At 48.1% G+C, this 143,783-nt stretch overlaps 3 protein-coding genes across 18 annotated transcripts in view; 2 read left to right on the forward strand and 1 right to left on the reverse strand.

The window, feature by feature from the left end:
• The first annotated feature begins 910 nt into the window (after positions 1-910).
• On the forward strand, positions 911-65,310 carry Asb18 (ankyrin repeat and SOCS box containing 18). Of its 2 annotated transcripts, XM_034521818.2 has the most exons (6): positions 911-1,150; positions 21,965-22,087; positions 25,224-25,491; positions 47,420-47,927; positions 62,207-62,320; positions 63,845-65,310. In XM_034521818.2, the coding sequence occupies exons 1-6, from the start codon at positions 946-948 to the stop codon at positions 64,028-64,030; spliced, it is 1,404 nt and encodes a 467-aa protein (XP_034377709.1). In that variant the 5' UTR covers positions 911-945; the 3' UTR covers positions 64,031-65,310. The 2 variants fall into 2 exon arrangements, with proteins under 2 accessions (XP_034377709.1, XP_034377710.1); XM_034521819.2 differs by lacking the exon at positions 21,965-22,087.
• A 16,496-nt stretch (positions 65,311-81,806) lies between these two features.
• On the forward strand, positions 81,807-86,108 carry Gbx2 (gastrulation brain homeobox 2). The gene is made up of 2 exons (XM_034521834.2): positions 81,807-83,948; positions 84,957-86,108. Exons 1-2 carry the CDS (start codon positions 83,426-83,428, stop codon positions 85,478-85,480), a joined length of 1,047 nt encoding a protein of 348 aa, XP_034377725.1. The 5' UTR covers positions 81,807-83,425; the 3' UTR covers positions 85,481-86,108.
• Positions 86,109-117,095: 30,987 nt separating this feature from the next.
• Positions 117,096-143,783, reverse strand: part of Agap1 (ArfGAP with GTPase domain, ankyrin repeat and PH domain 1) — a 435,962-nt gene continuing 409,274 nt past the window's right edge. For all 15 annotated transcript variants that reach the window (XM_034521738.2, XM_076914829.1, XM_034521740.2 and 12 more), the window contains 2 exons: positions 124,568-124,823; positions 117,096-123,630 (listed from right to left, as the gene is read on the reverse strand). In XM_034521738.2, the coding sequence (XP_034377629.1) occupies positions 123,427-123,630; positions 124,568-124,823 (460 nt within the window). In that variant the 3' untranslated portion in view covers positions 117,096-123,426. The remainder of the gene's footprint in view (positions 123,631-124,567; positions 124,824-143,783) is intronic.

Below are 143,783 nucleotides of genomic sequence, written 5' to 3' on the forward strand. Positions count from 1 at the left end.
GAACACTTGCCTAGCATGCGTTCGAGCCCCAGCCACACATAAATCTAGATATGGTGGCACGAGACTGTCATCCCAGCACTCAGGAGGAGAAGGCAGGAGGATCGGGTATTTGAGGCCATCCTGGACTACATGTCTGTAAATCAGCCAGTAAATATATAACATAAAATATCAGCATATGCCCCATCTCAATACAACAGAAGGCCCAAGACCAGGTCAGGTAGATTTCTGTAGCCTCGGCTTTGAGAAAGGAAACAATCAACAATACCTTTGAGCTGTACATAAGACACAGGACTGTCATCCCTGCAATCCAGAAACTGAGGCAGGAAGATGAGTTCAGCCCAAGATACCTAGTGGTGTGGTTTCAATGTAAAACGTGAAACCACAAAGGATCACGTGTTTGAATATTTGGTCCCTAGTTGGTAGTGTTGTTTTGGAAGATTGTGGAGATTCTTTGGCCAGCCTCATTCCATTTCCTGTCTGCTTGATGCTACATGACTGTGGAGGTGGTGTGACCAGCTGCCTCGTGCTCCTGTCATCATGGCTTCCCTGCTGTGATGGACTGTAGCCCCTCCAACTGTGAGCCAAAATCAGCCCTCCTTTAAGTTGCTTCCCGTGAGGTATTTGGTCACAGCAATGAGAAAGGTCACTGATCCAACCTTCTCAAACAAGCAAAGTCACCTCTAGCGTTTCCCTCTAAAGAGCTTTACTACTTCTCCAAACACACAGGACAGCCCAGTGCCCATCTCTCCAGCAGCCTGCACAGTGGCCCCTGGAAGAGGCCTCCTCAGCCCTGAAGGCATGGTGGAAGCAGCTTGGGCCCTCCCCACTGACAGTAACCCAGCCCTGATTCTATTTATAGCCATCCATTCTGCTTTGGGGACAGGGCTAACTTTGGACATGCATTGAGGAAGAGAAGGAGGCTGGCTCCTGCACAGGGACACCACAATGTCTAGCTGGGACTCGCCACCAGATTACCCCCTCAGCTCAGACCTAGTGAAGAGATTAAAGTCTGCTTTGGCCACTGGGGACAAGGACACTGTGCAGGAGCTGATCTGCACTGAGGTGGAGCCCGTGGACGCCGTGATAGAGCTTGCTAATGATGACTGGATGAAGGAGCCCTCAGCCAAGCTGCCCACCGGCGCACTGCTAGGTAACCACAGGGAGAACATGGGCCAATTACTAATGCATGCTGGGGTCTGTCCTGGAGACAGGGGCAAGGGTTCAAATGGGATGATGTATCCTTGATATCCATTTCTTAAATAGCTATGTGTTAAACTAAATAACTAATGGAGAGACTCTCCAAGACAGTAGCTGTGTTGGCAGGAAGACACTGTGATGGTCAGTACTGTGTGGGTGTGTTCAAGGGTGGGTGTCGAGGGGAAGCTGTAAAGATATGTCTTGGTTAGGGTTTCTATCGCTGTGAAGAGACACCACAACCATGGCAACTCTCGTTTGGTTGGTTGGTTTTTGGTTTTTCGAGACAGGGTTTCTCTGTGTAGCCTTGGCTGTCCTGGAACTCACTCTGTAGACCAGGCTGGCCTTGAACTCAGGCTTGGCCTGCCTCTGCCTCCCAAGTGCTGGGATTAAAGGTGTGTGCCACCACAGCCCAGCGTTGCTGGTTCGTTTGTTTGTTGCCGTGACAACACTTATAAAGACAAACATGTCATTGGAACTGGCTTGCAGCTCAGAGGTTTACTCCATCATTGTCAGGGTGAGAAGCATGGCAGCATGCAGGCAGACACGGTGCTGGAGAGGTAGCTGAGAGTTCTACATCTGGTTTGGCAGGCAGAAGAAAGAGAGAGAGAGGGAAATAGAGAGAGAGACAGAGAGACAGAGAGACAGAGAGAAAACACTGGGCCTGGCTTGAGCATCTGAAGCCTCAAAGCCCACCCCCTAGTGACACACTTCCTCCAACAAGTCACAGAAACTGCCAGAGCAAAAGCTACCAAGACCTGATACCAGAAAGTGTTTCTGTAGGGATGTCTGTCCAGTAGCTGCCTATCTAGTACAAACAGATGTGGCCCTGGTGACTTATTTATTATTTATTCTGCAGTTGTGGGAATGGAGCCCAGAGTCCTGGACATGCTAGGCAAGCTCTCTGTCACCCAGTGACAGCTGCACCCTCACCACAGTTCCTGATCTTTACAGCATTGTCTTAGGCAGGTCTTGGTTACTTGCGGTGGTTTGAATGAAAACAACCCCCATAGGCAGTGGCACTATTAGGAGGCGTGGCTGTGTTGGAGTAGGTGTGACTATGCATGTGCATGCAAAATTAAAAATAAAATAAATCTATCAGCTGCCTGGGTTTTCTAAATCCACATCATATATGGAGATCAACCACAAAACCCTTAAACCAAATGCCCAAGGAAGAATGTCTTCACGCTACTGTTCTGTTCTGTTCTGTTCTGTTCTGTTCTGTTCTGTTCTGTTCTGTTCTGTTCTGTTTTGTTTTTGTTTTTCGAGACAGGGTTTCTTGGCTGACCTGGAACTCACTCTGTAGACCAGGCTGGCCTTGAACTCAGAAATCCGCCTGCCTCTGCCTCCCAAGTGCTGAGATTAAAGGCGTGCGCCACCACCGCCCAGCGCTACTGTTCTTATAAACAGTGCCGTGAGCGAAGTTTTTGATACCATCTGTACAGCTTCATTCTTATACGGGCCTTACCTTCACATAAGTCCCTAGGAGCCATGTGACTGGTACATGAATAGGAAGTTTTCTTACAATGTATTTCCAAAAGGAAATAAGGAAACATGTTTTAACATAGCCCCCACCAGCACAAAAGTTGCCAGTTTGAGAATTCATAATTAAATTGCTAGTTTAATAAGGGTGAGAGAGAGAGAGAGACAGAGAGAGAGAGAGACAGAGACACAGAGAGAGAGAGAGAGAGAACACGTGAGGGTATGTTCGCATGGGTACACATGGGGACAAGAGGTTGTGAGGCATCTTAGTTAGGGTTTTACTTCTGTGAACAGACACCATGACCAAGGCAACTCTTATAAGAACAACATTTAATTGGGGCTGGCTTACAGGTTCAGAGGTTCAATCCATTATCATCAAGGAGGGAGTATGGCAGCGTCCAGGTAGGCATAGTGCAGGCAGAGCTGAGGGTTCTACATTTTCATTTGAAGGCTGTTAGCAGAATACTCACTTCCAGGCAGCTAGGATGAGGGTCTTATAGCCCTCACCCACAGTGCCACACCTACTCTAACAAGGCCACACCTACTCTAACAAGGCCACACCTACTCCAACAGGGTCACACCTTCTATTAGTGCCAATCCCTGGGCCAAGCATATACAAACCATTACAGGGGGTGACCATGCACATATATATAACTCCTGGGGAGTACAGATGTCAACCTCAAGTACTGTTTCTCAGGCTTCATCCTCCTCATTTTTTGGGAGACAGGTTTTCTCACTGGCCTGGAACTCACCATGTATCCTAGGCTGATGGTCCAGAGAGCCCAGAGATCCACCTATCTCAGCCAACCTAGCCGTGGGATTACAAACATACCCTGCCACACCCAGCATTTTGACATGGGTTCTGGGAACTGAACTTGGGACCTCACAGTTGCACTGTGAGCACTTTACCCACTGGGCCATCTCCCCAGCTCTTAACTGTCCTTTCTTTTCTCACCAGACAAAGGATTATGTTTTTCCTTGGAGCATTCTTCACTGTGTTACATGTCTGTGTGGATCCATGGTGATGTCTCCCATCTCCTTAAGTCCTTTTGATCACTGTCACATAACAGACACAGTCTCTTGGTCATCACATCTGCTGCAAGGTTACTCCTGGCCTGTGGTTGACCTCTGACTGTAGTCAGCTGTTTTCTAGCTGGTCAGATTTATCCTGAGCCCTGAGCTTTATCCTCTAGTCAGACCCCCTCCCATGTAGGTGTATCCATGTGCACACATGATATTACGCATTCATGCACACACCTGTACATGTATGGACCAGCATGAGGAGCATGCAGGGGGCATGGCTGCCAGGGAAGAACTCTGAATGCTTGATGGGGGAGAAGTCCAAGGTTGGAACCTCTAAAGGGATCTATCCCCATGCCTGAGACTGGAGCATCATTGCTAGACCAACATTCCCTGTGGTATTTAAGCTGCTTTCAGAGAGGTACTTCTTATTCCTCACATCTGGGCCCCACAGACCCACCTTTAGTCCATCTATCCAGGAGCCAGGTCGGAGAACGGAAAGGGGGCCCTGTTGTCATAGGTGGTGATGAGATCCGAAATAGTGTACTTGCCCTCCTGACCCACTCCACACCCTGCCCCGAGACCAGTCATCACGAACTGCCTCATCTCCTCCTATTCAGTCTGACTCCTTTTCAGCCCAGTGTTTAGAATGTGCTAGAAAGAGAAGAGCCGGGTCACTATTGCAGTCTCCAAAGGTCTCCCTGTGCATGCCCAGCTCCTGCCCATAGCTCCCACCTCCTCATGGGTTGCCCTTAACCTGATGCCTTCCTCACAGCATGCAGTCCTGCCACCAGTTGGGACCGGAAGTGGCCCTTCTGCACATCTCAATAGCACAACCCAAATGGTTAAGATTTGCATATTGAAATCTTCTTTAAAGCATCACTTCTCCCCCTAGTTGCTAACTATGCCGCCAAGTCTTTTCTGTCCAGTTACTCTGCACAGTTCTTGAAACTGAGAAAATATGTCAGAGAAGCTACAACCCTCCCACCATGAGTCCGTTGTTATAGAATTTTATACCCAGACTTCTCCTTGCTAGATATGTGTGACAGCATGAAGGGATGGTGAGACATCCAAAGTCCAGCCTGGCTCAACTGCCACCACACACTGTGTGTGTGTGACAAGAATGGTGCTTTGTCCATCTGTCCAGCATCTCTTAGTGTTTCATGGGGCATGAGAGCAGGCTTTCCTTAGGTAGATAGGTCCTGAGGCTTCCCAGAGGAGCTCCAGAGTGGGGCCAAACTTGGACTTGCTCACTGAACAGCTCTCAAAGACACTAGCATCCACAAGTCTCTTGGACGTATCAAGTTTAAGTTGGCATGCTTTTTTCTTATATGAACTTTGACCCCTGAAACTATTGACTTTTTAACCATCCCTTGGTGTCCTGTCCAGCAGGGCATCAAACAGGGGTCCAGGGAGGTCACCTGAAAGAGAGTGGAGGCGGGGGGGTAGGAGGGAAAGGCAAAGACTCAAAGAATGGTGATCTGTCTATAGTCTGATCAAATCACAATTTTTACTTTTTCACACAGGGGTTATATACACAAAAAGGCAGGATGTGGGGGAAGGGGATGACACAGGAATGTTAAGTGTTCAGTCATTTTTATGACTCTGCCTATGATTCACTTGTCCCTATCTAAGTTGGTACTATCCATCAAGGTTACTTATCTACAAGATCTATGACAACCCAGGCTGGCAAATTTCCACCAAAGCTGCTTGTTTACAATAGCTTATAGCTATCTGTTTCAGTGTTTTTCCACAGAGACCCGAGACTTTGTATTAGTGGGCTGACTTAGGCCTATGGCTGATTTTAGGCCTTCAGTGTATAAGCAAAGCTACCCCTGACACCTTGGGGCTCACTAATTTAGGTCATGGGTTGTGCCCGTCATTCTCCAGGCTACTCTGAAACCATCCTCCCAAAGGTTCCCTATAGTGGCCTGAAATGCTGTAGGCTCCCCTTCTTGGATGTGGAGACAAATGCTCAACTCCTGAACGTGAGGTTGGATTCTCCAGGAACATTCCAAGAGGAACCAGACTTGGTGGCACTAAAATGCATGTGTGGTCTTGGGGATTCCTGTGAAGTTGTTGCTATGGAATGTGTGACTGCAGACTGTACAGGTACAAGATCACATGGACACTGTACAGAATTCAGGACTGTGGAGGACTGGGAACACACAGGGGTGAGGCTAGGGGAGGGTTAGAGTTGGGAATGTCCACCACAGGAGGAAAGAGAGAGCCAAGTGTCATCGGGCAAAATCATTCTGAACAGAAGAGGTTTCCATCCCAAGGACAACCATAGCAGATGGAGCTCTGAGCATGGTTCAAAAGATGATGGATCAAAAGATGGAGAAAAAGCTAAAAAGGAACCTGGTCATCACATACTCATTGACCTGTGAGACTCATTCACCAGAGAGAAAAGGGCCAGGAGAGAGAGGGAGAGAGAGAGGAGAGAGAGAGAGAGAGAGAGAGAGAGAGAGAGAGAGAGAGAGAGAGAGAGAGAGACTCAGAGAGAGAGAGACTCAGAGAGAGAGAGACTCAGAGAGAGACAGAGAGAAAGACAGAGACAGAGAGACCAGCTGAGAATGTGATAGAACCAGCTTTTTCTGGAGAAGCCCATTGGGTGCTCATGTACCCCTTGATATGGATGGGAGTCATAGGAACTAGGAAACATGGCTGTGGTAAAAGACAGAGCCATCACATCCTGAGGTGGCATTTGGAAGGAAAACACTCATTATTCCAGATACCCTTAAGGAGGCGTCTTCCAAGGGAAGATACCTACTCTGCCACAAGAATGGACATGAAGTACCAAGCAAGGTGCTGGAAAGGACATAGAATCTTCTAGCTAACTCTCAGCTCTCCCAGCAGAAGCCACTGTGATTCCCAACCCAACCTAGGTCAGGACAATGCCCTCTCACTGAGGTATATGAGGTGTCCTGTGTTGCTGGATCTATGCTTACTCTAAGGGAATGTTCTTCGTGTGGCGCAGGGGTTGGAGTCCAGCATTGATACCCCTGCTTACCTTTGCCACCCCACTCAGACCCCACTCAGGGAAGTCACTCCTCTGAAAGGTCACATGGCCTCCCCACCTCCTCCTCCGCAAAAACACTCATCCTTCATCTCCATTTGTCACTGAAAAATATGGCTATCTTCATCTGTTCTCTGTTGTTGTAACAAAATATTTGGTGCTGGATAATTACAAAGAAAATAAGTATTTTAGCTTACAGTTTGAGAGCGTTACAGTTCAGTAGGACAGGACAACTTAGCTGTTCATCCCCTTGACTGGATTGTAACATGGCATGCAGTATCATGGTAGACCACAGGACAGAGAGATCTCAGGGTGAATCAGAAGCCAGAGACAGGATGAGGCCAGCCATGGTTTTTAGTAGGCTTTTGTTTGTCTTTAAATTATTTGTTTCTTTTCCTAAGATTTTTATGATTATATATTCATTATATATAATATTGGGTTTCATTATTACATTGTGTATATATATGTGTGATATATATATTACATATATATAATATATATATATAATGTGTTTGGGTCATATTCACACCTACTACCATCTCCTGACTGCCTCACACTCTTGCTAATCCCATTATTCTTCCCAATCAGGTTGTCTTTGGAGTATGGTGTGTTTATGTGTGTGTGTGTGTGTGTGTGTGTGTGTGTGCGCGCGCGCGCGCGCGCACGCGCCTGCATTTATGTGTGTGTATCTGTCTACTTTCTATCTGTCCTAATAGTTTAATTAGTATTGCTCACAGAAGCCTGGCCTTAAGATGCTGAGATTACAGGCATGTGCGACACACGGTGCCTGGCCTTTTACATGGATGTTCAGGATCTGAACTCAGATCCTCATGAGCGTACAGCAAGCACTCTATTCCCCAAACTGTCTCCCTGAGCTTTCCTCCCTGCCTCCATGATGTCACCAGATATTCTAAACTATGCCCCTCCCTGGCCTCACTCATATCCAGTGCCTTGCATTCCTTGAGGAAATGCTCAGATGTAGGGTACAGTGCTGGCTGGCATGGACAGATTGTAGGGTACAGTGCTGGCATGGACCAGCCAAGCTCCTCTGTTGACATTGCACTGGATCCTATTAACTGTGCTTCGCTACAGAGAAATGTTTTGTTCTGCTTCAAACCAAAGCCAACCTCCTACTATTGACTGTTCGTGACAATTGCATGATTTGTCCTGGCTTCTTTCCCACACTGAATGGAACACAGAGAGAGAGGAAAAGGGGTATCTGGGAGGAGGGTGTCGAGACCCATCTAACCCCTCAAATACATCAACCGTACAATTTAGTAACTGCCATAATCGCACTACTTAGGAAACAACTGATTACTAATTGCTATTATTAAGGGTATCAGCATTCTGTGATTCAGCTGAGGGCACATCATATACAAGTCAAGATGCCACTTGAATTCCTGATGGAAATAGAGGAACGGATGCATTGTGTTGTGCTTTAGGGCAATGGTATTTAAGTATCCAGGGGAACGATGAAGAAAGACTAATTGGGCTATTATTAAGAAATCTCCCCAGTAGCATCTATAGGTGGGAATGTGTGTACATAAACATGTAACAGACATGCATGTGCAGACATGTAAAAACGGGACCAATTGTGAATTGGACTCCTCACCCAAGGCAGGATAATGAAGGCACCATATCCAACATACTACCATGTCAGTCATACTTCCTTACATGTGGAGAGGGACACCACACAGGTCATTTAGGTTTAGAGAACACATGTGGCTCCTGCCACAAAAGAGACATGATGGTCAGGGTGAGAGAGAGGAGGATGGCATCTCAGACCAGTGGTATAGCGGGAAGGACAAAGGTCTAACAGTTATGTGACCAGGGCTCTCACTGTGACACTATCCATGGAACCTTGAACATGTCAGTTTATCTCTCTGAAGCTTAATCTCATCATTGAAAAAGTAGATTAGGCCAGTCTGTGTCAACCCTGAGGCTGTCGGCAGACTGGGATGACTAGGGTTCTGAGAGAGACCTGTGCCAATGGAGATTTACATCACTCCTTCCCAGTTAGCCTCTCTCACTGAGTAGTTCTCACAGGTCTGTGCAGACTATCCCCTGCCTTCAGCAGAAAGCTCCAATGACTGGTTTTCGGATCACTTGTCCGAATGGCTGGTGGGAAACAGGGTTACACATTTGTGTGCACAGAATGAGCCAAAGCTGGGCTAGGAAGCAAAGGAGAGGAAGTACCTCAGCAGAGTGTGCCAGACCTACAATCAGCCTCCAACGGAGGCAGCAAGGGAGGAAGCAGAGATGCCACACTGAGCCGCCAATCTCAACACACTCCCCAAGAGGTGTTATCTCCCACCCCAGGAAGAAAATGGCTCAGATGATGCTCGAAGGTGTTTGGCTATGCAACTGAGGTCTCCCAGCCTCTGTGTATCCAACATTCTCCTCAGTACCTCATGGTGCCTAGAGTTCGCCCTGGGGCTGCACTAGGCAGGACACAAACGCTCACTGTGTCCACTCACTAATCAGCAGCCAGGTAAGAGTAAAGCACGGGGCTGGAGAGTTGGCTCAGTGGTTAAGAGCACTTGGTGTTGTTGCGAAGCACCTGAGTCCGATTCCCGCACCCACGGGGATGCTCACCACATCCTCAAGCGGCAGTACTTGTGATGCACAGACACACGTGAGGGCAGAACACGCATACACATACGATAATTTAAAAAATATATTAAAATGAAAGAGTAGAGCATTGGACAAGAAGGTCCATGAAGGCACTTTCCCCTCTGATCCCCTCTGAGCCAGTACCTGAGGCATATATATTCTACCAGCACCCCTACGTGCATGTACATACATACATATCTACAATATTAATAGTTTAAAATCTCTACTTCTGAGCATTTCAGCAAAAGACTTCAGGAAGGAAGGACAAACAGATGGAAGGACAGACAAATGCACGAGAGACTCATTTAGAGAATAAGAACAGAAACTAGAAGCAGGGGGTGACCTGAAACAGGGAAGGGAAAAGGAGATGTTCCCCACCGACTCGGCTGCTCACCCGGCCAGAGACTGTGGGGGCTGGGAGACCCTGCTCGCAGCAAAATGAAATTAAACCTTTCTAAGTACTTATAAATCAGAACCTAATGACACTACCCCACCACCAGCCTGAGCATAGCTCTTATTACTTTGATTCACAAGCCAGGAAAAGATCCGGAATTATGCACAAATTATTGTCCCATCTTCTTAATTAACGCTGATTGCAAAATTCTTGCTAAAGTCCTTGCTAACAGACTCAATTATGTACCGCCTGAATTGATTCACCCAGATCAAGTGGAATTTATTAGAAATACACTTTCCTACAATAACATCAGATTATCTTTGAATATAGTTAAATTATTTAGGATAAGATGGCTGCAGCAGCAGCTCCCGCTTTAGATAACACAAAAATACCTAGAATTAGAATATCTCTTTGCTTTCTGCAAGACACACACCCTAGGTGCTTATTTGTCCCAGAAGCAGGTTGAGTCACACTGTGAAGAGATGAAATGCATGTTTTAGAGCTAATGGTCCAGCTTCAAAGACATATGGGCAGGAAGAAAAAAAAATCTTACCGGGTCACGTCTCCCTCCCCCCACCCCACCCCACCCCACCCCACCCCACCCCCAGGACAAACCGTCCCTGCCTGTGGAACACAGTGAAATTGCAATTAGACTAAATCAGGATATTTTCAGAATCAAAATGGAGAAACAGACTAATAAAACGGTAATGTATGCTGATGGCACCTCCCGTTAACATCACTGCCAAGCACTCCGGAGAGTTTCAGTTTGGGAAGAACAAAAGGAAAGGCGGAAAATAGGAGAGAGGTTTTCTGCCTTCCCACGATGACGATGACGCCTCCGGCTCCTGCAATGGCGCTCTGCCTCGGAAACATTGCAAAGGCAGACTGGTATGGCGGGCACACTCTCTGTAACCCAGCCCTACCTTCCCAGCCCCATTTGCCCATGCCAACATCAGGACCTGGATACTGAGGGGGACCAAAGTGGATTATGAACTATTCAGGTTGGCCTTGGATAAGTGAGCAACTGTCCAGAGGCTATGGTGATAAAGAAGGAACACGGTAATGGTGAGGGGCACACAGGGTATGAGATCCTGACCAGGACAGTGAGTGGGAAGCAAGGGAGTGAACATCAGAGGAGAGAGGAGAGTTGGAACTGTTGCGTAAAGACAGGAGTCCTAGGCTTGCTCCAGTGCTGACGTTTGTCTGAAAAGGTAGTGAGTGGCCATTAGGCAGAGGAATGGAAGCAAGCAATCTGGAGTGGGGAGGGGACAAATTGGAAAATTCTTTTCCATGCATAGGAAGGGTGAAAGTGGAGAGACTGGTGACAGGACTCACACTGGTTCTGCTTCCTCACCTCTCCATCCCTTACTGATTAAAACCATATGATGATACCACATGCCCACGCATGTCCCCCTTCCCTGAAGCTGAGCTGATCAGCAGATCAGGGTGGGGATGGGAGAGAATATATCAAACCTGAAAGCACACCGGCATAAGGTTCCCAGCCTGAAGGACAGAAAGGGAAATGAATGAAAGGAAAATGACCATGACCAGCACGTAGCATCAAAATCTGATTACGCAGCCCAGCACCAGACACAATGGAGCAGGGGTGGAGGGTGGAGGGGAAGAAATGATCAGAAGAATAACTATCTAACATTTTCCAGAGTGAGTGGTGAAAGATATGAATTTACAGATCCAAGGTCAGTACACCCAAGGCAGAGATGGGAAGGGAAAGTGTACCTGAGTGTGTGGGCACTCAGTTACCATGAGAGAGTCACATTTAGCTTATAATAAAGAGGAGATTCCATTGGCAAGAAAAAGTGGAAAGTGGACTTGGAGATGAGTTGTACAGTAGCACTCCTTCCCACAAACCAGCAAAGATCCCTCTGACAGCCGTTGTTCTTTGTCAACTTGACAGACTAGCATCACCTGGTTAGATGCACCTATGGGCATGCCCACTGTGGGCGGCACCATTCCCTGGCTGGGATCCTGGACTGTACAAGTGCAGAAAGGGAACTGAGCATAAGCATGCAGTTACCACTCTCGGCTTCTGACTGTGGATGTTTGACTTCCCTGCCATGATGAACTTTGTTTGCTCTTGGTCTGTGAACCGGAATAAGATCTTTCTTGAGTTGTTTTTTCTCAAGAGTATTTTAACAAAACAACCCGAAAAGAAGCTAAGACAGTTTCCCTACTACCAGCAGCAAAAGTTAGCCAACTCGTTTTATGAATAAAGTTTTATTGGCACACAGCCACCTCCTTCATTTACAAATAATCTCCAGCTGCTTTTATAACCCAAAGGCAGAGCTGAGTAGTTGCCATAGAGACCATGTGTGCCCATAAAACCCAAAACATTTACTGTCTGAGGTTCCACAGAGAAAGTTTGGCATCCTCTAAGCAAAAGCACATGGTTTAAGTTTCAGGGCAAACACTGGATGACCCGCCCACCCCATTCATTTCCCTTTACCTGTCCGGTATGACTCCAATGGCTGCTCTCACTTCAGTGCTACCCTGAGCTTGCTGGGAGGCAAGTGTCACTCAGGGGGTGTTTGACACTGTTGGCTGCTAGCCCTTAGAAACATTTGCAGCAATTTGATGCAATAGCACAATTTCACTGGTATGATTCATGGACTTCTATATCTATTGTCATTTTATTTTTTTCCTGGTAATTGTTTTTCAGTAGGTCTTGAAAAAGAATCAAGTCTCTAACAAATTGGGAACCCTCCCAAAAATGAGAAAGAAATCCCTGGCTCTTCACCTCCGGTGGTTGGGAAACTACACTACCCCTCAACAAGTGTATCAGTCCTGAAATCCACCCGTCCTCTGAGACCTTCGGGGTCTCGGGGTGCTTCCAGCATATCCATTCCTCCTTCCAAGAAGTCTTGAGGTGCACAGTCAGACACTGGGGAGAGCTGGCCTCATAGGACACTGGCTGGGATCAACACCTGGAAAGCATGCTTGGTGCTTTCAGTATACCCGTGTGAGGTGGCTGTCTACAGCTGAGTCAGATCCTGACTGCACTGACAGATGCAGTGTCAAGTCTTCCTTACAGGTGGGGCTTTGGGTTTATGATAACCTTCAGCTCCAAGCCCTAGGCCTTCTGCCAGGCTGGTTTGTCTTCCATCAGGACTCCAGAATGCCATCTTTTAAATGGCACCCTTGTTCCCAGGCATCATAGCACTGTGCATCCTTCTCAACCAAGAATAATGGGGTTTGCGCCCCGCAACAATCAGGGAGGAACCAGATACCCAAGAGAGAAGCGCACAATGTAACCACAGGCTTTTCCACCTACGCCTCAGTCCCCAAAAAATTACACATAAGCTTATTTATTTATGAATTAATGCCATAAGCTAGGCTTGTTCCCCAACTAGCTCATAACTCAATTAACCCATTTATGCTATTCTATGTCTGCCACATGGCTGGTTAATTCTTCTCAGTTTTATATGTCCAACTTCCTCTGAGTCTGGGTGGCGAATCTTCCTGTGCCTACAGTATTTCCCAGAGTCCCTTTCTCTCTGCTGGATGTCACACCTTCTAATCTTGCCTCAGTTTATTGACCATCAGACTTTTATTGACAGGAGATGCTTTTGTACAGCTCACAAGAGATTATCCCTACACACCATCTCCCTATGCTCTGTTGAGATGCCACCTATGGAAAGTGCCTGTTGTGGCCTCCAGTTACTCTGACACCTTACCTAGCCTGAGGCACCGGAAGCATGAATGCTTAGGCTTCTGACATGCAGTTCCAGTTGCTGCTAATGGCTGCTTTGTCTGGCTCCCTCTAAATGCACAATCCCTCAAGGCAGGGACTCCCACTATGTGTCCATATGCTTTTAGTAACTGTAGCATGCTTTGTACACATTAGCTCCATATGTGTGCTTTTCCAGTTCAGTAGAACCGAACCCTCCATCCTCATCAACATACTTCCAAAACCCAGTTCTCTAAGAAACTCTTTCGTGATTTAACAAGCAAGAAAACTTTTTTAGTTGACATTGTAGTTTCTGAGGTAGGGTTTCATTTAGCTCAGACTAACCTCCGCTCACTGTGTAGCTGAGGATGACCTTGAGCTATGCACTGGGAGACCTTGATCTGCCAGTACTCTTTCTTCTACCTCCTAAGTGCTGGGATTACAGGCATGCTCCATCATACCATTTTATGTGGTGCTGGGGCATGCTAACCAAACACTCTATCAGCTGGACTGCATCTCCAGCCCTAACTTACATCTTCCATGTGCATATAGGTGTCTGGCATGCATCTGTATGTTCACCTGAGTGTGGGAGCATGTCTATGTGCAGGTGTGAGTGCATGTGGAGGACAGAGGCTGATGACAGTTGTCTTTCTTGATTGCTTGCCATCTCATATTTTCAGGCAGACTCTCTTGATTAAACCCAGAGCTGGGTAATCCCCTCTCTCTGCATTGGGAGTCCAGGTGGTTGGCCACGCCCACCATGGAGGCAGTTATGTGGGAGCCAGGTCTCTGAACTCAGGTCCTCACCTGGCGGCACTTGACTGGCTGGACCATCTCTCCAGGCAAACAGCTCACACTTTAAGTCAGTAAATTTGGATACTATGTGTGTTTAATATTCATTTAGTTTATATAATTTTCCTGTTGGGGGTTCAATTTTTTTGCCAATAAGCCTAGGGCTGGCAACATGGCCCAAAGATAAAAGTGCTTATCTCTAGACCCAACAACCTGAGATCTATCTATCTTGATGGAAAAAGAGAATAATGTCTCAAATGTTTCCTCTGACCTCCGTGAATGACCCATAGTGCTTTGCTTGGGTACTCACTGGCACACGCACCCACAGGCAATCATACATGTGCATACACATGTATGTACACACCTTAAGTAAATAAATGTGACTACCAAAAAAAAAAAACCCTTTTAATAAAGTCCAGAGAATTTTCCACTTATCACAAAAAATTGGCTTTACTTCGCCCTTCATAAAAGACTGGGAAGGTACCCCAGGAACCTCTGGTTTCAAACAGGGCCCCAGAGCTCGATCAGCACAACAATCAGAACAAACCAACTTCAAGAGAGCGGCATCCTGCTCCCTGTGTGAGATTCATAGAAAACAATCAGGCAGAGCATGCAATTTGTCTCAAGAGGCAGAAGCTGCAATTTTACCGTGTCATTAAATCCCCAGGACAGTTACAAAGAAAACTTAGCCTCCCTGGCCGTGGAAGGCTCTGTGATAGGCTCTCCAGCACTGTCCCCATGGTCTATAAATGTCCTGCCAGAGTTGGTGCCGCATGGTCCTGCACGAAGAGCATTTGGTGTCTCCATCTTGTACTGAGCCACAGTGGCAACTCACATTCAAGGGCACCAAATGAACTGTCACCATGTGCTGTCAGTGTACATGATGCTTAACCTCTGGCTGTCCAGGACAGGGCCCTTTACATTGTCTGTGTTGGGCTGTGTGGCACGTAAGAAAAATAATCGGGACAATACGTTGCAAGGGTAGTCTGTTCCCTCCCCTCCCCACTGTATTGTGTTCCTCCACACAATGAAAATGAGATTTCTTAATAATGTGAAATTGGCACAGATAATTCAAGTCATTATTAATAGATACACTTGATCTGAGGAAGTAAATGTTTTAATGTTTTGTTAAATGAGGTGTGCCATGTTCACATTGTCATGCAGAGGAGAGGTTAAGGCACTTTGACACTCTTCATATTAATGTCTGTGTGACTAACTTGCCTAGATGTGTCCTGGAAGTCTAAAATGGAGCTTTCCATACCTGCCGGACTTCCTGTTTAAACCGATAATGATGGAAATAAAAGCAGAATGTGGGATGAAGACAGGTGGCCTTCAGAAACTGCCAGAGAGAATATGTCAGAAAAAGACAGTGAACGAAGCCCACCATCCGGCCTGCAGCTGTGGGGATTTTGGAAGAGACATCATCAGCCTAGGGTCCAGGGAAATCTAGAAGGTGTATTAGATACTTTTCTGTTGTTGTGATAAAATGTCATGACCCAAAGCACTTTATCTGGGCTTGTGCTCCAGGGGGGTTGCAGGCTGTGGATATCGTGGATATCGAGACAACCGGCAGCTGGAGCAGGAAGCTGAGAGAGCACACAGGATGCAGAGAGAGCAAACTTGAAGAGGGTCGAGGCTATACGCTCTCAAAACTCACTTCCAGTGACGGACTTTCCACCGTAGAACCTCCATGTCATGAAGGTTCCATAACCTCCCCAAAGGGCGCCACTGGAACTGGGGACCAACTGTTTAAATACCCGAGCCTATGGGAGACATTCTTCATTCAAACCATCACAATGGCCATTTATAAAAAGGGGCACAGACCGGACCAGCAATACAAATGAGCCTGTTTAAGAGAACATGCAAAGACTCTGATGTATCACAGACTGGCTTGTTGGCCCATCATCTTGTCACTTACTTGGACACTTGACCCCAGCAGGGAGCCAGGCACGTTCCAGTGGCCCAGGAAGGAAGTCAAGCCTTGCTTTTACTCTGAGAGCATGGGGAAATGACAGGGGTATCCTGCCACTCCAGAGGCTCTTCCTCTTTCCTGGGACACATAGAAGGTTGCTACTGAAGAGAAAGAGGCTGGACATCCATGTCATCAAGCTACCCAGCACTCAGCATTCAGACCTGGCTGGATTGTTCCACAAAGTCCCAAGAGCACAAATATCCACATGCTGTTTGGGAAGGGAATGCATGATCATGAGTCAGCTTGGATGCAGGAAATCAAGATCCTGTCACAACATGAAGATAGGAATCACCACCCAAACTCCATCATGTGTGCAACCTGTGACCATCTCAATGTGGACTTCACCTTCATCTCACTGGATCCAGAGGCAAAAAAAAAAAATCTCATTAGCTGTCTCTAGGACAAGACACAATTAGGAAAGACTAATTTTTATCCCTTCTGTGGACAAAGCATCTTACTTATTATTTAAATCTCAAATATCTCTACAATATGATATTCAGGTCCAGCTACCACCTGCCTCAAAGATGGAGAAATGGCTGCTCACTCTGTCATTCAGACAGAAGCTGGGCATCCCCTGCCTGCTTAGATTTTCCCTTCCTCCCTGTCCATTCATTCCACACTCGGCCTTTCCATGTGTACAGCACCCTGCCAAGGTTTACCATATAAACTAAGTAGTACCCTTTGCTGGTTCATCTGAAGAAATAAAATTATTAAATCTGCTGACTTGAGGCAAACAAAATTCATTAGCAATCCTCTCTCCAGGAGAGAACAGCATTCAGAAGCATTTCTAGGTAGGACCAACTCCCCGGCCACAGCACCCACGGAACCTCACTTGCAAGAAGAGGGAAGATTTCATGGTGACGCCAGAGACTCAGTCAGGAAGGGGAACTGAAGAGAACAGTCTCCTAAAGCTATGTGAGATGTGATGACCCCACTCCCATCCTCTGTGTAACTGCTAGTGCCAACCAGACCCACTGTGGGCCAGCGTAGAGGCAGAACCGGATGTACTCAACCTCATAACAGGGATCAAAGGGGACCATGGGCAGCAAAGCACAGGTGCTTAGGGACTCCAGGAAGGACTCGGGATTCTGGAAGCCAAAGTAAGTGAACTTGAACTGACCGTTGGCTAACACAAGTCGGCTCTCTACAGACATGCTTTGATGGTTTAAAATAACTCCAGATAGCTTGCTGCATCTGTGTCACCTAAATTTGGGTGCAAACATTAGTATGCCTTTGGCACCAATAAACTCCGAGCTGGCCAACAAGAAAGCAGAGCCTCTAGAGCCCTAAACAGGAGGACCCAGACGGTGAGCAGCAGCCAGAGACCCTTGAGTCACAAGAAGCAGGGTCCTACATGCCTGGATTTCCACCACCAGCTTGGATCACTGACTGAATCAGCCCACTGCTCTGGCTGGCTGAGAGGATTTGGAGCCTGATTGTAGCGTGTTCCCCATTTCCCTCTGTATATTCACACAGATCACCTGAAGGCCCCTAGCTGAGCATGCTCTCAACCTGGCTGCAAGTAGAAGCACTCAGACAATTCCTAGCGGTCCCGATGCTCGAGCTGCATGCAGCCCAGCACAATACAAGTCTTCAGGCTGGGGTCCTGCCATCCTGGCTTTTATCAATCATCAGGTGATTCTATTTTGCAACTATAGTATCAGGCACTGATCTGAGGCCTCCTGTGTTGCAGTTCTCCACCGTGAATCACTCAGAGTTGGTGGTTTTTTTTTTTTTTTTTTTTAGAACCATAGTTTGTCATCTTTTCTGAAGATTTCTGAATACCAGCCATCTCGGGTTGGAGTGCACACACCCTTTACCTCACACCACTGCACAGTAACAGTCACATCCCGAGCCACACCTGACCCCCAGATCTACAACTGACACCCCTGTTTTGAAACATCCCCAGACTGTCTTTTTTCCTAATCCAGTGGAGGCTTTTCCAGACCTGGCGTGACATCTACTAGCTTAAGGAATCTCAATTTCTTCTGTATTTGAACTGTAAAACCATGGTCCCTGGTCTGTCTGTTTTACTGTAGTCCCTCAAGTTCCAACCATATTTTCAGCAGCTTACACACAAATTTACATTTAAAAGAAGTTGGGTTTCTGTGCGGACCAGACTTGGCAAAGAAGGCAACGCCTGAGTGGAATCTTGGGGCTGCGCATTGATTTTGACTGAGTTGAAAGAATGAGGATGAGGAAAGGATGGCCTGGGCAGGTGTGCATAGGCAGGGTCATTTAGAGGTGGAGGTGGGTGAGGAGCCTAGCCCAGAGCAAGGGGTCAGAAAGGAATGTCACTCACACACCAGAGGGGCTTTGGGGGGGAAGATTAAGTGGCTCCTGTTGGAGTCTTCCAAACATGGATTTCTTGTAATGTGTGATCCCCACAGAAGGGATTTTCATCTCTAAATCCCCAAAACCTTGCAAGACACCCTAAATCATCAACATGTTCTGTTAACATCTAAAAGAAAGAATGGATTGCTTTCTAGGTTCGTCAGTTGGTTTATTTAATGTAATAATCAACAATACTTCTATTCTTGTTATAATTATTATTATTATTATTATTATTATTATTATTATTTTCATTATTATTCAGCTCTCTGCCATGTTTGTGAAGTCATCTTCATGTCCCACTTGCAAAGGTGCCACTCCTGTCTGCCAGGAGCTATTTTTAAAGCCCTACTCCCTAGCTACTGAATTCCAGCTCAGACACCGAGGGAACTGAAACACACAGGAAGCTAAATTTAGCCTAGAGAGCAGTTCATCTTATCCCGAGACTCACCTCTGACCCTCTTAAAAACATCCAGTGACAGATTACAACAGGTTGGAAAGTATCCTCCAATGTAAAGTGAGGGGCAAGTTCAAGTTGCCTCATCTTGCAGCTTCCCTGGAGCCTTGATTACAGTCCACTTGAGGAAAGTAAGATAGTGTGGTGCCTGAACTCAAAGAAAAGAAGACCCGGAAACACATGTGTAGCTGGACTGAAAGGGCATTAGGGGTGGGGCTCATGGCCAAGCCCCTTCTCCAGCCACTCTATCTCTCACCAGTGAGATCCTCTGCCTCTCTGCACAGCCAGCATCCCTTATCTACCTGTGTAAAGGCATCCCTGAAGGACAGACAGACAGTCATGCCCCTCTGCATCTAGCATATCCTGAGACTGTCCTCTGTGGAACAGCTGTGAGTCCCAGCATCACAGACAGGCTCCAGACCTTGAGTCAGTCTATGCATGCCCACCTGTGCCCAGAACTCAGGTCTGGCATAACAAGAGCAAAGGCAGGTAGTTATATTGTCTTTCTCATCAGGGTGACCAAGTATTCATGAAAAGCAACCTAGCAAAGGAAAGGTTTGTTTAGGCTCCAAGTTTGAAAGCACAGACTTCATATCAGGGAAGGTCTGTTGATGAAGGTGACCCAAGTATGGCTGCAGGAACATGGAGCTGTTGTGACCCGTACTCTTCCTCAACGCTTGGCCTCAACGCTTTTGGGCTAAGTGCCCTGGTCAAGAGAGAGAGTGGGGCTCTTGGGGCTGGTGGCTCGAAGAATGGAGACAAGACAGGGTGTGATCAAGTCTCAAGTCTCAAGTCTCAAGTCTCAAGTCTCTTCTTCAAGTCTCCTTTATTGAAGGGAATTCTGAGGTATTTATACGCTTTTGCCACGTGCCTTGCAGGTGTTGATATGACGTAAGCCTTACAGGCGTCTATAGCATGGATAGCACTGTGCACCTTGCAGGCTTGGATACCACGTGAGCCTTACAGGCATATATGGCCTGGATAGCACGTGGACAGCACATGAACTGCATACCTACCACGTGTGCCTTGCAGCTGAGGGCAGTAAACAGCAACACAAAATATGTGGGATATCAGAGTGTGCTTCAGCTGTTGTAGGCCATTGAAAACCAAATCTCTTATCAGGGTATATGGTTCTAGATGGCTGCAAAGATAATCTAGCCGCTTTCTGCTAAAGGTCGGCTCCCAACATGGGGCAGCTGCTCATATTTTTCCCCACAACCAGAAGACACAGAGAGATGAACACTGGTGCTCAGATCACTTTCTTCTTTTTACTCTTTCTGGGCTCTAGCCAGTGGGATGGTGCTGCCCACAGTCAGTTAAACTATTTACAAGTCAGACACACTTGTAAATACACCCAAAGGATTGTATCCGTGATAATTCTAAGTCTAGTCAAGTTAACAGTGAGTATTAACTATCACAGTTCTGCCCCTTGTCACCCAAGTGTGTCATTTCAAATCATCATATTCCACCTCTGAGCCTAAAGTTTCGTTTTCATCTCATGATGCAAAGTGCAATGAGTTCATTTCTGAAATTCTCCACCGTCTCTAATAGTCCCAATTCTGTTCGAAAGTCCAGGGCTGGGCAACTATCTCAGTGGATAAAACACTTGCCACACAAGTGAAAGATCTTGAGTTCAGATCCCCAGATGCCCACGGAAAAACCAGGCAGGCATGAGGACTGCATGTAATCTTGGTACTGAGAAAGCAGAGCTAGGGGGTGGTGGAGGACGGCCTGGGCAAACAGGTTACCTGCACTAGCTAGATTAGTGAGTTCTGAATTTAGTTGAGAAAGAAATAAAATGGAGAGTGATCATTAACATGTACATGCATGCACATACCGACATGCATGCATACACACCACAGAAGAGAGAGAGAGAGAGAGAGAGAGAGAGAGAGAGAGTAATCCAAAGTTTAAATTCTCATCTGAGACTCACACTGTGTGTCGGGGAGTATGTGTTTTGTGTGTGAGGAGGATCAGAGGACAACTTTGTGGAGCCGATTCTCTCCGTCTGCCTTCCCATAGATTTCAGGGATTGGGCTGGGCTGTCAGGCGTATCAAACCAGCATTTATCTGCTGGGCCAACTCATGTGCCCTCAAGACGAGCTCTTAACTATGAGCCCCTATAAAATATAAAAGCAAGTCTCATTCTCCCAATATCCAATGGCACAGAGTAAACATCCTCAGTCCAAAAGAGAGGGAGAGAGGAAGGAATGGAAGGAGGATGGGAGGCATACAATGAAGAACCAGGCCAAAGCAGGGTCAAACAGCCAGTCCTGCAACTCCATATCTGCTGTCTGAGCTGCAGTCCCACCCTCCAGCTCTGCTGCCTGCTGCACACATCGATTCTCCTGGACCAGCTCTACTATGTGCCTGAAATCCTCCTCGGTGGGCATCCAATGGCCCTGGCATCTCCAACATCCTGCAATTTAGGCTTCCCCGCCACAGTGCTGTAAACTGGCTTCTCATAACCTTCTTTCAGAGAATCTAACCCTGCCAAGTACTGCATGGTCTTGGCTGCTTTTTAGACCTTGGCACAAGTCTCAGTGTATGGCTGGGGTCACCTGATCAAACAGTAAATAAGAGAAATGCTTGGGTGGACTGCAAGTGGCCTTTGACTCTACCTGTGCAGAGCAGCTCGGAGACAGAAGCATTTATTTTCAGGGTTATCATTCATACAATCACACCAGTGAGAGAACACGGTGATATCTCGGTAGTCACATGACAATGGTCATATCAAGTAACCATTATCACATCAGAGCCCACAGGAGTTATAAATACACTGTCATGGGGCTCCAAGTGGAGGACAATGGAGTAATGACAATAGAAATAGCCCACTCTCTGTAAGGCCAGCTTCCCCTGGTCCCATTCGGAAATCAGTCACTCTGCCATGGAAAGACAGCCAGTGCCAGCTCGAAGAAAACTACAGATCTTCCAGAAGATGAGCAAAGAGTCTCAGAACAGAGCTGGGACTCCTGAGCTTGAATTCCACACTGCACTGGTGGCAGGAGACCTGGACCATATCCGATCCCTCATGGACCAGTGCTTCTGGGATGCCAACGTGGTGTTTGAGATCAGTAACGAAGAGATGGAATGGCAGGTGACATCCCTGGCCACCTTTGGGCTCTCAGGTACCCTGGTTCCTCTAAAGCTCTATTGTGTCACTTTAAGTTTCTACTAACCCACTGGAAATGTGTGCATCCTTCCTGAAGGGAGGGTACACAGACCCTGCCTTTGAGGAGTGTCTATAACCAAGGTCTGTAAACAAATTTGGTCTGGTGGGTGATGAGCTACCAAAGGGAAAATGATGGATGAGAAGCACCCAGCTGGTGGTGTTGGATACATCTTGTACCTTGAAAGCAAAGCCTTGGTTTAGCTGTTGATCTTGGCAGCTGGGGAGCTAGAGATTACATGGACCTGTGACACAAAGCTCTGTGTGAGGTCGTTCTATGAATTGCTGGACACCACAGTACTTTGGCAGTGGGTATGGCGTCCTACAGACCACACAGCATCAACAGAGAGAAGAACATGAGGCTTGCAGCAGACCCTCTTCTTGGAACCTAAAAAAGCCTGAAAACAAGAAAGGGGAGATAAATCCATAGATCCTTGTGTTGTGTGTGACAGGGCACGCTCCTGACACTCAGATGTGGCTGCTATGTGCTGAGCCATCCAGATGTACCCAGGCTTTAGGGCTGGAAGTCTGTGCTAGGCACCCACCGGCTGTGTGCTCCTCTGTTGAAATCTACCACAGCTCTGCCAGACCATAAGAAATTGGGGGTCTGTGGCCAGTGTCCCAAGTCCTAACCTGTGAGCTCTAGCAGGTTAGGAATGTGGAACGGTGGCTCTTTACCAACCCAAAGCACTGCCAAAGAGCTGTCCTGTTTGTAACAAGCATGAAGCCTGCTAGCTGTAAGGTGTCAGTCCTATGGGTCTGGCACCTCCTAGTGAAACATATCTGGGCATCCCTCCTTCACCTGTCCCAGATCAAGAATGTCAGCTGCTTGAATGCTAAGGCATATTTAGTTTTTAAATCACATGCTACCCAACCCGGGACTCACATGTGCTCAAATGGCAAACCCCAGGATGTTAGTATAACCCATCTTTTTTAATCTCGTCAAAATCTAGTCCCTAACCCCCCGCCCCATAGACTTTTGATCCTTATGCTCCACTGTCTTTCCAGAACACATCTGCAGGGCAGGACATTAGAATGTGCTGATAGCTGAGGATCAGGGAAATGGCAGTAATCCAGTTAGTACAGCCCAAGCTCAGTGAGGACCAGGGTGGCAGGGGCTCAGGGCTAGCTGGATACAGTGGTATTTTTTGCCCAGCCACCTGACTCCCCAGAGCAAAAACAGCCCCTAGGAACACTGACTCTTGAGACAGAATCTCTCAGGAGCCTGAGGCTTGTCAGCTAGGCTAGGCTGGCCAATCAGTGGGCCTCTTCCTGCCTGGGGATTGTAAGCATCTCCCCAGCATTGGGGATTGTAAGCATGGATCACCATACCTGGATTTTGTATGTGGACTCTGGAGATCAAACCCAAGTCCTTGTATTTTCATAGTGAATGCTTTGCCAACTGAGAGATCTCCCCAACCCAGAAGTTGTTTTCTTTCTTTCTTTCTTTCTTTCTTTCTTTCTTTCTTTCTTTCTTTCTTTCTTTCTTTTTTATTGGTTTTTTGTCGAGACAGGGTTTCTCCCTGGCTGTTCTGGAACTCACTCTGCAGAACAATAGACCAGGCTGGCCTCGAACTCAGAAATCCTCCTGCCTCTGCCTCCCAAGTGCTGGGATTACAGGCATGCGCCACCACTGCCCGGCCAAAGTTAAGTTTTCTTGCTGGCATGAAAGCCCCTGATTGGCCCAGGACCTAGGAAGTCTTGGCTCATCAGGGTGGGCATACAGAACTGGGGTTGGGAGGAGGCAGGAGAGTAGGCTGGGAACTTTGAAGACTCTGGACAAGTAAGCAGACTCTGTTATCTTGGGAAATGCACCAAAGTAGGGGTCCAGAATGGTCCCTGAGAAAGGCAGAGGGCCACTCTCCTCAGGAGGAAGAGAGCCACCCCATCCCTGTAATCAGACTGTCTCCCCTAGAAAAGAGAGTCCAAACCCAGGCTGACACACACACCTCCCACCCCACCCCCCACCCCCACCCCCCACCGTCGTCCCCAATCCCTGAGCCTCTGAGTACTGTCCCTTTAACCAGTGGTGACAATCACTCCCCTGACTTTGCCCACTGAGAAAACAACTAGCTCCAGGCAGAGCCTTTGGGACAAGCAGCAGGCTGGGATTCTCTGCCACACACAGGTAGGTAATTAATGAGTGTGGGCTTTCAAAACAGCCCAGCATGAGTCCCAAGAAGGAGGTTGGCCTCAAAAAAGGGTCTCCTGGGCAGCTCATTACAGCCACCTTATCGATCCTTCCATCATTACAGAAAGCCCTCTTGCCATGTGCTACCTGTCCCTTGATGGTATTCACGGGGACACCCTCCCCCCATACCGGTGCTCCTGACCACTAACAACCTAGCCCCTGCTTCATGAAAGCAGTGTTCAGAGAAGTCACACATAGCATCTGCTCATTCATGCATCAAGAAAGAGCAACACACACACATGCACGCACACACACACACACACACACACACATGCACACACGCGTGCACACACAGCAGAATTGTGTTGACCATGAAAGCCACCTTCTATAATAGTCACTTCCAAAAACACTCAACTTCTTCCCTGTCCTTTTCTCCTTAAGGGGGTTTGATGTGTCTGTTTGCTTTTTTTAAATGATGAAAAGGTAGGTGACAAAGGTCAGACCCTGGAAAATTCCACAGCCCACTCCTTTCAATCACCCCCAATCCAGAGCCTATAAGAGATCCCTTCTGCACTGGGATTCTATACATATATGCATACATGCATGCATGCATGCATACACACACACACCCTATCCTGTCCATTATTCCTCCTGGCCTTTAACTCTAATTTACAAGATTTTCAGTCCCGGGCAGTGGTGGCGCACACCTTTAATCCCAGCACTTGGGAAATGGGACCTATCGCCAGTGTAGCACTCTCAGCCTCTTCTTTCTCTTCTTTCTCTACGGAGCCTATCTTTTCCTCCGTGTCTTTCTGTTCTCTGTCTGGGTATTCATCTCTAACTAGACTTCCAAGTGACTCTTGCACACATGCTCCTGGTTCGTAGCTTTAAGATGTGGTTTCACCCTCCAGCCTCAGCAAACAGCTTGCCCCATTCACTTTATACCTGTCCCCTCCCCTCCCAGGCCTTTGGACCCTGGCGTACAAGCGGGAGCTCACTACCCCGTTGTGCATCGCTGCTGCCCACGGCCACGAGTCCTGCGTGAGACATCTGCTCAGTTGCAAAGCCGATCCCGATGCCAGCCCCGGAGGTCGTGGTGCCCTACACGAGGCCTGTCTCGGGAGCCATACCGCTTGCGCCCGCCTGCTACTGCAGCATGGAGCAGACCCAGATCTGCTCAACTCGGAGGGCCTGGCACCCCTGCACCTATGCCGCACACCCGCCTCGATTGGGTAAGACGCGCCCCCACATCGCGTACTGGTCCAGGGACCCAGATTGGGGGGGGGGGGGTCTCAGGCCTAGACTCAAGTCTGGCCTTTGGCCACGTGATTCCGGACCCGGGTCCATGGTTACTCCTTTCCCAGGCCACTGACTCATGTAGGAGCCCTGACCCCACTTCCCAGGCTGGGTACCTGTCTATCCCTAGCCCCCAAACGGAAGGTTTCCTGAATCTGGTCCCCAGGGCAGGATCTATGTGTTCTCATCCCCAAACCTGGAATTGTAACTTTAGTCCTCAAGCCAGACATTCATCTGTCCCTAGTCTCCAGTCCCAGGACTCTAAGTCTACTCCACACATAAAGAGACCCCGATCCTAGTCCCCAGGCTTGAGATTCTGACCCTAATTCCAGGTCAGTGATCCTGAGTCACAGGCCCAGGCTGGGATCTTTCAGTCTGAGGTCTGACCCTAGTCCCCAGACCGTCAACACTACCGGCCGCTGGACCCTCCCCGACCCCGCCCCGCCGGCGCGGCCCCGGGCGGGTTAATTAGCGCTTGATTGCGAGCGCGCGGGGCGCCACGCCGCGGTAATGAGCCTCTGATCACGGCCTGTAGACGAGGCGCTGAAGAATGCTAAAAGGCCACTGGCGGGGTTGGAGGCTGAAAAATTAGGGTTTTTAATGATAATTTTATGCAGAATAATTGTCACAGTGTGACATAAACGGTTAGCTTCTCGGGCGGGAGCTTCCGAGGCCTGCAAGGACTCCACCCGCCCGGGTCGCGCTGCCTGGGGTGGAGAGGATCAAAGGGGCCCCAGCGACCTTGGTGCTGCGGTTGGCGTTTTTTCTGCCAGAGTTGTATCATCTCAACATTTCGTTTCGAAGGTTCTAGCCCCTACTCCTGCTTTATAATTGTTTGACTGCGTTCTCTGTAGTAGCGATAACATAAAATCACCCTATCTCACACTTGGAGCTTACTGGGGTCCGCTGCTCCCCACCTGCCCAAAGTTACCAGGGTCTTCTGCCCCTTGGAAGCCTGAGCAGCAAGCAGGCAGGGATGCAGGCGCCAGGTCCGGAGTGGTGGTGGCTGAGAGGCCTCAGAAGCTCCAGCAGTATTTTCAAAGCAGAGGCCCCACCCTATGAGGGACATTAGTAAGTCGCACGTGTTTTAAAAGTCCAAAAGGTTCTAAAATCTCTTATTAAATAGAATGTACCATCCGCGGGCAGTGGTGGCTCACACCTTTAATCTCAGCACTCAGGAGACAGAGACAGGCAGAAGTCTTGACTTGGAGGCCATCCTGCTCTACAGAGTGAGTTCCAGGGCAGCCAGGGCTACACAAAAGAACCCTGTCTCAAACAAACAAATCAACGAACAAACAAAACGTTAACAACAAAAATATGCTTTCTACTTTCTTGTTCTCAACATAATTCTTCTGGGATACATCCACGTTGTCGTGGGTATCCCATAGTTCCTTCCCTTTTCGCGCTAAGTAGTATTCCATGGTGTGGGTACACGACAGTGTGTTTTATCCGTTCCTATCTGAAAGAAAGATATTTGAACATCTGAAGGGATGTAGCTCAGGGTAGGGCACTTCACTAGCATTTGTGAGTTCAATCCTAGTTACTGTGATCGATGGATAGACAGACAGACAGACAGACAGACAGACAGTGAAAGACATTTGGTTGTTTCCAGTTTGGGGTTGTTGCAAATCAAATACCCCTGAGCATTGTGCCCTTTTTATAAACCTTTATTACTTTTGGATAAACCTACAGCCACAATAACTAGCCAGTCTGATGAGATTCAGAAGGAAACTTCTAAATTACCACCACTCTGGTTTCCAAAGTTATACTACCATTTGCATTCCCTTTAGCCACATGGCATTTGAGTCGAGAACATGCAGACAGTCACAGGGAAGCAAAACAATGTAGCTTCAGCCTGCATGACCCGGACAATATTATTTCCCAATTATTCTGAACTTATTCACAGGTATTTAATCCATACTCATCTGCCATGGTGTATCTTCTCAGGTGAGCTATCTGTTCAGATCCTTTGCTCAGATGTTAAATTCAGTTGTTTTCATATTAAAACCTCAAGATTTCTTTATATATTGAAGCTACAAGGCCCTCATCATCTGTGACATTAACAACTACCATCTCCAAGGCTTCGTCTTCTGTTTTCTTCTCTTAACAGTATCTATGAGGAATAGAAGCTTTTCCTTTTGATACGGTTTAATTTGCCAAATCTACCCATTCGGGGTATGTGTTGGGCTGTTTCATCTAGAATTTCTTCACCTGACCCAAGTCTACAGAGGTTTTCTATGTTTCACCTACAGACTTAAATCTTACAATCCTACATTAAAACCTGTAGGGATTCATTTTGCCCAGATTGCAACCACCTTGAGTTGTAACTTTGCGACCAAGGCAACCTCAGACACTTACTTTGTCCGGCAGTTTCTCCAGAAACTGACTAGACAAAAGCCTGCTAATGGTGTGAGGTTCTGCACTCAGAGCCTGGCTGCAGGGGTGTACTGGCCCTTTGATATCAGCCTAAGGTAAGTTAGATCCATTTCTGCTGCAGTGAACTCACAATGGTCCTCTGTTTCTGATCTAAGTCCCAGGGAACCAAACTCTTTTGCTACCTCTAGGAATGGTACATACCTTTAATCCCAGCACTCAGGAGACAGAGGCAGGTAGATCTCTGTGAGCTCCAGGACAGCCAGTGCTACACAGAGAAACCCTGTCTGGAAAACAAACAAACAAACAAACAAACAAACAAATCACAGTTCAATTTGTAGATTCCCCCAGAAATTTGCACTATGTGAAGAGAGCTGCATCATGGCACTGTTAACTGCTGTCATAGCCAAGACTGAGCTGATGGAGAAGGAGGAGGAGGAGGAGGAGGAGGAGGAGGAGGAGGAGGAGGAGGAGGAGGAGAAGGAGAAGGAGAAGGAGAAGGAGAAGGAGAAGGAGAAGGAGAAGGAGAAGGAGGAGAAGAAGAAGAAGAAGAAGAAGAAGAAGAAGAAGAAGAAGAAGAAGAAGAAGAAGAAGAAGAAGAAGAAGAAGAAGAAGAAGAAAGAAGAAGAAACCTAACCCATCTTGAGTTCTTTTCTTAATAGGTTGTGAGGAGCAATCAAAGTCACTAGTTTGTTTTGTGACTTTGCTTTTCCAACTGGCTTCTTTTCCTCAACACATTTACTCTGAGGCACACCCATATTGCTGTGTACAGCCCATAGATCAGTCCTTTCTCATGCTGTGTGATATGCTGTGGTGTGAAATACTGCTTTAGGAGCGGATTAAACTTGCTGGTGTCAAAACCCCTTCCTTTACCCACTCCCTTGCCTTTGCAAATTGCTCAAAAATCAATTACTCAAGACTGAGTAGATGGTGCTGATCAACAGTGCTCATATTTAAAAGCCAAGCATCATGGCATGCACTTATTTTCCTTAATTATTTCTTTTATTTTTTTAATTAATATAATTATGTAATTTCTTTTCCTTTCTTTACTCCAAATGTTCCAACATGCACTTATAATCCTGGTACTGGGGAGGCAAAGGCATATGTATCCCTAGTGCTCGCTGGCCAACCAGCCTCACTTATTCAGTGGGCTCCTGGCACAATAAGAACCCCTGTTCAAAAAAGGAGGTGGGGAACCAGGCAACGGTGGCACACACCCTTAATCCCAGCACTCAGGAGGCAGAGGCAGGAGGAACTCTGAGTTCCAGCCAGTCTGTTTTGCAAAGTTCCAGAACAGACAGGGCTACACAGAGAAACTCTGTCTCAGATACAGAGAGAGAAAGAGAGAGAGAGAGAGAGAGAGAGAGAGAGAGAGAGAGAGAGAGAGAGAGACCTCTGGCCTCTAGAAAATCACACACACACATACAAATCAAGTGTTCGTTCCTATCTGGTATCATTTCTAGACTCTCTTGCCAAGTATACACAAGATAAGACACAGTCTTGCTGGTTTAACTGGTCACAACACAATGAGCCAATTTGTTACATAAACACTGAGAGGAAGAACTGCCATGGCAACTTCTCACAGTCTTCGTCTCATATCCCAGACCAAAGAGGTGGCTGACATCCATGTGAATGGAAGGATATCTCACTGCAAGCAACCACATCTAAGCTTCCCATCCCCTGAGCAGCTTCTGTCTATAGCGCTGATCTGAGGGAGTGAGGAAAGAAGCCTCCTCAGAACCGAGAAAAGGGATAGGAACCAGCCCCATGGCTGCCACCAGGGGGCAAGTGGCCTTGTGGTGACTCCTTCTAAGGATTCAAGAACACAGAAGGATGTTCTACTAGGACTCTGTCTCAGAGGTCAGTCAAACAGATAGTGTGGTTAACACAAGATGGCCAAAGTGGAAGAGCCAACCTTAAGGATCTAGTCATCTGTTTTCCCACCAATACAACATTGCCTTGACTGTTATAACTGTGTAGCAGAACTTAAGAGTAAGTTCTCAGGGGCCTGGAGAGATGGCTCAATGGTGAAGAGCCCTGGCTGCTCTTCCAAAAAAAGACAGGTCCAATTCCCAGCACTCATATGGCACCTCACAACTGTCTGTAATTCTAGTTCCAGGAGATCTGACACCCTCACACAGACAGACATGGAGGCAGAACACCAATGTGCATAAAATTTCAACTTAAAAAAAATAAAAAGACAAAGCCCTCAAACATTATTTTCAGAGTTGTTTTGGCCAGTGTAACTCATTTGCATGTCATTTGAATTTTTGGTTCAGTTGGTCAACTTCTACGCAATGTCTGCTGGGCTTTGACCAGAGCTGCTATGAACACACACATCAGTTTGGAGAAAGTAGACATCATAAAGAAATCTTTAGGTTTTGGTTTCCAATGTATGAATACAATTCACTCTTCTGTTTATTTAGATCCTCTCTTATTTCTCTCAACTGTGATTTGTAATTTTCTGTGCATGGGGTTTGCAAATATTGTATAAGATTTATTCCTGATTCATATGTACACACACACACACACACACACAGACACGTTTGTTGGTTGGCTTGAGAGCGTATTGCTGTATAGCTCAAGCTGACTTCAAATTCATGATCTTCCTGCCTCAGCTATTTGAGAGCTGATCACAAATGCCCCCCATGTCCACTGCCTTTTAACTGTCACCTTGACACAGCCTAGAGTCACCTGCGAAGGAACTCTCAATTGAGGGACTACACAAAGTCTCACAGGCATGTCTGTAGATGACTATCTTGACCATTAATTGATGCGGGGGGAGGGGGGTGGAGGGCAGTCTACTATGGGCGGCATCATTCCTAGGCAAGTGGTCCTGGTCCCCATGAGAAAGTCAGCCAAGCATGACCCTGAGTGAGGCAGCAAACAGCATCCCTTCACAGTTTCTGCTTCAAATTCTTTCTTGAAATCCTCCCCTGTCTTCCCTCCATGGAGGACTGTGACTGGAAATATAAGCCAAATTAACCCTTTCCTGACCTTCCTTGTTTTGGTTAGAGTGTTTTATCTCGGCAGTAGAAAGGAACCTAGAACACAACTATGGCCAGGTATTAACATTTTATAGTTTGGATGCCACTGTAGAAAGCATTTTCCAATTCCAATTCCAATTTCTGATTTTGTGTAGCTGCCACCTGAAATTTTTATTTTTTTTTATTTTATTATTTTATTCTCTGTACAGAGAGGGTGCAGCCTTCTGCCTCAATGGACTCACTGTTGTCTCTAAAGACTTTGTAAATTCCATAGGGTTCCTGTGCAGGCAATTAGCTACGTCATCTGCAAACAAACTCAGCTTTGCTTCCTTTGCAATCTGAATGCTCATGCTGATGCTCGTCTTCTTGATTGGACCCTCTGACATAATTCGGAAGAAAAGAGCTCAAGAGTCTATTTTCTTGTCCCTTGTCTTAAAGCACAGCATTCAGTGTCTTTCAGCATTAAGACGTTCTTGTAAGTCACCTTTTCCAAAGATGGAGCACTCTTAGGTCACTGAGAGTTTGTATTATATTATATATGGACATATACTGTATATGAACATTGAGTTTTATTTGAAAAAAAAATTGCTTTTTTTTTTTTTTTTTTTTTTTTTGAGACATGGTTTCTCTGCATAGCCTTGGCCATCCTGGAACTTGCTCTGTAGAGCAGACTTGTCTTGAACTCAGAGATCCACCTGCCTCTGCCTCCTGAGTGCTGGGATTAAAGATGTGTGCTATCAACACCTGACCATAGTTTTTATATGTGTGGAACTGATCATGTGACCCTTGCTTTGTCTCTTAACACTGAGAGACAGAATAACCAACCTTGCATTTCTGTGATTAACTTACTCATGGATTATTATATTCAAATAGACAGATGGATAGATGGATAGATGGATGAACAGATAGATGGGTGGATACTTGGTTTTCATTTGCTGTAATATTTTTAAATACCTACACTTTTTTATAAGAGATATCAGTTTATTAGTGTCTCACGCCATCTTTGTCCGATATGGACATTCAGTGCTATAATGTCAGTAATCATGTGAGAACCAATCACTCCTCGTTCTCCTTCTATTTTTAAGAAGATCTTAGATTGTGCCGAGTATTCGGCGCAGTTCGCCGCCAGAGCGATTTGGGTGTGGCTTTTTCTTGGTGAGAGGTTTCTAACAATAAACTCAAGTTGTTTCCTAAATGGAGATAGGTTATTTCTCTTTCTAAACAAGTTTTCATAGAGGTTTGTTTCTTTCAGCAAGTGGTCTACTGTGCTGCCATGAGGTTGACTCTTATTTTTATACTGGCTGTGAATTGTTGTATTACCTCTCTCATTCATGATGTTGGGGTGTGTCCCACCCCCATCAGTTTCCCTTCTGATCTCATTGACCCTCCCTCATTCATGAAAGAGGCAAAGATCCTCTTGCCTCTACCACCCAACTTAATCAAAGGGGTTTGGAAATTTTACTTTGCATGACTTATAAATTTGTTGAGACTCATTTTATAATCCAAAATATGTCTCTCTTGGTAAATGCCCTCATGTATTTTAATCTGTATTTGGCAGTTGTGTGAGTCAGTGTTCTAGGAAAGTCAACCACGTAAATTTCCCTAGGCCCACTGAAACTTCTGAGTACTTAGTTCACTTTCTTCACCCTAGTCGAGTCATTGAAGAGGGTGTTAAACTCTCTGTGTGTGGTTACTGTCTGCTTGGATATGTGCCTGTGTACTACGTGTATGCAATGCACATAGAGGCCAGAAAAGGGCATTGGGGATGTCCGAGGTCCTGAAGTCACAGATGGCTGTGAGCCACCATGTGGGTAGGGGGAACTTAACACAGGTCCCCTGAAAGAAGAACCAGGGCTCTTAACCAGAAAGCCATCTTTCCAGCCCCAGTGAAATGGTATTCTTAATCTTTAGTGATCATTTTGGGCTATAATATATGTTGTCTGATATTAGAATCGCTACTTTAGAAAGCTGAGAACAGAAAAAAAAAATCTTCCCTAAGGATGATCCTCCCAATTGATTATCCAATACCAAAGTGAGTAGGTTGTATTTATATATTTACTACTCTGTCTGTCTGTCTGTCTGTCTGTCTGTGTATAACAACAATTAAATAAAAAGAGAACATTGAATTTAAATTTGAGAGACTGCACAGAAGTGAGTACATGTGAGGGACTGGATGAAAGAAAGGAAAGGGGAATGGTATCATTACATTTGAATTAAATTAATTCTTAATTTTAATTAATAAAAATGTTACTATAAGAAAAATAATAATTTAAAATAGCTAGTCTGATAGCAATATGGCTGTCCTGGCTAGTATTAGCATTTCTGTCTCATCTGTTCTATTATTACTGTGTAACAAATTAGCACAGACTTAAAACAGCACATTTAAAGGCTGGAGAGATGGCTCAGCTGTTAAGAACACTGGCTGCTCCTCCAGAGACACATCATTCAGTTTACAGCACCCACATAGTGACTCATAACTATCTTTAATTTCAGTTCCAGAGGACCCAATTCCTCCTTCTCACCTCCATAGGCACCAGGATTAAATGTGCTACAAAGACATTCGTGCAGGTACTCACATGTACACAGAAAATTAAAACTGACTTTTTGAAACCCCATTTTATTATGCCACAACTTCTGTGAGTCAGGGGTTCAACCACAGCTCAGTTGGGTTTTCTGCTTTTAGGCTTCTCAAGAGACTACCTTGTAAGTGACACAAAAGCCCATGCAGTTACTGGCAGAATTCAATTCCTTAAGGACTGCGGAGTTGAAAGTCTCCATTCTTCATTGGCTGCGGATGAATTCAGTTCCTTATTGCCTAATCTATTCCTGCTGCTATGACAAAATGCCTTAGGTTGGGTAGTTTCCAAGTCACACAGTTTTTCCCCCATTTCGGAGGCTGGGAAGTCCAAGATGGAAGTACCAGCAGATGCAGATCTGGGGAGGGCTCTCTCTGCTTCCAGTATTGAACTTTATGGTTGCATATTTATGTGCATAAGAGGCAGAAGATACAGAAGCGATGAACTCACTTCCCACCAGGCCTTTTATAAGCACTACTTGCATCTGTGACCACGGAAAGCTTAAGACCTAATTACTTCCTAAATTCATCCATTTCCTCATCACACTTTTCCATTGAGGATTGAATTTAAGGTGAATCTTGGAGATACATACTCATTCAAACCATAACCTTTGATACACAGTTCTTTCTAGTATGGCAACTTTTATTTCAAAGTATACAGGCTGGAAGAACAACAAAGTCTGCTAGCAAGATAGAAGTAGCAATGTTCTTGACCTATGGGGGGGGGGGAGAAACGAAACAAAACAAAACAAAACAAGACAAAAAAACCTCCTGTAACTTGTTCCATAGAGTATTTGCTAGACACAAACCTAAGGTCTCATCCATGGTCAAGAGAGAGAATAAAGGAAATATTAAGATAGATGTTTGCTACGGGTTTGAACCAGCCTTCAATTTTAACTGTTTGTTTGTTCTCAGAGTCTCACATATCCTGGCTGGCCTCAGATTAATTATGTAGCTAAGCGTAAGCTTGAACTTCTGATTCTTTTGCTTCCATCTCCCAAGTGCTGAGATAATGTACATATGCAACCTGTGATACCCAGTTTATGAAGTTTTGTTTTTGTTTTGTTTTTGAGATAGGATCTCTCTCTATGTAGTCCTGGCTGTCCTGGAACCTTAATATGTAGACTAGGCTGGATTTAAACTCAGAGATCCACTTGCCTCTGTCACCTGAATACTCTGGGTTTTTTTTTTTTTTTTTTTGGTTTTTCGAGACAGGGTTTCTCTGTATAGCCTTGGCTGTCCTGGAACTCACTCGGTAGACCAGGCTGGCCTCGAACTCAGAAATCTACCTGCCTCTGCCTCCCAAGTGCTGGGACTAAAGGCGTGCGCCACCACCGCCCGGCGAATACTCTGTTTTAAGTGAGGGTTTTTGTTTGTTTGTTTGTTTGTTTGTTTGTTTGTTTGTTTTGGTCTTTGTTGTTGTTGTTGGTTGGTTGTTTTGTTTGTTTGGTTTGGTTTTTAGAGACAGGGTTTCTCTGTATAGCCCTGGCTGTCCTGGAACTCACTCTATAGACCAGGCTGGCCTCGAACTCAGAAATCTACCTGCCTCTGCCTCCCAAGTGCTGGGATTAAAGGCATGTACCACCATTGCCTGGCAGAGTTTCTTTTTTTTTTTTTTTTAAGATTTTTTTATTTTATATATGTGAGTACATTGTCACTGTCTTCAGACACACCAGAAGAGGGCTTCAGATCCCATTACAGATGGTTGTGAGCCACCATGTGGTTACTGGGAATTGAACTCTGGTCCACTGGAAGAGCAGTCAGAGCTCTTAACCTCTGAGCCTCTGAGCCATCTCTCCAGCCCTTAAGTGAGTTTCTTATAGGCAGATTATAAGTGGATCTTGTATTTTTTTTATAGTCCCCCAAACCTCTTCCTTTTAATTTGGCATTTGTATCATTTACATTTAATGTAATTTTTGTCTAGTTAAGCTCAAATTAAATTTTAAACTCATTCTTTCTTTATTCTCTGTATCTTCTTCTTCTGCCTTCTCTCCTAAGTATTCTTCATTTTATATTCATTTTGGCATACTATAATATATACAATTTTGGTTGTGTTATTGTAGTGATTCCTTTTGAGTTTTACCCTGTACATTGCCTTATTTCAGTTTGACCTCAATTAATGCATACTACAAAAATCATATGACAGTATATATCCATTTATCTCTTCTCATTCTCTGGCTATGGGTATTGTACACTTTACTTATACATTTAAATCCCATGATGCATTGCTATTATCATTTAGCAGTCAATTATCTGCTAAATATGTTGAAATAATACAAAAAAAAAGATTTCACTTCTGCTTATGGTAGCCTTTCTTTTCATTGTTCTGTGGGAATCCAGGATTTTTTCTGTTATTATTTTCCTTCTGCTTCAAAGACTTTCCTCAGTGGTTCTTCTGAGGAGAGTCTGCTGCTGGTGAGTGCTCTCATCATTTGCTGTTTGAAAAATAGTTATTTCTTTTGAGTGTTTGAAAGGCATCTTTGCTGGTAAGGAATTCTGAGCCAACGACTTTGTCTCTCTCCTTTCTCACTCCCTCACACTCTTCTCTCTTCTTCCCTCCCCTCCGCTCTGCTTCTCCTTCTTTTTTTACCTGCATATTAGACACAACATAAAACCACTGTCTTATAACCTGCATTTTCTCAACAAGAAAGCCAACACCCTCTTGTCCATAGTTAGGAGTTTCTGTCACTCGGTTTAAGCAATTGATAAGATGCACTTGACAAATTTAGAAATGTGTTGACAACTATGATTTCATAGACCTTCCATCACTGTGACGAACATCTGACATAAACAACTTAGGGCAGGAAGATTCATTTGGGCTGAGAGTGACAAAGGCTTTTGGTTCGCAGTCATTTGGGTCTGAGGTAAGGCAGAACCTCATGGCAGCAGGAGTGTGGTGGAAGGAGAACTACTCAACCCACTGGAGGCGGGATGGGTTGCTCTTTGTTCTTCTCTTGGTTCCACTCACACCCTCATTTTACATTCACATTTACTCGATGGTTCTACCTACATTCAGGTCTTCCCACCAGCTCAATAATTGCTAGAGTTATTTGTGGAGATTGAAACACTATTTCATTATTTCCATTTAATTGGGGGGGGGGGGCATGATCCTCCTTTACTCTATAAGTTTGTTGGCCATCTGCGACTTCTTGGTTGCCGGAATTTTTCTGTTTTTGTCAAGAACAAAATTTCCAAGTATAGCATGTTCTAGTGGAAACTCTAAGCTGTTCAATACTATTTAATGTGCATACCCCATACCTCCCCATATTATTTACTTGTGTCTTATTCAGAATTAAAGTTAGAGAATTCAAATGCAGCATGGTACCCTGGATTGGATCCTGGCACAGAACACAGATAAGAGGTGGAAGAGCCAAATTCAGTCATCACATGGGTATGATATGGGAGAGCCAAATTCAGTCATCTCTTTCATTACCGTTAGTCCATCAGAGTGTACCAATGTTAGTTTCCTAATGGTGACACATATTCCATAATAACACGAGACCTTAACTTGAGGAAGAGCTGGATAAAGAAATTCTGTGAGCTCTTGGCCCTGCCTCTACAACTCTCCTATGAATATGAAATAGTTGTTAAAAAGTTTCTTTTATGCTTCATTAATTATTGCCTTTTACTAAGAACTGAGAATGCAGGACCTACTCAGAACACAAACTACTGTGAGTCCTGACAGGGTCCCTTATGATAAGCCAACAGTTTGTATTTAGATCTTTGTTGTTATTGTTGTTGTTGTTGTTGTTGTTGTTGTTGTTGTTGTTGTTTTGGGGGTTTTTTGTTTTTGTTTTTGAGACAGGATTTCTCTGTGTAGCCCAGGCTGTCCTGGAACTCACTCTGTAGACCAGGCTGGCCTTGAACTCAGAAATCCACCTGTCTCTGCCTCCCAAGTGCTGGGATTAAAGGCGTGTGGCACCACTGCCCAGCATTGTATTTAGATCTTAAGATGTGGAGATCTGGTGCCAACCAGTAGCACTGCACAACTTATGCCCTAGACAGAAACTAGCTAGCTTCCTGGCTCTGGGTGGTTTTAAGCACCACGAAGGTGTATGGCATTGTTTTCTAAGAGCTCTGAACATGACCCAGGACTGGATGGTGTTAGTTAAGATCCCTTCCCCCACCCACACCCCCTCCACCTTCCTCTTGCTTCCTTCCCTTCATTTTCTCTTCCATTTCTCTCTGTGATCCTTTCCTTTTGGCCATTTAACCTCGGAGTTTGGTATCATTTAGACCCTTTCCAGGGGGCATGGGCAAGGTAGTTTAAGTTAAATAATCAATAAAGCAGAATTTCAGACAGGACTATGAAAACAGCTGACTTAGAACCCCTCCGATGTCATAATGATGAAGCTGAAAACGCTGGCGATTCCACTGAACACCTCTACAATAACATAGCCCACTATCTTAAAAGATAAAAAGTTAATAGATGTCAGAAGAGACTTGAGGGTGCAACCAGGCTTTTCTGCTCCAAAGAGTCCTTCTAAAGGCAGGACTCTGAGGAGGTCTGGCTTCAAGGAGTATAAACATTGTCACTTTGACAAGAAAGAGCTACTTTCTCTGGGATCTTTAATACATAGTCAATTTTAGGTCATCCTTAATGTTTTTTTTTTACCTCACAGGAGCGAGAAGGTCGATGACCCACATAGAGAGCCATGGTTTCCTCGGTCTTCTGACAATGGTCCTCATACCGAGGGACCTAGCTCTGCCTCATCCCCTGTCAGTCAGCAATTCTCCATGGGCACAGGACTTGAAAACCTTTGAGTCTCTGAGTTCTTGAGATTTAAAAAGAAAAAAATTATCTGGCTTCCTTCAGAGCAGCAAGCTTCAGAATTCGGGATTCAGCACACGAAAGGGGACATGAGACCTTTAATCTAGTGGCTGTTTGAAGAGACTTTTTTTTTTCCAAAAAAGAAAAGTTTCAGTAAAGTTCCTCTGTTTCCCACCTTGCAGGCTGCGTGCCAGCATTGTCCTGTTTGTTATTAGAGTTCCCCACACCCTGCCCCCGACCCTATCCACTTTTTTTTTTTTAACTCTCAGCGATTAAAACCATCAATGGTTTCTAGAGTGCCTGATTCTTGTCCTTGGCCCCACCTTGATTGAAGCAAAGTCAAGAGGACTTTCTTTCTCCGCGAAATATATTAATAAGAAGCACACTGGCTCACTTTTTTTGTTCCAGGTGTGCCAGTACTAAGTGGAAGATAATTCATACGTCAGAATTGGACCCATTGAAGGAAATCATGAGGCAATTCTGCTCCAAATTCTAGCCCGGCAGGTGAGACTATCTGAGCAGAGGGAAATGGCATGCAGGCATCCCTCGGTATCTATGCAGGGTTAGTGCCAGGATATCCATGGTACCCAGAATCCAAAGATGCTAAATAAAGTCTGATGTATGGAAAGGCCTCAACTTTTAATGGAAGCCACGTACATCTTCCAGGATATTGTAAATCACCTCCAGATTCTTAGAATGTCTAACGCAATGCAAGTGTTATGTAAACCATTAGTGTGGTGTATTGTTTAGAGACGATGGAGAGGGGGAAATCTGCACATGCACAGGACAGAGAAGATCTGCACATGCGCGGGACAGGTATAATTGTTATTCAAATATTTGCAATCCATAATTGCTTCAGTCTGTGGCTGTGGGACCTACACATATGGAGGAGCAGCTGCCCTGCTTTCTCTAAAGCTTAATAACAGGCAAGCAAAGCTGCTATGTGTAAGACTTCAGCAGGGACAATGGTTCAGGTTCAGACTCCTAACTCCAACACCAACAGCCTCCACCCAGCGGCAGAGGCCTCGCCCACAGTTTGTGGGCACCAGTACGGAATCCAGTAAGCAGCCCGCCTCTGTTCCCATCATGTAGACAGGAAGGAAGTCTCAGTCAACATAAATGTAAGACATCTTAGGAATATTCAAGAAAATAGGCTCAGGGTGCCCCACTTGGTGACTTGCTGTTTGGAGATCTCTGTCGTTCCTGTGTACTCACCCTTGTGGCCCTGAAAGACATGACCACCCCCAGTCTAAAGATTAGGAAACTGAAGCACAGAGGGAGCAATGCTGTGCCAGCATGGTGACACACAAGGACACTGGCAGAGCCAGGACCCAGAGGCAAACAAGCGGTGTGCAGGCAGTCCTGAAAGATCACCTCTCCAGATCCTGCCTGTGTCCCAAAGTAACCCACTCATCGCCAGCATCAGTATCCAATCCTGTTCCACCACAGGCTCAGCCTGAGCTGCTCCTCCTCAACAGGCAGAGGTCCTCAGTTTTCTGCTTCTCCCTGTATTTGTTTGTCTTGGGTTTTGTTTGTTTGTTTTGTTGTGTTGTGGGTTTTTTTTTTTTTGTAGTTGTTAGATTTTTGTTGGTGGTGGTTTTGGTTTTTGGTTTGGGTTTTGGGGGTTGGGTTTTTTGGTTTCTGTTTGGGGGGGTTGTTTTTGTTTATTTGGTTGGTTGGTTTGGGTTTGGTTTTTTGGTTTTGTTTGTTTGTTTTGGGTTTTGTTTTTGTTTATGAGGCAAGGGTTCTCCGTGTAACCCTGGTTGTTCTAGAACTTACTCTGTAGACCAGGCTGGCTCGAACTTAGAGAAGATCCACCTGCCTCTGTCTCACGAGTGCTGGGATTGAGGTGCGGGCCACCAATGCCCAGCTTGTTCGCTTTCTGTTGCTGCAATAAAATGCTGACCAAAAACAACCTGCGGAGAAATAGGTTTACTTAGCTTAAAGATCACAGTCCATCGCTGAAACAAGTCAAGGCAGGAATTCGAGACAGGAACTAAAGCAGAGGCCGAGGAGGAACACTGCTTATTGGCTTTCTCTCATAGTTTACTCTGCCTGCTTTCTGACACAAGCCGGGACTAACCCAGATTGGCCCCACCCACAGTGGGCTGGGCCCTCCCACGTCAATCACTGAACAAGAAAATGCCCGCATAGGCTTGCTTACAAGCCAATCTGATGGAGGGATTTTCTCAACTGCGGTTCTCCCTTCCCTGATTATTCTCTCTAGTTTGTGTCAAGTTGGCAAAACTAAGAAGCAAACTTCCCAGGTAGTGCCTTATTACCTAGAAACCAGGGCAAATCAAAGACATCCCTCTATGCCAAAGCCTTGGGGGACGCTTCATAAAGCATGCTGGTTGCCAAGGAAATGCAACTTAAAACCCGCAATGAAATAGTCTCCATTTCATGCTGATTATAATTCAAAACAAACAAAACCCTGGCTGTTGTGTGAGACGCTACAATTTCTTTGGGAAACAGCCATTTTCTTATAACATTAAATATGAAACCGCCCGTTACCCACTTCTAGGGCTCTAGCTAAGGAAAATGAGGACATATAACTGCAGGAATGATCACATAAATGATCACAGTCGTTCTCTTTAGAATAATCAGAAAGTCGAGACACCCAAGCACCTGTGAACACTAACAGAAGGCTGTATTTAAAATGTGGTCCCCTGTGCCTCTGATGATGACCGCATAAAAACAAGAGCCGTTTACTTTGTACACAAAGCAACGTGGGTGCAAGACAGGTGCAAAACTATGACAGATCCTCAGAAAGACAAAAGTAGACACCGTGAGAGAAATCAGACCAGCAGCCGCCTGGCCTGTGCAGGAATGGCTGAGTGGTCCTTGGGAGCTGGAGATAGTGTGTTTAGCATCAGGAACTGATTCTTCAAGTAGATTCTTTTCTCAAAGTCCACTCGGGTGCAGTCTTAGGACCTATGTGTTTCCCTGCATGACTTACTTCAAAAGTCTTTAATCTTGTTTCATTACCAGCTTCTCTCCACCCTGCCGACTTCCTCTCCTCTCACTCTGTTGCTTTTGGCTCTCCACTCCATCCAGAGTATTAGAATCAGGAGAGGAACGGGAGGGGGGGGAGAGGATTTTCACTCAATTATGTCTCCATTTGCCAAGGCACAGGGGCCCATGTGCAATCTAGGGTACAGTTGGCCCCCAAACCACCCACTGCAACCACCCAATACCAGAAAAAAAAACAACCAAAAAACATTAACGAAGCAGTAGCCATTGCTCCAAGACAGCCGATAATACTATAAAAGGCCAAGCAGGTTCTTGCTGCTCCCTCTGCCCTGACGGCTCCGTCCACTGACCTCAGCCTATTCTACTGTGAACCCCTGTGCATCTCCAGAGGAGACAGGAAAATGAACAGGGTGGAGTGGTAAGTTTCCAGAGACGATCCTGGGCAGAAGGTCCAGAGAAATAAGGTGAACCGGCTCTTCTATTGGTTCGGGGGCGTGGCTTCCTGTCCTTTAGGCCAAGCTGGCTCAGGAATCAGCCAGTGGGTGGGAACCTTTCTCTAACACAGGACTACATTTCCCTCTCCCGTCCTCTCCCCGAAGGCTGGTACACACACAGCTTCCAGGCAGTGCTTGAGTTTCTGCTACTCTTCCCCCAGGGCTCTGCCTGCAGCCCAGTTTTTACCGCGCGCGCGCGCGCGCGCGCGCACACACACACACACACACACACACACTTCAAGAAGGGGCAACAGCGATAACCATGATGCAATTTGACCAACTCCTAAGACCTACCACCCTCCTGGACATGGTACTTTTCGTGAAGCTCCTTCTGCATGTCCGGGGAGGCTCTGTGGCAACTGTGTGAAATGGTGGGATGCGAGTAACATCCAAAGACTCGGGCCTCCAGCAGGACTTGCCCATAAACAGTATTACTGACAAAGTACTCCAATGCAATGTCTGTCTGTCCTTATCTCCAGCAAAGGGTGATGTTTTGATCATGAATTTTGCCTTGGTAGCTCTTTTGTTGCTGCTATTGCTGTTGCTGTTGCTGTTGCTGTTGCTGTTGCTGTTGCTGTTGCTGTTGCTGTTGCTGTTGCTGTTGCTGCTGCTGCACCATTGTTTGCCAGGCATTGTGGAATCTCCGTATCTATGGTGACTGACTAACACTCAAGCATCCTACATTGAGCTGGAGCCACCGTCATGTCCTCCGTTCCTGTGCTTTAGACTACTGCTCACACCTAGAAGCTGACTGGGCACCACACCTCAGGGAGAGTGAGCCCACCTCAGAGGACAGATGAGGACTGAATGAGAATCAGGCTCTGGGCCTGTTCAACAGCCAGAGGCCACAGGGCAGGCCATCCTTCCCCGTGCCCAGCAAATCCTACAATGTCCTGTGCCAAGAAACACATTGCAGCATGTCTCAAAAGGACATAGCATGTGTATTTTAACGGATTAATGAATCAATTAATTTTCGTTGAAAATAAGGTTTTTAATCACACAGTATGTTCTGATCATGGTTTCCCCTTTCCCGTCTCCTCCCAGATCTTCTCCACACCGCCCAACCCATCCAAATCCCTGCCTTCTTTCTCTCTCTTTAGGCAAACAAACAAGAATAGAATAAAACAAACAGAAAAGAAAAAAAAAAGAAAGAAAATAAAAAGCACGAGAAACACGCACAGGCAGAGACACATGCCCACAGAGAAAACCCGTAAAACCACAAAATCAGAAACCATAACATAAGCAAAGAGCCAGTAAGGTGGAAAACGTCTCCCAAACACTGTTGAGTTCGAGTTGGCCACCTACTGCTGAACGTGGAGCCTGTCCTTGAGTGTAGCTTATATGCCCAGTAAGGCTCCGTTGTAGACAGCTAATGTTTCCTTTGCTAGCAGTTATCAGTGTGAGATAGCTCCTTGGCTAGGGATGGATGCTTATGTCCAGTTCTCAATGCTGAGACCCCATCTGGCTTGGACGTGTGCAGTCTCTGTGCACACTGCCACAGTCTAAGTTCACGGGTCGACAATACTGTTGTATCTGGAAGGCACCGTGGCCTTGGTGTCTTCTATCCCAACAATCGTTCTGCCTTCGCTTCAGAAAAGCTCTCTGAGCCTTGAGGAGAGAGGTTTGATAGAGACATCTTACTCAGGACTCTGTGTTCCAAGGTCTCTTGCTCTCCACACATTGTCCAGCTCTGGTCTCTGTATTTGTTCCCATTTGCTGCAGGAAGAAACTTCTCTGATGATGGCTGAGCAAGACACTGATCTATTTATAAGAGAATGCCATTAGGAGTCATTTGTTGCGATATTTCTTTAGTAGAACAATAATAGCATTTGGTTTTCCCCACAGCCTATCAAATCTCAGGTTCTTGGCCACCGGAGCAGTATCAGGCATGGGGTCCATCAATTAATTGTTTTTTAAATCTTAGTGTATGAGGGAGAGGCATCAGTGGGTGAAATGTTTCCCCCAGAAGCACCAGGACCTGAGTTAGGATCCCCATCACCCATATAAAAGTTGGATGTAGTGGCACATGCCTGTAACCTCAGTGTGAGGATCTACCTCAGAGAGGAGACGATCCCCACCGTTCACTGGCCAGCCAACCCAACCAACCCAGCCAACAGATGAGATCTCCCTTCAGCAAGACCCTGTCTCAAAATATAAGTGATAGAGGAAAAGTGGGGTGAATCTATGAACTCTTGGAGCCTACCTCCAGTGTCATTCTTCCTCCAACAAGGCTCCATCCACCTCCTAAAACTCCCACAATGTCCCCAAACAGCTGCACCAACCAGGGACCAATGCTCAAATACAGGAAGGAGCCTATGGGGGACATTTTTCCATTGTTTTTTTATTTTTTGCATGTGGGTGTTTTGTCTATGTATATGATGTTTCTGGTGCCTGAGGAGGACAGAAGGGAGCATCAGATTCCCCCGGAACTGGAATTACTGATGTTTTGAGCTGCCATGTGGGTGCAATCTTGACCACTGAGCCATCTCTCCAGCTGGATAGTTTCCAAGGAAAACACAGCCGAAGGTTAATGGTGTCAGCTGTTGTTCTTATACCAAGCTGTCTTAGAATTTTGAAAATATAAGTCAATGAGAAGAAATCAAAGCCCCTCGTGAGCACAGCACCCTACTGTGCTGGGTGTAACTTGGGTAACCCCACTTTACCCTATACAGTTCCATGCTCTCCTCAAACATATTCTTTCCTGGTGGCCTTTTAAGGCAGTACTGTCCATGTGTTTTGTAAACTGATGGTTCCATGCATCCAGGGGACAGATCTGTGTGTGTCATTACCTAGGCTACCACGCCTTCATTTTTAATGACCGCCTGACCTGGGCCGAGAGAGATGTGCTCCCATCAATTTGTCCTGTGGTTTTTCTCTCCAGCCTGTGATTCTGCACCTTCAGCCACTGCCCAGCATTAGAAAATACCAAGGGTTAGCCTATTAAAGCTCTTCATTAAAACAAAAAGGCTGGGCATTTGCAACCCTCCAGACTGAGGGCCAGTGTCCCCATCTTGTCCCTATACAGCAAACAGCAACCTGCCATTAGCCCATCAAGCCAAGGACTCTTCCAAGTAAACATTTTCCTTTGGAGGCTGTGCTGCTTTAAAAAAAAATAGAAAAAAATGTTTATAATGTTTGCGAGGCTCCGTGACAAAATGAGACAGAGCCCTTGATTTCTAACCTCCCACTGGACTGTTCAAAATTCCTTCTAGAGAGCCAGGCAGGAAACAAAGAGAATCGCTTGATTGTAAAATTTGTATCCTTTCTTGGCTGGGTACCTTCTTCCCAAAGGATGCTTCACATCACACTGTAGTTGTTTGTAAAGATCTTTCACCCAAGACAGACCACTTCTCATGATACTGCTGATGTGGAGGCAAGAGAAACACAAAGGGAGAATTAAAAATACCGAGAGTCCCTAGGAAGAAATAGAAATGCACTTCAGGGCAGCGGCTGTCAGTCCCCAAACCCTGGATGGATGAACTGGATCAGAGCCCCAGTTAAGTAAATAACAGGGGAGACAGCAGCAGTGCAGGAGAGAGCTGTTAGCGAGAGGCATGTGCTCAACAGGCTTTTAGGGAATACAGACAATGAGCTAGGCGCAGCACTGCGCCCGACAGTCAGACACACTCTACACACAAGGAACCAACAGTTTTAAGACAAGAGACAAAGGTGCCAGCATTCTTTGGAAATGCAGTGATACAGGTTTTGTGGTGAGTGTCCTGCTTGATTGTGTACTCACAAAGCAACAGACAATACAAAGATACAACCCTTCAGCCTGGTGTGAGGAAGGCTTCCCGGAGGAAAAGGAAAGGAGGTTGGTGGCCAAGCCAGTGAGTCCCTGGGGAAAGTGCACAGGCAGGCATGAGGGCAAGAAACTATGGGATGATCTGGGGTATATCCTTGGACATGGAGAACTGAAATGCAGCAGAAGGAGCCTTGGCAAGGAAAGCTGTTGAGACTCAGTGGAGCTGGACTAGGTGGCACTGGTGTCCCAGGGAAAAGGGTGGGGCCCTAACAGGCGTGGATCCACCAACTCGCCACACCACAGAGATTCTTTCTGGGTTACATGAAGCTTGGTAAGCTAACAAATTAGGAGACTCCTGAGCATTCTAGAAAAAAAGGAGGGTCTCACAAAACACAGTGACAGTGGGAATGATAAGAGGGTGCCCAAGTGACTGTCTCCGGCCAGGCTAGTCAGTCACAGCGAGGGAAGGAGGGAAGAGGATAGAGAAGAGGCAAAGAGCAAGTGAGGGGCAGCAATAGAGCTTCCCCTGAGGATGCTAAGATGACTGGAGGGGGCAGACATAGGGGAAAGAGGGGGAACAAATGCTCCTGCCCTGGCAGCTGTTGGAGACAGCAAGAAAAACACTCCCAGTGGATCTGGTGTAAACCCCCAAGTGGACAGAAAGGGATGGAGGCCAACAGATGCCCATGAGCTGTGATATTCAGTGTGCTGGAGTATCTAAAGAGGGTACAAGCCAGGTGCCTGGGTCTGGGTAATGATGTATCCATGAAGAAAAAAGGCCAAAAGGTTGGGAAGGCTGAAGGTGGGCATATGCAGAGCTGTGTGATGATCCAGGTGGGTTAGCTGAGAACACAGCCAGGCTCCCAGGAGGGTCCTGCCACCCGCAGCAGAGTTCAGAGCATGGTCAAGGAACCAAGTCCTCAGGGCTTACTGGGGAGAAGAATGCAGATGCGCTAAGCGGCGCTAGTCAGGCTGTGTGCTGAAGTGTATAAAGACGGTACTATCCAGAGAGAGGGCAGGGGTATGGATCAGGGCCCCAGGAGACAAGCTGGGAGCACTGAAAGGGGGGGTCTGTGGCTATTCCCCCCCCCTTGGGTCTGCAGTCTACGTTTCCTGCCAGGGCCTGGGCTGCCAGATCCAACATGGTCCAACAGTCACCAGCGAAAGGTGAAATGTCTGGAGTGCTCCCAGGGGAAAGGAGAGCGGCTAAGGAAGCTGCTCTCCTGTGAGAAGCTAGGTGTCAGGAGTTGAAGGCAATCTTGAATCCGGTTGGTGAGCCTACAGGCAGCAGACTATCCTCCGGGAAAAAGATGGGGGCGGGGCGGCCACGATCCCTTGTGAAACTCAGAAACCTTGGGAGATTGACTGGAAAGAGGCACAGCCAAAGCGTACAGTTTGTTCAAGGTGGAAGGGATCGGAACAAATATAGCCTCATATGTCAGCATGGGTGTGCTTCTGCCTGCCGCTTCTGATGAAAAAGAGTCAGTGTTCTTAAGGCAAGGATGAAGCCACACCCTCAGCCCCAAACTGGGGCAATATAAGGCTTGCTTTGTACCTTCCTTTTCAGCCCTTTCCAGGAAAGATGGGGTAGCCTGATCTAAGGGATTCTTTCTAGGCCTTAACCTCCAAATTTGACCAAGTCCACATAAAGTCCAAAAGACCAGTGAACCACTGAACACTGCCATGTGGACATTATTTTTCCAAATACCACCATGCAATTGCCATTCTCATCCTAAGTCTAAGTGCTTATGAAATGCTCCTATTCATTTGATGACAAGAAGATTGGGACCCTGGGTTTTGTCTCAGCTCTGTTCGCTCCACAGTGGGTAGCCTTGGCCCTGGAGCTCCAAGTTCTGTCTTTGGCTGGTGCTCACCCGCCGGTTGCACCGTGGGTGGCGGGTCGCCGCTGGTCCAGCACACTGGTGACCGATTTGGCCTCCCCACAGGTGCGCTCAGGTGCTGCTGGAGCACGGTGCGACAGTCCAGCTGGAGGGTGGCCCCGGCCGAGACACACCACTGCACGTGGCGGCCCAGCGCGGCCTGGATGAGCACGCGCAACTCTACCTGGGCCGCGGAGCACAAGTGGACGCGAGGAACGGCCGCGGCGAGACAGCCCTGAGCGCCGCGTGCGGAGCGGTGGCGCGGAGCCCTGACGAGCACGCGCGCTGCCTGCGCCTGTGCGCGCTCCTTCTGCGCGGCGGCGCGGCGGCAGATGCACGCGACGAGGACGAGCGCAGCCCGCTGCACAAGGCCTGCGGCCAAGCGCGCCCCAGCCTGTGCACGCTCCTGCTGCGGCACGGCGCCGACGCGGGCGCGCTCGACTACGGTGGAGCATCCCCGCTGGCGCGCGCGCTGCAGACGGCCACGTGCGCGCCCCCGACAGCGCCGCAGCGCACCGTCCAGGCGCTACTAAATCACGGATCCCGCTCAGTGTGGCCTGATGCCTTCCCCAAGGTAAGGAGACCCCCGTGTAGCTCGATCATACAGACACCGGACCTGCCAAGGCTGTGTCCAAAGTGGGATGACCCAGGCAGCCGTGGGAGGGTCTGCATTTCTCTCTAGCTCCCGGGGGAGGTGGAGGCTGCGGTCCTTGGGACTCCACTTTGAGTGAGGAGTGAGGACATAGAATTCTACTCGTGGTTAGCCCAAAGGAAAAAAAAAATGAAGAGGATGTACTGTTGATACATATTCCAGAGTGTCACCTTTCGAAGTAGTCTCCCGAGGAACTCTTGCTTCGGTGGTGCCATCACAGCGCCAGCTCGTCTTTTGGTGTAATTTTCAGAGAGATGAAAATGAATCTCTTGTCACAGTTGGCGTTTGATCTGCAGTGAAGTCACTCAACCTGCTCAGCGCCTTGTTAATGAGAGCACTCTACACCTTCGCAAACCCCTCACCCCTGCCGTGCAATTCACCCGAGGTGCCCTGTGCGGGTCAACCCAGGCTTGAGACCTCCACCCCTTGTTGTGCCTTTGCAAACTCTGCTGGGCTCACCTTGTCACTTTCTCCGTCGGTGAGGTCGTTATTCATATAAAAGGCTCATGAGAGAAAACGACAAACAATGCTACCACAATAAAATCGCTAGGCAGCCGCGGGCTAAGTACAATAATGTAGATGTACGAATATGCCATAATGAAGTCGTGAAAAAAAAGTTAAAAGGACGTCAAGGGGCTGAGGAGATGGCTCGGTCAGTGAAACGCTTGCAGCAAAGCACGAGAAACCAAGTTTGAATCCCTGGCACCCACGTAAACGCTCAGCTTTGGTGGCTCATGCCTTCAGTCCCAGCACTGAAGAGGCAGAGACAGGCCGACCAGACACCCTAGCCTAGTTCATCCAGACCCAATGTATTAGTCAGGATTCGCTAAAGCAGTGGTTCTCCACCTTCCTGACTCTACGACCCTTTAACACAGTTCCTCATGCTGTGGTGTCCCCAACCATAAAATTCTTTTTGTTGCCACCTCATAGTTGTAATTTTGCTGTTATGAATCATTATGTAAATATCTGATATGAAGGATGTCTGATTTGAGACCCTTGTGAAAAGGTTCTTGGGGTTGTGACTCACAGGTTGAGAACCACCACTCTAAAGTAATAGGACTGATAAAGGTACCATATATCCATATATACATATATATGTGTGTATATATACACATATATATATGTATATACATATATATACATACACACACATACATACATATATACTTATATATACCACATGTATGTATATATAAATGTATATACATATATGTGTATATATGTATGTATACAATATACTATATATACTAATATATATGCATATATAACATATATATATATATATATATATATATATATATATATATATATATATGGTTTATTAGATTGTTGAGAGGCTATGGTCCAACAATGGTTGGCTCCAGACAGAAAGACTGACACTCTAGTAGCTGTTCAGTCCTGGATGTCACAGCAGTTCCGACCTGGTGCCGGAGTCCTGGAAGATTCCTGAAGAGTTGCAAGTCTTCAGGTTGTCAGTTGGAATCCTGAAGAAGTTGGCTTTAATACCAGCCTCTGCAACAGGATAGATGAAGTTGCCAGTGGGAGTGAAGGCAAGCATACAGAAACCAAGAAGGGATTCTTCTGTGTCCTTTTATGTGGGTTGACACCAGAAGGTATGGACAAGATTTAGGGTGGATCTTCTTGCTTCACATAATCTGCTTAAGAAAACCTCTCACAGGTGCACCCAGAAGCTTGGGGTTTAGTTGATTCTTGGTGTGGTCACGCTGATGGTGAAAATTAGCTATCACCCCCATACCCAGGTTCTTGTAAAAGACCCTATCCCAAAAGTAAGGTGGACAGCTCCTGAGAAATGACACCCAAGGCTGAGTTCCAGCTTCCCCATGCACATGTGCACACACCGGGACCCATTCATATAAATAACTAATCTTGAGGACCAGCTAGCCTGGTGTATGCACCAAGGTGGCAAACAAAAGGGGCCTGCCTCAGACAAGGTGAAACGTGAAGCTAGTCACACTAATGTGCATGACTACACACACGTACACACATGCACATGTGCACACAAAGATACACAAATAGCATTCCCAAGTATTATCTAGGAGAGTTTGTCTTCCCCAAAAGACTTCATTGAAGGAAGTCAAATTGATCATAAAATTTTGGTTCACCTCATTTTAAAAATCTCCCCAAGATACTTCAATCACATACAATGTAATAAATATACACCTACACATACCTGTGAACATGCATGCGTGTCTGGTACATTTTGAACCAGCCTCTGGAAAGCCATTCCCCAAAGATGATCCAAAGGAACAGTTTTCAAAGCTCTGAGAGAGTGAGATTCATACGTTTCTCTCAAATGACTTTGTCTGTGGGCACCTTCAGAGAAAAGGATGCATCTGCATGGAGAAGGGTCAAAACTCAGTACTGAGTGCCTCTCCTAGTGTCTCCTCACCACACAAGCGCGCTGACTCTTTCTTGATATTGTCACTCAGGCCACTACCCTGTGGTGCTCTGCTAATACAGATTTCAATATGGCAGGCTCTCAAAAGGAAGTGCTGCCGTTCTTATATTCTGGGACACCTCCAGATTCATAGCTTACACCCTTACACTCCCCATTCCCAGCAGGATGTGTTCAGCTACCTGGAACGTGGACACTAGACTCATACTGATTGCCCTTCAAATCACATCCTGTCTTCATAAAGCCCAGACATGCAGGTAGTCATTAGCGCATGGAACCACACAAAGAATAAAGGACAGAGTTGATCTCACAAGAAGGGCTGGAAATAGGAAGTGACTGACAGTGGTTTCAAAGTGATGGTAGGATGGAGTGGTGGAGAATTCGGAGACCTGGGGAGTCACAATGTAAGAGAGAACTGACTCTTGCAAGTTGTCAACTGACCTCCACATACATGCTGTGACAAGTGCATATTCACGCACACACACACACACACAATGTACTGTACCTCAGTAGTGACTAAAAATAGTCCTTTGTTGACTTTGATGCCATTTCATTTTGAGGGACCCTCATTAAGGTGTTGGACTTTGAGTCACAGCCCCTCCCCCTGCCAGCCTGATCCCTGGGGATAGGGCTTCTAAGGGCAGCAGGCACCCTTGACCTACAGAGGCAGCATATGGCTCCCCTCCAGGTCTTCAGGGCCTCTGTTCTGAGACATGCCCAGATGCCATGCCAGCCACGTGGGGTGCATTTCATCCCGCCATACCTCAGGATGGGGGGCAGGGGGGAGGGGGGTTGGGCGTGGTCATGGGAAGCACTTGACTGCTGGTAGTTTCTTTTTATTTTATTTTATTTATTTATTTAATTTGGTTTTTCGAGACAGGGTTTCTCTGTGTAGCCCTGGCTGTCCTGGAACTCACTCTGTAGACCAGGCTGGCCTCGAACTCAGAAATCCGCCTGCCTCTGCCTCCCAAGTGCTGGGATTAAAGGCGTGCGCCACCACCGCCCGGCCGACTGCTGGTAATTTCAAGCTGAAGTTCTCTGGTCAGTTGCACACCAATGTGTAAGGAACTAAAGAGTTACTTAAGAAATCGTTATACTAAAAATAACTGCCTGCCCTGCATGGGCACAGCACAGATCTATGCAGGCTTTAGGTCAAAGACTGCCACACGAATGCAAGGGACTTCAGTGACTCCAGAGCACAAGTCTGATAGCCTCTGATCAGCCTCTGGTCATGATGAGGTCCTGACGCCTCTACACAGACACCCTTGAACATCTAAAGGTGACCCCATTTTCCTGAACAGCCTGCAGATGAGATGCATTCACCCACACTGAATCCAAGCTAGATGTGCCTCTGAAGGGCTAGCCTTACACTGGGATGAGCAGACAAAACCATGGAGATGGAGGGGCAGCATTCCCCACCAATGCTCCCTGTCAGTCTCACTTGAAAGAGTCTAATCACCTAACTGGGCGTCAGCAGACCCATGGAGGACACAGCAAGCACAGGAAGCAAAGCAGAGGCGAAGGTGCCCCACAGGCAAGACACAGGCACCATGGCAGGCAGACACCAAGCCACCTGGAGTGCCACAGAGCATGCAGCCCCCACGAGCAGCAGCCGCACTTTAAATAGATGTAAAGAGACACCCGTGGAGCGCAGAATTACTGAGGCAAAAGGTTTCACTGAGAGCGTGTGACATAAATCACAGTTCCCTGTGCCCAGACAAAGGCACCGTCGTGGCATCAGGCAGACTTGGAGCATCCTCTGCCCTGTGCTCACTGTGCTGATGTGACAACCAAGGAGTGGCAGGGCTTTGGAGCCACTGTGTCCCCAATGCCAGGCCCTTCTGCCCCGCTGATCCCTAGTTCACACCAGAGGTAGGGATGTAGACCCCAGCAGGTGCAGGTAGAGGTAACCAGGCTTCCAGCCTAGAAACTATAAAGATAAGTCTGGGCCAATGGACTCTCGGGACAGTGAGGTGACCCTAGAATTCAGGCCCAGCTGTGATTTGGCATTGAAGGCTTTACCAAATTACTCCACGAAATCATGACTCTGAAATGAAGCCCATTTTCCTTTGTCTGTCTCTTTCAAGAGCACATTTTGAGTTCACCCCAAAAGAGAATATTGGGCCCACGAAGAGGCTAGGAGGGCCTTTAAGCCCAGTCACCTCTAGGAGGAACATGACCTGCCCTTCCCACCCCACAGCCTTTGACTGAAGCCCTTTCCCTCCCTCCCTTCTTCTCTGTGTTAGGCTGAGAGCCACTTGAAATGACCCAGGATCAAGTGGTCAGCTGTATTTGTCCCCTGATGCCACCAACCCTCTCCAGAGCTCTTTGCATTTTACCTCTTCCTGTGTCATGCTTTTTCTCTGACACAGCCCTGTAATGATGAAGACAAAATGTGCTACCCCCCCCCCCCAGGGGACAGGAGGCAGCCACCCGTAAGGATCATGAGTAACTAAGCCTCGGACCCAGCAGTAGCATAAGGATTAGGCCAGCCATGAGTTTCCCTGACTGCTTCATGGACTGTGCAGTTTACACACAACAGCCCTCATGTGTTCACCCATGGATTCGTTTATCAACCTTGCTAAGGGGCTGAAGAGATGACTTGGAGGTTAAAAACACATACTGCTCTTGCAGAGGACCTTAGCTTAGTTCCCAGAACCCACAACAGACAGTTCACAACCTCTTGTGAACTCCAGGACTAGGGGGTATCCAACACCTCTATCCTCCTCAGATACCTGCATTCATTTGTGCACACATGCACACGCACACACATTCACATAATTAAGAATAATAAAAATAACCATGCTTAGGAGTCCTGCCTGAAGTTCCACTGGGGACAGGAGAACACAGACTTCCGCCCTCATGAGCAGCTTGACTTGGGGTTTAGACAATCATACACCCTGAATCATGTCACAGAAGCACTCGACTTTGCAAGTGTCAAGCTGCGTCTTGGCCTCGGTTGACTGTGTGTATTATTTATTTATTTTTTTAAAGAAAGAAGCTGACAGAAACAGCTTAAGAAAAAAAAGTTTGTTTCATCTCACAATTTGTGGGTCCGGAGTGTCATGGTGGGGGCTTCATAGCATTAGGAGTGTGGTGCAGCTGGTCACATTGCACCCACAGTCAGGAAGCAGAAGAGAGATGGTGCTTATAGCTCTCATCACAGTCAGCCCAGGTCCACAGGGGGAGCCACCCACGTTTAGGATGGGTCTTCCCATTTCATTTAACCAGATGTGGAAACGCCTTCACAGACCAGTCCTGAGGTTTGTGTCCTAGGTGATTCTAGATCCCATTGACAATCAAAATTAATCATCACACTGGGGTATCAGAGACCCCAAGCATGCAACGAGCAATTCCAGGTCTGAGGGCCAAAGCCTAGAGGAGAGAGTATTACGGACAACAAGCATAACACCAGCAGATGCTGTAGGACAGAGCAAGCATGGAATGTGTGCCTTCCAGGAAAATGACCAAAGGGCTGAAGAGGAAATAGAAACGCACACCCACACCCATTCTGCATCCCTAGCTCCATCCATGCTGAAACAGCTGAGCAGGCGCCTCAGCACCTCATGAAGGGCCTGGAGAGCCTTTGCCTAAGGACAAGAGAGATCCAGTTCACCGTTTTTTTTTTTTTTTTTTTTTTTTTAAAGTGAAAGAAGTAACTAAACCAAATCTATGCAAGAAATGAATCTGCCTAAGTGTGAGGAAGAAATTGGAGAAGAGAGCAGAGTGGACCCATCCGTCCGCTGTGAAAATTCAGACTGGGAAGAAGAAGACAGAGCTGGAAATGCAAAGTCCGGGGAATGGAAGATTCTGCAGATTCCAGGTCTTGGCTCACTCCTGGACACTGACACTGCTGGAACCAGAACCTCTGATTTCTTGTTTTGTATCTAATTGCAAAATTAAGTAAGATGACTTCAGCTGCTGACTAGTTTCACCAGATTTGGGCAGGAGATTGTAGAACTGTGGTCGAAACGCAGGCCCGGTTTCCCTGGCTGCCCGCTGCGCAACGTCTCCAGGGGAGGAGGGACGGGAGCCATCAGGAAGCTTGCCTCTGTTTTCCTACCCTTCCTTTATTTCTCCATCTACATATAAAGCAATGTGCCTGTGTGATTTTTCCCCTTAATTTTCTTTCTGCCGCCTCATTAGCTGAAGAGCGTGCGCTTGGACACTAATGACATCAACGTGTCAGAGTAATGTGGCAGCCGCCTCTCTGCAGACAGCAAGGAGGCAGCGGAGATTTTTAAACTGTGTTGGCGTAAAAATAATGAAGGCAGCCAGCTGCCTGGCAAACACGAGGGGCACGGTGCTGAGGGGCTGGGGAGGGGCGGGGAGCCCCAGAGAGGTGGAACAGAGGGAGAGACAGAAAATGAATTCCTGGAGACAGGCAATAAGACTTTGTCACAGTCTATGACCCCGCGTGGGGGAGGGGTTGGGAGAAGGGGTGGTGCTTCGCCCTAGGGGAGGGCAGCTCTTTTCCACCCTGGATGGGGGAGGTCTGTGTAGCATGCAGTTTCTGGGGGGCATTTAGTGATTTTTTTTTTTTTTTTTTTTTTTTTTTTTGCAGAGAAGGAACAAGTCTGGGCTTGGGGGAGGGGGATAGCATGGCCTCAGAAAACAGAAATTACCAGAGCCCACCTGAGAAGCAGGAGACTGGGGCTGGGGGCTGGCTTTCCCCAGCGGAAAGGAAAGAGACTGAAGTAGAGCTGATGGCCCAGGACTGGGACTGGGGACACCAGGAATATCAACAAGTAAAGAGTACCTGGCTAGAACAGGTCAGAAGGTGTTCCTGGGCCAAGAGCCCTTCAGATGCAGCTCAGTCCGCTCTGTCTCCTTTTCTGAAAATGGCTGAAGCTTGACTCGGTGATGGTGACAGACTGAAAGAAAAGAACCAGAAATTCTTACAGTGCAAAAAATGGACCAGAGATTCTTTCGGTGCAATGTAGGGCATAAGGGATGGCTCCGGGGGTAAAGGTGTTTGCCAACAACCCTGACAACCTGAGTTCAATCCCCAAGAACAAGGTGACAGCAAGAGAAAAAAAAAAAAAAAAAAAAAAAAACATCTCAGGTTGTCTGCAGACCTCCACACGCATGCCTGAAGATATGGCATACACAAAGTGAAAGGCATAGTTACAAGGTCAGTGAGATGACTGGTCTAGAAGTGGTGGCTCCTGTCTCCTAAAAGATGTCTTTGGAGATAGAAGCAAGAGAAGACAGGAAGAAAAAGAAAAGGGCAGCCTGGGGCAGGACTAAGATGGCAGCTTCTCACTGAGTGTCCCCCTGCGGTGGCACTGTATGTAGGCAGCCAGGCAGACCTTGCCGGGAACAGTGGGCAGGGAGCTGGGATGTAACTGGGATATGGAGCAAATTACATAGGTAGAAATGGGGAACTTAGGTACAGAGCAGCCTGGAGACTCTCCAAGAAAAGGGGGGACAGGAAGAGGTCTCAGCGGTTGGACATGTGTCCTATAAGCTACCCTCCCCTCTGATGACTAGACAGAGCAGGACCAAGGCTTCCCCAAGTGTTCACAGACTTATACCAGGTTCACCTTTATCAGAAAGAAAATAGAGGAGCCAGGGTGATGGCTCAGCACTAGGAACACTTGCTCTGCAGTCAAGAGGACCCTAAAACCTACATAAAAACACCCAGATAGGACTGCATGCATGTCTGTAATCCAGCACTTTCAGGCCAGGCATCAGGGAAGAGGCAGATCTCAAGACCACTCTGGCTAGCCAGCCCACACGGCAAGATTCCGGTTTAATACCATGTCTCAAAGCAGTAACTCAGAATTCAACAGAGGAAGACAGTGAAAGTGCTATGCTGGCTTCTTCATCCACGGGCACAGGCATGGGGCCTCGTGTACTCATGAGCATAAACTACACACCTAAGAATAAAAAGTTAGTGGATCTCCAGGGTCAGGGGACAGAAAAAGAAAAAAAAAAGAAAAAAAAAAAAAAGAAAAAGTACAGCATCTAAAGTGTAGAGAAGAAATGTGTCATCTCAGCAGATGATCTAGAAGAAAAGCCAAGAGCTGAGTGAAGATGGCTTCTATGATCTGTGAAGGCAGAACAAGCTAAGGGCAGTCAACAGAAGGATCTGACGAGAAACAGGCAGCAGGCGCAGACTAAAGTCCGGGTGCTGTTCATGTTTCCTGTGCCTCCTCAGGTCCCCTCCCTGATGCTCCCAGTTCAGGTCTTTATCCTGCATGAAGGATAAAGGGCCCCATAGCAGCTGGTCTCTGCCTGAGGGCTCTGCAGATAATTTAAGGGTGGAAGAAAAAAAAGGCATGCTTCCTCCCCTCTTGCTTAGCCAATCCACTCCACCTATGTCCTCTCCTGACTCAGCAACAGCTTTCCTGGTCCCAGACCACACCCAGCTCACAGTCTCTGCCAGGGAGACTCTGACTTGACTTGGCTCCTGGGGATAGTCATGGTCTCTAGACTTTAATAAGATCACCTTGATCAGTTCAGCCTCTGAGGTACAGAAAGTGGAAGGGGACCAAGAGAAAGTACCAGGCACAAAGGACAGACTATAGAGCCAGCCAATACATCAGCGCTTCTCAACCTTCCTTACGCTGAGACCCTTCAATAAGGTTCCTCATGTTGTCGCGACCTCCAACCAAAAAATTATTTTGTTGCTACAACATAGCTGTAATTTTGCTACTATTATGAATAATAATGTAAAGATCTAATATTCAACCTCCCAAGGGGTTGCCACCCACATATTGAGAACAGCTGCAGTAGATAGCGACATTATTCAAGATAAGCCTAGAATAAGAGAATCAGGAGCCATATTCCAGAGAAATGTAGAAGAAGAAATCTTGCTGCACTAGAAGTCTCAACTTTTAATTCAAGGTTAAATAAGTGTTCTTGACAAGAACAGAAAACATACCTAAGACATTCTAGCAGAAGTACATGGGGGGGGGGGGAATCTTGCTAGCTCTCCAATCAGAAAACAGATAACTTCTACAAGTATAAAAGCTAGGCTGGATTCAGATTTCTTGGCTACAATATCAGCAAAAGACAATGAAATAGCCTCTGTGTATATTTTTGAGACAAGGTCTCAAGTAGCCAAGCCTGGCCTCAAGTTTGCTACATAGTTAAAAAAGACCTCTGGTGCCGGGCGGTGGTGGTGCACGCCTTTAATCCCAGCACTTGGGAGGCAGAGGCAGGCTGATTTCTGAGTTTGAGGCCAGCCTGGTCTACCGAGTGAGTTCCAGGACAGCCAGGGCTACACAGAGAAACCCTGTCTCGAAAAACAAAAAAAAAAAAAAAAAAAGAAAAAGAAAGAAAAGAAAAAAAAGAAAGAAAAAGAAAAAGAAAGAAAGAAAGACCTCTGGTGCAGTAGCACACTTCTGAGGTAGAGGCAGCAATGTGGCACCATGCCAGAGTTTTATATGGCACCGTGAGTTGAAACTGGGGCCCCTTGGATGCTGGGCAAGCGCTCTTCCAACGTGAGCTACATCCTCAGACTTCATCAGCATATTTTCAATTGAAGGAAAACATTTATTGGGGGCGAAGGAACGTACACCTAACAGCCGACACAGAGAGAAAGAGACCCTCTGCTCATGAAGCTGAAAAGGCCCTCAACATATTTTAAAGGAAATGTTTGCACACTAAGACTAATTAGACCAAGACAAGGTAGCTTTCATTGGATACCAAAAGAAAAGTATTTTCAGATATGGACAGCTCAGAAAACATATCCTTTGATCCTTTTTTATTAAGAACAAAAAAAAAGTATTTCTATTCTATTATTTATTCAGCAGATACATATGAGCACCCGTCAGGTGCCAGTGAGATGCTAGGTACTTTGGATGAATGGGTAAGCAGATCAGAGAGCCCCATACTCCCTCCCTCAGGGATCCTGCTGTTGAACAGGGAAGAAAGACATTGTTAGCCATGAGTGTAATAAGGCCGAGGAGATGCTAACCTGCACAACAACCACAGAGAGTGTCTCCTCAGATAGTGTTGTATCTCAGGAGAACACTTAGGACCACAGAAGGAGCACACACACACACACACACACACACACACACACACACACACAGAGAGAGTGAACTACGAGTGAATGCAAAGCAGGTGAAGTAAAGAAGGATTTCAAAAGGCAAAGATAAAGTGAGGCACAGGGGTCCATGCCTGTAATCCTACATTTGGGAAACTGAGGCACGGGATTGCAAGTTGGATATCAGCCGAGAGTGGCCAGCAAAACATCTCAAAACAAGAGGCGGGAATCAGGAAAATTGCACGGGCCAGCAAGAGGTCTCAGCAAGGCTCTTGCCAACAAGCCTGGTGCTCCAAGTTCAAACCCTGAGACACATAAATTAGAAGGAGAAAACTATCTTCAGGCCAGATGTCTTCCGACCTCCACCCACATCACTGGCACACATACATGTGCATACGTACACAAGAAATGAATGCAGATATCTTTAATTAAGAGAATCCTATGTGATCTTTTTAAATGATACTTCTTGGCCTCAGAGTTAGTAACATAGACAGTGTCAGCTGAAGCTGGACAAACAGGTACTGGGAAATGTCCCTGTATCAGTGTCTTCTGTATGAGACTGTGCCCACTAATCTTGGGCCAGCATGTAGCCCTACAACCCCTTCCCTCAGAACTTCCAGCTTTATTCTTTTTGTTATTAGGATCAACACAATGCTTTGTTTATATCCTGACAGTTCTTATGGAGGAAAGAAGGGATTAGGCTGTATCAGTTAGTTCAGAGTAGGCAGGAGTTAAGGTTGGTGGCCTTTGAACCCAAACTTGAAGGCAATGAGGACGTAACCTGCACAGAAGTCTGGGGGCAGGCAATCCTAACGAGCAGTCAGTCTGTGACCTGAGACTGGGGCAGCCTGAGCTCCATGTAGAGTAACAGGGGACCAAGGAGGATGAAGGTGGTCGGGATGATGAGGGCGGGAGACTGGCAGGGCTCTGAGGGACACCATCGTGACTTTGGCCATTGCTGATGTCTGCAGAGCAATGGCACCACTGACTGTTTCATAAGATCCACCCCCCACTGCCATGATGAAGAGATAAGGAGGACAAGTTGGAATGCTGACATGAGTGACCCACAAGAGGAATGCCCAGGGGCTAAGGAAGCGCTCTGATTCAGAGTGGACCTTGAAGGCAGAACTGTGAGGGCTTCTCCGTACTGAATATAGAGAATGAGAGACATGGAAGTCAAAGGCAGCCCCAAGACTTCCAGCCTGAGAGTTAGAAAGATGGGTGTGCCATCAGCTAAGAGGGACAAGACCAGGGCCAGGACGGCAGGTAGCAGTGTGTGCATCAGGGAGCTGAGCTCAATGCACCCAGGCTAGAAGGAAGCCATTGGATAGATATCCAAGCCCAGAGTCTAAGAGAGTGAGATTCTACTAGCCTGGAGAGCAGAGGCGTGGGGATGGTATGGGAAGCCAGAGAATTGGGTGAGAGACAACAGAGAAGAGATTGAGACAGGAATGAACAGAGAAACACCCGTCTCTGAAAGAAAGAAAAAAACATGGAGATGAGAAAAGAGCCCAGGAGAGAGGAGAAAAGGGAAGCACAAGAGGATGAGAAAACATGCAGAAGACAACATTTTCTTCCCCACCCCCACCCCCACCCCCATCGCCACCTCTGACTGCCATTCTGAGTGTGGAGTACTAACAGCTACCTTTCCCCAGAGTCATGGAAAAATGGTCTCTCTGCCTTCTAAGCTGCCCTCAACACTCACCTCTAAATAGAATCAATCTTGCTGCTCCTCCACCCAGACACCTGGAACAGGCCTGTGCCTGAGGTACAGGGCGGGGCTTCTCATGGTGCGCGGTGGTGCTCCTCATAGTCTTCCCCTACCCGTGGCCTTTCACGTCTCTTCGCTAAATTTCTCTAAAATGGAGATGATACACCAAGAAAATACAGGTGATTTTCATCCCAGAGAAGTTAAAGTAAAATGTGCTAACAACCATAGCAGAAATTGAAAACATGATATTATTATTACCTTAGATGAAGTACCAGGCTTTAACAATGTCAAAGGCATGTGCTGGCACCTGCTGCTGGCACTGTAGTCAGAAGCAAGGCCTTTCCCTGGTGTTAGGTCTGGATTTGAATCCTAAGGAAACACTTTAAAAAATTATTCTGTCTTCTTAATTCCAAAGATTGTCTACTTTTGAAATTCTTCCCAATAACCAAGAGGATTGAGATTTTATGATCTGGGGACTGGAAAGATAGATGTCTTAGGGGCTAAGAGCACTGGCTGTTCTTCCAGAGGTCCTAGGTTCAACTCCCAGCTACATGATGGCTCACAGTTGTCTATAACTCCAGTCCCAGGGGATCTGACAGTCTCACATGACATGCATGCAAGAAAAGACCAATGTACATGAAATAAATAAATAATAAAGAAAGAAAGGAAGGAAGGAAGGAAGAAAGAAAGAAATGGGGAACTGGAGAGATGGCTCAGTGGTTAAGAGCTCTGACTGCTCTTCCAGAGGTCCTGAGTTCAATTCCCAGCAACCACATGGTGGCTCACAACCATCTGTAATGGGATCCAATGCACTCTTCTGGTGTGTCTGAAGACAGCTACAGTGTACTTGTATACATAAAATAAATAAATAAATCTTTTGAAGAAGAAGAAAAGGAAGAGGGAGAAGAAGAGGAGGAAGAGGAAGAAGAGGAGGTGGTGGTGGCACATAATGAGAAGCTAAGTTTAAAATCAAATATAACAGATTAGGAATAAGATGATTAGGCCAATATTAGTTGTTGACAGAAAACATAAGATGATAGCCAATGTAATAAGATTTTTTAAAGTAAGTTAGAATATTAATATCAAAGATGAAAAAACATTGGCTGCAAAAATGCTTATCTGCCCAGAAAATAATGCTTACTATTCTTCAACCCATGTTCGGCTCCCAGCACCCACATGAGGCTCCTCACAGTCCCTTGTAACTCCTGCTCCAGGTGATCAGAGCTCTCTTCTGGCTTCCTCAAGCCATGTGGAGCACAGAACCTCATGCAAGCGCACACACATATACCTAGGTAAAAAATAATATATCTCTCTCTCTCTCTCTCTCTCTCTCTCTCTCTCTCTCTCTCTCTCTCTCTCTCTCTCTCTCTCTCTCTCTCTCTCTCTAAGACAGGGTCTCACCATGTAGCTCTGGCTGTCCAGGCACTCACTACCTCACTATGTAGACCAGGCTGACAGACCTCAGAGAGAGACTCTGCCTCCCAAGTACTGGGATTAGAGGCATGCACCACCACAAACCACCACACCAGGCTGAAATACGCACATACTCCAGACACACAGATACACAGGCACACCGTAAAAATAAAATTAGATCTTTAATAAATCAATATCAGTAAATAAAGAGTCCTATGGAGATTGCGAAGTCAAGTGTAAGGATTATGAAGTGAGAAGTCAACAACAGAAGTCAACCCTTGCCACTCTTTCTTTCCTGACACTAAAGAAATTGAGGTGGGAAATTTGGACCACACCCCTCAGGCCACACTGAGGTCTGTTGACTGTCAGCATCCCCCAGCCCAACCCAGACTCTAAACCTGACTGTTAAGCCCGAGCCCTGAGTGCACAGGTAGCCATCCAGAGGATGTGGGTTCCTGGAAGAGCCACTGGCTCCTGGACCTGGCGGGTCAGCTCACTGATAACACCTGGAGCTGTCACTCTGGTGGTGTGACTTGGGCCTTTGAGGTCACGGGGCCAGGGAGTAGCAGACATGAAAAGCAAGAATCATGCCAGCATTGTGAGCCTTTCTCCCGTTGGACCCCAAACCCCTCACCCTGCTTCTTGCCTCCCACTTTCCCCAGGTGCTGAGGACATGTGCACAGGTGCCTGCTGTCATTGAAGTGCTGTTTAACTCCTACACTCAGCTCCGAGTGTCTGAGTCCTGGCGGGAGGCCATCCCTGAAGAAGTATACCAGGTGAGACGTTGCCTCCCTCCTTCTCTGATGCTACAAAGAGAGAAGTCCTTTCTCACTTTTCTGTCTGGAGTTTGGCACTCAAACCCAGTGTCTGTTGCTATGACAAAACACCATGACCACAAAGCAAGCGGTGGAGGAACGGGTTTATTCAGCTTACACTTCCACATGGCTGTTCATCACTAAAGGAAGTCAGGACTGGAACTCACACAGGGCAGAAACCTGGAGGCAGGAGCTGATGAGAAGCCATGGAGGGGTGCTGCTTACTAGCTTGCTCATCATGGGCTTGCTCTGCCTGCTTTCTTAAAGAACCCAGGACACCAGCCCAGGGATGGCACTGCCCACAATGGGCTGGGCCCTACCCCTGTTGATCACTAATTGAGAAAATGCCTTACAGCTGGATCTCATGGAGGCATTTCCTCAACTGAGAGCCCTTCCTCTCTGATGAGTCTAACTTGTGTCAAGTTGATATAAAACCAGCCGGTACACTCAGGAAGTAAGGCATCTGAAGAAGGAAGACAGGGAAGTTGAAGGGAACAGTTGGTGGTCTGTGGGCACTGCCCCTTCGGAGTTAACCAACCATAGGTCAAAATATGAGAAGTAAACTGGATCGCCCCCCAAAATATGCAGTCCTTCCTCATTTATTATTGTCTATTGTCTAAACATCACAGCATACAACAAGCCTACATAGCATTTACATTGTTGTAGGCATTATGGGTAATCTAGAAGGATCAAGAGTAAACAGGATTGCATATGTTTCACATAAATACGAGGCTGCACTGCGTAATAGACCCATCTCTGAGTTTGGGTATCTTGGGGTTGTGGAACCTCTGTTGACACCAAGAAACCATGGTGACATGCTATTGAACTTGAAGATCTAACAGTCACCCCCTGACCACTTGAAGAATACTGGGGCTCAGGGGGCCAGCACACAAGAAAGGAGGCATCGAAGCTGCAGATTCTGGCTCCTTTCCAAGGCATGCCCCCTGGCCCTGCGTGGAAACTGCAGATTATGACATGTGACCTGCAGTACTGTGAGCATTACATCCATACATGACAGAGTCCAGAGGTGGCTCCAGGAGGGGAGGGAGAAAACAACTCCCTTACAGAAGCTCCCAGAGAACATCCCCTGGGGTCTTGCTGCCCTTGTTAGTGAATGCCTTACAAAGCCTCTAGCTGATGGGCTCAGGCAGGGTTCCTGAGCCCACTGCTGTGCAGAGACAACATACATGGCCTGCTTCAGATTGATGGGTTACCTCCAGAGCTGCAGGGATGCTGTGCCAGGGGCAGGGCAGAAAGGGGTTGGAAGAAATCATCCCCAAACCGTGTCTTTCTGATACAATGCCAGCTTTACTTTGGAAAAGCATGTCACTCCTCTGAGTGGAGGCCAGGTCTCAGGTGACAGCTTTTTCCCTCTGCTGTGTCTCTCTCTGGCACCCGTGAGCCACAGATGGCATGAACAGTGGTCCTGCCAGGAAGAATGTTAATTCCAGACACCCCCTCAGTCTCTCTCACCTTTCTTTCTAGATGCACAAGACTTTCTACAGGTCTCTCTTTGCCTTGGCACACACCCCGCGCTGTCTGCAGCACCTATGCCGCTGTACTATCCGAAAACTCTTCGGCAAGGAATGCATTCACCTTGTGCCGCAGCTACCATTACCTGAGACCCTGCAAAATTACCTGCTTTTGGAGCCAGAGGGTGTTTTGCATTGAAACCACAGCCTTGAGACCCAGGTTCTTCTCGGCATCTTCGCCTTTCTGCAGAGGCTCTATGTGAGAGACAGCACCCTGGTATGGGGGTTCATATCCACCCCTTCCATCTCCCAAATAACCAGGAAAGGCACAGACACACAAGCCTCAAGTACACCTTGATGTGGAATTGGTAACTGTCACTGTAGCTGGCGAGCTCTTGCAGAGGACCTGGGTTCGAATCCCAGCATTTACCTGGTTGTGCACAATCATCCATAACTCCAGTTCCAGGGGTTCCAGGAACCTCTATGGGCACTGCATGTCCATATATGCATGCAGCAAAACATCTATGAAATGAGGTAAATAAATGTTTTGGGTTGCTTTTTTTTTAAATATAAAATCCTCTGTCTTTTGGGTTTTTTGGTGAGGAACACATAATGGCACAGAGGCTGCTGTGAAAAAGTACCCTAAACCAAAATCAGACTAAGAGATAATGAGTGGTTTCCAAGGTCCAGCCCCCATGGGTCAGCAGCATGGGGACTTCCTCCCTGGGCTATAGACTCTTGGACTTGTAGGAGAGGCACCCATCTCTCTGGAGCCAAGCCACTAGAGCATAGCAGACCCCCTGCCAGGAGGACACCCACTCCAGGGCCAGTTATACCTTCAAGGGGCCCATTGTGCTTACAAACACAGGAGAGTCTAGCACTCTCAGGACACCGGACGATGGTAAGCCAGACCTTGGTCACTTAGGTGTCTTCTGCCTAAAACCATCTTTCAACCCTTGCTGGTCTCACTCTGGTGAATGTTGGCAGAAGCCAAGTACCAGGAAAAGCACATGAGCTGCGAGGTGCCCGAGCTCAGACTGAGCGCCACACAGCAAGGGATGTCAGAACACCAAGGCCTGCCCTCCCTTAATCCTTACATCCTGTGTTCTGATGCTTCAACATAGGGAGCCTTGCTGACCCCAAGGGACTGCCCCACCTGTGGCTAGCCAGTCCCTAGAGAAAGAAAGTAACTCTGCTGACCATGCTTGCCCTGTGCAAACTAGTTACCCCAGGGCCCACACATGGTCACCTCCTTGGTTAGACTCTCACTTAGGACATCTGCTCTGCCTAGACTTCTCCAGACACCTAGAACAAAATGTTCTACCCAGGCGGCAGAGGCAACTATGGCAAGTAATAAACCCAAGACCTGTTTGTCCTTCCTTGTCCACCCCTCCTCCCCACATCCCACCTCCTGATCAAGCCTAATGCCTGCTGGGTGGCCCTGTGGCAGGATGAGCACCTTCTTGTAATGGTCAAGACTACACTGTTCAGTGACAGTGGTGTCCTTACCTTGCTCTTTTGGGTTTTTTTTTTTTGGGGGGGGGGCTGTTTTATTCTTTTTTTTTTTTTTCCATGCCGGAGATGGAGCCCAGGGCCTCTCATACCTTTGGCAAGGGCTCTACCACAGAGCCATACTGTAGTCCCTCATTTGAAAGCAAGAGCTTTTTATGATCACCTTCTAGAGATAAGCAGAGTGGCCCCTTTTCTTTCTAATTACAGCTAGGATAAGATGCTCTGAGGGGAACCTCGGACCTCGGAGTGGATGAACACACACTCCTGTTGCTCCAATGTGTGAAGGGAGTTCAGACCCCCGCAAACACCTGCAATAAGGGATGTCTCAGTAAAGCCCACGGTGAAAATAAGAACAGGGACCAAGTAGAATCTACCAGTTGAGGACAGAGATCACAAAGGAGATAGGCTGAATGCGCCTTCTCGTGGGCTGTCGCATGTCGTCCTAGCCCTCCTTGGGGATGACGTCATCAAACTCCTTTGGATAATCTGACCTCATCCTGCCCTTTGTTATCTGTCCAACCAAAGAGTAAATAAACACTGTTTCAAGATTGCATCCAGATGACCCTCCCCACCCCTGCCCATCCTACTGGACTTCTAGAAATTTCCATGCAAAAAGGAAATCTTGAACAAAGACAAGAGTGCAGGAAAGTGGCGGGCACAAAGGAGGGAGAGTGACTCACCTTCTTCAAGGGATAGGTCTCATACACTGGCAGCTGGAAATAAGTAGTTCTGGAGAGAGTTAGGAACAGACCAGGAGACCCTTGGTCTGTGCCTCCAAGAAATCAGTACTCCATTGAACAGATATGAGTAGCCAGAAAGCAGGTGAGGAATTGCAGTCTTGGGGGGTGGGGTGGGGGGAGAAACTGGGGAGGCTGTTTTGTCCTGGGATGGAATACAGTCCACTGAACAGTGATGAGCAGCTTACAGTGAAAGCCAAAGTGACAGGTGGATTCAGAGCCAGGCACCCTCACGAAGCAACAAGAACAGTTATTTTGAAGAAGCCAACTGCAATTTGCTCATGTGCACCCCTCTTTCTAAGTTAGGGGTGACGAGATGCTGGGTAGAAGGCAGATCTCCAGCAGTCTTAGAATCCGGCAGTCGGGAGCGTTCTGAGCACTTTGATTTCTCCACTGATACATTACATGTCTCTGCTGGTCCTAAGTCTCACTGCGACCCAGAAGCCAGCCCAGATAAACAACTCAACAGATACTTCCTTCTATTCCTACAAACAATATTAGGAAGCAGGGAGAGAGGCTCAACCCTGGCAGTGACTCAGAAGCCCAGACCTCATAAAATTCTGACAACCAGAGCAAGGGCTTGTCCTCGCTGTGGCCATACCCTCAGCCACCCTCTCCATCCCACACCACCTTAGAAAGTGCTCAGGTGTAGCTCTAAACGATCATGACACCCACCTGTAGTCAGGTGTAGTAAGGGTTTCATTGCAGTGAAGGGACACCATTACCAAGGCAACTCATAAAAGAAAATATTGGGGCTGGGTTACAGTTTCAGAGGCTCAGTCCCTTATTGTCATAGTGGGAAGCATGGTGGTGTCCAGCCAGGCCTGGTGCTAGAGAAGGAGCTGAGAGTTCTACATCTTGATCTGAAGGCAACAGAAGGGGACCCTCTTCTATAGGCAGCCAGAAGGAGGCTATCTTCCATAGTGGGTGTAGCCTGAGTTTTATGAGACCTCAAAGCCCATCCCCCACAGTGATACATTTCCTCCAACAAGGCCACACCTGTGGAGAGCTTTTGGGGCCAACTCTAGAAATTTGGCAAGAATTTGACTTTGGGCTAGAACAAAGAAGTAGGCTCAGTCAGGAATTTGACTGGGACAAGGAAGTAGACTAGATCGTGTTCATCTTGATAAGTCCCTGAATGCCACAGGACTTTGTTTATTGCCTTGTCTACTCCTTGACTACTTATTGCCTTCTTTGTTCCTTGACCTAGAACTGACCATATTCTCTATATGTACCTAGAATGATATAAAAGCAGACTGGAAAAAAAAATAAACCGGATTCAGCCTCAGCACTGGCTGGAGTCATGTTACAATGTTGTGTAATTGTCTTTTTCTTTTCACTTTTCCTCACTTCCTCCCTTGAGACCCTGTTGACTGAGCTGGCTTGGTCACACTCCCTATGGGACAAGCATTCAAACACATAAATCTAGGCGGGGGAGGGGGCATACCTACTTAAACCACCACACCATCACCCTCCCCCCCACAGAAAAAAAATTCTTGTTGCTTTGATCAAATACCTGTCAATGTGTGATTTAAGGAAGAAAATGTTCATTTGATTTACAATTAGAGTGGATTCATTCCATCATGATGGGGCGGTGGCATTCACATCCCATCCATACTTGGGAAGCAGAGAGATGAATACTGCCCAACTCTTATTCTCCTTTTCATCCAAGCCAGGACCCCATGCTGAGGGAGGGGGCCACTCACATCCAGCCTGAGGCTCCTCACAGGCACGCCTGCAAGTTTGTCTCCTAGGTGATGCTAGATCCTGTCAACCTGACATCTGGCAGTGGGACCGCTGGGTCAGACAGTGGCTCTGGCTTCAGGTTTTGTTTTCCGAGCTAAGGCGTCATTCCTCATTCCCACCAATGCAGGAGGCCACCTGCTGTCCTGTGCTCGCACAAACATTTGCTAGTTTCCGTTTGGTGTGGGCTTGGAAATGCTTCATTTCCTTCTGACAATTATTCACCTGTTGCACTAGGTTCTTGAAAGTCTGCTAGAGGCTGAGCTGGGGCTCAGATGCACCCTTGGCCAGGAAGATGTGGTGTTTGCCGGCTTCCCGTGGCCCTCGTAGCCAAATAAAGCTGGACAACTTGTCCTGCTTCGGCAGGTCTCAACCTTTGGATCACAATCCATTTGGTGGTAGAACGACTCTTTCTCCTGGGTCACCTAAGACCATCAGAAAACACAGATACAACTCATAACAGTAGCAAAATTACAGTAATGAAGTATCAATGAAAACAATTTTTTAGTGGGAGGTCAGGACAACCTGAGGAACTGTATTAAAGGGCCACAACATTAGAAAGGTTGAGAACCACCATCCAAGATTTTTCTAGAGCCATTTGGGCAGGGCAAGGGGATCTTGGAGAGAAAGGGCTCTATGGTGCCCTACTCCCTCCAGCTACCTCCCTGTCTTTCTCTCTGTTGAATATGGAGGGGTAACACATTCTGATGTGAAGTGACTTCACTGCGTCTATGACCTACAGCCAAACCATCTCAGCTGGCATAGACCCATGCATAGTAATGACATCGATAAACTGACCCTCCAGACAACAGGGAGTTTCCCATTCTTCCACCTGACTGTTGAATAGCATGATGTCACAGCTGCAAGATGATGGTCAGAGGATATTTGCCAGGACACACAAATAATATTCTGAGTAAATACTGTGCCTGCACGTACAAATGAGTCCATAACAACTACCATGGCTGTTTGGCACAAACTCAATCACCACCCACATTAAATGGAATTCACTCATTGGTCTCCCAGAGTTGAATGATTGCTAGAAATTTGCTTTGTTTCAGCAAAATAAAACTGACATGAATTTTGTTATGGCTATTACAAGAAAGGAAAGAGGGCCAAGAGGAAGAAGAGGAGGAAGAGGAGACAGAGGCTAAAACCGAAAACAAGAAGAACAGGGAGACAAGGAAGGGAGACTACCATTCACTTGAGATAAACTTCCAAAACCAAGCTCCTGTGAGGTGAGGCTAGTCCAGCTTGCTTCTCCTCCAGCAAACCATGCACGCCTTGGTTTATCATTATTATTACTATTATTACTGTAGTTATTGTTATTATTAGTATCGTGTACCCTTTATTACAGCTCATATTCGACACAATTTTTCTAGAGTACAGAACATAATGTCAATTCTATACGCTTAACATTTGTTTTTTATCCTATTTTATTTCAAATGACTTATTTCGTTTTTCAATCATATGCACGTGTGTGCTGGTGCCAGTGTCCCTGGAAGCCAGAGGTCTCACATCATCTGAAGCTGGAGGTACAGGTGTGAGCTTCCTGATGTGGAGACTGGAAATTAAGCTTGGATTGTATGCAAGAACCCTACATGCTCTTAACCATGAATCTCTCTCTCTCTCTCTCTCTCTCTCTCTCTCTCTCTCTCTCTCTCTCTCTCTCTCCAGCCCTTTAACACTGAGTTTTCAATGGCATATTTATTTGGTTTCAAATTTATACGGAAGAGATCCTTTTATTTGATACTTGTATAAAAAAGAGAAAAAAGGCTTATCGTCTCTGGCTCTCATCAACTACGTCTGGTTACTGCTTGTTATTTGACCACGCTGAATTCAGAAACATACAAGGCGAGGCCCTCTTCTGCTGTCAGCCCTGAGGAGGTGGGCCTCTGCAGGTGTACCATCCCCTGGATGGAGGGAAATGGTCACAGCTGGACCTCGACACAGTCCAGAGCCCAGGGACAATTAGCACACAGGCACAGGCACTATAAGATATGCTCACTTGAAATTCTGGGTGCAGCATTAGGCATCTTCATAGAGCGTAAGTGTCAGTTTAATTTAAAGACAGGTAATAATCATGGATTCCACACGAACTGCAGAGAAATGAAAAGCATAGGCTCTGTAGATCTAAGAGGCTCTGCTAATCTTAGCAACTGTGTATAATCAAATTCCCAGCCTCTGAGTTAACCCTCGGGCACATGCTGGGGGAGGAGGGTGTGCAGGATGTTGAACTTGTGCAGAGAACACCTACCCACTACAGGAATTATTATTCCTGAAATATGAGCTTGGAAAACCATCCAGTTGGCTCCAACCACCCAGCCCTCCCGATCCACTAAGGGGCACCTAACAAGCTGTTCAGTCCCTAGAACCTGGGATGCTGAGTTCTTTGGCTACTAAAATCTGCCCCATGACCACATGATAAGCTAGGAATATTGGTTCTTTTATCCCGTTGTTTCAAAGATAAATTAGAAGGCAGAGAGGTGACTCAGTGGTTAAGCACAGGGTGGTCTTGCACAGGACCTAAGTTCAGTCATCATATCAGCATCCGTATCTGGTGGTTCACAGCTGTCTATAACTCCAAGGGGTCCCAGGCTCTCTTCTGGCCATCTAGGGGCATCTGCACTCATGACACCACACTCACACATGATTAAAAATAAAAATAAATCTTTTTTAAAGGTAAATTATTTCTTTAGGAAACTCTTCCAGGTGTAGCTGCCAAGTCCGCGCATTTCCGTTCTAGTCAACACGCCATCTTATGGCCAGGACTTAAGGATCATCTTCAAGCATGAAACTATTCTGAAAAATCTAGGATTTGTCTCGAATGTTCCGGTCTTTCAAAGATGACATAAACATTCAATCGATTAAGTTAAATTTCTACACTGAAATAAGCCCAGAGTCCTGTGAAGGATTACGGAGATGGGCAACGTCCTTCTCGTCGAGTCCTGCAGGTGGCGCCATTACCAAACTCTCTCACCCAGGCTGTCCGGCCTGCTCCGCCCACAGTGGAGACAGGAAGAAAACACCAAGCGTTTTAGCCTACCTGCTGAAGAGAAGAGAACCCGGGGAAAAAAAACGATAGACCCATAAAGTACCCTATAGAATCGCGGGGTGCAACATAAAATATCAGTAATTAATATATTGATTATGGAATTACTTGATTCCTTTGTACGTTGTACGTTCCTTTGCACGTTGTATAGGCGAGGTGTTTATAAATAAATATGATTTTTCAGTTGACTTTTTTATGGTGCCATAATGACGGCCCGATCCTCATTTGTGTGTTAAACGTGTGCTTTAACAAAATTATACATTCCCCATTGTAATGTAAGTGGCTGGGCTTGCAGCTCCCATCTAATCTCCCAGAATCGTGTTTCTGCAGTCCTAAGACTCTTTGCTTAATCACTCCAATAAAAAGAGTAGATTCTTTTGTAATGCAATTTGTAAGCAGTAAACAGAATTGAGAGCGCAGTATTGCTGTTGAGCGCATTTAATGCCTGGTTTTAATTTGGTGTGTAATTATTCGTTTGGTAGGCGCTTCCTACCCCCCCCCCCCTTCAGATTTCCTTTCCCCTGCTCTGAAGAAAGTTGGTGAGTCTGAAAAACAGGGTTTTCGTGTATCTGATGTAAGCCGGAGTTTGATGCAGTTGTTATGAAGAGAACATTTGTTTTAATCTGCTAAAGACAGGAGGTCACATTAACGAGTAATACAGACACATAAAAATGTGATTACGGCTTCTAAACAGAACGCAGTAGGCTCCTAGTTAACACAATGAGATTTCTAGGAAGTGATGCATAAGTTCCTCAAAAATGACACATTTCTCACGTTCTATTCCAATTAAATTACTCAGGCAGCTAACAGCGATGAGCGCAAAACACGGGGATAAAATGAGGGTTTTCTTCTTGTAACTGTATCTCTGTGAAAGTATATTTTTATGAGAAGCCGTTAATATTAAGCTATTATTTTTCAACTGCGCTGGAAGGGATGTCTTGAGCCTTTCTTGTCGCTAAAGAGCCTCCCCCTTTGTCTCCCGGGTTTGCTAATAGGAACAGAGAACCGCTCGGCTGGGTACCGCCTTCACCGGAGTCCTTGGGAAAAAAAAAAAAAAACAGGCTGGGGGAGGGGGTCTGTGTGTCCCTAGTGTCAGTGGGGCTGTCCAGAGGCCTGCATCTGTAGGGCTCCGGGCCTGGGAGATGCATCTGCTCCCCGCGGCGCGGGCTGAAGCTGGGGAAGCGGAGCTTGCAGGCACTCGCGCTTCGCGAACACGCGGGGAGCGCTCTGATCGCGCATCCCAGGCGTTGCGCTCCTGCCTCAGGCCGCGGGGGCGGGGGAGGGGGCTTCACTGCGCAACACCGGCATGAGGGTGGCGGAGGGGTCTCCCAACGCCTGCAGAGCCCCTGCTGGACGGTCTGTGGTTCAAGGGTCCAGCCCACCCTCCCGTGGTCCGGATCTGCGAGGTGGGATGTCCCAGCTGCGCTCAGGCCTCGGGAGCAGAGTGTCAGAAAGACAAAAGGAAGCGACGCTCGCTCCTGCAGAGGATGACAGCGAGCTTCGCGCTGGGGTTGGGGGAAGAGCTCGAGCACAGCGGCAGAGCCACCCTAAACCGAAATGCGATTTGAAGTCCTAATGAACTTGATTGCGTGAACATTTATAATCCCCCATGGCCCTAAATGAAATCAGATATAATCAGAAGATACGGGGAAGGGAGTGTTTACAGCCGACGCCGGGCGGCCGCGGGACGGGGAGATGCGGCCCCGGTATTGATGTCGAAAATGATGGATAACGCGGGAATGGCAAATATACTATTTGTCTAATGGCTCGGCAATTAAATTCCCCTGTAAATGACCCATGCCTCATTTCATCCTAATCTATGGAATTTTGATTGAATTCGTCAGCTCTAATTGAAAAATACTGCACTTTAATGCCTGCATTGCAGTTTCGGGACGAGAGTGGTTTTAATGAGACTGTGCCCCTCTGACCCGGGAATATTCCAGACTTTTATTCGGAATTTAAAGCCAGAAGATTGCTCAACTGAGCCCTGTGATTTCCTCTCTGCTATCCACGTCCATCCATCTCCAGATGCGATTTAATAAACGCACTTGAGGATAAATGTGTCCCCGACCCTCACTTGCCTGGTGGCACCCAGTGGGGGAGGCGCCCTCTCCTCGGGACCTGCTGGCCAGGGCCTGAGGCCTCACTGGAAGAAGAAGGGAAGAGAGCTGCCCTTCCCCCAGGCACCCCAGCCAGGAACAGCGCCTTCTTGAGACCAAACCCAGGTGCCCTACCTGGAGGAGGAGGGCCTACCGCTAGCGACCTCCTCCTTTCTCAGGGGCAGAGTAGGCCCCAAAGCGCTTTATATGCAAATGGCGAGGCAAAGCCATCCTTGAAAAATTAGCTACTTGCTGAAGCATATTTACTAGATTGAAATGAGCTAAAGAGAAACATTTTACGTCGTGTAAATGAGCTATTTGAGCCGCATTAAAACTGGGATGTTTGCTCCTTTCCAAAAAAAGAGAGAGAGAGAGAGAGAGAGAGAGAGAGAGAGAGAGAGAGAGAGAGAGAGAGAGAGAGAGAGAAAGAAAGAGAAAGAAAGAAAGGAAGGAAGAAAGAGAGAGAAAAAAGAGGAAAAGCCGAAAAGGAAAACAGTGGTAAATAAATATTCCGGTGGAAATGAAGTGTATGCTGTTCAGTGACCCAAGTACCCAGCGCTGGGGGCCTCGCCGGGCCTTGGCTGGAGCCCTCCTCTCCTGGACTCCCTGAGGTTTAGATTCCCACCGCGGCGGGCAGGGGGCGCAGGGGAGTCAGGGTCACGTGACCAAGGCGCTCCCGAAGCAGGGAAGTGGGCTGGGTCAACTGGGGTCCTTCCAAGGTCCTCATGGCCCGCCCCTCGCTTCACTCACCCCGCCTCCCCTCCTCCACCGACTTTCGAAACAGGGTAGCACCGAGGTGGTGGCGCTGGGGAGACGAAGTATGGAGCTCAGCAGGAGTCCAAAGTGCGCGGGGTGTCCGTCCCCTGCCCCGAGGACGGATGTGTTGAGGTTTAGCACCCTAAGAGTTTGCAGATCTGTTATTTTAAGCAAATGAGACAGGACACAGGAGCCACCTCCCCTGGAAAGGCAGTGAATTGTGCTCAGACGAGGTAAACTTAATGACAAGAGCGGACAGCAGGGGCCGCTCCCGGGGCTGCAAAGACCTCTGCGCCTGGGTCTCCACCCCCAGGATGCGCCTGCCCGGGGCGGAGCTTCGGGGCTTCCACCCACCCACCCATGCCTGCCCTGGAGACGTCTTGGGTGGTTAAATACAATGCTGTATCCGGGACCATTTGGTGGCCTGTGAGATGTTTTTTAAGGCCTTGCCCTCGCACTGACTAGAAGCGCACCCAGCACTCTGTAAAACCCGGCCTGGCATGGGACTCCACATTAACTATGCTCACCAGCAGCCACTGTGGGCAGACGCCTCGCCAACGCGCAGGACAGACGCAGTACAGTGCACACGACAAACTATGACCCAACAACTGTACTCATTATCCCCGTTTAGTGACATTGTCAGGCCACTGGTGAGAGAACAAGCTGGAATGCTGGCCCATTACGCAGCTGGAACCGCAGAGGCTGGGTGAGGTCTCGTCTAGGATGCACAGGCCCAAACGGCAGACCTTTCATAACAAGCTGCTTCCAGGACCTGCTCAGGAGAACCTTCCACGGAATTTACAGGAAGTCAGAGTGATTTCTAACAGCACATCCGAAATCTGGCCTTTCTTAGGTCATGTGCAAGCACGGAGGTTTGTGATACAGATTTCTCTTGTGGCCTAGTCGTTTTAAATAAAAAGAAATTGAGACTATTTTTTTCTTATCCAACTGTAGACTTAAATAAAACCGACGCCTCTGCCTTTGCGGTCCTAGGAGGAGTTTCCCTGGTCCTTCTGCTTCCTTGAATCACAAAACCCCAACAGCTCTAGAGCAGATGCCATTGCTTAGGAGGTCCATAGGGGGCGCTCTGCACGCCCAGGTGATTCGCCATCAAATGTTTAGACCTTGTGGAACGTTAAATAAAACTGCTTGCTGGGCCTGCAAGGTGGCTCTGCCAGTAAGGTGCTTGCAGTCAAGATATGTGACCTGACTTCAATTCCCAGGACCAATAGGAAGAGGACCTATCACCAAGGTGTCATTTAACCTCTATACTCAAAACAAACAAACAAATGTAAAAGTAGCTGCTCACTAATTCACCAAAATCTACAATACACATTGGTATCCTGTTTGCAGACATGAAATACCTCAAGATGATTAAAACTAAAATATCTAATGTGGGGCAAGAGAGATAGCGCACTGGTTGAGATCACTGGCCATCTTCCAGAAGGCCCAAGTTCAATTCCCAGCACCCACATGGTGGCTTATTCCGGTTCCATGTGATACGACACCCTCTTCTGGACTCTGAGGATACCAGGCACTCTCTAGGGGGACAGATATCCTTGCAGGCAAAACAGCCATACACATAAAATAAAATATAAATAAATAAGATACAGATGAGAAAATAGGCTTATACAATAAATTGTTTAGCTTGCTCTCTATAAAAATAATATCCGAAGAGTTTTACAATATATTGAATTAAGTCTGTTTGGTGCTTGCTTTGTGTATGTGTGTGTGTGTGAAGTCTCTCTCACCTTAAGATTTCTGATTATTCCTTGATATGCAGTTAGTGGCCTAAGGGGTTCTACAAGAAACTGGGGGGTGGGCAGTTACTATAGTCAAGATACCATAGAAACTAATTCTAAAACACTCAGATTCTATAAATAAATAAATAAATAAATAAATAAATAAATAGTTTACAAAGAGAAAGTGAGATGCCTCTGAGGTCCAGGAACATCAAATCTGGTCACATAGTAGCCAGTCACCTTTGTTTTTGAGCACTGGGGCCAGTGTCCCCTCCTTCATATTCACTGACTCAGACTCCAGACACAGAAGGTTTGTGCAGACAGGGACAAACCCTCAGACTGGTTTGCTTCTGGCTCTGATTCGTTTCCCAGACAAGACTAGTTTTGTCCCCTTTGCTGAGAAGAAGGAGAGCTCCAAGCTGGAGAGCAGCAGGAGCTCCAAGAGACCCCGTGAGGCCCTTCATCCCTGCTAGTCTGTGGATCTGCATCGCTAGCCAAAGCCTTTAACACCATCGCAGACCCCAGACGGAGCGACGTGCTGCATTGAGCAGTTGCCTGAGTGTGGCCTGGGCATCCGGGTGTAGGTTGTAAAGGGGCCATGAGGAGAAATGACCAGCCACATAAATAACATCCACAACCTCATCTGTCTGTCTCTCTCTGTCTCTCTCACATACGGGGGGGGGGGGGGGGGGGGGGGGGGGGTGTCCGGGAGGACTCAGGATGCTAATCCCACAAGTGTTCCTGGGAAGGAATGTGTGAGGGAACCAGTTCTGAAGTTGTCCACCTTCTTCTGGCTCTGACTATAGAAACTGTCCCCTTGTCCCCTCCCCTTCTTATTTGCTCTGCTCCCCTCTAGCAAGTTGGTCCCCAGGTGAACAATCTCTGGGGTGGTAGGATCTGAACTCTGGTCTCCTTTTGGCTTTTCTATCCCTGAAATCTGGGAAATGAAGACCACACCCTCTAGGGCCATGGGATTGCCTGCAGTGGCATGGGGGTGGGGGAAGAAGGGAGCATCAGCATGGGGTGGAACCCTCAGCATGAGGTGGGACCCTCATTATAGGGGAACCCTCAGCATGAGGGGGAGCCCTCAGCACGGGCAGGGTGGAGCCCTCAGCATTTGTTCACCAGAGAAAAACTCAAAGCTTCTATGTTTTGAAACCAAGCCGGATAATTTCTGCCCTCCATTGCCAGCAAAGAGGAAACATGTACTGGAGCAATTTCAGATCTCGGAACAGGGAGTTGACCTTCCTGCGCTCTGACCTCCATCTCCTGGGGCTACTGACCGCTTTGACCGGTCTCAGCCCTCCATTGCTGAGGCCTTCTGAGGGCTGAGGCCTTTTTCAGTAAAGGGTATGGCTTGATCCCTTGAGAAACCATGGCCTTCGCCTGCCTTCTGAAGCTAGACCACATGAGGGGTCCAAGAATCTAAAGGAAATGGCAGCCAACTTGAGCTAACCACCCTCATTGTTTCTGGTACCCGTCTGGGTAGCATTAGAGGCGCCTGCAACAGTAAAGATCTACCCTGGATGCTTCCAACCTTGACCCCGCCCCCAGGGTCTCAGAATGAGCATGACTGTCATCCTTATCCCCTGGTTCTTCAGAGTGGGTGCTCTGCTTTAAGCCTACCACTCCTCTAAAGCAGGTTGATACTTGTCTCCCTTTCCCGTTTCTGATTAATATATGGCCACCCCTTCTTGCTCTCACCTAAGACGACAGGTTCTCTGGGAAACTTCGTTAGTCTTTCCTTGTTTGGTTTTGAAATTTTCTGCAATTCTCCTCCTGCCTCAGAGTCCTGAGTGTTGGGATTTCAGGTCTGGCTTCTCTGAGGAGTGTGTGGAAGCTGTCTTTTGGGACTTCGGTAGAATGAAGTCACTGGGTTTGCTTGGATCAATGTCAGACCTGACAGACCTGGAATTTTCTGGTTCGGAGAAACAGGCCATTCATTCCATCTTTCCCTTCTGCTTTGTCGATCTGTATCCATACACAGACATCATGTCTCTTTCTCTGATGACATTCCTTCTGGGTCACAGTTTCTTATCCAAAGACACTAACCAGGGAGGATGTTGCCTTTGCTTTGCAGTATTTCTCAGAAATACAGAGTTCCTGGTGACAGCAATAGCTGTTGCTTATTGCCACTGCAGAAGTTCAAGTGCAGGTGCCCCTGATGTGGGCAACTGCAAATCTAGTGCCCTCTTGCCAGAGGTTTCCAAATGATACTCTCGGGGGGCAAGGCAGGTTGGCCAGGGGAATTGGGACAGGCTGGGAGGGTGTCCTGGAGACCTCTGGTTTGTGGTGAAGGGGACCCTCAGGATTTAGGCTCTGGAAAAGATGTACCATGGCTCTTGACTGGCCCTTGGCCCCAGAGGTCCTTTCCTAGGTCTCACAGGGCCCATAGCAGATTTCTAGCCCAATCTTGCTAACAGAGCAGCTCTTCCTAGAGCCTACCTTGTAAACCAGTTACGGCCATCTCAAGTCCATCATTATGCCCTCCCCATTTCCCTACTAGAGCTGACCCCAGCTCCACAGGAGAGCTGCCAGGATGCTGATAGCCCAGGCTAAGCACCCTCTCACCCCTCGGTGCCCTCTGCACTTCCAGGCTGCCCTTCAGTAGGCCCCCCGGATTAACATCTCTGTGAAGTCCTGCAAACAATGCCTGCTGTGCAAGAGATGAAAGCCGGGCTCCCGGTGGCTTGGGGGTGGGGGTACGTTTGAAGTTCCGATAGGTGGGGCTCAGGGAGCAGATGGGAGATAAAGCCAGGTGAGAAGAGCCCCCCTGCTGGCCAGTGCCTTTCTCCCAAGCATCCTCTGCTCTTCGCGGGCTCCCTGGAAGGCCTACACCCACTTAACCTCCCGCCCCTGGGCAAAAGTCCACTGCCAGTCCTTTGCTTCTCGCAGCCTCTTTCCTGGCTGTCCGGGGGAACAATCGAACATTTGCCTCCCTTTGCGAGCTGAGCGCTTCCTGGGAGATGCGCTTTGAGCAAGGACTTCTGGACTCTGGGACAAATGCTGTGAGCTACTGTTCCCTGGGGGTCACAGTCCAAGCTGTTAGAAACAAAGGGGGTTAAAAACTGGAACCCCACTTTAAGTCCTTGAACTCCGGGGTCTCCACCAAGGAAATTCAGCTTCAGTGAAGAGCGGGTAAGCTATGGATTCAAAGCGCGCCATGTAGCCGGAATACATCGTCCAGCCCTCACGCCCGCAACCGGGTGATTCCAAAAGCAACCAAGTTAGCCATGGTCAGCAGATCCCACGAGGGCAAGCCTCGCGCACCACGCCTGTATGGCTCGATCGGCCTGTCCCTCTGAGGTCGGTAGAGCAGCACAGGTGTGAAGGTCACAATTCTCAGCCTTAGAGACCACACTTTTTTTTTTTTTTTTACAGCTCCCAGAATAAAAATAAATAAATAAATAATTTTAAAAATCGGAGGAAAATAAAAGCCCCACCCCTCCACATTTCTGGATAGCTGTGATTTTGTTTCAGCTACTTTGAGGATGGGGACAAAAAACAAAGTTTTCTACATAAGAATGTCGCGGCACACACTGTCCCGGGAAGTGTTTCTTCTTCGGGGCACTTCAGAAAACCCCCTGTCCTGCTTTCTGCATGGTCAAGGAGCAGAATAAAGAAAGCAAAGACTTTTATTTTATACACCACTTGATCTTTGCTTGGGAAACTCTATTAATTGAATGGGCTTGCCTTTTTTGCCAGGTCCCCTTTATCATTATTTATGGGCTTTAAATTGTTTAAAGTTCCCTTGACGTTCAATTTACAAGTTTGGGGACTTTTTTTGTTCTGCCTTTTGTCCTGGAGAAAGACATCGTGTTGGAAGCTCTTTGAAAAGCCAAACATGAGAGGCTGGCGGTGAAAGGGAAGCGGGCAAGAGCCCTTTTAATTCCGTCCTGTTGCTGAATGGCTCTTTTACATAATTGCAGGAGCTATTTCAAAGCCAGCCAAGGGCTGACTTCACTTAGAACCACATGGAGTCTATTTTGGGCTTTCAGATTTAAAAAAAAAAAAAAAAGCTGAATAAAATAGTTTAAAAAGATGAGGCTTCAATGCTTTCTGCTACTTGCAAATTGGTGTGTCTGATGGGGAATTTTACACAAGTACCCCTTTGTAAGTATGTCTTGGGCTGGGGAAGCTCGACGCTAGGTTAGCTGGGTGTGAATCCCAATTGTCCCTCCATAAATAAAACGCATCCCAAGTTATTTCTCAACTATGGCCAGGAGCAAGAACTGTGTCAATGACGGAAGCATCAGACCACTCAAAATCCCTCTAAAGAAAAAATAACGCGGTTACCAGAGAACCCCGCCTGACGCTTCAGTCTGAGCTGCTGGCGGGGTCGCGCCCCTCCCTTGCGAGGCCCGCAGGTTTCTCCACCCTTCATCCACAGAGGCTGGAGGGCCCTCGCTGCCCGCTCGAAGCCGCACGACGCTTCCACCTCCAGGTAATTATTCATTTACTTGTGCGGTTCGTATTTTGTGCTTAGCTTTCACATACCTGTGTGCGAAGGCTGAATCGGACAGCCCACAAGCATGGAGCAACTTAATTACCATCACTTTTATTGAACGTCTAAGCCACTTTGTAAGTGGCTTAATACGATACTGACACTCTGTTGGCAGCAGTAAAATACCTCCGGGGCTGGGCTATCTTCATCAGTGAGGGATGCTTCCAGAGAAAAAAGTTCGCAGAAGTTAACTGGAGTTGGGGAACCCAGCTCTCCCTTCCCGCGCGCTCAACCTTTTTCCTAATTGGAGGGGGCGGGGCTCTGCGAGCCTAGTTACTAAGATCTGAGCCCGGTGGTTTTCCCGCGCAGCTGGGCCGAGTCCAGTCTAGAAGGACTCGGCGGTCGAAGCAGTTCTGAGCTAGGCAGGTAGGAATTCGAAGGACGGATATGCGTACCTGTCATTCCTAGTGCATAAATCTCTTCAACGCAGTCGGGACCCCGAAAGCTTTTGTTATCCGCAGCCCCCAGGCTCGCAGCGCTTTTTGCTGGAAGTGTTCCCCGGAATGGATCTTGTTAATCACGTCAAAACACAAGGATCCTTTTACGATGCAAACAGTCATTTTCTAAGCAGTTAATAAGCATTGGGTGAAAAAAATATTGCTGCAAGCGTTCGAAAAAAGCACACTAGTAAATAAAATCCGTATTGATGAAAAATTATCCGAACTCACTAATAAAAGATTGGCAGTATAACTCCTGCAGTCAATACTTTTCGTGGCAATTTATGGACACAAATAATATGCCATCAAATTACTTCAAGTGTGTCTATAATTCAGGAGACCTCAATGTTGTTGCTAAACTTTAAGTGTGGAATTGCCAAAATAGTCAAAGAGGTCCCTGTCTCTCCTTGTCTCTGGGTGTAATCAAGCGACAGAAGTCTTTACAACAATATCTTTTTTTTTACAGTGAAAGACCAAAATGGAAGGCAGAGGAGCCAGGTGAATAAGTAACTGCTCACACAATCCTCTCAGAGGCAAGCGCGTGCGAAGGTCCCTGGCTGTAGCTACGTAAATCAAGGAAGCGGTTATTCTGGAAGTTGGGGGGAGGGGGGGGATTAACAACGAGGTAACGGCGTCGGAGACTGTCACTGTAAGTATCTCATAATAAGAGACAGTATTTATTATGCTCATGAAGAAATCAGCCTTTCGCCTTGGGCTTCGATTATCTTCCTTTGTGGGCAAACAGGGGCTAGAACTTGGGGAGCCCACCGACACCTCCTTCCCGTGTATCCCAAAGGGAATTAATTTCCCTTCACACTGCCTAAGCCATCTCGAGGTCTGGGCGTGAAGTGAAGGGACGCAATACAGGCAGCGCCCTAATGAATTCCTTTCAAACCGCCTGCTGCCTAAAACCATCTATTACTGCGGCCCAGAGTGGGGAAAGGCGTTTGAGATGTCTTTGTCCGGGTGATGGAGGGGAGGGGAGGGGACACTGGTGGGGGAGGAGGACGGCTGGCAGCCGGGCCAGCGAGTTCTCTCCTGCCCAAGAGATGCGAAGGACTCACCCTCCCCTCTTACCTCTCTGGGTGGGCAGTTGCTCTCTGGCAAGACTCTTGGCCCAAGAAGATGCTCTAGGATTGAGACGTCCCCGGGGGACCTTAGGGTTAGAGCGGGAGAAAGAGGAAGAGCGAGAAAGAAGAGCTTCAAAGAATAGGGTCGATAAATTCATAAAGATCGATTTATCTTTATCTCCCAATTAAATGTGCTTGTGATACATAACACACGTCCAACATGGGCCAACTCCCTAACCAGAGCTCCTCCGGGTGAACTGATTTTTAATGGCCTATGTAACAATGCCCTCCTTTGCTCCTTGGCCTGGTGCTGTCAGCAGTTCCGGAAGGACGTCTAGACCCTGGAATTTGAAGATCAGGCAGGGGGACCCGAGGAAGCCCCGCGCGCTTGGCAGGGTCTGCCTTCGCCGCGAAACGATCCCATTTTAAAAGGAACACAAGATTTGAAAGTTTGCTTCATCGTAAGAAAAGATGACCAGAAATGCCTACTTTCCTTTCGCTGCAATCCCTCCAATCTCCTAACTCCCAGATTCCGGGCTGTTTACCATTGTCGAGAACAGGGGAAATATCTTGAGGGACTCAGCTCCATCCAGCAGTCCGCAAAGAGGAAGCGCGTGCCCAGGAGTCCTCGCGCTGCGCAGAGCCAGGGTGAGAGCTCCCTCCGTTGCCAATGTGCTTAATTAGTGCCTATTTACAAAACGCAGCTTTTATTTGAGCAAACATCATAAAGCTTTCATCAGGATAATCTCACGTTATACAATCCAGAGGCATCGCAAACTCCCCCCCCCCATTCCTCCCTGAAGATGGAGCAGATAAAAGACTCGCTTTATTATCATAATTATCGTGGCTGTTATTTTGGTGCACGCTGGCAAAGTGGGTAAATAGGTGCGATGATTAAGAATGTCATGAAAAATGAGCAGGGATCGCTCACGGAGGGCCCAGCCAGGAATGGGGAGACCACCAGCCTGCCCGCCCCGCCACCAGCGGGCCGAGAGCAACCGTGCAGCTTCCGTGTAGTGTGAGCAAGGGCTGACAGGCCCAGGCGCGCCTCTGGGAGCAATCCTGCAGAGGCAAGACCCTAAACGCAACCCGGAGACCTTGCCCGGACCCTTGGCACAACCAGAGCACCCCAGGTTAAGGTGAGCATCACACAGGGTTCTGCTGTAGCCACCAAAAGGAAGTAAAATACTCCTGGCCCATCGGTAGCGGGTGCCAGCTCCAAGCCGCCTCTCAGGAGGCCTCCACAGGGATGTCAGGAACTCTAGGGTCTGAGTCTGGTAGGTAGCAAGGGTCCCTTTTAAGTTTGCTCCGCGCAGTGCATAGGCTCCAGCTCCCAGGCCAGCACGCTCCAACGGTGGCGCCCGCAGCCCGCTTGCGGCCGGCCTGGGGGAAGGGGGCGGAGCCCTAATTTCACCCCGCCTTCCCCGGAATAGCAAATAGGAGTTGGCGCTGGGCCCCACGTGACACGAGCACGGCTAGGCAGCTGGCAAAATGTGAATGAGAAAGAGGAGCGCGATTTAAAGGTGCTGGCGGCGCCCGCCAGAGACAAGTGCGCCGGCTTCGCGCGCTCCCCAGCCGCCCGTGGGAGACGACGGACTGCGGGACGGACGGACGGACGCATGCACCGCTGGTAGCTGGGCCGAGAGCTGCAGACGCTACGTGCTCGCGTTCCGACGGGCTAGCAGCGGGGAGCGGCTCCGGCGAACGCGAGGTCCCCGGCGCCCTCTCCATCCCGGGCGCACGGCCTCACCGCGCTTGGCGGCTGCACCCGCGCAAGCCCGGTATGCTGCGGGTCCCGCACTGAGGGGCGGCGGCGTCAGCGCTCTGGGTACCGCTCGGCCCCTGCCCGGAGTTCCCGGTGGTACTCCCAGCGTCCGGAGGGCTTCCAGGCGGCGGCGGGGCGCGGGGACTTTTCGTCTCTCCCTGGCTTCTCCCGAACGCGTCTATGAGCGCAGCGTTCCCGCCGTCGCTGATGATGATGCAGCGCCCGCTGGGGAGTAGTACCGCCTTCAGCATAGACTCGCTGATCGGCAGCCCGCCGCAGCCCAGTCCCGGCCATTTCGTCTACACCGGCTACCCCATGTTCATGCCCTACAGGCCGGTGGTGCTGCCGCCACCGCCGCCGCCGCCTCCCGCGCTGCCCCAGGCTGCGCTGCAGCCCGCTCTGCCGCCCGCGCACCCTCACCACCAGATCCCCAGCCTGCCCACCGGCTTCTGCTCCAGCCTGGCGCAGGGCATGGCGCTCACCTCCACGCTCATGGCCACGCTGCCCGGCGGCTTCTCTGCGTCGCCCCAGCACCAAGAGGCGGCAGCCGCCCGCAAGTTCGCTCCGCAGCCGCTGCCTGGAGGCGGCAACTTCGACAAAGCCGAGGCGCTCCAAGCGGACGCGGAGGAGGGCAAAGCCTTCTTGGCCAAGGAGGGCTCGCTGCTCGCCTTCTCTGCGGCCGAAGCGGTGCAGGCGTCGCTCGGTAAGTCGGCGGCGCGCGCAGCCGGAACGCGGGGACGCGAGGGAGTGGGGGCGGGCCAGCTCCGGGTTCCCGCCGAGACCGGGGGGATGAGGCCGCGCCCCCGCCCGACCTCCGCGGGAATAGCTGGAGGAGTTGCGGTGGTGCCCACCGGAGCTTCCCAATGGGGCATTTAAACGCCAAGCAACAAGCAGGATCATGGGGAAAGGAGGCGTTTAGCTCTCTCCTGCTAGCTGTTCCAGGCCACACATCGGGTGGCACGTTTGGTACACACACACACACACACACACACACACACACACTGTGATGGCTGAGGGTCCTTGGTGTGTTGCAGCCTTAAAGAGAGGCCTATTGGGATGTGTTTTTCAGTTACGCATGTACCCAAGAGAGTCCAGACCCAAATATCTTCACTGGGTTCTCTTCTCGTCCAAGAGAACCAGTTACCTGCGAGACTACGTGTGTGTGTGTGTGTGTGTGTGTGTGTGTACACACACGTGCTAGGGACTATAGGGTGAGGAACTTCTAAGGTGACACAAACGATCTGTCTCAAGAAAACTGCGGTCTGGCATCTGCACTACTCCACTATCTCAATCCTGTGAAATTGAGGCTCGCTTAATTTTAGTGTTCAGATGGTGGTGGGGAGGATCATGAACTCTCCCTTGGTCTTCCATCAGCCCTGGACCCCGGGGAAACAAAGGGAGCGTTCTCTTGGGCCTCAGGTCCAAGCAGCATCCTGCTACTCAAGTTGTTAGAGGCTGGGAGGGTGCGCAGGAGACATGGCAGCCCCTTGAGTGATGGTTCTGGGCAAAAGGCCGTTGCCTCTGCTGTCTCCTCCTCTCTTTGAGCTTTTTCTCACGCTCCCCCCACTCCTCAAAGGCCAGGAAATCGCAATGTGTTAATGTGGTAGAAAGACAATCTGCTGGGGGGATAGGGGTGAGGTGCCCAAGTGGGAAGGAGTTAAGGAAGGCAGTGTTCAAAATGTAATAAAATGCCGTTTGGTTTTGCTTTCAGTCGGGGCTGTCCGAGGGCAAGGGAAAGACGAGTCAAAGGTGGAAGATGACCCGAAGGGCAAGGAGGAGAGCTTCTCTCTGGAGAGCGATGTGGATTACAGCTCAGATGACAATTTGCCTGGCCAGACTACTCATAAGGAAGAAGACCCCGGCCATGCACTGGAGGAGGCCCCGCAGAGCGGCGGTGCGGCAGGCAGCACCACGTCCACGGGCAAGAACCGGCGGCGGCGGACTGCCTTCACCAGCGAACAGCTGCTGGAGCTGGAGAAGGAATTTCACTGCAAAAAGTACCTCTCCCTGACCGAGCGCTCACAGATCGCCCACGCCCTCAAACTCAGCGAGGTGCAAGTAAAAATCTGGTTCCAGAACCGCCGGGCCAAGTGGAAACGCGTCAAGGCAGGCAACGCCAATTCCAAGACGGGGGAGCCCTCTCGGAACCCCAAGATAGTCGTCCCCATCCCTGTCCACGTCAGCAGGTTCGCTATTCGAAGTCAACACCAGCAGCTGGAGCAGGCCCGACCCTGAGTGCCCAGCTAGGGTGGACACCACCGTGGAGAGGCCCTAACACCTGAGGGGACCCCGTGTCAGACTCCACTGTTTAAAGAACTCAGAAGCACCTCCCAGATGTGGACGTTCCAAGAAAATTGAGAATATATTCATTAGACAGGCTTAAAGGGGGCTACAGCCACACCAGAAGATACACTAAATATTTATTATATGACCCTACTTTGTATATAGACATCTATATAGACTGGATCTCAGCTGCAGTGTTTTGTGATCAAACCTCTCCACTGACACTTTCCAGATGAAACAAAACCATCACTGTACTCTGTCGCCTTCAGCGACCACCTTCCCATACTTTCCCAAAGGTAAACGGGAGACACAGAACAAACACTGCGGTTTAACAATTATTTTTATTTTGTTTGTTTCTATTCTGGCTTTTGAGTTGAGTGCAGAGCAGTCGTTTTTTATTTTGTTTTGTTTTTGTTTTTGTTTTTTGAAGCAGTCTAGAAATCTGTTCTGCTCATTTGCCTTTGCCTGGCTTTCTTTCCTGGGCTTGCATATCCTATCTGAGCCATGTCGGAAGCACGTCTCCGTTGTGTCTAATTTATTTCAATGTAGCTTATTTTCATATAAGTTATGACATTTAAACAATCTCAGTCTTGTGAATAATAAAAAAAAAACAAGGAAAAACTATAAGCTCAATCCTTGGGGCCTCGTAAGAGTGCCCACCACCTGGGCATTTCGAGGGCACAGCCAGTGTGTGGTCAGCTAAGTGGCTTTCGACCAGGACGGAAGCTGACTGGCTATAAGCCAAGTAGCACCTGAACAGGCTTTGAATTGGAGAGTAAAGCTGTGAGTTTTAAGGAAGCCTAGTTTTCATTTTAGGAATCTGGCATGTCCCCTTTTTGCATGGCCTTATCTATAATAGCCTGGGGACTGGCAAACTTTGGCCAGAAGAGGAGGGGAAGCAAGCTCGGGTTTGTACAGACTCAGGGGCTCCAAATCCGATGCAGCCAGGGAAGAAACGCGTTTCCTTACAAGAAACTCCGACCCTAAAAGCAGCGGTCTTCGCTGGCTCTCAGGGCCTCGGATCCATAAATCAGGCTACAGGCGTTATCTTCCGACAGGAGCCGGAACCCAGCAAGCCCTGCCCGGCTTCCCGGCAGCTCTCGGCTTGGAGGAGGGCTGTGAACTCCACCGCCCCACACCTCCCCCTACGGGCGGGGTCAGAAGGGGCGTGCCCTGACCACTGCCCCACCCCAAGGGCGCTGGGCCCTGCCGCCCCTCAAAGGGAGAAGGGGGAAGGGACCCTAGTGAGTTGGTGGTGGGTTGGTGCACAGAAACCTAAGATTAGGGCATCTTTCTGCCTTGGAGGGGCGACCGGTAAAGGGCGAGAGGGGCGTGACCTGCTCCACTCCTCCCCCTCTAACGGCGACCGAAGCTGGAAGTGGAGTCCACACTCGAAGGGTTCAGAGAGATGCCAGGGCCTGGCGATCCTAAGACTGCATATTCCCGAAGTGTGGGGCAGGCCAGTGACGGCGATCATGGTGCCCAAGTCCGTCTGACCATTAAATCTGCAGCCCAAAGAGAAACTAGTGGCCCCACTACATCAACTTTTCAAATAAAAGGATGAGGGAACCCCCAGCAACGCAGCTGTGTGTTACATGCTGTGGTCCCAGTCCAAGAAGGGGAGTCGCAGCGCCTTGGGTTAATACTGACTTAATTTATTTCACTTTGCACTGGTCACCTCTCAGCGGCACAGGGGTCGGGACATAGAGGCCTTTGCCCAAATTTCAGGCCTTCAGGCACAGGGTGGAGGGCTGGAGTCACCGAGTACTGGTTTCCTTCAGAATGTTTCCAGTATTGGGAAATTCATCGGCCTTGGGTTTTTAAGACAAGGTAATGCAGAGGCCTTTACCCCTAAGGTTAGAGCAGGCTCCAGAAAGCTCTGGAGTTCCTTGCTGTTCTCCACGCCAGGAGGGGCCCCAGGAAAGGGGATGGAGGGGATTGTTGCATCCTGCACAGACACACCAAGCCTGTTTTGTCCAGGGGCTTCCCAGATCCTCCTCGCAGGTGTGCCCAGAGCCCTGGTCATCGGTGGGCACTAGCTGCTTCAGCCAGGTTCTCACTGGCGGGTGTCAGCGCGGGTGCCGAAAATTCTAGGTCCTAAGGGACGCCGAGCCCTCTTTTCTACGTACACAACAGCCTGGACTAGTCCTTCGATGGAATGCATGGGTGCCCGTGGAGGGGCTGAGGCTGTGAAAAGGGTCCAGCCCAGCACTGGGCGAGATGTGCGGTGAGACTCGGCCTCCCGCTCCAGTGGAACTGCAGAATTCAACGCTATCCCGGATCCCAGGGTGCCCCTCACATACCTGTCCACCACACTAGATGTAAATAACTCCTACCAGCTCTCTCCCAAAGCTTTTGTCACCGGTGGGCCGCACAGAGGGTGGAAACCTTGACCCACATAAACCCCTTGAGAAAGCAAAAAGTCCCCTAAATAAGCATCCGCTTTTGGAGATTCCCCACTGTGAGACCCAAGCTGCCTGGCACTGTCTCACCATTTAAAAGCCCAGGGAGGGTCCTGAGATACTGCCTGCCCTCTCGCCCTCACGGGGAGCTGTTCCTTTCCTTCCTAAGCCCTCAGGGCCCTGGAACCCCAGATCCCAGATCCCGAGGCCCTGGAGACAGGCCGAGGGCAGGAAGATAAACAGGCAGCCCTTGATGGCCGCTGTCATCATGGCTTTCATTTGGCTGCCTAATGAGTCACATCACAGGCAGAGAGAAAAATTGTCAATCGCCTGGGCCCTAATGAATTTTTTTGCAAATTGTAATCAAGCCAGGCCGTCTCAGCTGGCTGATTAATGAGACCCACGAGGCTCGGCCAGCACCTCAGCTTTTTATTCCATCCCGTCCTCCCTGCACTAAATTAACAGCAACTTGTCTGAGCTTCAAATTAACTCCCAATGATTAATTCTGATGGGGGGGCCTGAAGAATAGCTTGTTCTAATAGGCTCTGGCCTGAGATGCTGTTCGAAATTAATACACTTCCCCTTTGGCTGCCGGCTTTAATCCAAGGTTGGGTTTTGACATCACTATATTTGTTGTTACAATAAATTCCACTTACATCTGCAGATCAAATAATTACTATCAGGAGCGCACAGGCCGGGGCCCCCAGCTGCTGGTGCAGTGGGACACCTGGGGACTGACCTCAGATCCACATTCATGGGGTGGGGGGTGCATTATCCTGGGAACCGCCACCTGACCCTGTGACCCTTGTTCTCATTTCCCAGAATCCTTCCCTACCAGGGAGCTCAGTACTCCCAACCCCGTGGAAAACAGAGGTGGCTTTGAAAACCTACACCCAGATCTTCATCCAACCAGCCTGCTCCAATTCCCCTCAAAGGCTAGACGTTCTTTTCAAGCAAAGTAGCCTAGCCCCCACCCCCCACCCCCCAATAAGGCTTTCTCCAGCCTTAACCTGCACTGGAATTTTCAAGACTTAGTACAAGCTTGCCACTCAGACAGCTGGTCCTTGCCCCCTGGGATGGTTCCTTCTGGGTGCCTTTTCAGCTAAATGGACGGAGTGCAAGGCCTTTGGGCCATCTCCAGCTGGGACTGGCCACTCTTGACCAGTATGGCTATGGTTGGTTGCATGTCCTGCCTTCCAAGATGCCCTTTCTCTGGCGGTAGGCACTTGCTTCCTCTCCTTTCCTTTGGTGAACCTAATTGGCTTAATCAATTCAGCTGTGCCTGGTGAGCCTAAGCCTAGCCCAGGACTTCCAAGGCTGCTCTCTCTTTAGCTCTAGGCCTGATCAGGGCAAGCACAGGGTGCGTTGGAGGTTGGGAGGGACATCTGGCTCACTGTCTAGTTCTCCTTTAGGATCCTTGAAGCTCCTCAAAGCTGCCTTGGGGGACTGTAGCTGTCTCTAGCAGCCCTGCCAGCCAACTTGGCTTCTGTACCTTCTCCCTCAGGACACTCACTAGCTATGACATATCATAGCCAAGTGACCTGCTGGATCCAGCTGTGTGGCCCTTGGGAAAAAGTTCCTGTGCATAGGCACCTCTGTCCTCTGCCCAGGTGTGCACAGCTGGGGCTGGTGGGCTCCTCTCCCCCTAGGATCTTATCTGACATCGCCTTCCCTCCAACTCAACTGGGTCTAGCTTTGCCAACTTTGGGGATCTAGGAGGGAGCTATAGCCCAGGTCGACAGTGATGGCCTGGACAGAGAGAGGTGGCATTAATCTTCATTTGGAGCCCTTATGGTATGTAAACAGGAGAAATATGATCTTGCTAACTGAACATGAATGCAAATCACACCGTCAGAGTAATAAAGCACCTGAAACCAAGACACACAAAAGCAACACCATATGTATGAAGACAACCTGCATAAATTATAAATTACATCATAAAAATTGATTGCCTATTTGAACAGTTTAGAAGTGGGAGCCCTAAGCTGACTTCTGCCCTCTGTGGCTTTGGGGAAAGGTCATGCTGTGCCTTTTCCTTCTGCAGGTCCCCAACTCGAGGACCTGAATTCAGGTTGTGGCAGGTAGCGTGTAAGACAGCAGATATGAGGTGTTGGAAGACCTGCATCTACTGGGTTGTGGTGTCAAGGGTATGGGGGCTGTGGGCCATCACTGTTCCACCAGGTCTTCGGCACTTCTGGCCAACACACAGTGCTGCGGCCCTGGAAGATGCTGGGATTGTCTAGGCAGATTGTCCAGATGGGATCGGTCCCCTGTGAGCAGGCATGTGAGAGCTGGAGTTTGGGAGTGTGCGCGGGAGTAAATGATAGCGGTAGTATGTGTGTGATGTGTGTTCCCCTTCCCGCTCTTCAGCTTGCCCCACATTCCCAAGTCTACAGACGACTACAGACAAAAGTTGGACGAAGAACACTATTGTACTCCAGGAGCTTCTCGGGACCCCACCCTGCCGTATCTCTCTTCCTAGTAGGAAGCCCGCCTCTAAACTCTCCCAGAATCTCTTCCCAGAGACCCAGGCCTGCTACCCCTGCTCCTCTTGGCCTGAGCTCTCTCCTACAGCGCGATCTTCACAGCATGGAGCTCCTCCCTGGCCCCTGGAGAACTCCCGGAACCGCCTCGTTCACCCTCTCCAGTCCGGCCTCTGGCTTGCTACCCTGGGCTACAGGCACATCCGAGAGCCCCTGTTTCCTGGAACACCAGGTTATGGCTCTCCCCCAGTCCTCTGTGTTCTCTCTGTCTCCAACCCGTCACCCACCGGGGTGGCTGCCCGGGAGCTGCACCCAGGCTGACCTCGCAATATGGAGATCCGAGCTGCACAAGGCCACCCGACCCCACGGAGCTGGTTCCTGCTCAGCCGTCGAGGCTCCCCTCCCCCGAGGAGCATCTAGGGAGAGACTAGAGAGATGCGCCCAGAGATTGAAGGATGTCTCCGTGGGCCTGACCCCGAAGTTAAAGACCCATGTGGCCAAAGATCAGGCAAAGGCCTGGGCAGGCAGGGCTTCGGAGGTTCATCCCCCGCGGACCCCCCCCCAACACCCCCCCTCCCCCCGCCTCAAGCCTTCATCTCTTCATTTCCCGCCACTAGATCCCTTGTGGCCTTTGTCACGCCAGAGCGTCTCTAGTGGCCGCGCGTCGCCTTAAAGGGCCCGACCCCCCACCTCGGGCTCCCGGCAGTTCGAATGACAATGGCTGAAATGCGATTACACTGATCTGATCCTATTAAATCCGCCCCGGCCCCTGCGGCCCTGCCCAGCCAACTCCGATCCCTCCCACCTCCTCTTCATTGCCCCTCTGACTACCCCGACCCAGCTTCCGGGGGCGCACCTGGTTGCACCAGGACCCAGCGGAGTTCTGAACGCCATGGGGGTTTGGAAGTGGCCGCTTGACCCCGGGAAAGGAACTGGGAGGTGGGGGCTCTGAATAACAAAAGCCAAGCAGGGGGCCAGGCCCCAAAAGGAGAAAGGAAGGGACAGCCCCCAGCCAGGCCTACACCGGCCCTGACCGGCTTGCAGGCTTGCACAAGGGGGTGCTATGCAGGCTGCCTGGTTCTGCTAAGCTATCTCTATGGCAGGCACCTCTTCAGGGCTCCAGGCAGTCAATGGGGGTCTAAGGTGCAAGGAAAAACCTTGTGTTCAGCACCTCAACTGTCCGCTCGTGTCTCTTGCAACCCCAAAGGCAAAACTAGGCTTCCTGTTCGCAGATACTGAAGGGGGCTGGTTGGCAGAAATTGGTCAGCTCTGCTTCCTCAAGCTTTGAGCACTGAATCCAAGGCTCCAGTCGGAGCACTGGCCTGTGGAGAGAAGGGGCAGGGGATGAAGGCCAGAGACAGAACCAGAATTCACATAATGGACTTTTGGTGGGAAGGGGTGGCCAGATGTGCAACAGCTGTTACAAGTTCATCTTCTCTTCTTAGCACATCATCCTTGCTTAACACCTAGTAGATTTTGCTGGGAGAGTAGCACAGTATGAACTGGTATGAAGCAATCTGGAGAAGGACCATCCTTGCAGAGGCCAGCCTTCACCAAACCACTCATGAGCCTGCCTTCCTTCACCTCACTGTTGCTCACGCTGGCCCAACCTTCAGAAGTCTCACCTTCCTGGAGAGTTAATGATGATGTGCAAGAGAAGTGTGACCAACACAACCGAGCCACCTGGCAGCCTGCTTAGAACCCAAGCGCTGCTCGGAGCGCTTGCTGAGTCCCCTTCCTTGGGCAGTTAATTCTTTTAGCCACGTGGTTTCCAGTCAGCACCTGCAGGGGCTGATGCAAACAGAAGTGACTCGGTGCCAGCATACAGTGAGCTATCTTCACAAAGGCTGGCTCTGCTGTCCAAGACAGCAGAAACCAGAAGTTGGTGGGCATGGTTCTCCTTGGCATCCCCTGTCACCCCAATTCTGTCCCTTGTGGAGATGAAATGGCTGGTTCTCTTCACTCCCTTGGAAAACAGAATTCAGGTCCTGTTCCTGATATTTTCATACCTGAGGTATGTGTGGGTGGGAGACTGCTGGTGCTGGGGACTACAGTGCCAAGGGACACCTCAGTGGAATGGTGGCTTAACTCTTTCAGCCCATAAAATCACCTCAGCTCAGGCTTTCCTTGCAAAACTGGCTCATTTTCCTACACACTCTGTCTCATCCAACCCGTAAAGAGAGTCTGGACTCATTAAGGGGTCCCTAGAGCTGGCATGGTTTGGGAATGGGATTGTGATCTGTCGGCAGCTCTCAGTGAATGTGCAACTTGAGTGCGGGAGAGACCTCATCCCAGAAAAGCCTCATCACATCTAATGTTTGCACAGTTCCAGACTCTCCCGTCTCCTTGCAGAGCTGTCTGGTGTGGGTTATTGAGAGAGCTGGCAGGAACCCAGGCATGGCGAAATGAAGATAGGAATTTAAACACTGCGCTGTCACCATCTTTAGTCACAGTCTCTCCAAACCAGGCAAGATCTAGGCAGACATATCATTCGGTTTTCCTGCACCACAAGGACACTGTGCTACAGACGCACGCACAGGATTATTACTTTTACACTTTGGGTGGTGGTTGGTTCATTTTAAATGTTTATAGTGGTGCGTTCAAATAGATTTCCATTTTTCATGACTATGGCTAGAATTTCCTCTGAAATAATTTTCACATTTCATAATGTTGAAGGCTATTAATTGAGAGAGAGAGAGAGAGAGAGAGAGAGAGAGAGAATCTCCTATCTTTAAATGAGAAGTTGTTAATTTGGGATTTACAAAGCACTTCTCTTAATGAATAATAGTGAGGTAGTGATGGGGAGTTTGTCTTCCTGCCTCTTTCTGTAAAGTCACATTTGTATAGTCAGGAGAGTTCTACAAGGGATAGAAGCAGAGGCTATCCCAGACCAGGATATCTGTTCTAATTACTTCAGTGCCAACAATATGCAGACCTTTCCTACCAGAGTTAATGAACGTGGAGACAGAACAGATCTTAATGGTATGGAAAAGTCCATCCATGCCAGAAATATACCCTAGTCATGTGATAGACCAGTGAGTCCCAAGCTGGGTAAATATTCACCCACTGGCAAGGGAAACCCACAGATATCTGAAGAAAATTAGTGATTTCCAGCCTTTGAGGACTAATGTGGCCTACGGCCTGTGGGAAGAACCCCCATGTCCCCAGCCAGCAAGGGTAAGCAGCAAACATCACAGGTCTACTCTGGATAAGGCCAAGGATGCACAGGCATTAACTCCATCAAACACGAACTGTCAGCATTTATGGAAGACTCTTGTCTAAGCATCTTCACATTTCTGTGGCTTTGGGTCTGCATCCAGACTCCACTTAGTGGGATTGGTCACCTAGGGCCCAAGCCTCTGACCACTGACCTCTTGCCCTCAGAGGTCACAGCTTCCTCTACACACTGCTCCCTGGTAAGCCTCACCCTGTCCTGTTAGCTATGAGGACAATCTTATTAGACCATAGCAATCACAGCCCACTAGAGAGATGCCCTGGAGCAGGGGGCAGACCTGGGAGTGCTTGGGCTTCCAAGCTGATCTTGGACATGGGTCAGTTCCTTGGGGCCAGGTCTGCCCAGTTTCATTTCAGGGGCACCCCTTCTTTTCCCAAGGCACCTCCCTCTGCAAAGGGTGGCAATTTAATAAGTGGTTCAAGGTCTCACCCCCAGGGGTACATGGACCTCTGACATTCCTAAGAGCAGGGCGCTTGTCTGTCTCTTAAAGGGCCTAAGCTTTCCATCTGTCCACTTAGACTTTAGGAAGAGCTTTTCAAAAGGAATGAATGAGCGCCAGGGAAAGATTATTCAAAAACACACACTCAAACAAACACACACACACACACACACACACACAGTCACACACATTCCCAGACCCTATCTAGTCACCAGGCAAGTGCAGGGAGGGGTCTTCTAGTTCAGCTTGGAGATCTGTGGTGTCCAGGTAATTGGGTACATTGAGCCCTGAGGTGGCCAGCGCCCTCTTGACTTCGCTCTGTCAGCTGCAGGAAGTCAGCGGGGGGTTTCTGGATATTTCCTCCCAGGGTTGACTTCTGCTTGCAGGGCTGATTTAGAAGGAGAAGCCCCTTGGCCCTGGGTCCCACCCTCAAGGCACAAGATGGGATTTGTTCTTCCTCTTCTTTCCCTCTCACAAGCTACTTACCCTGGCTGAGCTGAGCCTGAGGAGGAGGCTTCGGGTACAGGGAGCTCAAGTGTGCTCTGCTGGGGACCTCAGAAACCTAGTGGACCTCTGAGACTTGACCAGACAGATCAAAAGGACACCTGGAAGAATAAACAGAGACCGGAGTGGGGGGAGTTTTTGAAAGAAGAGGGCGCTTGCTTTCACAGAGCCAATGCTGAATTGAGGGTGACAGCCACTCTCCTGAACACTGGGCACTTATCTAATTAATAGAATCCTAACAAAACCTTGAGAGGGGATTGTTTTAGGAGTTTCTATTGCAATGCAGAGACATCATGACCATGGCAATTCTTATGAAGGAAAACATTTAATTAGGGCTGGCTGATAGTTCAGAGGTTCAGTCTATTATCGTCATGGCAGGAAACATGGCAGCAGGCAGGGACACCTGCATGGTGCTGGAGAAGGAGCCCAGAGTTCTACATCTGGATCCACACTGAGCATGGCTTGAGCATCTGAGACCTCAATGCCTGCCCACAGTGATGCCTTTCCTATAGGTCTATGGGAGCCATGTTTATTTAAATCATCACAGGGATATTACATTTTATCACCACAATGTAATGTTGTTGATGATTTGGGGCCCTACAATATTACAGCAAGTAAAGGTGCTTGCTGCCAAGCCTGAAGACCTGAGTTCAATTCCCACACAGTCCATGTGGCAGAATGAGAGAACCGACTCCCATAACTCGTCCTCTGACCTTCACACACATGTGCTGTGACAGAGGCACACCCCTCCATACACATACACACAGAATGAATGAATGAATGAATGAATGAATGAATGAATACATGTAGTAAAAAATGAAATAGCATTTGCACATGTTATCAGGCTGGCCACTGGTAGATCTGATTTAAGTCTAGTCAGGTTAAGGGCTCGGCAAAAGGACTTCCAGCTTTACTCCTGGTCCTCAGGAGGCAGAGGCAGGCAGCTCCTGGTTAGTCTGAGGCTATCCTTGTCCTCATATCGAAGTTCATGCCCACCAGAGATCCATAGTGAGACAAGTCTCAATTGATCAATCAATTACTCAATCCGGTTAAGTTGAACACTGTGGAGCTTGTGCCTTTGAGACCCCAGCACATAACTGACCCCTTATAGTCCTCAGAAGTAGCCTTCAGCCCAGAGGTTCTCAACCTGTGGGTTCGAATCCCTTGTGGATGCCTTGACCCTTTCTCAGGAGCTGCATATCAGAAATCCTGCGTATCAGATACTTAAATAACAATTTATAACGGTAGCAAAATTATAGTTAAGAACTAGCAAGGAAATTAATTTTATGGTTTGGGGGGGTCACCACAACACAAGGAACTGTATTCAGCAGCATTAGAAAGGCCGAGAGCCACCGTTCTAGCTTATATGGTGGTTCATAGAGAAAGAAGAAATCTGTGATGTGGAGAACCGCTTAATTGGGAGGACAGGAGAGATCACTCTCCTTAATTACAGGTGGATTAGAGTTCAGGGGATAAAGGAGCTGCTCCAAAACCCGTGCCCAGGATTACCTGAGTCATTATCGGAGGGGGGACACGGGGACACTAGAGGGGAGGGAGTGGGGGTAAAGGGGTGGGGGATGGTGGCACGGGCTGCACCTGAAAAGACAATGAGAAGCCATCTGGGAACTGAAGTCTGTTCATTAAAGATTCATAACCCGGTGAAAGCATCAGAAGAACTGGAGAGACACTTGCTGGGAGCTTAAGCAGATGCACCAGCATGCGTTCATGGAGAGACAAGGGCTGGAGAGATGACTCAGAGGTTAAGAGCACTGGCTGCTCTTCCAGAGGACCCAGGTTCAATTCCCAGCACCCACGTGTCAGCTCACACTGTCTATAACTCCAGTTCCAGGAGATCTGACACCCTTACACAGACATACATGCAAGCAAAACACTAATGCATATGGTGGTGCAGGCTTTTAATCCCAGCACTTGAGAGGCAGAAGTGGGCAGATCTCTGAGTTCAAGGCCAGCCTGGTCTACAGAGAGAGATTCACAACAGCCAAGGCTATAGAAGAGAAACCCTGTCTTCAGTGAAGCCATGTATGTCGTGAGAATGACATAAATGGAAAAGCAAATGGCATGTGTCATTAAGACTTGAGTGACAGTGAGGCAGAGGAAGGAGGGGGTGAGAGGCATGGCAGTCTCTTGGAGGAGGAGGAGGAGGAGGAGGAGGAGGAAGAGGAGGAGGAGGAGGAGGAGGAGGGGGTTATAAGACATTCACAGATCTGAGGGAAGAACTTTCCATCCAGAAGGACAGGCTTGAAGAGGAGGGTGGGACCGTGGGTTCATGGAGGCAGCCAGGCACTCAACCTAGAGGTTGACTGAGGACCAGTGAGTAAATTTTTATTTACCAATAAATAAATAAATAAATAAATAAACTGTTCAGACTGCATTAAAATGAAGTAAATTTGTAGCACCACACAGACTCTAATGAGGTATAGTTAGGTGGACACCCAACATAGCTGGTGAGTTTACTCAGTGAAGATCCATGAGGCAGCAAGCATTCTCCAGACAATCTTTGAGATACAAGAGGCCGAAGAGAGGGAAGGAGAGACACACGAGTCAGAGAAGTAGGGCAAAGATTCATTTCTCAGCCTGTCATATATTTGTTAATCAAGAACTGTAAGTTGTACAGCCAGAAATAAGAATAGGAAAAACAACTTACTTCTGTAACTAGAGATCCTTGCCACAGCGATAAGACAGGAAAAGTACGTAAGAGGCATCATGATGGACCACTTGTTTATGAAAGATGCATTTATCCAATACCAAACTGTCAGCCCCCAAAGCACACATATAAACAACATGATACTGACTGATCAGGTTGTATTTAGGTGTGTGTGTCTGTGTGTGTGTAAGCGCATGCATGTAACAACAGTTAATGGGAAAAGAAGCCGTGAGCAAGTAATATATGAGAGCATTTAAAGGGGAGAGAGGGAAGGGGAAGTCATGCAATTATAATATAATTTTAAAATAAATGTATTTTAGAAAAAAGCAAGATGCCTTTAAAAACAAAGACGTGTGGCTAGAGGAGTGGCTCAGAGGTTAAGAGCGCCTGTTGCTCTGCATAGGACCCAGCTGCTGCAGTTCCAGGGCATCCATGCCTTCTGGCCTCTGCATGCACCGGGATGCACATGATACACAGGCACACACGGTGCAGGCAAAACACTCATACACAGAAAATTAATCCAAAAGAAAAAAATTTGCAAATATATTTGATATGATTCTAACTAATACACCATTGTGATATTTGAGTAACTGGGGTTAAAACTGTCGTTGACATATGACAAAAGGAAGTTAGGAGGAGGGATCTCCATGTACCGCCGATCAACCTCCTCGTAAGTTCGAAGCTGAAGGCAGCCACAGTGAACAATGAAAGAAAAGGGGAACTGGGGACAATACCTGGAGTATAAATATAGATACTTGCTTTGGGATGGAAACTTCGATTCTCTCTCCAGAGAAAAGGAAGAAGAAACAGAGATCACCTCCATACACGAGACAGACAAATGTCAAATAAATTACAAATCTTAATATAAATACTTGGAAAGATTTTTGGAAGAAGGCTGTAGATGAGTGTATATATTGCCTTTTTTGGTACAGGGTCTCTCTATTATGTAGCCCTGGCTATCCTGGCACTCTTTATATGTAGACCAGGCTGGTCTTGAACTTACAGAGATCCAGTCACCTTGGCTTCCTAAATGCTGGAATTAAAGGTGTATGTCACCATGCCTGGCTCAGGACAAAGGATTCTTTTTAATTTACTTATTTATTTTATGTATATAAGTACACAGCAGCTGTCTTCAGACACACCAGAAGAGGGCATCGGATCCCATTACAGATGGTTGTGAGCCACCATGTGGTTGCTAGGAATTGAACTCAGGACCTCTGGAAGAGCAGTCAGTGCCCTTAACCGCTGAGCCATCTCTCCAGCCCGCAAAGGATTTTTAAACAACCTGTGTGAAGGAGCTCTCTTTCAGGAAGGGCTGGCCTCCATTTTCTATGTAGCATAGGTTGGTCTTGAAGATGCCGTAGTAATTCTGTGTCAACCTTGGAGGAATGTTGGGATTACAGATGCAAGTCATCAATCCTGGCCTCTGAGAACATTATTAAAAAAAAAAAAAAAAAAAAAAAAAAAAAAAAAAAAAAAAGCCTGGCAGTGGTGGCTCATGCCTTTAATCCCAGCTCTTGGGAGGCAGAGGCAGGCAGATTTCTGAGTTCGAGGCCAGCCTGGTCTACAGAGTGAGTTCCGGGACAGCCAGGGCTACACAGAGAAACCCTGTCTTCAAAAACCAAAAACAACAACAAAAAAAACCAACCCCTTTAAACTATAAGAAAATGTTGTTAGAAATTGGTTTGTTTGTTTTTTGAGACAGGGTTTCTTTCTCTGTGTAGCCCTGGCTGTCCCAGAACTCACTCTGTAGACCAGGTTGGCCTCGAACTCAGAAATCTGCCTGCCTCTGCCTCTAAGTGCTGGGATAAAGGCATGTGCCACCACTGCCCGGTGAAATTGGTATTTTTTAAGAATAATATAAACCAGGTGGTGGTGGAACATGTTTTTAATCCCAGTGTAGGACCCGGAAGGGCTGTTATGCCCTGGCTGAGACTTTCCCTGTGCTGCTGTCTACTAAGTAACATTCTGCGATGGTTTTTCTAAGATCAAAACATCCTGATGTAGGCATGGTGCCCCAGGCAGGGTATTTACACTTGACATCCCATTGCCCCCCAGTTGAGTTCCTGTTTTTCCTTGAGTTTATGTTTTTCCTTCCCTAGCTTGGTGTATATATTGAACCTGCTCAGTAAAAGCTTTGGCATTCTCTCATAACGAGTGACCGAGTCTGTGTCTTCCTTTAATCCCCAAGACCTACGCCCGAGCTCGGACCTGTGGCAGCACTGGAGCTGTCACCCAGCACTCAGGAGGTAGAGGCAGGCAGATCTCTTGAGTCCAGGGCAGCCTGGTCTACCGAGTGAGCTCCAAGATAGCAAGGGCTACAAGAAAAACAAACAAACAAACAAACAAAAATACAACCAACAAAAAAGCCCCCCCCCCCCAATATATTTTACAGAGAAGAAAACATGGCTGGTGAGTATATTCATTCGTGTATTACTTTATGTCCTTCGTAATCAGAGAAATCTAAGAAAAGGCTACAATTTGGTATTTTACACTTTTCAGACTAGCAAGGGTTTAGAAACCTGGCAATACAGACACCATAAACTTTCTTTCATACACAGTTAGGGGAGTGTGTGTGCAGGTTTGCACAATTTCATGCGACAATTATTGGTTTTTTTGTTTTTTGTTTTTTGTTTTTTTCCATCTTGTGTTCCTTGCTTGCTGCTGGGAGGTCCTAATCATTTTCTGGTTTCAGTGGGGTTCTTGTTGTTTGCCTACTTTTTGAGAGAGTGTCTCATGGATCCCCAGGTTGGCCTTGAACACAGCTGAGCCTCTGACTCCACCTCCCAAGTGTTGGGATTACAGTAGTCATACCACACCGTGCCTGCCTGGATATTTAGATAAAATGTGGGAAGAAATGAATGAAGCAGCAGCTTCAAGGCGGGAGACGGATTGCTGTAAGACATCAAGGGTGTGAAGTTCTGCTGGTGACGCTAAGATGTTCCCAACTGCCAGTGGGAACATCTTAAAGGGAAAGACTCATCTTTACTCAGGGGTTCAGAGCTTATGTCCGTGCACTGCTTGCTAGGTTGTCACTTTGGTGAGCCAGTAGAGCAGAGGCACTTACCTGGTGGCCAGGAAGTGGGGGGGGGGGAGGGGCAGGGATGTAAGTGTAATCCCAAATGGACACATGTTATATGACAGACTTTCTACTCATTTCAGGTAGGAAGCACACAACAGAGAGAGCCGAAGTCCAGCTCGATAAGCTAATGACTTTTATTGGGGTTACCTACAGAAATATGAGGGAGGGGTCAAGACAGCTTCGTCACCAAAGCCCACCCCAGCATGGGTAACAGCTCACAGACCTGGGGCCCTGCGCAGCCTGCAGGCAACTTTAAAGGTTGGAGAGTGCCCTTTCCAAGTGACTCAGTTGGTCTAAACCAGTGGTTCTCAACCTTCTAATGCTGTGACCCTTTAATACAGTTCCTCAGGTTGTGGTGACCCCAAATCATAAAATTATTTCCTTGCTACTTCACAACTGTAATTTTGCTATGTCATGAATCATAATGTAAATATCTGATATGCACCCCCTTTGGGACTTCTAAAGGCATGGAGACCACTGGACTCTCAACCTCCTCCAGGCAGCTTGGTTAGTTGTGCTTCTCCCAGGCAGCTGGTCTGGTCTCAGAGTCTTCTTTGCAGTGTGGCTTGTCCGAGAGCGACTCCCAGCAGTCTTTACTGTGAATAAAGTCTTGTAGGGAGGGACCTAGAGAGTCTGGATGGTTCCAGGGACTCTCTGAAGCTGTTTCGAGTTGTAACCAAGGCATCCAGAACATCAGAAAATTGTACCTCCTCAGACTGCTCAGACTGGGGTTCTGTTCCAAGCACCCACAACAGGCTGCTCATAACTGTCCAGAAATCTAGGTCCATGGGACCCAATGCACTCTTCTGATCTCTGTAGGTACCTGCCCCTGCCCCCACTAAATCTTTAAAATCTTTGAAGAGCACCTTTAGCTGGGGCTGTCCTTTAATGCTTGAGTCTGTGGAGACCTTTCATATTCAAACCCTCAGAGGTTTTGCGCTTCACTGGACAGTTTTTAGAACATTACAGCTTGAAGAGCCATAAGATCTAACTGTGCAAAGGAAGAAGCAAACATGTATGCATGGGACTGGGTGTGGTGTTGTGGTGGTGCATCCCTGTAATTCCAGCTGCTGCCTAGCGAGTTAGAGGCAGGAGGATCAGGAGTTTAAGGCCAGCTTCAGCTACATAGTAAGTTCAAAGCCAAAATGGCCTATAATGAGATCTTATCTCATAAACCATACATATACATACACACACACACATATACATACATATACAATATAATTGTATATATTATTTGTATATAATTTATATAGGGGGTTCTGGGAATATAACTTAGTAGTAAAACACTTATGTAACATGTTCAGGACCCTGGATTCAATCCCCAGACTGTTGATTCATATGTATATGTACGTTTACGTGTACATGTGCATGTACATGTATGTGTGTATGTGCATATGTATGCATGTATATACACACATACATGTATGTACATATGTGTGTATATACACATATGTATGTACATATACACATACATATATGTATGCATATACACATACATATACACATATATATGTGTGTGTGAGAGATGCACATACATGTATATATAAAGACATATTTATTAGTTATTAACCATTAGATTCAATTATGCTTTACATATTTGGCAAAATTGCCTGCTTTATATTCCTTATAAATGGGAAGGCACTCATGGGAAATGGTAACACAAAATCTCAAAAAGCAACCTAAAAGGTATAATTGTTTATTTTCCAGTGTTCATATTTACAGTGTGTCAAAATCACATCTTTTCTAATTATTAAACTTACAAGTTAAAATATTCAACTTTTTTTTACATTTAATTGTTTAATTAATGGGTGTTTATTACATGCATGAGCACACGATGGCGTGTAGGTTGAGGTCAGTGGACAGCTGTGGGAGCTGGTTCTCGCCTTCCACACGTGGCTTCCAGGGCCCGACTCTGGTTGTCAGCTCGGCAGCAAACACCTGATGTATCTTCTAATAAGCAGAGACTTCAGCTTTTTTAAAAAAATATTATTTATTTAATGTATATGAGTACACTGTAGCTGTCTTCAGACACACCAGAAAAGGGCATTGGATGCCATTACAGATGGCTGTGAGCCACCATGTGGTTGCTGGGAATTGAACTCAGGACCTCTGAAAGAGCAGTCAGTACTCTTGACTGCTGAGCCATCTCTCCACGCCGACTTCAGCTTTAAAATATAGAAGAAGATCCGTGGTGTTCTCCCCATTCTCCTAGGGAACACAGATGGGAAGGTAGGAGGCACAAGCCTGGGAGAGCATCTGCACACTGCCAAACCAGGTGAAAAGTTAAATGGCAGCTCAGTGATACAAAAACTGTCAAAGTAGTGTGTAGCTGAGGATGACCTGGAGCTTCTGCTCCTGATTTCCTGAGATTACAACTGTATCACCAAGCCCTGTTCATATGCTTCAAGGGATTGAACCCAGGGCTTTATGTATGTTCAGCTACATCCCCAGCCTTTAACTACCTTTTTTTTTTTTTTTTTTTTTTCAGCAAGGAAACAATTGTTACCACATTGAATGCAACAGTTACCCTTCAGGGTAACAATCACTCTGGCATGTTGGTGGTTTCTGGCTCAGAAGTGGGCGGGCTGGTAGGCTAGTTCACGGGTCATTGCCACAGCCTATGTAAGTATATGTTATAATGCTTCATGCCTGATCCAAACATAGTCCAGTTTGTCACTTAGAAATGTTTCAAGGTCCTAGAAAAGCTAAAACGACAGCAAACAAACATTGTGTGCTGCACCTACAGTCCTCAGCTATAAGCACCTACTCTCCTTATTTGTCGTCTGTCTGTCTGTCTGTGTATATCCTATTTATTATTTGCATATGTGCACATGTGGGTGGTGCCATCACACACATGTGGAGGTCAGAGGATGACTCTATGGAGCAGTTGTCTCCATCTTTATGTGGGGATCACTCAAGTCCCCAGGCTTGAGCAGCAAGTGTCTTTACCCATTAAACCATCTAGCAGGCCCATGTGTCTGTATTGTGAGAATAAAGCCAGTCCACTCTATTATTCTGCAACTGCCTCTACCTAAGAAAATAAACAGTAATTCTAAAACAGATTTAATATTCAGGCTCCATTCTAGAATTTCCACACTTATCTCAAATTCTTATAGCAAAAAAAAAAAAAAAGCCCAGCATTCAATCAAGGTTCATGAATTATCTCTTGATCATTATGAATTTCAGTCTTATTCTAGAATAATGCTCCTTTTGTGACATTGACTTTCTGAAGGCTGTGCATGAGTGTTTATATACTTGTTTTTGTGAAGCTGAGGGTGGAGCTCTGAGCCTTGTGCATTCTACCACAGAGCCAAGAGCCAGCCCCATTTCTGTGTTCTCGTAAATGCTCTCTGGACCACACAGCACAGCTTCTCGGTGTTTCAGCCTTCACAGGTCCCTCTGGTGATGCTAGGCTTGATCTCTTGATTAAAGTGCTGAGGGGGAAACAGCCTGGAGGAGAAGATAAGCGATGCATTTTATTGTATAATTTTTATGGAGTCGAATCTGTCCATTTTTCTAAGCTTTTGATTTTTATGTCTTGATGAGGCAAGCCTTTTTCTGTCCATTAATATAAAAAATATTCCTCATTTCCTAATACCTTCCTAATTTTTTTTTGTTTTACATTGTATTTTAATTGAATTGGGGTTTATTTTAACCTAAACAAGTTGTTCTAGTTTCTTCTCTGTTGCTGTGGGGAAAAAAAACAACTTAAAAAAAAAAAAAAAGCAATTTAGGTGAGGAAAGCAGGCCTATGCTTAGCTAGCTTTCTCACACAACCCATAACTACTTGCTTAGGAATGGTACCGCCCACAGTGGGCTGGGCCCTCCTACAATTATCAAGACAATATCCACAGACATGCCAGGAGGCCAATCTGACCTGGGCAGTCCCTCTATCAAGACTGTTTTCTCTAGGCCACTTCAACTTAACAGTTAAAACTAGCTGGGACAGAAGTGAGAGTAAACACGTCCCCAAATGTTTACTCTCATTGGCCAAATGTCTCTCTACCACTCATTGAATATTCATTAACTATTCATTGCCGGAACAGCTTTTACTGTATACCAGGAAGGAATGAAGCTGTGGGTTACTGGTCTTATAGCTTTAGTTTCTACAGTCTGTGCATCAGATGGTATGTTAAGTTCTTTCTCATTAGTTTTAATTCTCAGTTTTTCTTAGAAATATATTTCTTTTATTTTCTTTTCCAAAGATATTTTGAGACAACCTCTGATGGGGTTTTTTTTTTTTCTTATTTTCTTGATTTTTCTCTGATTGTTATTTTCAAAACCCATTTGGACTCTGGCTACCTTGAACATAAAAGCTACAGGGGAGAGTTATCATTGCTACACACTGAATTTTGTCAGGATCATAATCCACCTCTCCTGTCCTCCAGGACTTTGCTATGCTTCTTTTAACATTTAAAATAGGGGTGGGGTGGGGGATGAGAGATGGCTAAGAGGTTAAGAGCACTTACTGTTTTTGCAGAGGACCTGAGTCAGTTCCTAGCACCACTATTGAATGGCTCACAACTGCTTGTGACTCTAACTCATGGGAACCAGCGCCCTCTTCTGGCCTTCATGGGCACTTGCATGCATGGGTACACACACACACACACACACACACACACACACACACACACACACTTTAGAATTTGGGGAGATGGCTCATTCAATAAAGTACCTGCAAGGTAGACTCAAGTTTGGCTTCTCAGCACCCATGTAAAAGGCCAGGCCTGGAACATAGATGTGCCACACTATTTCTGGCTGTAGTGAGGTCTGGAGATGGATGCCTAGAGCTTACAGCCAGACAGATTAGTCAACTTTTGAGCTCCAGTGAAAAACTTTGTCTCAACAAATAAGGTGGAGAGAGACCGAAGAAGACACCAGATATCAACATCTGGCCTTTACATGCACATGCACAATGGTGGAGGGTGGTTTAGCAGACAAGATTAAGAAGCTCCCTGTTGAGGCTTCACTTATTCCTTCCTGAGTTAAGCTCCAGGTTTTTAAGGTGCAGGGTTGGAGAGACAGTTCAGCAGCTGCTCTTGCAGAGGACCTGGGTTTGAGTTCCAGCACCCACATGGTGGCTCACAACCATGTGTAACTGCATTCCCAGGGGGATCAGATATCATCTTCTGGCTTCTTCTGGCATTGCATACATGTGGCACACAGACATAAATGCAGTCAAAATACCTATATATATACAATAAAAATGAAAAAGAATGTAAAAAAGAGAGACATCAGTAGTTATTATACATGAGGATTTTGAGCTATATCTATTTCTGATTGCTTAACTATGCATGATGATAAAGCAGCGGCAGTTACATTGCATCGGAACCTCTTGTTCCAATGTGCCTGCTTTGTGATGGCTTGAGGAGACCAGCCCCACAGGCTCACATAAGAATACTGGCTCTCCAGTTGCTGCAACTGTTTGGGAAGGATTAGGAGGTGTGGCCTTGATGGAGAAGATAAGTCACACCATCCCCAGTCTCTTAGGGTTTTACTACTGTGAACAGACACCATAACCAAGGCAATTCTTATAAGGACAACATTTAATTGGGGTTGGCTTACACGTTCAGAGGTTCAGTCCATGATCATCAAGGTGGGAGCATGGCGGCATCCAGGCAGGAATGGTGCAAGAGGAGCTGAGAGTTCTACATCTTCATCTGAAGGCCACTAGGAAAAGACTGGCTTTCAGGCAGCTAGGATGAGGGCCTTAAGCCCACACCCACTGTGTCACACCTACTCCAACATGGCCACACCTTCTAATAGTGCCACTCCCTGGGCCAAGCATATACAAACACTCACACCCAGTTAACTCCCTCTGCCTCACACTTGCATAGCAGAAAGTAAGCTCTCAGCTACTATTCTCCCACCATGCCACGCTCCCTGCCGTGATGGTCATGGACTCTACCCCTCTGAAACTGTGAGCCCAATAAACATTTTGTTCTGTAAGTTGCCTTGGTCATGCTTTGTTATGGCAATAGAAACCCTAAGTCCTGTATCTTTTTATGGATGTAGCAGTGATACTGTGGGTCTTTGAATGTTCCTGGCTTGGATGATGCTTTCTGGGATGGAAGTCCCAGAAGATCCAGGTGTTTGAGGCTTGGGCACCTTGTACTATTGAGAGGTGGAGCTTTTAAGAGGCACAGCCACACGGGAGTGCTCTAATACACAGAAGGGACTCACTCATGGGATTATGGCTATTTCCTCTTTTTCTTCTGCTTCCTGGCCATGAGGTGAGTGGTTCTGTTCTGCCACATGTTCCTGTCATGATGTGTTGCCTCACCAGAAACCCAAGGCAATAGGGACACTTCATCACAACTGAAGCCTTTAAAACAGCAATTCAAAATAAACTCTTTCTCTTTATCAGTTAACCGCCTTAGGCATTACCTTATAATGAATGGAAAACAGAGGAGAGAGTTCTTTTGGTTTTTAAATTTATAGTCACCAGAGATTTAGGTCGACAATTGTATACACAGACATGCCCCCAAGCCAAGGCTTGATGCTCTCCTAGGGACAACTAATAATATCCCAAGTTATGTTCAGATTTGAACTTGCCTTTATGAAGTTGTCTAGCCTCAGGCAGCTTCCTGACCTCTGAAGGGCTCAGCTAGCTCTTCTGTGGAAGACAAGGGTGTGAGTCTCTCCTTGAGGATGGGTCTAGAGCCCGCAGACAGTCTGTGTTGTGCCAGCAGCTTTCATTTTTATGGGCCACGTGCTGAACCTGCGATCACTGCCATCCCCACAGACCGTGGGAAGGGAGACAGGCTCACTATAGTTATATCCACTGCAATCATAACATGTCTGCTCTCTGGACTTCACTCTTGATTCTCGTGATGGTGAAAACCCTCTCGCTCCTGAGACACAGTGTCCTGGACAAACCCGCTGGCTACCCAATCAGTTACAGTGCATACTTGAAGTGGGACTTCATACATCATTGAGATGACTCATTCAGGAGGCTTCTGATACATATGTGACCACAAAGCCCTTTGGAATGAAGACTTCACAGAGCAGATGTGTTGCTAAGATATGTTAGAAGTAGAAAAGTGCTGATTTGTGGTGTGCAACAATTTATTTCTTCCTGCCTTTCTTTTTCAGCAGTCTTGAGTCCCAGGCTAACCTCAGACTTGGTATATAACTGAGACTGACCTTGAACTTGACCATCCTGATCGAGTTGAGATGACCTTCATCTTCTTGAGTCTACCTCCCAGGCGCTGGGATTACAGGCGCACGTCACCACGCACGCTGTGTTTACCAGCTTCCATGGGGTACTGGCTGGTTTTGTGTGTCAACTTGACACAAGCTGTTTTCACAGAGAAAGGAGCCCCCCTTGAGGAAATGCCTCCATGAGATCCAGCTGTAAGGCATTTTCTCAATTAGTGATTAAGTAGGGGGGTGGGTGAAGAGGGCCCAGCCCATCATGAGTGGTGCCATCCCTGGACTGGTAGTCCTGGGTTCTATAAGAAGGCAGGCTGAGCAAGCCAGGGGAAGCAATCCAGTAAGCAGCATCCCTCCATGGCCTCTGCATCAGCTCCTGCCTCCTGACTTCCTTTGGTGATGAACAGCCATGTGGAAGTGTAAGCTGAATAAACCCTTTCCTCCCCAACTTGCTTCTTGGTTATGGTGTTTTGTGCAGGAATAGAAACCCTGACTAAGACACATGGTATAAATATCATACCTGTGGCTAACTTCAGGCTACTCAAGTGATGTCAGTTGACCCAGAATCAGGAAGACTTTCAGGATCCTGTTTGTCCCCAGCTCATGACAGCTCAAGTACCTGAAGCTTTACAGTACGTCTGCTCCCCAAGGGGCCACAGTGATGTCATACCCTGTGCACAGTGCTGGCCACAGGATTGTTTCCTTGCGTCTGTTGGTATGTATAATGGAGTATGTGACATGTTAGCCACAAGCTGTGTTTTACCCTAGCAAATTGCATCAAGTCCACCACGACTTTGTGTAGTTAATATCTCCTGGTCATCTCTCCCTTCATCAGATCCTGTGGAAAGCCGTGAGTTCTGTAGACGCATTGTCTGCCTGGCTCAGATGCTTTTTAACCAGTTCCCTGATGTTGTATGTTGCAGTGATTTCCAGTCCGGTCTGGGCTAGCCAGGGCTGTGGGAAATAACTTTGCTCTCCCCAGATTCCTCTTGAGGACCCATTCGAGGCCGTTGGCTCCTCCTGCTTGCTCTTTTACCACGGGCATCTGCAGAGTGGCTGTGAAGGACCTTTCTCTCTGTTAATGCCTAATAATGAGCTACAAGGTGCCCTTTGCTAAGCTCTTGGCACTGCCACCATTCCCTTGCACACACTTTCTGTGGAGCCCATGTGCTCTCAAGATGCCACCCACAGCCCCATCCTAGGGACCAACTGTAGGGGCCTCCCCAAACAGCCCATGCGTGGTGGAAGGAGGGGATGATGGTCAGAGTGAGGACTGGAGCCCTTTACAAAGCTGTGATACAGAGCAGGCTGTCCATGAGCACCCTTGACAGTCACATGAGAGGTAGATGAGGGGTGTACAGGATAGGTGAGGGACACAGCAGGTGTAAGGACAGGACCAGCTAGCCCTTGTCTTCTTGGTCTGTTGAATGAACACATGGTGGGCAGCTAGCCAATGTTGCCAAGTGGATGTGGGCAGAGCGATGTGGAAAGGGGTGTGGTGGCAGAGACCACCACGGTACCCAGGATCTCCCCTTCCATGATTAAATTGCTTTGCTAAGAGAAAAGTAGCGGGCTGGAGAGATGGCTCAGTGGTCAAGAGCACTGGCTGCTCTTCCAGAGGTCCTGAGTTCAATTCCCAGTGACCACATGGTGGCTCACAAGCATCTGTAATGGGATCCGATGCCCTCTTCTGGTGTGTCTGAAGATAGCTACAATATACTCATATCAGAGAGGAGAGAGAGAGAGAGAGAGAGAGAGAGAGAGAGAGAGAGAGAGAGAGAGAGAGAGAGAGAGAGAGTTGGAGTACAGCCACATAACCTGCCTCCTTGAGGTCACTGGTATGTCTCACAGTCTGGGGACCCTGCAGATTTTTGTCTCTTCTTCTCTTCCTCAGACTGCTGTGCCTTAGTTGCCAAGAATAAGGGTCACGTCCTAGTCCTGGGAAAAGCAGGGTCTGGAGGTACTTGCAGCCTGAGGCTGGCCCTGTATGTGTAACAAAAGTGGCAACTGAATTCCAGTTGGGTGGTCGTCTTCTTTCCCATTTCTGCATCCTACCTGAAACTTACTTTATGAGGGAGCCCATGAGGAGTCCTGTGCTCCCCCGCCCCCATCCCTAGCTGCACATAGAGAAGCATGAGAGTTACCAAGGACCCTCTCAAAACCACAAGGTAGGAATATTCTGAGTGGGACTCACACTGCCTTCTTCAGAAGGCTCCCCTGTGACTGCATGGGGGAAGCTGCAGTTGGGATGATAGTGGGCCACACAGGGAGAGATCATGGGTCTCTGCGTGGGGAAGTTACCCTTGAGATGACTTAGCCATCAGTGCTTGGTGTCTTGGACATCCCAACACTTTTCTCAGCCTCCTTTTTCTTTTGTACCCACAGCATCAGCATGGAGGCTTCGAGAGATAGAGGCTCACTCTTACAGACTCTCTTGCAGGTAAATGTGCCCACACGGCCAAATCTGGTTCAGGAGTAAGTCACAAGGTTAAAATGTGCTTGAGAGTGGTAGAAAAGCGATTAAAAACATATTTATTAGTCCACGTGCATATTATAATGATATTAAAATGCACACATGCAGGTACATGACTATAGTGGTGTATGCGCTAGCACACACACACACACACACACACACACACACACACACACCACACTGTATGTGGAGGTGAGAGGACTCTTGGGAATTGGTTCTCTCACTGTGTGGGCTCTGGAGACTCAAGAGGGCTCAGGGCTTCAGGCTTGGTAGCAGGTAACTTGTTGGCCCTGTCTTGACCACTCCCATAGAAGAATGACTTGGCCAATGCCAGGCTATTATCCCATGATTTATGTCTAGGATAGGAATTCTGTGTCTCAAGGTGAGACCATGACTCTGGGGTGACAAAACTCTGTTAATAGTGAAGCAATACGAAGTCCCTTTTAAACCTCAGCATTAGAATCAGTGACCAGCTCTGGGCCGCCTGCTCTTAAATACTTTAGTTATGTGATATAACTAAGCCTTTAAAGACAGATGCCGTTGCTTACAGCTTAAAGCATTCCCAAGTACACAGCAACACCTACTTCTCGGGGACGTGAGACTGTAGCACACAGCAGAGGCCCGAGGCAAGAAGCATACATTAGGAAGCCGGAAGCAAATGCTGAAATCCTTGGACTACCCACCCAGTCCTGTGCAGAGACAGGTAGTAGAGGACTGAGTCCTTGGGCCCAAAATAGGATGGGTGTTGCAAGTCAAAAGAGAAAGAGTGGGAAAAGATGCAGAGAAGGAGAGCAGAATGTGCTGTGTGGGGACATGGGTTGTGTGAGCATGGAACCTGTGTTGTGGGATCCTGGGCTGTATGTACAGGCTTCTCTGAGACTTGAATATTCTATTTAACAGTGGACGGTGGACATCTTCCTGTGGCAGCACATATGACAGATCACACGATCTTTCTTAGTGAAAAAAATATTAGTCTGCTGGATGGGACAGTATGTAATTTATGTGTTACACATTGAAACCTGGTTCTGGGGCAACTATGGTGGGAAATGTCTTTAATCCCAGCACTGGGGAGGCTGATGCTGGCTGATGCTGGCTGATGCTTGCTCTCCTCAGACACACCAGAAGAAGGTGTCAGATCCACCATGTGAGTGCTGGGATTTGAACTCAGGACCTCTCGAAGAACAGTCAGTGCTGTTAACCACTGAGCCATCTCTCCAGCACCTGATGCCCTCTTCTGGCCTCTGTGGGCATCAGACACACATGTGGTATGCAGACATACATACACACAGTCACAAATAAATAAACTTTAAAAAGAAATTAAAAGATGCTTCCTATATGTAACGGCCTGAAAGAGAATGCCCACCATAGGCTCATATGTTTGAATACCTGGTGCCCAGTTGATCAAACCGTTTGGAAAGGATTAGGAGGTGTGGCCTTGTTAGAGGAGGTGTGGCTTCACTGAGGTGTGGCCTTGTTAGAGGAGGTGTGGCCTCACTGGAGGTGTGGCATTGTTAGAGGAGGAGTGGTCTGGCTGGAGGAGGTGTGGCCTTGTGAGGGGAGGTGTGGCCTTGTTGGAGTAGGTGTGGCGCTGTGGGCGGAATTTGAGGTTTCAAAGACTCCTGCCATTCCCAGTCAGTGTATCTTTGCCCTGTAGTTGCTGTCTCAAGATGGAAGCTCTCAGCTAACTGCCCCAGTGCTTGCCTGCCTGCCTTCCGGGAACACTCTGCAGACGGGAAGGGCTTGTCGAGGCCAGGGTGCTGTACACTCCAAGCACACCACACACGGGCTGCCACCTGGGCTCTTCTGTCTTCTCAGCTACTTCTGCAGCCTTTAAACAGACTGGCCATCCCTCATGGCTGTGCAGTCACGTGGCTGAAAGGCAACGCTATCAGAGGGCCCTGCTCAAAATCAGTCCCTGGCTTCCCTTGGCATTCCCACTGTGCCTGCTAGTGTGTGTGTGTGTGTGTGTGTGTGTGTGTGTGTGTGTGTGTGTGACATCAGTTCTATGTTGGTGCAGTGAGCGAGATTTTTTTTTCTCCTCCAGTGTCTAAAATAAACAGATCTTGCAAGCTAGTTGCCAAGATCGGTCAATACCATATGCAAATAAATAAGTGCTAATTGCCTGCAGTGTCTTTGGGTGTCAGGTGCAGTTACTGGACCACATTTATGGGCCAATTAGGCGTCTTACCGGACTTTAGTGGTGATAAATTGTGGCTTAGCGGCTGCTTGGAACGTGCTGGAGACAGCGGGCTGAGTGTAACTCTTTCCACCCTTGTTGGTTGGGATTGTGGAGGCTTTGTGTAGGGCAGCAGTGGTTCTCAACCTGTGTGTCATGACCCCTTAGGGGTGAGGGACAAATGACCCTTTTCACGTGGGTCACCTAAGACCATCTACATATTGGATATTTATAGTGTGATTATAATGGTAGCAAGGTTACAGTTGTGAAGTAGTCATAAAAGTAATTTTTATGGTTGGGGGGGGGTCACCACAACATGACGACCTGTATTCAAGGGTCACAACATCAGTAAGGTTGAGAATCACCAACTGTGCAGTGATCTGTGATGCCACAGGGCATGTTAGGCAGGGCAGGCTGGGGCAGCAGTGGGACTCTGTGGGGGCCAGACACCATGTGGACAGGTAGATGAGACCTGAGAGTCGTGTGCGGCGGTGTCTTGGTGCTGGGGAGTTGGTTCAATTGAGGCTGAAATGCTGAGGGTCACTGAGGGGGTAAGCATGGCGGCAGGAATGTCTGGAAGGCCAGAAGGCTCTTGTCTTCATCTTGAAGAGTTGCCTCCAGACCAGCTTTCTCCTCAGCCCTGCCCAGTCACTCTCAGGCTCGGCTTCCTGAAGCGACCTCCACAATAGTGTTTCCACTTGGGTGTTCACCGTAACCTTGCCACGGAGGAGGCTCTGCTTTCTACTCCCAGTTACTTGGAAACATAGGGTGACCCTGACAGACTGGCTTCCTGGAGCTGGCAGGAGGTGCTGCAAGAGGACTTGAGACCCTGCGAGGGCCTGCAGTGGCAGCTCCAGAGAGCTTCATGAAGGTCAGGTCACCAAGTGTGACCTTTGAGGGAGGGTCATCTTATCTGAGATCCCAGAAAAGGGAGGAAATGGCCACCAGCAGTGGGGCCTTCCAGGGTAGGGAAAATGGTGGGCAAGGAGCTCTGAGCTGCAGAGCCAGTGGATGGAGGGCGGGGCTGTGGCAGGGGCCGTGGCAGGGGCCGTGGCAGGGGCCGTGGCAGGGGCAGGGGCAGAGGCAGGGGCAGGGGCAGGGGCAGGGGCAGGGGCAGGGGCAGGGGCAGGAAAAGACGGTGAGTAAGAGGTAGAGCTAGCTCCCATGGGAGCCAGTTGGAGATTTAGACAGAACCCTCAGAGGGAACCGCGATGGAGTTTCAAATAAGGAGAAACCAAACTAGATGCTGAGGGCAAGAGCTAAGGAGAGGAGGCTGTGGGGGACAAGGATGGGCCAGGGGACCAGCAGGAGAGGAGGAGCTGAGAGTAGGGACACATACTTGGATCCAGGCCCAGGTATTAGTAAAGTCCTCAGGAGGCCCGCGGGGCCTGGATGGTTCCAGCCACACTCGAGGCGGAGGGAGCCTTGGCTCTTGGGTCTCTCTCTATGTTAAGCTTTGTTCTTTACCCTAATGCTTCCTAATTCCTAATCAATGTGTTTCAGTAACAAAGGAGTTTATTAATCAATTAACCAATTGGTTCACTGACCTCAGCATGAGTGAACAATATGTTAATAAACGGCTCAACTGTTTTCCTCATTGCCAAGGGGAGAGCAAGGGCTTTGGCCTAGACTGCCATGCAACTCTCTAAATGTCTTGAGAGAGAAGAAAGGAAACCACTGAACCCTCCCCCACCCCCACCCCCACCCCCGTTGGCATTTTAAATCTCCCAATATATTAAAAGATTATTTACAGCCCCCCCCCCCTCTCTGGGTTTCTCTGTGTAGCCCTGGCTATTCTGGAACTAGCTCTGTAGACCAGGCTGTCCTGGAGCTCAGAGGTCCACCTGCCTCTGCCTCCTGAGTGGGCCACTCCCACCGACTGGCACTGAGATCAGTCTTAACATACCTTGCACTCTCATTTTTCTTTGTAGTATTTCCTTGAGTGACAATACATTCTGAGTCAGGCTCTTACATAGCTCAGGTTGGCGTCGAGACTGTTACATGGTTTACAATGACCTTGATCTTCATATCTTTTACACCCATCTCTGGAATGTTGGCATTACTGGAATTTGACCCGTCTACCTGTGGTTCAAGTCCTGGACCTCATACTTGCTATGCAAGGATGCTGCCAACTGAGCTACCTTCCGCCCCAAGCTAATTATTTCTCTGTCTGTCTCTGTCTCTGTTTTATTGGCATGTGTGTGGAACTGGGCTTGAATCCAGGCTCTGATTCACACCAGGGTCTACATTAGTACACCACATCTAAGCTCTATCCCCTGGCTCCCAGCCTCCAGCAAACAGTGTGACCATTCCTCCCTTTACAGGCTGGCCCGAGTTTCCTTTCTAGTTTTGTTGCAAATGGCACAGTGATGGGCATCTCACATGCACATGTCGAAGGTTATTCTCTTCAAGATTTCCAAGTGGTAGATTCTCTCAGGTGATCTGTATGGTCTTTCTGGATCCATAGTGCCACTGTGTGGCACCTGGCTCTGTGGTGGAGAGAAGAGCTGGGGCACTCTCACATCTTCCATAGAGTTCCTCACGATTTGTACAGCTGTTGGCATAGAGGCTTATCCCCTGGCCAGCACTGAGTGATCATGCTGAAAACCTTGGAGGTGGCTGGTGGGAGGGCCCGGGTGATAGCTCAGTGTGTAAAAGCATTTGCCATAAAAGCTGGGTAATAGGAGTCCCTATAAAAGGACAGAGGTGGCACCTGCGTCTGTAGTTCCAAGTCCCCCTGTAAGATGGGAGGCAGAGACCAGAGGATTGCTCTGAAGCCCTCCGGCTCTCAGCTAGCCTGGAGCAGATCTTTGTGAATTAGAGGCAAGGAATGAGAGACCCTTCCTCAGCAGGGTGGATGGAGAGAACTACCTCCTGAAAGCTGTCCTGCACATCCACACACACCCTATAGCATATGGGTCTGAACACACACACACACACACCCTGACATAGACACATACACAGACATACTGACACACACACACTGACATAAATACATACAGACATACTGAAACACACACTGACATAGACACATACACAGACATACTGAAACACACACTGACATAGACACATACACAGACATACTGACACACACACTCTGACACACTGACATAGACATTCATATTGACACAGATACACAAAGATCACACACACACACTTAGACACATACACAGGCATACTGACACACACACACTGACATAAATACATACATACTAACACACACACTGACATAGACACATACACAGACATACTGATACACACATACACAAACTCACACACACCCTATGGCATATGGGTCTTAACACACACACTGACATAGACACATACACAGACATACTGACACACACACTCTGACACACTGACATAGACATACATATTGACACAGATACACAAAGATCACACACACACACACACACACACACACACACACACACACACACACACAGAGACTGGTCTGTGACTCAGTAGCAAAGCACTTGGCTCACATGTGTAAGGCCCAGGATTTGATCCCTAGAATAAAAAAAAAAAAAAAAGGTGGGAGCAAGCTTGCCTCAGTGTCTACTTTCCTCAAGATTTAACATGGAGTTGAGTTTTTGGCCTCAAGAGTACTTTCCAGAGCCCACTGCTGGGACACTGAAGTTGAGTCCTCCTGGGAGAGAAAACTTTCTGAGGATGAACTGGAGTTCTGGAGAGGCTAGAGACAATGTCCCTGGGGACAGAGGTGGGAGGGGAGCTGCTGCTCATATGGTGTCTCTGGAGAGGAGTGACCGACCAGAGTATGTGTGCATGCTGGCTAAAGAGAGTTGGGATGGCAGGGTCTATGGGTGCCACTTACCTCACTCCCAACAGACTACCAACCCACCAATCACACACCCCAGACCTCCGTACAGTCCTGAGTGACCCACCTATCCGGTCAATGGTACAGACGGGGCCAGGAGGGATTATTTCTATTGCTTCATCCTGTCTGTCCATCTAGCTGGAATGCAGACCCTGGAGAACAGCATTCTAGATACTAGGTTACAGTTCCAAATGTTTGGTTGGGACCAGGCCCAGAGCACACTGACCTGTCCAGGTAGTTATTCATATGAAAAGAGTGACCTTCAGTTTATCTGTGCCACTTTGTAAATCTCTCACCTAAGAGAAACCCAGCATATGTTGGTGCACCTCCTGAAAGCTTCTTTAACCGTCACACTCTGGTGGCTGTGATGGTCCATGTGGTGCCCTGTGTACTGCAGGAAATGGTGCCATGGGAAACGGTCCAAAAACCGTATTCTCACACAAGCATCTATCAGCAAGTCTTACCTGGAACACTGTGCGCTGAGTGCTGGACAGGTGTGGGGGGGGTGGGTGTGCCCAGAGTGGGTGTGTCTGGGTGGGTGTGTCCGGGGTGGGTGCTCCCTCCTTTCTGAATTTGGAGTGATGATACAATGTACTCAGTGTAAGTAAATTGCAATGTACTTCTGACAGTGATCGCATTAGTAACGTTCTGGGTGAGACTCTTCTCAGCAGTCCACGGCATTGCTGTCACTCATGTGAGGAAGGTGGGTGGGACAATACTGACATACAGACACAGAGAGGGGGTGGGAGAGAGAGGGGGAAGGAGAGGGGAAAGAGGGGAGGGGGAGGGGGAAGGGGAGGGGAGAGGAAGAGGGAAAGGGAGAAGGAGAGAGGGGACGCTTTGGGAACTGCCATACTCAACCCCAGGGCCTTTCCGTTTCTGTGATTGAGACACGGAGGAGATGACTGTCCAGCATCTGGGGTCCCACTTCCTGGGTCTCTGGCTGCAGGCTGAGGGATTAGTTCCTTCAAATAAGGGTGGCCTGTCTCTAGGACAAGCCTCCCTTGGGCAGTCGCTGAAGCCCCTCTTCTCTGATTTACCTTTTCTGGGAGCAGGAAGCCAATTAATTGTGACAAATGGGTACCAAGAAGATACTTCACAGAAGCACTGTATACATATTTTCTTTTCTTTATTAGAAAGAGGCCTCTACATTATAGCCGCCTCTCTCCATTACTTTACACGCTTTTCCTTTTCTTTTCCCCTTAGAATACTGTACAGCTGACACAAAATCCCAAGGCAGGAAAATACAAACCAGCATATTTAAACCCGAACAAGGTCGCATGAACGAACAAGCAAAGCGAAATGACTGTGAATGGTTTAATTACAGGACAAACAGCATAAATAAAGCATCAGTCATTGGGAAACGTAAAGTTATGGAATGAGGTAATATCAAAATGCCCCTGATTGGCCGGCTACCCACCTCTGGAGAAGCCCTCACTGTGCTTCTGCCTTCTATGTGTGGCCAGGCAGGTGAGGTGGCCTTCCTTGTCACTACCCAGAAATGTGTCACTGGTGCCCTGCCTTGTCTGGGGTTTCTCTTTGCAAAGAAGCTCCTGTGGCAAGAAGAAGACTCAAGGTGGAAGTTGGGGAAGAAAAGGAAGAGGAGAAAGAAGATGCCTGGGTCCTGTCTTCTGCAGGTCCAGCCTCGGGCTGTTGTGAAGGGCCAGACACCTTCTGTGCCTTCCTGGGGCTCAACACCCTTTCAGTACTCAGGGCTCGTTTTAGAAGCTGATACATTTTAGAAGAAAACTAGCCCTATCCCCAAACCCCACAATGTGGAGAAAGAAAGGGATGGTTTTACATACAAGGAAAGGGTTATTCTCAACAGGAAGGTGCAGGCCTCTTTCCCCTCTGATCACAAGGATGTTTCGAAGGTATCTTTTGCCTGTCTGCCACACAGTAGCCAGGTCTCCACTCTACTGCTCTGGGTCCCCTCAGTGCAACCCTGGTAAGGAAACTGCAGGACTTGGTTGGTAGGTGAGCAATGCACGTGCAAGAGCAGAAACTAGAAGCCACATTTGGGCTGGCCCCAACACACAGCATCCTTGGTCCCTTCTCTGCCCATCCCGATAAGCCTGGTGGGTTGGGTATCTTCTGAGCCTATCAGCTGTGGACAGAGGGCTGTTTAAAAATTCTGTTTTGGTGCATGCCCTCGGTGAGTCCACATGAGCCACCCAGGAAGCTTTTCTTTCTGCAAGCGTCTTGAGGGCCATCTCTAATATTAATGTGTGAGCTAGTGTGGATGCAGTCCTGAACCCAGACATTGGGGTACACACACCAGCAGTGTGTTAAGTGGGCTCTCCTCAGGGCCTAATCCCATCCCCCCACCCACTCACACTTCTTGGTTCCTTCATTTCACCCACAAGAAGACAAAAGCCATGTCATTCCCTGCACACAGAATTCCAGGTCAGTCCTGCCTTTGGCAGGAGAGTCCATCTTATGGCTTGGTTCATGACCCCTGGGGTTCCCAGCAGATGCCACATGTCCAGCAAAATAAAGACAAGCCCTGAGCTGACCTCTTTCTCACTCCCTGAAGCCATCTGCTTGGACCCTAGAGTGGCTGCCCGTGCTGGGTGTCCACACCCACCTGTGGCTCACTATGGAAGAGGAAGGCCTCAGTTAAGAATACTCTGACCAGACAGGAGCAAACCCAAACTAAATACTGTTCTTGTATAGGAAACTTGGCCTCTTGGGATGAGGGACAGGAGGCCAGCTTCTCCTTGGACCCTCACTATGCACTAGTGAGGCAGGTAGCCACTAGGCTTATCACACTTAAGCACGCCTCACCTGGATGTGCTAAAACTTAAGGGCACAAAGCCTTGTTGGTTGTCTAGAATTATCTATGATGAAACGTTCTCTCTCTTCAACTCTGACCCAGGGTCTAAAGAGCAGCAGGCACAGACACTAAATGGGGCCTCAGCATCTGAAAGAGCACTGTCAGGCCAAGACTTCTGAGTGGGAGGAGACTGTGTGTCTTGAAACTGAGGTCCCAGTTAGTGTCTTTCCCCATGAAGTAAGAGATGATCCCCAACTCCAGGCGCTGGAATCTCTCATCAGCTGTCCCTTCTTCTTGCTTCCGGGGTGGGACTGAAAGCTGGAGGCCTAAGGTCTATTGCTGAGTGGCACCAGCAGAGTAACTAGGTCCCCCTCCCCCCACTTCCCTTCCTCACCTCTCAAGAAGGAATGTGACATTTTGGCTAAAAACCCACCTGCCTCAGCTGCTTTAAAGAGAAGGACCCCAAAACAGGCCAGACACAAATAGCAGGGTCATGTGGTTCTCTTAGATCCAGTATGCTTTGCTCCTGTTATGTACCAGGCACTCATCTTGGTGTGCTGCTAGCCAGGGCCTGGCAGGAGTAGGGCCATTTAGAATCCAAGAGACAGTGGAAGAGAAGGTGGCACACTGGGCACCAATGGCCCTGGCAGCTTTCTGGTGAGTGACAAGGGAGGAATCGCCTCCAGCTGTGCCCTTCACAACAGAAGCAGTAGGGGATAAATTATTTATTTTTTTAAGGAGAGATGTTCATCTATGTCACATTTCTTCAAATCCCTTCCTGCTTTTTAATTTGTTTGCTTCAAAGTCATAAATATGATCCTGGGGGGGCGGGGGGGGGATTTCCAGCAAAGCCTCGGGGACTTTGTAGGGTGTGAAGAATGGAGACAGATGAGCTGAAGAGAGCCCACCAAAAAGCAAGGGCTTGCTTCTCAGAGAGGTCAGCCTCTCGGGAGTTTGGAGGCCCTGATGACACACCTCCCAGCTGTGCTGTTGTGGGGCATCTCTAGGAGGGGTAGAGATTGACCATCTCAGGCATGAAGGAGCTCAAATGCAGGAAGGAAGGGCAGAAGCCTTGGCAATCAAGAGCACCAATCAGGCTGAGGGCCAGCAGGTCTCTGGCTCACCAAGTTTAGACACAAATTCACTGTGGGTCTTGACAGAGAAGGAGGGTGTTACAGAATGGCCTGGGGTTCAACCTCTGGCTAAGCTTCTCAGAGGACAGAGGCAGTGACACCCAAGGCCTGAGGTGCTATGATGCTCAAAGTTAATGGGAACAGGGCACTGACAGTGTATGTATGCTTCTAGAAGGCGTGCGTGCATGCGTGCGTGTGTGCGTGCGTGTGTGTGTGTGCATGCGTGCGCACGTGCACCCCCGTGGCCTCATGGTAGGAACCGCAGGGAGGAGGCTGGATGAGTCAGTAGCAGAGGGACGAGGTTGCAGAAGAGGAGGTTCGTCTTAGGCTTGAGTGACACTTGGGGGTGGTAAGAGAACAGTGCTTAGTTCTTTGTAAAGCCAGACAAAACATTAGAGGGGCTTCCTCAGAGTAAAGAGGCTTCCCTCTCTCCCCTGACACTGCTCATGGCCTGCAGGAGGAACTCAGCCAAGGTAGCCCCAGGTGAGCCTGGCATGTGCCTGGTTCTATCACTGCCTCCCCAGGACAAGTGACAGACAAGCCACAGGCCCGTTTGCCTCTGGCCTGAGCTGGGAACGTCTTCAAGAGAGGAAATTCACCCTGAACAGGGAGGTTTGCTGGCAGGAGACTGGTCTCAGTTCTAACAGTGTGTCTGGAATGAGAACTCACCCATTTCCCCCTCTTAACCTACTTCTCTGACTTTTCCCACTTCCTTTCTTGATTTTAGTAAGTCCACCGTGCAACTATCTTATTCTGATGTGCTCTTTAGAAAGCTCACTGGATTAGGGGAAGTGTTTGGTACTGGGACTGCCATCCATAACCCTGTCCCTGCTTCCCCCAGCCTTGGTGTCAGCAGGACAATGGGAGCAGGAAGGCTGCTGTTGAGGGAAGGACCTGGTGTGAAATACGAGTTAAGTCAAATCTCTCCTTTATCTGCACAGAAACCCTGGAGGGTCCGCTACCACCTTTGCATCTATTGCCAAAACCCAGGCTTATGAAAAGTGGGCTATCCTTGGACAGTTCAGCACGGCAAAAATTGGCAGGGGAGGGGCCATGTGTTCTGAGGAAGAACTGATGGTGTCAGAGTGACCTAGGGAGGGAGGAAAGAAGGATGGGAACCAGAGCGAGCAACTGCGCATTCAGGCAGTGGAGGATGATATGAAAGAAGGAGTCATTCGGGAAAATATCATATTATAAACACACAATAATATGTACACACTCATATACACCCCGAAGAGAGGCCTCACAAAGGATTCCATTTCCTTTCTGAAGTAGACTCCCCTATGACAGAAGCACTCCTAGTGGGAATTAACTACACTGAAATAATTTAAGAGTCTCATTTATACTCTATCTGTGTATCTGTGTTCTCTATAGAAGTCTATGGTAAAGGCTACGTGGAGGTGTAGGCGGATCGCAGGGTCGATGCTAATGCATTCTTCAAAAATAGGCAATGACAGCTCGTTTTCTCTATTCACATTTAAAGTAACGACACAGTGATGGAAAGCAGGAAGGAAAACCAAACGCGGGGCTTATGGAACTGAGCTCAGGCGTCTCAGGCCTGTGGCTGGCGCAGCTGTGACGTTTCTGGATACTGGTCACTTCCGGCTGTGTTGACTGGAGATCTCCACGAGACCCTCACCCACATATAAACGCCGTGTAAAGCTTCACTTTTGTTCCCATCTGCTTAAATTTTTTTTTTAAAAAGTTAAAGAGGAGGAAAAACTCTTACAAAATATAAAGTTGAAATATATAAGCGTAAGGAGCTTCTCCACAGGATGCCAGCAGTGGTGGCTGTGCCCAGCGTCCTGTCTTCCAGTGTGATGGCCTTCTTCCCGGCACACTGTCACGGGGGCAGGGCGAGGGGCTCTCTGGCAAGGATGCCCCAATTTTTAGAAACTAAATAGTGTCACAGTTTGGTGTTCCTGTCAGACCACCGTGCTGAAGGTGTCCGGTATCTGCTGCGCCCTGTGCCCCACGATGGCAAATCAGATGTCAGAGCCAGCCGAGCTGGGCCGTCCGGAGTCTACAGACTCTCAGGAGCCGGCTGTGCTGGAGTGGCTGGCAGCTGCTCACAGGGTGCCTTTGTGGGTCTGGTGTTTCCAGAAATCACCCCTGTTTGCCACAGTCCCTCGGTTTGGTTGGGAAGGTTGGTCTCTAAAACCTGCCTCTGGGACGAGGGCTCCTACCCTCCTTCCCTCCCTTTTCCTCCCTGACTTTAATAAGCAAATCGTGCCACCGTCTTATTCTGATACGCACCTTTTAAAAAGCTGTTTATCACATTAATGGAAGTGCTCGCTGCTGGGAGAGCGTCCCATGGACAATGATCTGTAACCCTCTGATCTCAACCAGTTGCACGTTATTAGTCCCCATCCAGCTCAATTTATAAATTAACGTGGGTACCATTTGTCTGTGCAAAAATCAATGCATATTTATGAACTTCTTTTATTCAAATAGATTTTCACACATCTTATGTACGACAGAAACCTGGGTGATTCAGACTCTGTGGACCGGGAGTGACTGAGGCCTGACACATCCATTGTGGCCAAAGTACAGAAAAATAGAAAAAAAAAAATAGCCTCTTACGCATTTACTTAGTTTTGGAACATACTTGAAAGCTGTTTTCAGCTGAATTCATGATTTCTTTTAGGATTTCCAAGTTACTATTTATTTATTTATTTATTTATTTATTTATTTATTTATTCCATTTTGTTTTTGCACCAAGATAGGGGACTGAAGTCAAATAATACCCGGCAACTGATTTCCTCTCTTTGGACTGAAAAATTAAACAGATACTAAATTATGACAGTGAATTTAGAAAGGAGGGCTCCCAGGGCTGGAGAGACATGTCTAGGATAATATGATGCCGCTAGACGCACCGCAATCATATCGTGGCAATCACCGGAGCGTGCCGTGTAACTACCTCCTCGGCTAATATGCCTTCTTCCTGGTGATGACTAATCACGTTCTATTAAACAGCGGTAATGCCGGAGGAACTCGACTATACAAGTGTAATGAAGCCAGTATTCTCCCTGGACAGATTAGCTCCAACTGATTTGACACCTACCATCATAGGGGCTTCAGACCTGACAAACTGTGCTTGCTTCTGATTTATACCACCAAGCTCCGCAGAGAAGACGTGAAAGCCAAGCCTCCTTTTGGTGGAGGTGAAATGTACTGATGTGCTTAACTGCCAGTTAGGGGACGCTGGCCCTTCTCCTTGCTACCCCTCCCCCTGCTCCATCTCTGAGCCACCGGAACAGAGGTCCCCGTTGTCGTGTGCTATCCTCAAAGCTGGGAGGAGGTCGGTCCCTCCTATGTTGCTTCCGGAGGATGGAAAAGAGTTCTGTTCTGTAGCCTGCAGCCTCCTCTTCTCCCCTTGAGGATGTCCAGGTTTGGAGATTTCGTGTGGGGTGAGTGAGTGGCAGGTGGGTGGAAGGCGTCCACCAGGAAGAGGGAGGGAACTGAGGGACTCACGTGGTGTTGCAACTTCCGGAGCAGGCGGGAGTGGGGTCCCGGGTGCAGTGCTGGCTGAGCTCAGATGACACTGGGCGCCCTCCCGCTACTGTTATTCCTGCTGTTATTCTTCCTGGACAGGTTGGGGGTAGCCATGAGCACAAAGCGCTCATCGGGACAGCCGTACTGGAGAAGCACGTCAATACACTCCTGGCTGGAGGCCTGCCGGGCATAGGCCAGTGCTGTGTTCCCGTGGGCGTCTCGGGCCATGACGTCCACACCGTACTGTAGAAGCAACAGAGCACTAGTTAGTGTCCCTGGGAATTTAAGGGCAGGCAAGGCTAGCAGACCTCAAATCTAGATATGGACTGAGCTGGGATAGACAGCTGGCGACCAAGGAGCAGAAGGCCAACGTTCACATGTTGTTTAGTACAGGCTCTGTACCTGTTGTTAGGAAACCCACCCCTCTCTGCATCACACAAACAGGTCAAAGAGGACTTCTATTTGGCTTTCTAAGCATATATACATGGAAAAGGGCAGCAAGATGGCTCGGAGGGTAAAGGTTCTTGTCAAGACTGAAATCTGAATTTCATCCACAGAACCTACATTGTTGAAAGATAAAATGAACTTCGGCAAGCTGCACTCTGATGGTCACAGGACTGCTGTGCCACATGCGTGTGCATGTATGTATGCATGCATGTATGCATGTACACACTCACGAACGCACGCACATTGTTTTTAGCCCTTTTGGCTCCCTGTCACCAGAGTGGAGACAGGGTACTTACTAGAGGCTGATATCCCAAGGTGTTTTTAGGAAGCTGCCTGGGAACTTTACATTTCGTGTTATGGCAATAAAAATCCAAAGGTTTGACAAGGGATTCCTAGAAACCATTCAAGTTATTTATGAGAAACAGGTCCCTTTCCCCCAAAATGCTTGACCTGAGAGGCTGTCAGAGAGAAACTTGAGAACTTGTGTTTCATTTCTCCTCTGTACCCAGCCTCTCCCCACCCCCTGTTCTATACCCTCAGGCAGGTTAAGTCCAGATGGAAAGTTCAAATCCTCGCTAGGGTCAACTCTCAGGCACAGTTTTCTACTAGTTGCTGGCCCAGGGAGAACTTCATGCATGGCAGAAAGGAGACAGAGGTCAGGAGAATAATGCGTTCTGACCCCACAGAGGCTCCATCCTCTGCTGGGCATGTGGTAGGCACCACAGCCACTTACCCAGATCAGCAGCTGAGCCAGGACCACGTTGCCCTTGCGGCAGGCCAGGTGCAGTGCCGTGCGACCATCTCCTTCCCCACAGGTCTCGTTCACCTCATCCCGGGACCCATGTGCCAGAAGTAGGATGACAGTCCGCAGGTCTTCCTCGGCAGTGGCACGTAGCAGTTGCTGGCCCAGGGAGAACTCTGTGCATGGCAGTGGGGCCAGGAAGAGTTTCTGCTCATACTTGGCCCGGATCCACCGTTCCTTTTCTTCCCTGCAAAAAGTCACCACACGGGCACAGGTTAGAACTGAGGCTGGGATCTCTGCTCTGGCGGTCGCCAAGGTTAGGAGGCACAGGGAGGGAGCAGAGTCAGTCTCCTCTTAGAACACGACCCCCTTGGGGGTGTCTGATTCCAGAAATGGTATTCTTCTGCCTGCAGCATCTACTCCCAGTTCCAGAGCCAGAACCTCTGGGTGTGGTTTGCAAGCTATTGCTGAGGCTCCTGTAACCTCTGGCATGTGACACAACCCTATCCACCATGCACGGCCTACGGGGGCCTCCATCAGTGCAATACAAACCTGTGCTCCAAAGATCAAAAGGTTGGTTTTTTTTTTTTTTTTTTTTTTTTGAGAGCATGGAAGGAAGGGATCCCCCCAGCAAGATGTGCTTATATTGACCAAAAAGAAAGGTCCTAGGTGAGCCGCCCCTATCTTATGCTCTAGGGCTGGCAAGTGACCAAGACTAGGGGGAGGCCAGCAGAAGCTTAATTGAGGTACAGTGTCCTTTTTGCTCTTAATTCACCAGGATTCTGGGATGGAGGACTGGGTGAGGGTCTCCCATCACTTCAGATAAAGGAACACTGAAGATTCACACAGGAATCTGTCATCTCTTTGCAGACTTGTGAAAGGCTTAAGAGGAGGACGCAGAATGCTGATCTCTGAGGAAAAGCATTCCAGGACCCAGCCTCGGGGGGAAAAATGGGCAGCCTCTGAGGCCGGAGCAATGCTAGGGACAAGAGGGCAGGGTGATGCTGGCAGGCTGTGGGCTCTGAAGTGTGCCACGCCCTGATGTTGTGATGGGCATAGTGTCTTGTCTCCAGCTCCTAGCACACCTGGAGACTAGGAGCATCAGGGGCCTGGCCCCTCCCCCAGGGTCTACCCATCTCTTGGGAAGTACTGCAGATGAGGAGAAGGAAAACCCCCTATAGATAAGAAGGTAGGCTTGTTGGGCACAGTGAAGCAGACCTTTAATCTGAGCACTTGGGAGGCAGAAGCAGGTGGATCACTGTGAGTTCAAGGCCAGCCTGGTCAACATATTGAGATCCAAGCCAGCCACAGGTACGTAGGTCCCATGAACTACCTTTAGGCTCTGGAATGTGGGTGCAGGTTTCTCAAAAGCCAACCAAACAACAACAACAAAAAACCCAAACAAACCAAAATGAGAAAGGACGAGACAATGAACTCCATGGTCCTCCTGATTCTATTCTTCATTAGCAAAAGGGGTGAGGGGTGTGTGTGTGTGTGTGTTAAAAGAGGATCTGCAGTTTCATGAGCAACCCTTGGAGTCTTCCCAGCAGGCTGTGGTGTGCTCCCAAGGCCGGAGTGCTGCTTTCTCTCAAGTGTGATGGAGAAACCAAGCAAGCCCCACACATATGGACAGACTGTAATTATCTCAGACTTCAGTAAGAACCCGACTCACAGTGACTTCTGAAACCCAGAGACTCTCGAAGCAATAATCAGAGCGCACAGCTAGGGCTGCAGGGAGGAATCAGGGGCCTTCCCCAACCCTCCAGAAAGAAAACTCATTACATTTCTGCTTCCAAGGCCCAGAAGAAAGGCCTCGTTTACACCTCTGCACAGTGTTTACATTGCGCCTGGTGACCTAGTGTCAGGTTAGCCCTAATCTGTTTTTAAATACTTAGGCAAACAGATTCTTCCAGGAGTAAATCTGGATTAGTTTTGCTTCACTTCCTGGTACATGTGAGCGACCCCCAAGTGACCCCTGACTCTTCATTCAGAGACTTCCAGGACAAACACTTGGCTGCAGCTGAGATGAGCTGGCTCCTAGATCCTCTGCAGAGGAACCCCTCACATGCGTCCTTACTTAGGCAGAAAGGTGGGGGGTGGGGGGGCAGGGGATGCAAGACCCAGACCTCAGTGGTTCCCACTCTATCTTAAAAGCTTGTTTATAACACGTTAGCGTGTGTTGAGGTAGTTCATAAATCAGGAAGGAGAAAGAGCAAGCCGTGAGTTAAATGAGAGGGGCTAATGGTGTAGGAGACGTCCAGACCTCCGGTTTCCAATCTGCTAACTCTCATTTTTGGGTAGGCATTAAAATCACACTGTCTTATTCTGCTCCAGTTGACTTTAAAAGTCATTGCCAGATCATCCAGGGGTAACAGGAGAACTTAACATCAGAACTCGGGTCTTAACTGCGATGATTAAAATTTCATTTTAATATTCAAATACCCAGCCAAAGACTGAGCACAGACTCCTGCCTCCACCAAGGACAATCCCCAGGCCTGCTAGTGGTGTGGTTTTAAACAGAACCCTGCAGTGCCAACTGCTGGGCAGGCCCTTGGCTTTTGAGCTCACCAGAAGTCTAATAAGTGAGGCCACAGGCTTCATGCTTGCTTCAGACCTGACTATTTTTTTTTTTTTTTTTTTTTTTGTAGCTGAAATCCATTTAAGACAGAAATAGAGTCTGGCCCAGGGCAATGGAAGGTTTACGGGTGTGAGTTCAGTTGCTCCCATCAAGTCAAGAGCACTCCCTGTGTTCAGAAGCTGTCTTCTGTGGCCAGTGCCTACACTAACAAGTGTACCCCAACATGAGGCTTGGTGAGCTTTGTCCAATGGTTGCTGGGAAGGAAAAGGGACCCATTGATGCTGGGAGGCTGTGCTCTCCCCTTGAGAGAGAAGGTCTCAGGGTCTCAGCACTCGCTCTTCTTACCCTCCCTACGTGGACATTTACTCTGTCATCTGTAAAATTAAAGTCAGGGCTGTTGAGACCTGAGATCTCTTGTGTGGTCTATACACTGGCCACAGGGGCCCTTCTGTAGGCAGCAAACTGTAGAGAACCTGTCTCTACCCTCCCTGTGTCGGTCATGGTCAGGCACACAGCACTCACCAGTGTGGTGTCTGTGGCGGGCAGGCAGAGATGGGGGGTCCTAATGGAGACGGTGAGCGGCAGAACTCACCATGCTGAGCATGGGAAGTGGGATGCTCTGGGCCAGGGTCTAGAAAGTCTCTTGAGGGTGTGGAGACCCTAGACATCCAGGGCAAGGGTCTTGGCTAGCTTAAATGACCCCGTGAGTGTCAGTGTGTCTGGGGTTAGGTCTGGGGTGTGTGTATGCATGAGCCTGAGAGGCCTAAGGGTCTTCATTGTCATGGTCCAAACTGGTTGACCCCAAGTTCACGTGCTGAAGCTTTAGCCACCAGTGTGGCTCCAATGATGGCAGGTCTTTAGGGAGTAGATAAGATTAAATGAGGTCCTTGTGGTGAATCTCTAATCCACTATGGCTGGGGTCCATCAAAATAGTTCTTAGCTACCCTCCTCCATCTATGCACAGCAGGAAGAGAGGCAGCTCCAGGTGACAGCCCACCCATCACAGACCTCTGTCTTGCACCAGGCACTTCCAGCTCCTGAAGCCTGCACAATATTTTGCTATGGTGGCTTAGCCATCCTTCCCCTCAGCTCTCACCAGTGTGAGAAGACACTCTGATCATAGTTTCTCTTCCGTTCTGCCAACATCACCACCCTAGGAAACCACAGAGCCAGGGCACGGGGACTCCAATAGCTACTCTCAGGTCCCTTGGCCATGCACTTCACTGTCCCCAAGGAAGGCCAGTTCAAGAGCAGCAGAGCCGGCAGTAGATCACCTCGCCTCATTCCAATGCCCCGGAGGACCACTGCTCACGGCCTCTGTTAGCTAATGAGCTAAAAAATGAATTATTGGCTCGGCTGCCATCAGCAGGGAGGAGGGGCCGGCCCCTCATCAGGTCTTGGTGCTGACACACCTTTAAATAAATCAACTGCAGGGAGAGAGGGAGGGGTGATAACCTGTCAGAAGACAGACACCAACCCCATCCCTAAAAACACAAAGAGACATGTTCAGGAGATACCCTCTCCTCCCTGAGCCCTTTGGGAGTGGCCCCTGCCTTCCTCTGGATCTGATTATAAACTGCCTGGCGTGGAACCAAACACAAGGCTTGGGGTTAGAGGATGGGTAGGACCAGGGTATAGAGATAGAAGTGTCTACTGGGCTCAGTATCAACGGTGTTCTGATACTATAGCTTGATGGGTGGACAAAGCTACTCCTAACCTTAGGGAGGGGTGACCTGGGTAGGCCCCCAGCTGCCACCACAGATGCAGCTGCCTATGTCCTGGCTGGTTTTATGCCAACTTGACACAAGCTGGAGATCTTAGGAGGGAGCCTCAATTGAGAAACTGCCTCCATCAGATGGGCTAGAGGCAAGCCTGTAGAGCATCTTCTTAGTGACTGAGGGCTCAGCCACTGTGGGAGGGGCTACTTCTGGGTTGTTGGCCCTGGGTTCTATAAAGAAAGCAGGCTGAGCAAGCCATGTGAGCAAGACAGTAAGCAGCACCCCTCCATGGCTTCTGCATCAGCTCCTGCCTCCAGGTTCCTGTGAGTTCCTTCCATCACTGAAGGAGGTAGGAGACTTCCTTCAATGATGGACTACAATGCGTTAGTGTGAGCCAAATAAGCCCTTTCCTCCCCAAGTTGCTTTGGTCATGGTGCTTCATCACAGCAACAGTAAGCCTAACTAAGACACCCGGGTCATGTCTCATTTGAGGCCTGCCAGTCAGAACTGGCAGCTGGTAACAGAGAATGCCAAGGAATGTCCAAACTGAGAGGATGGTGAGGGGAGGGATGAACCAGGACTGACTTCATGGACCACAGCCTCCTGATGCCCTGAGAGCAGAAGTCAGAGGACACAGACTAGGATCACTGACTTTGTGGTACCAGGACTGAAGTGAAACCCACCAGATCTCAGAATGAGGACTGAGAGAGACACAATCTACAACCACTACCACACATCACACATGAAGGAATACAGGAAGTCAGGGCCTGCAGAGGACTTTGTCACTTCCTCTTCACTGTGTGCAGGCTACGCTGGAGCCCTAGGGTCTAGTCCTACACGAGTCCCCTGTGCTTAGTGCTGGAGGAGTGTCAATTACAGGACTTGTCACCACAGCAAAACCCACCAAATGACAGCACTATTGATTGTCACGATGGTAATGACTGTGACATGCCTGTGCCCAAGTGACTGAGGCTGTGTCCGGGGATGCATGGACCATTTCTAGTATACAGGCTTTATTTCCCATCTCAGTGAGCAGAAATTCGGCAGCAGGTTCCTCACATGAGTCCATGAGAGTACTGCCTCAACAACCCCGCTCTGTAACCAGTATGCTCTGAGCATACGTGTCCCCCACCCCCACCCCCAAACTCCTCTGTGGAAATCAAAACCCCCACGATACTGGTCTTCTGAGCCAGGGTTTTGAGGGTGATACTGTTCAGTCCAGCTGGGGTATAGCTTAGTAGCTAGAATGTGGGAGATTCTGGGCCCTGTCCCTAGTTGCCCAAATAAATTCCTCAGTCTAAGTAAGACATTGGTTACAACCACCCACTAAGACTAAGAGGAAGACCTAGGCTCTCTGTATTGTCTCACTTTTATTTATAGCTGCATGAGCCAAGTGGGATGAGTCACGAGTCCAGGGATGGATGCTGGGAATCCAGGGATGGATGCTGGGAATCCATGGATGGATGCTGGGATGGAGATGACAGAGGGTATCAGGGTTGGGATGGGCAGAGGGTGGATATAATCATAATGGCTGTACTGTTACGTACAGGACAGAAAGGCTCCCGCTGGTACCCATGGAGGACACCAGAGGTACAGATTGTCTCTGCCACCGCAGTCTCTTCAGGTTTCCCCTCCTAGCTTTTTTCCTTACTGAGATTATCTCACTATCATTAAGAACAAAAACCAACCAACCAACCAACCAACCAACCACAATGCGCAGAACAGGTGTATAATAAAGAGAAAGAAAATTACAACTGAGTGTGTGAGGAGGGTGGGCTGAAGCCACTGTCTGAGGCTAAAACCCACCAAGTGGGATGCTACTGCTAAGGACTGTCATTTGAGCACCAGGGGAGGCCTGGGCGAGGCAGAGGTCACACTGTGTGTGGAACACCTTTCTTAGAGAAGGGGTCCTGTTATTTTTTTGTTTTTGAGACAGAGCTTCATATAGTCCAAACTAGCTTTGACCTCACTACACAGGTGAGGCTAGCTTTGACTTTCTGATCCCCTTGCCTCTGTCTCCTGAGTGCCGGGATTACAGGTGTGCATCATGTCTGGTTTTATTCAGTGCAGAGAACCAAACTCAGAGCTTCCAGTATGCTAGGCAAACACTGCAACAACTAAGCCCCATCCCCAGCCAGAGAAAAGTCTTAAGGTAAACACCCGCTCTCCATTCCTGCTGCAAAGATGCCCTCTCTCAGTTCCTACCCAGAAGCCCTTCTGACTGTCGCCAGCTGTGTTTTGGGTCTGGCAGGGAGGGCTCAGCAAACTGCCAAGGGGTAAGAAGGTTAATGGGTTGATTCCCAGAAAAAAAGTTTTTCACGGAGCTTCTGACCGGCTTTCAGCACCGTTCTACGTTTGTCTAGGAGATGCGTCACTAAAAGGCAGACATGGGGGTGGGTGGCCAGACAACCCTTGGTCTTCAGGGAGCCTGCTGTCCGGGCTGGTGATAGTGTTTCTGGGCTCTATGATGAGCTGTCCCTCAGGGGTGTGGTCCTCAGCTGTCAGAATTCACAATTATCGTTTTGGGGGCTCTGTCGTACCAGGGGCTTTTCCCAGAAGTCTACTCGCTGTGAAGTCCTCTGCATTTGTTCTTATTTGAACCTTCCCCACAAATGGTAAAGGACCAAAAATTAATTTTGTGTTTGCACGTCACCACACTGCTCCTTCCGGAAACATCTTTGCTTCCTAAGGCACGGGAGGGGATTTTTTAAAATACCAATTTTATAGGCCATCCTGGAGGACTGAATGCCCTTGGGGTGGGGAGGTGAAACTGGAGGAGCCACACTTAGTCCTGAACTGGTGACAGATGAGGAGAGGAAGGACAGAGGAAGAAGAGAAAAGAAAAGGCTAGCAGCAAGGAATTTGCAAAGTGCTTCCTGCCTCAAGCTAAACAGGAACTGGGAGAGGAGGCATGGAAGACGGGGCTGGAACAATGTGTCTGGGGAAAGAGGGGGGCTTCCTCCCTGCGGGGCAAGCCCAGCCCAGTGCTTGCAGAGCACAGACCCCTGCTCCCATGCATGCCTTCTCCCGAGCTGCGTTGCTAGGGGTCAGGCCACAGCAGCGAGGATGGCCGACAAAGACCAATGGATATTTATTCCTTAATTACTGGAAGCTTTTAGAAACTGGCCACTGTAAATCCCACATGCAGGGAGCAGGAGGCAACAGACAAGAATTTATACTCATGGAGCGAAGACAAAATAAATATCTGGCCTGACTTTTGATCAATATTATGACTGTTTTTTTGCCAACCTGCAGGGTATTTTATGAGCATGGGGGAACAGAACAGGATCAGTATTAATTAAATAAAGTCAACTGTATTAGGCTTATTACTTCTTCGAGTCACAGTTAACTGTGCTGGGCCATGTGGTCTGCAGGTCTATAGGCAGATGCAGGTCCAGGCATCAGAAGGTGGCAAGTGCCTGTCCAAGTGCTCTGTATTCACAGAGGTCATTAGGATCACAGTGCCTGGTGTATGAAGCCCATGTGGCCAGAGGGTACCTGAGTAACAGTATGGTTTTCATATGCTGAGCTCAATCTCACCCTGTGTTCTGATCTAAGACAGGGCTGACACCTAGAGCCCCTCATAGGCTCTTCTCCACATTTGTCCCCTCGGAACCTGCTGGAGTGCTAGGACTTAATACTGGCAAAGGCCCAAAGATGGCTCCAGGACACGGCTCAGCAGCAGACAAACATTCCTGGAGTTTCCTTGTAAACTGCTGGCCTAAGACCCTTCTTTGGTTCCAGTCATGGTGATCACCTCTGTGTCTCTCAAAACTAGAAGAAAAACAGAGCAGAGGGCCTGTACCCAGTGTGCAGGAGGCTAGAGAGAGGCAGGGATGGGTTACAGTGCAAGGCACTGGGGGACTAGAGGGTGGGCATTCTGCAGACACTTTGGATTCTGACCCTAGGAATGCAGGTTTTAAAAGGTGACTTCGGGGGAGGAAAGGGGTCAGGGAATTGGGGCTATATTATGGGACACATCAGAGATGATTTTTCTCCCTGGGAGCGTAAGGCAAGAGGCCGTGTATAAGCTGGGAATAGTTGTATTACCAAAGCCAGTAGCACCTTGATCATATCAGCTTTCAGAAGCACAAGAGACACATTTTCTTCCCATAAACCACCTGGTCCAGCAGCAGCAAAGGACAAAGACGGAGTAATAGCACTGCCAAGCCCGCATGCTGTCCTTGGTCACTCTGCCAACCCTTCCTTCATCCTCACCTGTATATTAGTAAAACTGGAGTCAGGTCAAAAATGCTTGTATGCCTTGTTCTCAATCTTAAATGAATCAGGGAGAGCCTGGGTGTGTGTGTCATGTCTGTAACCCCCATTCTCAGGAAGCTGAGGCAGGAGGACTGCTAAGGGGCTGAGAACAGCCTGAGCTACAGAATGAATTCTAGGCTGATTCACAGCCCTTGGTGTATGTGCTGGGCTTCAGCTGCCTGCTCCAGGTGTTTCCAGTCACACTGGCTCTCCTGTTGCTAACTTGAAGGAGGGTCCTAAGTCTGGTAATTTGCAAAGAAACCCAGCCCGGGCTGCAGAGTGAGACCTTTTACGAGAAATTCAGAACAGCAGAACCGAGGAAGGTCTGATGATGTTTATTTCTCCATTCTGATGAATCAGTCACTCTGAGAACCTAACAGCTTTTCCTAGTACTGGTCTTAGTGGAAGATGCTCTCCTGCTGGCCCGGGCTGGTTAGGTCAGCCACATCTTCCCTCATGGAGCCAGCAGAACACATCCATTTGGAGGCAAAGCTCGACTGAAATCGCCTCTGAGTAAGGCAATTCTGTTGCTATACATCGGGCTTTGCCACCTGTCCTAGTGTATTAAGTGGCTGAGCACTGCGGTTTCAGATGGGATTCTGACAGTGACCCTCAGAGACCTGTCTCCCTAGGGATCACAGAAAGACAAGGTGTCTATGGGAACTAAGAGCCTAAGAGGCAGACACCCCTGGCTCTGGGGATGAAGAACTGCCTAGGAGGCTGTAGGAATGAGCCTCTACCCAGGAGTCAGCTTGGTGCCTCTCAGAGTACCGGCCCCAGGGGCTATGGCTGGACCCAGCCCCTTGACAGGCATGCTTGGACCCTCTTCTCTAAGACACCGGAGCACAGTAGCTCCTCCGTCAGCAGCTCAAGATCAGATCTTGTATTTCCTCAGCCCTGGGTTTGAATTCTCCCTTACACTCTGTAGAGTGACATCAGGCTCATTTATTTGAAAAGATGGGAATACAAGTTATCCCTATAGTAAAAATGGAGAGAGGCTATGTGGGGTGTGCATGGTGGGGTGCAGGCCAGAGATGGGTGGCAGGTTGTCTGAGGAAGAAAGTGAAGCAGGAAAATGAAGAGAGGCTATGCAGGGTGTGTGTGGTGGGGTGCAGGCCAGAGATGGGTGGCAGGTTGTCTGAGGAAGAAAGTGAACCAGGAGTGAGTATAGGCTGAGGCCAGGGAAGGCCCAGAAGAAAAGTGGCAGACAAGGTTGACTGCCCCACATGACACAAGAGAATGCCCAGCACTGCCGTCCTGCTTAGGGCTGACAGGCACTTGGACTAGGAGCTCGGGATGATCAACAGGTGGATGGGAGACACCATGGAACTTGATAAACAAGGGCAGTAACTGCTTTGGATTTCCCACTTTCTGGGAGGTCAAGGAGAAGACACGACAGGAAAGGACAGAGTTCCTGATTAGTGCTGAAGTAGAGGAACCCCTCTACTTCAAGACACAAGAGGCAGCAGTGAGCAGCCCCCCCCCCCCCCCATGGATGCTCAGAAGGCCGGACACAGGGAGAAGAACCCCAGGACTGGCAGACAGAGAGGACACCAAAAGCACTTAGAAATCTAAGTTTGAAGCTAATGACTTGAGGAAATGCCTCACTGTTAGAGAAAGGAAAATCCTACTTTGCCCCAGAATCAGCCAAGATATAATGTCAGCATTTCCCTCTGTTTTCTACCCCACAGTAAAATAACATGAAACCCAAGCACTTAGCAATCCAACCCCACTTTCACATCTTAAGCACAATTGGTCTAGGTGTCTCTCAGCTGCTGTGTGTTTGCATAGGAAGACTTCTCAGTTAAACTAGGCGCATACACAGTAGATGCATCTGAGTCTTGATACTGGGAAGAAAGGAAAGAACTGTCTATTTTAAGGCATAAATCCAAGAACTCTGTGCCAGGCGAGAGTGAGACTGGGCAAGTGGAGCGAGGCAGATCTAGATTCTGTGTAATGTGGCATGAAACGCAGCTAGACCTCGGCGGCCCTCCCGGCTGCCCTGGTGGTGGAGTCCCCATCACAGCGAATTAAGTCCGCCATAACAGTGGCTGATGTGATGGGCCTCGGAAAGCACTGTGTCATAAACATATAAGGGAAGAGAAATGGCCCTTTTCCTCCACCCGGGATAATGTAAGAGGGACGCAATCCCTCCCCTGGTGTGCACCATTGCCCTTTAAACACAGGGAGAGGAAGTCCGAGGCCCCTTCTGCAGTGAAAGGCCAGGAACAAGAACCACAAAACACAGGCTCCACCCATGGCTTCTGGAAGTGACCCTCGAATCAGGAAATGTCCCAGGTTGCTAAGCTGCAGCCCATTTAGAAAAAATATAGGACTGACTGGACTTTCTGCCATAAACTGCCAACTGCCTTTAAGAATAAGCCTTGGTAACATTCTTTTAAAAAGACATAAGACTACTGATTTTGAACAATACAGTATCTTCTTAATGTACCTTTTTCTTTGGATCTAGGGGTGGGAGGAGATTGGTCCCAGCTACCAAGCATAACAATAAGGACACAGGCTTTCCGGGAGGGGAGGTATGGAGAGTATGCAAGTGTAAAGACCTTAAAGGTAATCTGCATTTTAACTTCATTTGCAGAGTAGGAAAACAGGGCAAGTGCTGTGGACAGGAATAGGATTAGTAGTCCTGAGACCTGCTGACTCCAGTGGGCCTTGCTCACATGCTCCCTAGTGCGGAAGGCTAGCCTTGGACCAGGATGGGCTCTGGTCCAATGTAGTGACAGTGAGAATGTTATTGGAGACCAGAGAGTGTGCGTTTTGAAGAAACCTTACCAATGAACAACAGCTGGTTTTTCTTCATCAACTAATGGACTGATGTTGCTAATGCCTGGGGATACAGCTCAAGTGGCAGGGGGCTTGCTGTATAGCATGAGGACCTAAGTTTAGGCCCCCAGCACCTATATAAAACACCAGCAGTGTATACCTATAATCCCAGCACTGGAGTGGCAGAGACAGCAGAGTCCGAGGCTTGCTGGTCTCCACCCCCCAACACTCACTTGAATCCATACATCTACTAGGTAGTTTTTCCAAGTGTAGCTCTGTTGCAGTGGACCTGGCCACATTACAATTCATCTTAAGGATAGGAATTCATTTTCTGTGTAGAGAAAGCTTTATTATTTAGCCAGGGTCACTGAAACTATTTCACTAAAGTCACCAAACCTCTAACTAATGGGGTCAGGAGGCAGAAACCTGGCCAGATGTTTTATTTTCTACAAGCAATGGAATCTAGCCTACTGTATGTCACTGGCTTTGCAGGCAAAGTGAACCCTGAGAGATGAGCTCTCTCATGGAGAGACCTCGGAGCAGGGGCTGAACAGCTCTGTGGTACAGGGAAGCATCACTTGTGACACTCTGCTGTCACTCACTGCCCGAATTCTCAACAGTTACTGCTCAGGGGTCCCAGGAGTGCTTCAGACAGTCTTGAGCAGTTCAGCTGAGTAGCAGCTGGCTGGCAGTGGCAGAGCTGTGGCCAGTCCACCAAGAGATAGCAGAATGGAAGCCAGGGCACGAGGACTCTAAGTGGGTTCTGAATCCACTCACCCCACCCTCTCTCTGCAGAGAAGTCCCTGACTGAGACATTTAATTGTTGGCTGCAGAGCAGCCTATCCCTGGTCTGGAGCCTTGAGTTCACCTTCATTGAAAGCCTTTTATTTTCTTGGTTGCTTTGTTTGCTTTTTTTCCCAGACAGGGTTTCTCATGTAGCCCTAGCCATCCTAGAACTCACTCTGTAGACCAGGCTGGCCTTGAACTCACAGGAGGAGATGGGCCTGCTTCTGCCTCCTGAGTGCTGGACAAAAAGTGTGAACCATCACTGCCCAGCCATTGAAAACCTTTTATAAAGGCTTCTGGGGGAGAAGGGATCCAAGGTATCCAGCCTCTGTGAGCACCAGGCATGCATGTGGCACAGAGGCATACACACATGGAAAACATCCATACACACAGACAATGACATAATGATGAGGAGGAGGGGGGAGGAGGGGAAGGAGGGGGAGATCATTTCAGTGCAATGCAATAGTCCCTCTCACAACAGGTGCCTATGGCTGTATATGATATATAGCTGTACTTACTGCCAATAATGTAAACGTTTAAAGGGTTAAGATGGCAAATTTTGGATTACATATATTTTGCTACAGCTATTCTTTTTGTTTTTCTCCCAAGGCAGAGTGTCATGTAGTTCAGGCTATCTATGGACTCCTTATATAGTCCAGGATGACCCCGAGCTACTCATCTTCCTGGTCCCCTTCCTAAATGCTAATATCACACGTGTGAGTCACCATGCTTACATCCTGTAGTTCTAGATACTGAAACCATGGTTTCGGGCATGCTTGGCAAATACTCTGTCAACTGAATCACCCCTCCATGTCTGCAGTTTGCGTTATTGTCTAAAGTTACTTTTCTACTGCTGTGATAAAACGTCACAACGAAGGAATGCATTTAATTGGGTTTTAGTTGAGAGGGTTAGAGTCTGTGACAGAGCAGGACCAGCTTAGAGCTTATACTTTATCCACAAACAGGGAGCAGAAAGGGAGGGAGCTGGCTGGAAATAATGCAGGTCTTTTGCAGGCTCCAAGCCTGCTCCCTCTACCATCTCCAAGGCCACACCTCCTAATCCTTCTCAAACAGTTCCACCAACTGGGGGCCACATATTCAAACGTATGAGCCTATGACACCATTTGCATTTAAACCATCACAGTTATTGTGAGTGAAGCCGTTAGGAAAGTTTTATGTATTCTGTGTCAAGTTTTTATTTCTCTAGCCAAAATGTCTAAGAGTACTAAGTACCCAGTCATATAAGGAATATACATATATCCACAAACTGATTTCCACACTACAAGTGATAAATTTTTAAAAACCAAATAGTAGATGACCAAGTATATTTTAGAGGTAGTGGAGCACCGTGTCAGTATAATGTAGACTCAGTCCAAGATGACACCCACTACATCACCACGGAAGGTGGTACACTACTCACAGCCACAGCTACGTGCCAAAGTCTGTTAGAGCAAACACATGCCACCAAGGAGAAGGTGGCATGCAGGTGTTGAGTAACAGCTGCGATGTTTAAGGTTTTGTATGTGGGCTTAGGGAGATCAAATCTATAAGGTTGTCAATAACATTTGTGAGACACCCGTATCTGCTGGCCTTCAGCAGGAAAGGGCTGAGGTCTGAGCAACTGGAAACATCCAAGACAGGGAAGGCCCTCCCAGCACTGCCACTCCCAGCCACTAGATTCAATCCTATTGCCTGTTTTTCCACGCCTCTCTTCTGTTCCTTTGTAGTCTCTTTGGGAGCACATTTGGAAATTATTGAAAAAGATAAAATGACTCTAATCTGTTACCAATTAGAAGAAATGCGAAAATTATTTTCTAATTTGTGACTCTGGAGCATACGTCTCAAAACCCCAAGAGAAGTAATTGGAATAATCATGCCTGCTCCTGAATATTTCTATTATGCTCTTGAAATAAGAGAGTGGCTCTGTCCTTTCTGAATCATACGCCCGGGGTTGAAGATCTCTATAGACACTGAAGCTCTGGTCGAGAGGCACACTTCTATCTGGGCTGTGCAGTAGGCCCTGTGCAGCTGGCACCCTACTCTGGGCCGGATACAGGGGCATGAGCGGAGTGAGATGAGCTGTGATCTCTGTAATCCTCCTGCAGTGCAACCCACCCCAAACTTCCCTATCCTGGGGACTCGTTTGGAGCTGGAAAACCTCTGTCTAGTCATAAGCCTGATTTATGAGAGAGAATGTGGGTTCCCCTCCCCATTCCAAACCTAGTTATCCTATGACTTGAGTGACTACCCCCTGAAAATTGGTAATTTCTTGGTGCTTAACAGTAGAAGGTCCACCAATGAGGAGTGTGGCATGCTAAAAAATTTATAGGGCGTTATAGCCAATTAGAGCGTACCAGCCGTTTGACGCCAATCAACTTACCATTCCGCAAACGCACTCTTTATGGCCCGCACTCTTGCGGTTCGTCCCTCATTTATGTTTGAAAAGCAGCACATGAATGCTGATGGTACAGGAATCTGGAATTTGTAGCAGGCCTTCTAGGGAAGCAACCTCCCTTTTCCTCAGGGTGAACTTCTCTTTGTTCTTTGGTGGGAGGTGTGGACTCTGAGATGGGTAAGGCACCTGTACGGGAACGAGCTTTGCTCAAGACGCTGGTTATCACCCGTGATTGCAGGTTGTTCCAGAACCTTCCTACAGATAGTAGGTTGTCAGGTTTGTTTGTTTGTTTGTTTGTTTTTTAAATCTCTGCTTCCTAGTTACTGGGCAGAGGCAGAGGTTCGGAGGGCAAGTGGAAATGGACAGGCTGGGAAATAACTGGGCATGAGAAGGAAACAGGAAGTGTGTAAGTTCAGCTTTTTGCATAAAGCATTGCCTGAGATCTCTTCTTATTTCTTTGGAGGAAAAACCTGTCTGTATGGATTTGGCTTGGATGCTGCCACAGGTCTGAGCAGTCTGGCCCGGACGTTTCCTTTGGACACTGTGGATGTCTCTGTCTTTCCTCTGACTTGTTCCATGGATACCCTTCTCCTTGGATGTTTTCTGGGAGATCCTTCCTTCCAGCCTTTCTTTGCAGCAATTAGCTCTCTGACTCCCTGTTGTGTGTCTTTCTAGTGCTTACCCCTGTCCCATCTTGTCTAGCATTCACTGTTTAAGGGAATACCGGTCGGGCACTCTCAGCGTGTCGATGAACCGTGAAATCCACACGGCACTGTGTGAGGTTCTGGAGCAGGTGGGTGGAGATGAACTGTGTTGTCATGAGAGTGACACTGGTGGAATGTGTACTTGTGTACTGTGATCCATGGGAGTAAAACCAATTCTCTTAGTTTCTAATATACAGATAGCCTGCAATTAATAAACAAAGTAAAACTCAGGTCAAGAATTAACAGTTTCCTTCAGCTTAGGAACACAGAAGACACCAGCATAAATGAGGACATCAACAAACTGAACCCAAGACATCAACAACTGGTACTCACAGAGGCACCAAAATCCCTCTGTGAACTGTCCCCTATCAAGGGCAGGCAATACCAGCTGACACACTCCAAGTGTTTTCTGATTCACTCAGCCCCTGCAGAATGACAACCAAGATGCAGACTCCAAGGTTTCTTATTTTCTATCAGAGATGGGGTCACCTTGCTCTTCCCTGGGGTACAAGTGCCACATGAGGAAACTACCTTTGCCAATTTCCTATAAAAATACTGATGACTTTTCTTAGCAAGTATGGAGGGTTACTCTCAGAGATCTGACTAGACTATGACAGGGAGGTGCAAGGCCAGGTGCCCGAAGTCTGGCTAGTCACTTCAAAACTAGTCAAGGCCCTCAACTTTCTGGAAATGAACATTATGGAGAATATTTGTGGCTCCAGAGTGAGGTCTTGCCCAATATGTATGTAAATATACTGGAGAGATGGCCCTACCACCTTGTGCTGGCTTCACTGGGCTTCCATGCTAGGGTTGAGCTGGAGGCTGGTATCAGTTAATCTGACCAACCAAGCCTTCATCTTCACACACTTCCAAGACAACAGAGAACAATGGGACCTCCCTCTCACCCCTACATCTTGGGACTGTCATTTCCCAACAGGGCCCACCCCAGAGCCTCAGGATAGGAGCTAATGAATCAAGTTTTACAGACACAACAGCTTCTTTGATGGACAGAGGAAGCAGCTATGCCTTTAGCTGACATCTGGCATATGCCACAGTACCACATACAAATACAGAAAGCTTGTGGAGAACAGGGTGACTGGGTCATCACATCCACATACTTCTACTCAGAATACCACAGGTGGGAAGATTCCACCACCGCCTTCCTATGCTGAACCCACCATTTCAAGAGACTGTGGGTCAGGGACAGGCATGTCATGGTAGGGTCACGACAAATGGACGGTCATAATATTCGAGGTAAATGGCCCCTGAAAGAAGACCAGCTCCTTTATAGGAAGGGGCTGGGGGACTCTTTCACGATTGAACGTAGAGCACACAGAACACTGTCCCCACCCCCACCCCCACCCTTTGGCTTTGGCTTCCTCTCATTCCCACCTCGTCCCCTAAACAGCACTGGAATGCCCTGTCCCCTGATGGGCTTCATAATGAGAAGAGCTGTCAATCACAGCTCCATTAGCCTGGACAGACTTTCAGTTCCTGAAACAATTTATTGGATTCCCAGAAGCAAATGGGCCTTCTTCCTTTTCAGCTCTGTTTTTAGGGAGCTATTCAGAGGGAGTGTGTGTCCTTCTGTCCCTGCTGGGCCGCCTTTGTCTCCGCCATCTACTCATGAAAACAGTTTCCTGAGTCTACCTACCTCCTCTGTCCTTGGTTTCCCCACTGTTTGCCAAAATGTCTTCCCTCCCCTGTTCAGCTGCCACACAAACTCACCAGCTGTTTCCAGCAACTGAACCAGGGAAGCAGCAGTGAATTCTATTTGCAGATTTTGGGAGGGAACAAGAGCAGGAGGTGGGGGAAGGGAAGAGGCACACTACTCTGATTAAACTGATGCAAAGAAAGAATGAGCTAATAAACGAATGGTAGCCAGTTTCCATCTTGCCTGTAATTTCCAGGTCCCTACCTTACCTTTCCCCAATAGGAACTTAGCAAACTCTATGAAGAATGAGTAAAGATGCAGCTGCCAAAATTTTACCCCCAAGCATTTAGTTTTTCTAACTGTTAGTCAGGGTCTAGCTATTTAGTAGCTCAGGCTGACCACAAACTCTTGATCACAGTCGGCAGAGCGCTGGGTCACAAGGACTTGCCCAATGCCTGGCGAGTAATTTTGAATGCATGAGCTCCCTAACATTTTAAAGATCTATGTTGATGATGACTGAAGTTACATTCTGATAAAATTTTCAAATAAAAAAAAAAAATCAACCTAGTAACCCATACTTAAGGTCTCTATAGCTTCTGGCTTCTGAGCAGAAGAGGAGAACTGAGAATTATGTTGGATAACATTTCTCTCTCTGTTCCTCTTGAAGAATGACATGCACAGTGCCCCTGCCCCTGAGCAGGAAGGCGCTGCCTTTTAGGCATAAATCATTTTAACTTTTAGCCTGGGAAAACAGGCTGCAGAAGCAGAGGGCTATGTCTTGCCTTCTGAGGCTCTCCAGTCAATAGTAAATTGGGGGACACCATTGTGCCAGGGAGATCCAATCAGGATAAAATTATGCAGTCATGTACGAAATAATATCTATTAGGCTAATTTAATCACCGAATACTTTACAGATGAATTAGAATTTAGAATCCAATTATTTCCAACATTCGGACTGTCAGAGCCTGTTTCTAGGCAGGGGAAGAAAAAGGGAAAAAAAAGAAGGAGACAATGATTAGGGTTGGCTTTAAAAATGCAGTCAGCAAGGGAGGAATAGTGGCTCTGATCAGGGCTTCTCCAGGACACACTCTGTCCCACCCTACTGGGCCCAGGACACACAGATTCGATAGCCCTGATGGACAGCCATTGTCCTGGGCAGGAACCACACAATCCCCCAAAGGAACCCTCCTCCTCAGGGCTGGCACTTCACAAAGGCAGCTGGCTGGAGCATATCCTGGGGTGGCCAATGGTGCAGACCAGCTACTAGGCCCAGGTGTCTCAAGTGTGCCCCAGGGGGCACCATAGGAGCCATGGCCACTTCCTGGGTGATCTTGGTTCCCTGCCGCCAGCTCCTGCCGTATCTAGTACTGCACTGCCTTTCCAGGACAGTAAGGTTGTCTAGAGACTGGGAGAAACTGAGAAGAGACCAGGAGCCTGTGGACCTCTGAGGTGGGAAACTGTTAATACCACTGGGGAGGAAGTTTCTGTGGGGCAAACTGAGGCCTGGGAAGGGTGGTCAACACTAGGGGCTAGGCTCATCTCTAAAAACTAAAACTGACTCAGCATTCTTTATTCATTTTCTATGCATGCATGTGCATGTGTGCATGCAGGTGACAAGACAGGTATGTGGAAGACAGAGGAGACTCAGCAGGAGTCAGGTCTTGCCTTCTACTTGTGACTTGGGACTGAACTAAGGTCTTCAAGCTTGGCAACAAGCACCTTAAACTTCTGGAGCCATCTTGCTAGCCCAGCTGGGTGTTCATCATGGCAAGAACAAACTGACCCAGGAGACTGTCCCTTTCTCAAACAGAGACCATCCCGTTCTCAAAGAATCAAGCTGGTGATTTTTGTTTCTCTATTTTTATAGGTTAGTTCAGGCAGCAACGGATAGTATAAACAACTATTTAAAAAATGATCACTTGAGTTATAAATAAAAAGTTTGAATCTCTGGTTTGCAACTAAATCCCAACAGAGACTCTTGTGAAAGAAAATGGCAAAAACGTAAATTCCTCTTCTAATGGCATTTTCTTTGGGAGTGGAAGTGTGCAGAGGTCTTCTGTATCCTAGCTATTTTGCAATTCTCAGGAATCTCCCACATTTCCAACAGCAGAGTAGGGATGTGAGGGGAAACCCACCACTTCTAATTCTTTCCAGAATGGTCCTTATAGCACGAAATGAACAAATGTACTATGCATTTAAAATTTAACAGCGGTGCCAGCAGGCTACGGGGCTATTGTCAAACTGAATACATTTGTTTAAGTTTAAGGTGGCCATGGAGACCCCTATTCCCAGGAAGGCACAGACACAGTTAACCTCCTTGCCAAAGCC

The sequence above is a fragment of the Arvicanthis niloticus genome, chromosome 17 (assembly GCF_011762505.2).
Source record: "Arvicanthis niloticus isolate mArvNil1 chromosome 17, mArvNil1.pat.X, whole genome shotgun sequence".
NCBI classification, from domain to species: Eukaryota; Metazoa; Chordata; class Mammalia; order Rodentia; family Muridae; genus Arvicanthis; species Arvicanthis niloticus.

What these genes read in the sequence shown, in the direction of transcription:
- Asb18 (XM_034521818.2), top strand. Translation starts at nt 946, where the DNA reads ATGTCTAGCTGGGACTCGCCACCAGATTACCCCCTCAGCTCAGACCTA. An exon ending in GGCCACCTTTGGGCTCTCAG is followed by an intron (nt 22,088 to 25,223) that starts GTACCCTGGTTC and finishes CTCCCCTCCCAG; the next exon opens with GCCTTTGGACCCTGGCGTAC. An exon ending in TCCCTGAAGAAGTATACCAG is followed by an intron (nt 62,321 to 63,844) that starts GTGAGACGTTGC and finishes CTTTCTTTCTAG; the next exon opens with ATGCACAAGACTTTCTACAG.
- Gbx2 (XM_034521834.2), top strand. Translation starts at nt 83,426, where the DNA reads ATGAGCGCAGCGTTCCCGCCGTCGCTGATGATGATGCAGCGCCCGCTG. An exon ending in AGCGGTGCAGGCGTCGCTCG is followed by an intron (nt 83,949 to 84,956) that starts GTAAGTCGGCGG and finishes TTTTGCTTTCAG; the next exon opens with TCGGGGCTGTCCGAGGGCAA.